The sequence below is a fragment of the Sander vitreus genome, chromosome 7 (genome assembly GCF_031162955.1).
Source record: "Sander vitreus isolate 19-12246 chromosome 7, sanVit1, whole genome shotgun sequence".
Taxonomy (NCBI): Eukaryota; Metazoa; Chordata; class Actinopteri; order Perciformes; family Percidae; genus Sander; species Sander vitreus.
The window spans coordinates 4385685-4489785 of NC_135861.1; the positions used below are offsets into that span (position 1 = coordinate 4385685).

The 104101-nt window shown below is 41.3% G+C and overlaps 2 protein-coding genes across 3 annotated transcripts; one reads left to right on the forward strand and one right to left on the reverse strand.

The window, feature by feature from the left end:
* Window positions 1–34439: 34439 nt before the first annotated feature.
* Window positions 34440–37564, reverse strand: LOC144520513 (nuclear factor 7, ovary-like). The gene is made up of 2 exons (XM_078254267.1): window positions 37260–37564; window positions 34440–37025 (listed from the first exon to the last, which is right to left on the reverse strand). The coding sequence occupies exons 1-2, from the start codon at window positions 37524–37526 to the stop codon at window positions 35796–35798; spliced, it is 1497 nt and encodes a 498-aa protein (XP_078110393.1). The 5' UTR covers window positions 37527–37564; the 3' UTR covers window positions 34440–35795.
* Window positions 37565–45170: 7606 nt separating this feature from the next.
* slco4a1 (solute carrier organic anion transporter family, member 4A1) lies at window positions 45171–81222 on the forward strand. 2 transcript variants are annotated; one of them, XM_078254273.1, is made up of 12 exons: window positions 45171–45307; window positions 63667–64840; window positions 66790–66880; window positions 67887–68008; window positions 68492–68603; window positions 68859–69013; window positions 70025–70295; window positions 72282–72444; window positions 73597–73772; window positions 74450–74514; window positions 74644–74792; window positions 79376–81222. In XM_078254273.1, the coding sequence occupies exons 2-12, from the start codon at window positions 63994–63996 to the stop codon at window positions 79544–79546; spliced, it is 2322 nt and encodes a 773-aa protein (XP_078110399.1). In that variant the 5' UTR covers window positions 45171–45307; window positions 63667–63993; the 3' UTR covers window positions 79547–81222. The 2 variants fall into 2 exon arrangements, with proteins under 2 accessions (XP_078110399.1, XP_078110400.1); XM_078254274.1 differs by lacking the exon at window positions 45171–45307 and adding an exon at window positions 60580–60661.
* The last annotated feature ends 22879 nt before the right edge of the window (window positions 81223–104101 follow it).

The window sequence follows — 104101 nt, forward strand, 5'->3', positions numbered from 1 at the left end:
TGCTACACAAGGGCTTTCAGTAAAAATATATTGATTTCTGCCTCTCTCCTCTGTCCTCTCTTGCATCCCCTTCCTCCCTCCACACACACATACACACACTCGTCTCTCCCCATGCCTCTTCAGAGAAGAAGAAAAAGCGAGCAGCAACACTTCATCCGGCGTGTCATAAATAAAGGGCTGGTAGATATTCAATCGACTGATAAACTGACATCCTGTATCAGCCAAAGTGAAAGTCAATGGGGAGCAGCCAGGAGGTCTCCCACACAGACGGCTACACACACACACACACACCCACACAGACACACACACACACACACACACACAACAAAATCACAAAAAGGCATGCTAACATGCTTAGAGATAACAAATATGTTGATCAGTGGAAGTAATGGTTCCAATATAGTCTGCTCAACTATACATTGATTTTTCTTTTTTTAATCTCCATGACATGTAACATGGTGCTTCAAATATATCCTAGGTTTTCATTATGAGGAGTACAATGTACAAGTAATGCAGGCTGTTCTCATGGATCATTCGTACATATAGCTACAAAAAGTAATGCACTGAAATTCGTATGTATACTACGTATTTAGTGTATGCACCACATTGACTGACATGACATGACTGACATGGATAGGTGTGTCCTAAAACACAGGGCAAGTTACGGGGGAAAAACAAGACTTTCACCCAGGGAACAGGTGGCCATTCATTGGCCTTTAGGGAGAAGTTGACCATGTAGGGTGGGATACTTTCTAGCATCCCTTTCCCCATAGCCTGTTGTTTGCGTTAAGTCCTCACTCTGACTGGAGGAGCTGGGAGGGAAATAACTCTTTCAAAGGATCATAACTAGGGTTGGGCATCGTTTGGATTTTAACAATTCTGATTCCAATTCTGATTCTTATCGATTCTCGATTCTCTCGGTGGAGTCGAAACGGGTCACATGCCTATTTTCACAAATGAGAGGAAAGTTTGATTTTGATTCAGTGGTGGTTTGTAGTTTTACAGGGCTTTTTTTTCAATGTAAAATAAAGCCACACTAGAGCGCTGCTTACTGTGCTCCACGGCTGCATCACAAGCGCCTGGCCGCTTCGGAAACCAAAACTTGCGCATGTTAAATTGGGAAGCGATGATCGGATTTGAAACCAAATCCTCTAAATGATTCCAAACGATTCCAATGAAGAAATGATCCTACTGGAATCGGAAGTTTTGAACCGATTCCAAGTAGGAATCGGTTCTCGATGCCCAATCCTAATAATAACAGGCTAGGTGGCCTTTGGCAACATTTGGATAGAACCAGTGCATTTTCTTTTGTTTTTTTGCCAACAAGATTTTCCTTTTAGTCTAACGCATTCAGCAAACTTGCCTTTCAACCTGGCCACAAATGCCCTTGTGTCGATCACATGTTTTTGGGAGGATAATTCAAATAAAACTCAATTGGTGAGTCGAACATCAGCAAAAAGGTATCTCTCTCCCCTTCGTTCTCGTATCCCCTCCTGTGTTTTTCTTATATTCAGGGGTGGACCGCGTTGATCTGAGGAGTCTAGTCTATCTCACCGAGCTAGCTTATTATCTCCCCCAGTACTCTCTTATCTGAATGGATGTGATGTCAGCCTCTTCTATCTATCTTTCTCTGTCTGTCTCTAGGCCAAGAGTGCAGTGTGTGTAATGTGTGTGGACAACTGTGTGTGTGTGTGTGTGTGTGTGTGTGGGGGGGGTCGTTATGCAGGATGGTGAGCAGGATTCCCCCTGACTAACCTGTCTCACCTGTCTTTTTGTTGTTTATCTAACTTTCTGACTGTTTCTCTGTCTTGTCTTTTCTTCCCATCCGTCCATCTCTTTTTCCGTCTGTCTCACACAATCTGCTCATTCACTGCCAAGATCAACTGTCATTATCTGCCAAGTGCTAAAACAAATAGATAACTCTGAAAGGTACTTTATTTTTATGGCACCAAATAAATTCTCAATCGAGACATTTCAATCTCTGACAAAGCGGGAGGAAATCATGTTTGATAGGTTGTGTAATTTCCAACAAACTCATGCTCACACCAATGGTAGTCTTAATTATTCTAGCTAATGTGTTTTTACTCACCAGTTACATTCATTAACCTCAATTAGCCTCAGAAAGTGGCATAGTACCACTGCTGGCACTTATTCCTCACGACATGGAAGTGTTTTCGACATTTGTGTGTGTGTGTGTGTGTGTGTGTGTGTGTGTGTGTGTGTGTGTGTGTGTGTGTGTGTGTGTGTGCACCAGTAATGGAATGATAATTGGAGCTGGGAATAATTAATCAGTCATTACTGTGTACAATCAGAATGAATGTGTTGTTAACATGGATGTGACACTGTGAGTGCACAAGCACACATATACAGCGAGTGCATGCATACACATATACACACACACACACACACACACACACACACACACACAAACACTTACATACAATACATGTGGCAAGGGAGAGGCTCTGCTTCTATGTCTTATTCAGCGGGGAAATGTAGTTGGGAAAAAAAGAATGATTACAGACTGTAATTAGTTTGAGTGTGTGTGTGTGTGTGTGTGTGTGTGTGTGTGTGTGTGTGTGTGTGTGTGTGTGTGTGTGTGTGTGTGTCTGTTAAGTAGCTCCCAAGTTTAAAAAAACGATAATTTCACCAATGTTTGTTGGTTCATTGTTTGCATCTTTATGATAATGATAAAATGATGAAAACATGCAGTGCATAACATTTGTATATGATAAAAAAAGGTATGTGTAATTTTACAAAAAAAAAAAAACATTTTAAAATACAGACCAGTGTCAAATTAAAGGGCCATTCCACAGTTTCTCCCACATACTAGTCACAAGAAGGGCTACTCAGCCAGTGAAACATGTCTTCTGACTGAAAGGGAGCATTCCAAAGTTGTAAAAAAAATAATAACCCTGACGATCATCACGTTATCTCAGCTTGGGCTTGGAGACTGGGGGTGACCTCTAGCTCACCCAGTAAGAGCATTCACCTCATGTAGGTTGAGTCCCACAGCGGCGCAGGGTTTCGAATCCAACCTGCTTCCCTTTGCTGCGTGTCATCCCCCATCTCTCTTCCCCCTTTCATGTCAAATAAAAGGAAAAGCCCCAAAAAATAATCTTTAAAATGTATGGAGCTCAGTTTACTCATTTTGGCTTGTACACATTATTTTTTTTCTCCAAAAAGTGTTCCGCCTAGTCTCGCCCTACTGTGCTGTGATTGGCTTGCACTAACCTTAACCATGACCTCTGTTCCTTAACTTGAAAGGCATCCAATGTGTCTTGAAAGACAAACCCTGGATCGATGATAGGAGGACAAAAAAGGAATGTGAATCATATGTTATGCTCTTCACAGTAGCCAGATCTCAACCCAATTTAACACCTATGGCAGTCCGATTTAGAGCCAATGTGTTAGACAGCACTCTCCACCACCATCATCTAAACACCAAATGAGCGGATATATAACACTCCAGTCGAGATTATACCAAGGAGCATTGAAGCTGTTGCTCACTTTAGCTTGTCTTCTCTCTGTACATACAGTAGCTGATGTGGGTACACCATAGGTAAAAGGGGACAATATAGAGAAGGTCAATGTGTGATGTGGGAATTTTTAAACCGTCATGTTTAGATGAGGCATAAGAGATGATCCTGAAATAATTATGACAGGGGTTACAATAAGAAAGAAGGTTCTGGATTTACTAGAGATGCATTTTTCCAGCCATTTTTCCGACTTCCCTAAATACAGTGCGCCACTGTGTCACCCCATCACGTGATTGTGAGTGGATCGCCATGGTTACAGTGGATGAACTGGATGGCAGGTTAAATGTGTGAGATCCCCCCCCTAGCGCACATACCGCACATACCCCGCCTCCTCCTCCTCTAACCCTTTCCCCCCACCCACTGCTGTGATTGGCCTGGTTTAAACTGCTGGATGCATCCTAAAGAGGAGGGAAGTCCCAGCGGGCCGGCAGATAATGAATGCCCTCTATCTATCCTGGAGAGCGAGCGGCACAGAGAGAGAGAGAGAGAGAGAGAGAGAGATATGCTATACATACCGTTGCATTATGGAAACATGCTTTCTTTCTACTTCGTTCCTGCTCTATCTCTGTCTTTCTGCCCCTTCCCCCCCCATCACCTACATCTCTATTTCTCGCTTACCCACACACTTTCACATGCATATGTGGCTGAACTCACTGACCGTCTGCTGCACTGGCCCTGACATCCATCCATACATCCAGACTGTGACCTTCAGATGGCTCAAAGCGCCCAGCCGCTCAGCATTTCCACCAGGCGTGCGGCAGGGGGACGGGACGCAGGGGAAATTGGGAATGGCAGGTGTCATCTTCACTCGTGATCGATAGATATTAAAATCAAACAGCAGTCATGCATTTACAAAAGTAAGGAGGTTGGTGGGAGTGGGCCAGCTAGTGCTGACAGGGATGCTGGTCAGGGATGGTAGCGAGGGGTGCCTGGTAACCTACTCATTAAGGTTATACAGTATATACCACATACCTGTAGAGTCCCCTTTGTTGTTTGTGCATGTCACACCCCTCTCTTCCTTTGTTTCCTGTCTGCATCTCTGCTGTCATCTGTCTGATAGCCTGTTTATGGGTTTGGTTCTGTTAATGGTCAGTTGGACTCAGAGACAAGCGTTTGAAATGATTTATGAAAAATTCTAGTTTATTTCGAAAGCTTTCTGCTTGCCTATACCTATACATTGTTATGCCAGGGTCACATTTCCTGAATCTCTACAACGGAGGTGGCGAGAGAAAAGTTATTGTGATCTATAGTCGGAATTGCCACAACTATAAGAATAAGACTCACGGTTGAAAAATAAAAATAAAATAAAAAAAGTTTTAGTATTAGTAAAATGTCATCCAATGAAATCTGACAGAAAACACAGAGAAAGCTTGCACACTGAGGCAGATTAGATTTTTCTATGCGTTTATGTATTAACATTTTGCATCACAAAAAATATCTCTCAGGTGAGGAGAAGAATTTCACAAGCTGTTACTGGTGCTGCGGAATTGATTCAAGATCTACTTCCTGATGTCAGGAGCGCAGTCTGATTAATAAAAAATGCTGGAAGCTGACATCAAGACAGCCGGCAGTATGGTACACACACACACACAGTAGCTACTGCACGCGGTTTCAGCGAAACATCTTTTCTTTTTTTTGTGTCTCCTCCAACTAAAGATCATTCATAAATACAGTTTAACTCTTTTTGTTTTTAGACCCCAAGAGACCAGACCCCCCCCCCCCCCCCCAACCCCCCATATGTCTGCTGTAAAAGTAAAAGGACTTAAAGGTCCCCTATTGTAAAAAGTGAGATTTCCCTGCCTTGTTAGCTTATAAAGCAGGTCGAAGTGCTATATAAATACTGTGAAAGTATCAAAACGCTCAATCTACAGATACAATGCACACAGCCTGTATTGAGAAACTGTGCCTTTAAACGAGCCATACCATGATGTCACAATTATACTACAAATAGGTAGAGAGTGCCGCTACAGCGCCGTTACAGTCATTCCCTGGCTGCAGTGACGGTGCACTCTGAGGATGCAAGTCCCCTCTTGGCAATTTTTTCTTGAAAAGCACATTGGCAGTAATATTATATAAAGACCTTAAAAGTAAATGTTCGATTCCATTTTTGTTTTTTTCACTGACCAGAAACAGAAGTCCACACTTGTTCGGTGTTGCTCAATAGTCCACTGTTGGTAGTATAGACGTGTGTGTGTGTGTGTGTGTGTGTGTGTGTGTGTGTGTGTGTGTGTGCGTGCATGTGTGCAAATGCCACCCCCCTCCCCCCCACACCCTTGTTTGCTTTTATTCACTTTTGTAAGTCAGCCGGAGGATTGAAATTGGTACCCGTCACACATCTTTAGTCTCCTTTAAGGAACAAACACAAACGTGAGAACAGAACTGACCAAAAGACTTTGAGCAAATGCCAGCTCCTCCGTTTCAGTATGGATGACCGATTGGTAAAAGAAAATTAGGTATGACGATAAATCAACGTTGAAATATAATAATGATGACGAATGACTTCTTTGAGGAGAAGAGATGCAGCTGACCTGTCTTTCTACTTTGTGCATGGCGAAGCAGGAAACTCTACAGTAGGGAGGGCTGGGAACGTGTAGGAGCAGTACTCCTGGTAAAAGCTATAAAATAAAGTACTTAGATATAGGGCAGTATGTGCCCTGTGTGTGTGTGTGTGTGTGTGTGTGTGTGTGTGTGTGTGTGTGTGTGTGTGTGTGTGTGTGTGTGTGTGTGTGTGTGATTGTGTGATGTGAGTGGACGACTTGATGAAGCAGTAAATTTCACTTCTCCTTCTTGCCTGTATGTTTCCCCCAGCAATCGCCCCATCCTCGAAAACACACACACACACACACACACACACACACACTCTCATACCTTAACTCGCTGCTCTGGCTTGACCCTCCTTCACACTTGAACTGCTCTGCTGTAGTGAAAAGAACCTACTGCAGTCATTCAAACATATACACAAACACGCACACGGGCAAACACCCACCACAGCCCTCAAACAGAAACATCAGCCATGTGTGGCTGTCGTCCACTCAGAGAAGAGGTATCTGTGATGCGGCTTTGATGCCCTCAGACACACGCAAGGTTTACCTGTTTCTTCGCCTGTCACCGACTCTGACACTCTCAAACACAGAGACGGGGGTGGCAGGAGAGATAGTGAGAGCAAAGAGATTGATAAAAAAAGAGATTTATCGTATTGAAACAGCAAGAAGATGGACCGAAGGGAGCGAGGACGATGTGAGGGAAGATAGGGGGGGATGAACGGCGACGTGCGGGGAGATGGAGAGCAGCGAAAACAAAGAAGCGGAGGAGAAGAAAGGGGAAGTGAGGGGAAAAAGAGGCGAGTAGGAGGAGGGAGAGTGAGAGGAGTAGAAAGAGCGAGCTGATGTTTGCTGACAAGGGCAGAAGCGAGGCCTCCTCTGAGAGCAGCCTGATGCAGAAACAAATGAGGCGACAGGAGGGAGCAGACAGCTCCGTCACACGCTCTGATGTGCACGAGTGTGCGTGTGTATGTGTGTCTTTCATAAGTGTGAAAACCCCCAGAGTGGTTGTCACTGTTTCTGACACTGAACCAAAGGGAAACATCCACTTTCAGGAAAGCCACAACAACAGTAATGCTCATAGGTGCATTTAGCAAGGACAGAGAGGACAAAGAGGAGAGGAGAGGAGAGGACGGGAGAGGAGAGGAGGGGAGGGGAGAGGAGAGGAAGGGAGAGGAGAGGAGGGGAGGGGAGAGGAGAGGAGAGGAGAGGAGAGGAGAGGAGGGGAGAGGAGAGGAGAGGAGAGGAGGGGGAGGGAGAGGAGAGGAGGGGAGAGGAGAGGAGGGGAGAGGAGAGGAGAGGAGAGGAGAGGAGAGGAGAGGAGAGGAGAGGAGGGGAGGGGAGAGGAGAGGAGAGGAGAGGAGGGGAGGGGAGAGGAGAGGAGAGGAGAGGAGGGGAGGGGAGAGGAGAGGAGAGGAGGGGAGAGGAGAGGAGAGGAGAGGAGGGGAGGAGAGGAGAGGACGGGAGAGGAGAGGGGGGGAGGGGAGAGGAGAGGAGAGGGGAGAGGAGGAGGGGAGAGGAGAGGAGAGGAGAGGAGAGGAGAGGAGGGGAGGGGAGAGAGAGGAGAGGAGGGGAGAGGAGAGGAGAGGAGAGGAGAGGAGGGGAGAGGAGAGGAGAGGAGGGGAGAGGAGAGGAGAGGAGAGGAGAGGAGGGGAGAGGAGAGGAGAGAGGAGAGGAGAGGAGGGGAGAGGAGGGGAGAGGAGGGGAGAGGAGAGGAGAGGTTTTCAAAGTCCCTTTATTGGACCATTTGCAGAGAAGAAATACAATAAATAAGAAGAAAAGAAAAGAAAAAACAACATAACCTGTCAAAGAAATAAAAACATGCTTTCCTAATCAAAGATTAACCACCAACGCTCCATCCTTTCCCACAGAGCATAGGAAACAAGAGAGGAGATGAGAAAGGAAACAAGAGAGGAGAGTAGAGAAAAGGAGAGAAAGACAGGCGAGGAGAGAGGAAAGAGGAGAGGAAACAATAGAGGAGATGAGAGAAGAGAGGAAAGTGAGGAGAAAGGAGACAGGAGAGAAAACAAGAGAGGAGATGAGAGAATAGGAGAGGAGAGGAGAGATTAAACAGGAAAGGATAGGAGAGGAGAGGATGAGGATGAGGATGAGGAGAGGGAACAGAAAATGCAAAGAGGATATTTCTGCTGCTGGTAAAGAGGATGTTAGTGGGGCACAGGGGAGAGTTGGCAGTGTCATGACGGCACACCAACTTTTCAGTCAATTGTTGTGATAACACACACACACTCATACACACACTCACACACAGACACACACACAGACCCCCCTCCGCCTGGCTGGCGGAGTGGTATAAACTAGCAGCATGTGTCTGATGTGCTGGGCTTCTGAGGAGGCAGTTAGCAGAGTAATGGGCGCTCTGTCGCTCACACAGCTTGTTACAGGCCAGGCAGAGATATGGAGAGACAGCTAAGGAAGGTAGAGAGAGAGAGAGAGAGAGAGAGAGAGAGAGAGAGAGAGAACACATGACATAACTATGTAATTATTAAGGACAAAAGTCTATGTACAGTGCATGAGAAATAGCCACATTTAATACTTAAATACATAGTAAATCAAGTATTAAATGTGGCCCTATGGCGTCACTTTTCAATGTGCAGGGTAAGGTCAGGTTTTAGGCAAGAAAACTACCTGGTTAGGTTTAGGAAAAGATTGTGGTGTAGGTTAAAATAAGTATCTTTGTTATGTAACTTATGTGGGTGACGTTAATTGAGTACAGTGCGTAAGTAATTTCACCTGCAATTTAAAATAAATAAACATTAACGTTTGGTTTCAGACGCATGCAGCCACACACGCATGCATGCACGCACGCACCCTCACACACACACACACACACACACACACACACACACACACACAGGAATAAGACCCCATCCCAGCCAGCGAGGCTTGTGTCCCGTCCGCCCGAAGTAGCTGACGAACGCCAAGGCACACGCAGGCCGCGATGTCGTAGGAGCTGGCGATGAGGCCGGCTCTGGTAGCTGCGCGAGGTCGAAAGCGCCTCTCGATGGAGGTGACCACTGTGTTAATGAAGCCGTTGATTATCATCCCCTGGAGGAACGAGGCCACGCAAAGAAAGAACAGCACCCAACGAGGGGTGTTGAACACTTGGACAGCTTTGGGCGCCCAGAGCCCCTCAGCCACATAGCTGATCCGAGTCGGTGGGGATCAGCTTTAACCCCATTGGGGTCTCTGCATGCGGTCTTGTTTCAGACAAAGGGCCATGAAATTAGCAGCGGGAAGAGGGATTGATGGCAATGGTACTTATGTGTATGAGTGTGTGCTTTTGTGTGTGTGTGTGTGTGTGTGTGTGTGTGTGTGTGTGTGTGGCTAATATGCATAGCCACCTCACTACTAAAACTAGAAAAGATTAATACCCTTCAGTGGTGGCTGCTGGCTGCCTTTTCCTCACTGTCTGCTGCTTCCACTTCCATTTCTCTTCTCTCGTTCTTCTCTGTCTGTTTTTGCATCCCACCACATCTCCATGAGTGCTAACTGACTCCAGCTCCGTGTCCTGCTATGTTCTTTTTCTATACTGCAATACCTCAGCAACTACACACTCTCATTCTTTCTCTACAGCATCATTAGTGAAGGCATCCCAGGCTTCTTCTTTTTTTTCTTCTTCTCCTCCCGCTCCTCCTCTTGCTCCTGTATTTGTTATCATCTTACTAAACTTTTCTATTAGTACTCTTTCCCCTTTCTCTTTCCTTTACACTCTCCCTACCCTCGTACATCCTCCTACACATCAGTGTGTCCCTGGTGTCTTGTGTTTCATTTGAGTGAGTGATCAGTCTTCAGTGCTGCATAGCTCCATTCAAGGCTGCCATCAGTGTGACAATTAGGCCGGTAAATAAAGATAATGTGAGCCATCCGGGGTCCTTAACTGCAGCTCTGCAATTAACAGAACTGATTGGTGGGCAAAGCCTCAACAAGGCTGGCTGGAAATCAGTGAGGCAGAGAGAGTGTTGGAGTAGTCCGACTACCACTTCATCTTGAAAAGAGTGAAATGTTACTCCCATGAATGGTACTAATTTTACAAATGGACTAATGCAGAAAAAGTTTTACTTTGTGTTTTATAATTTTGTACAATGAAACATTGTTTTGTTCTTTTGAGACAATCTACAGTAAGTGCAAAGTTCCATTACGACATGTAATCGGAATGAACAAAACCTCAGCTGCCACTCCACCCGGTGCAGCCAAACAGGTTTTATCTGGAGTCGTGAAATAATCACACAGGTGCAAGTGCCAAAAAAATGGGCGTGTGCTCCACAGAAATTCATGGCATTACGACTGCATATGCACCGCTGCCACCTTTGTGCCTGCAAATGATTACAGGCCTATGGCTTTAATTTGCAGATACGTTACATTAATGATTATTTATTAAGACGGGGAGAGCGGACAAATTGTTTTTTGTGCTTACTGGTGCTTGCCTTATGGTAATCACCAGCTGGAGGTCATACTTTCCCCGTCCTTAATTACTACTGTACATCCCTGGACACATCAGACAAAACTTGCATTGGCACAGACGGAGTAAAAGTAAACTGAGTAAGAGAGGGGACGGTGGAGCAAATGGAAAAAGGATCATGAGGTATTCCACAGTTGGCAGAGCGTCGGTGTGCAACTGAGGAGTGTTCGCCCGGTGCCAACTCTCAGGGTAGGTTTGCTGGGTAATGCCAAGACTTCCCACTGTGGCTTCTGTTTCCCAACACCTGTCCCACAGCAGCACTTGAGGAGTGTGCCTGGCATCACAACATAAAGACACAGAGGGAGATGTCCCATCTGCAAACCTGGCACCACATCTAAAAGGCAGCAGAGGCTGATAAATAAACCGAGAATCAAACGTTACTCCTCTCTGTGTGGTTCTCAATCTCAATGGACTCACGGCGATCAGCGGATGCGCTCACAGGGATGAAGAAAACCGTCACAGATTTCCACTTAGTGAACTCTAGTCTCACTTTAAAATAAGTGGTGAATGACTTTCCCATATATACATTCCGGGATAGGAGGGAGAGAAAAAGCTCTGGGTTGTTTGCATTTCTTTAAACCAATCACAGTCGTCTTGGGCGGCACTGAGCTCCGGATGAACATTTGCAACAGTGAAGAAAAGTAAAGAAAAGTATCAGCTGACACTGAACCGAAGTTCCAAATCAGGCTTTTCCCAAACAACTAATGTGAGGACTGGTTCTTTGAAAAATGAATGAAATGACAACATATCTCTAGAGCAGGGGTCTTTAACGTCTTTAAGGACCCCTTAACTGAAAGACAGACGGAGCAGGAATCCCCTACTACATATATTGTATAAATTAAGTTGCATATTAAATTGGCCCGACAATAACATGTGGGCGGCCTAAAGCCTTTTTACCTTTTTAGGGCGAAAATACAAAGGTATTACAACAATAATTGTTGGAATGATTTTATAAATCATGTTTTAATGTTAAACGCACAAGGAATCCTAAGGATGAACTGTATCTGTGGATGGCTACCTTAGAGACTACCTTTCCTATATATCAATAATGTTTTTGTTTTTTTTACAAATAGGCTGTTTTATATTTGCTGAAAATATGTTAAAAAAAAACCTAGGGACCCCCTGTGACACCAATAGTCCAATATTCAATAGTGGGGTATATTAGATGTAACTTCTTCTTGTGCAGTATGCCAGTGAAAGAAGTTGAAGGCAGCCACACAGGCTGACTTCCCATCTCTTAGTAAGTCCTTCTTCCTGATGCTACAGCTGAGACACAGTTCCTCTCTGTCTGTCAGGTCTGTTGCAGCAGAGGACCGGGACACCAGCAAGGTGGAGACAAGAGAGAAATCGATAGGGAGTTAAATTGAAGAATCTGTGCCCATTACTTTCCCTGTTTCCCTTCTTTCTCTCTGTTTGCCGGCTGTGACAAGACTGCAGCAGCAGCGGGCCGCCCGTTGGTCCCATTCACATCCACTCATTTACAGAGCGGCTGAGTGTGCTTGCACATGAAGCACACCTTCCACGGCAAATAGAAGCAAACATCACTTTTATTTCTCGTTGCAGTCTTTATCTGACACGACTCAAGCCTTCTAAATGAAAACACGTATAATTCATCCAGTCAAGCTCCAAGTGCAATCCTTCTTAAATTAATCTTTTCTTTTGAGGGTCGTGAGTGCCAAGGTGTTTAGTCATTTCAAGAGTTATACAGGCCTACGCACAAGTCATTTTGTGATTGAAAACTTCCTTGACAAGATCTCAATTTCCAGCACTATTGATGCCAAGTTAAAGCCCATATTCAATGCACCAGTGTCTCCCCGTTTGCTATTGCTGTGTGGCTTTATGTCTCTGGTCTGTCTGTCCAGCCTGCTCCATCCCCAGTCCACAGGCTCATTACTCATTTCACACCGAGCAATCAAGCAGAACAATTCACGATCACATCTATTTCAATCTGAAATAATCACCCTCGTGAAATCTAATAAATTATGCAGCACTCAATAGCTCGGCACCGGTCCCCTCTGTATAAGCTAGTGATGCCAGCACATTATACTGAAAGTCACTGCAGAACAACTTAATGCACTTCCTGGGTACAGGTTGTTGTTTTATGTCAACAGTGGTGAAAATTACTGTAATTAAATACACTCTTGAGATACTTTTAATTTAAGTATAGATAGATAGATGGATGGATTTTATTAATCCCAAATTGGGAAATTACTCTGTTACAAGCAGCAAGTAGCAAGTTACCAAGGACATACACACAAACTCACTCACACACAAACCAAAGATACAAGAAACATACTTGAAATAATAAATAAGATACAAAATAAAATGAAATAAAATAAGATTGCAAAGATAAAGAAATGAACTACTGAAAAATATACTTAGATGAATGAACAAGAATGGACATGTATATTCAAATGTAGAACACAATGTACAGCCTACATACATAGTATGTATCACAAAATAAAGTGTGCAAGTAGCATAATAGTGCTATATTGTAATGTGTGAGGTATATCCAATGTATGTTACTTTCTACTTCTATTCTATACATTTCAGAAAGGGGACTGGTGTGCTTTTTTACTTCACCACATTTATTTAACAGCTATATAGTTACTAGTTGCTTTGATTTTACATTAAAAAAAACATATGGTCAACTTATTAAATATTATACAGTTATACTGTAGATTAACGGCCCCACATACCCTTTCAGTTATGTTGCTGATTACCAGGGACGTCGTTAGGCCTATTTTAGGGGGGCTGAAGCTACCCCAAAATGTTCCTAAGCCCCCGTAAATAATAATAAGAACAACAATAACAATTTGATTTATCCTCATTCATATTTAGACGCAACAAATGATATATATATATATATTGCTACAAAAAAAAAAGCCGAAAAGTCGGAAGTTAGACAGAAGTACAAAGAGTCGTTGTGCTATCAAGATGATGCACCGTCTCGTTGCATTGGTGTGAACTGGCAGCTTTCAGAGCGTTGCGAGTAACTGGAGGATTCATCTCGTCTTGTCGCTACTCTTTGGTCTGAACTCGCAATGCACCCTCCCCCCCACACATACACACACCGATACACACGTTAATGGTGAAAGGAAGATTGATTACACGTAGTGATACAGAGTGAAATTGTAAGTTGTTTTTAATTACCTGCTTACCTTTAGCTACGTTTTCTTGAGGTAAAGGAAAGGGGACATTTTGGTTTGCTATGGAAAACTATAGTATGGTTAACTTAGCAAGCTAATCACAACTCCTTATTCATTGCCAATAATATAACCTATATAGGCATATTCTAAAACAATATCATTCCCCATACAATGTTGTTGTAATCTTGTCAGTGAAAACTAAATGTCATAGGGTCCCTGTTAATGCTGTTATACCAGTGTATCCCTCAATTTATTGAGCAGATGTATATTCAAAGATATTTTAGCAGATAGAAAGAGAAGAAGGAGATTGACAGGGCAGTTGATTCTGAGGGAACCGGCGTGATTGGGGTCAGTAATGGTCTATAGGTCTAAGGATTGTTTTGTTTTCTTCTAACAATAAGCATTTGTTGGCAGGTCTAGGTACTATGCATAGCCTAAACTAAATTATTTCATTATATTTATTATATATATATATATATGCTAGCTATATTCTAACCAATTTAACTTTCTGCATTCATTAGCTGTGATAAATTAAACAAATATGTAGATGTTGCCTAAATGTAGGCTAGGCTAAAGATGAGCACATGCCCACAGATATGTGACAATAAAAAGAAAGCAATCCTACATACAGTACATACAGTATATACAGTAATCATTACTCCAAATCTTGTATTCCTTCCGCCATCAGGTTATTGTATTTAGACAGTAGCCACTTTTAATAGGATCCCTATTAATATCTTACATGATAAAGTATGCAGTGATGCCTATTTTTTTCTTTTTCTTGTACTGCTATTTGTCATATTTGTTTAACTTACCAACTTATTAGCCGTCTGGCCTCTGTTTGTCTGTTTTTGGACATTTTGGATGTTGTTTAATGTGACTAATTTGCATTTCGAAGTCATGAAATTAGCATCAGGGTTTTGTTTTATCTTAAAGGATAAGACAGATGGAACAGATTAGAAATGTTAGAAGAGGATATGTCTGTCACTGTTTACTTGTTAACATCTTGGTTTCTTGACTGGTTGTTGACATAAGTGTAGCTCTAATACAGTAACAAAAGATGTGAGCGCAAAGATTTTGCAAACGCAAGTTACAAATACCCTGGGGGCTAAGCCCCCCCTGTCTTTAAATCCTAGTGACGTCCCTGCTGATTACTCAGGTTGGAAGCATGTGTGAAGCTCTGCTGGGATTATAAATCTTATGAATTAAAGTCGCACTTTAAAGTTAAATTATAAGATAAAGTTGCAAATTGTCCCGCAACGAAACTAACAGGAGAGCCCCTGAAGTCCTGGCAAAAGAAAAAAATAAAAAACATTTTCTTTATCTTGTTGCACATGCTAATAACTTGTGTGTACAATCTTAAGTGCGTAATATAAGGAAATATATCATCTTTGCAGACCTTGAAGGCTCCATAATTTAAGACTCTGAAAGGGGCCATTTTGTATAGTGAGTATTTTTACTACAGTGCATTTCGCAGGTATTGTACATGATGTACTTCTACTCAAGTAGACAGGACTTTTACTTGTAACAGAGTATTTTAACACTGTGGTATTGTTGCGTTTACGCAAGTGTCAGGAACCAGCTCAAATTCACGACAAAAGAAGGGAGGCAACACATCGTTAAGGATTAAATTAAAGCCAATTTATTGAACCCATAATAAATAATACTTATATAAAAACATGTATTCAGTAGTTTAGTGAGTGCATGGGGGTAAGTGAGTTTGTGGAAAATAAAACAGACCTCAAACGACAAGCCAAACTGTCAACTGGTTGTGTGGACAGAGAAATTCAGTGAACTGCAACTCCAGCCATCTTAAATAGGAATCAGAAGGCAATCAGGCCTATGGATTCAGGTTCCTGGGGCACGTTCAATTATAAAACGGTGTGCACCATTTTGCAACGGTTTCCGTGTTGAACGACATGTTTCCACGGTGTGCAGCGGCTTTGAGATATGTTTTCTCTCGTTTGGTGGGTGTGTCCCTTGTTTGGCTGTGTCACAGGTGATACTCAATTAGCAGGGACGTGTCTGTAAACTCGTAGTAATAAAGAGGCAGAGTGCTTGCGCACACAACAGGGTGTTCAACGCACCCCCGTTTCAGTTTAAAAAAAAATGTGCGGCCCTGCAGGGAAAATGTTCAACGCACCCCCGTCTCAGTTTATAAAAATGTGTGGCCCTGCAAGGAAAATACCCAAGAGCCGCCCACAGAGTGGGAGGGGTCATCACACAAGTAAAGGATCTGAGTACTTCTTCCACTGTTTGTCAGTAACATCTCGCTGTAAAACAGAGCTCTGAGTGACTAATGGGCTTCATTCTCATTCTGTTCTGACCTGACGATCTAATAAAATAAAAAATTATAGGATGATAATATGTACTGTATACTGTAATCAGAGACAGTCAAGTAGCTCGTTAAACGTAATTCCTGAACCTTTACATCAGGACCCAAAGGAGGTCATAGGCCTATAGCTGGCAGTGGGTCCCTGGATGTCATGAAAACTAATATATTTTAATGAGCCTGAGACCTGGGGCCAGACAATAATTTTCTTATTTGGGTCAAAGGCAGAAAGTTGAATAACCTCCGCAATAAAATGCATGGTATTTAATGGTATACTTGCACCCTACAGTCTCCACTTATTACCTTGTGGACAAAGAGGGGGGAGGAGTTGGATTTTACAGACTGGGGGTCACGCTGTGTAAAGAGGCCAGTGGAGATACGGTCAGTGATGAGTGTGGTCTATTTAAAGGCCCTCAGGGTTTAACACTATCTTTAATTCCTCAACCACCGGTTGGGCTGTTATCTGCTTTGCACACCGCTGGGTGACTGCAGGTCACATACACATCAAGACAAGAGTCAAGACACCATATACGGACACGTAAATTAGCTCAGTGATTCCCAACCAGGGGTACATGTACCCCAGGGGGTACTTCTGCACTTGCCAGGGATTACATGGAAAGATTGTATCCAAAAAAAAAATTAAATCATGATTTGATAAAAAGAATATATCCACATATTAAAGCAACACTAACAAACTTTTCCCGCTTCGGTCCCCCTACAGGTTGGAAGCGGAATTGTCCATTACATTACATTATGCAAGTTTGCCAGATCGGGTAGCAGATCTGTAGTTCGAATGAACTGTACAATGTAATGTAATGGACAATACCGCTTCCAACCTGTAGGGGGACTGAAGCGGGAAAAGTTTGTTAGTGTTGCTTTAACATTAAGTCAACTGTAAAACCTGAACACAATGTGTTGCAGTTACATAAGAGAAAACTAGTTAGCAAGCGAGCACAGATGTTTGGACAGGTAGCTTAACGTAATGGCTAAACAGTTTAAATGAGTTATAAGTACTGGATAACTGGTTGAAACAGTTAGCTAAAAGTAACCTTAGTGGATAAATGGTCAAATATTCAGCTTCATTCTAAGTAGAAGTAGCCTAGTAGGCTAGCATTAGTACGATTGCTGACCAAAACCAACCTTAATCTTGATAGTTCAATTGTAAGAAAAACTTAACAAAATTCCACTTTTGTATAATGGATCGGGTTTTACATTTGGAACATACTCAGGGAATCAATGAATGGGTACGTGAGTTCATCTGACAGGGCTGTGGGGGTAACTCAGACCATAAAGGTTGGGAACCGCTGAGTTAGCTTGGGTTAGGGTGAGGTTAGGGTTAAAACACAGGTTAGGGTTAGGGTTAGTGTCACTGAATTAGCTTGTTTGTTCATGTGAGTTCATTTTCTTTAGTGTTTCTCTGACTCTGAGGTTGTCTTCCCTCTGTTAGCTCTTTTTAGATAAACAAATGTCTACATAATCTACAAATAATTCTCTGCCCTTTGTCTTCAACAGAGTGTTTAACAAGTGTGTTTTGGCATGGAGCAGTGTTGTTAACCACATAGTGAGGCAAAGGAAGTCATTCCAAGGCCTTTCTGAGATGTTATTTACTGTGCATCTGTGTCTGGTACCATAGATCACAGCAGGCCAGCTGTTTTGGTTTGCAATATTTCACATGATTTAAAAAAGCGCACTAAAAGCAATTACAGTAAAAATCATCTTGGTGTCCTTCGAGGGACAATGAGACTTTGTCATGACTTCATCTCTGTTTACAGTTACATTTCTGCGCAAATCGCAAGACATTCTCATTCCTTAACAACATTATAGGTCGATTTCCAAAGACTACCAAAAACGATACACGATTGTTGTATTTACTGCCAAACGGTGACGGTTTAATCATGTAACCGTAATCATGTAACAGTTCTATTTAACGTAATGGACGCTGTTTTTAAAACGCCGTGGAATATGGAAAGTTACGTTTCGGCAACCAAAATACTTAGGGTTAGTCAAACATCAGGGATGGGCTTAAAACGAGACACGTAAAAAACTACTAAATTTAGGACGTAATGTGACGTAACGAATGTTATTGCTTCATGGACTAAGGTACGTAAAACTTGGTTCATTTCAAAATGACTGTGGACAGTTTTGGTTTCACACAGGACACGAGTCCCGGTCTCCTGAGTGAAAGTCCTTTGTTTTTTTTTATTCATCCACCACCCCAACATACCTCGTCACACAGAATTTGACGATCTTACCTGCCGTCTCGACCGCCAATGTCACATCAGCATCACCCTGGCGTGCCGAGGGGCGAAGCCAGATGTTGTAAACGTTCGGGACTTAGCCCAAACCTAGGTGGGCATGCTCCCTTGGGGAGATTCTTTTTCTAATTGCACTATATTTCAAGCACTTTGATAATAGAATGCCTGTACATCATTTGTGAAAAACATGATAGTTGGCAAGGAAAAACTGCATGGGATTATCATAAAGTGAACAAGTCTGTTTAGGGGAGACTCGTGGATACGCGTAGAACCCATTTTCATTCAGATATCTGTAGGTCACGGGTCGAGTTTTTCCCTCGCCAACATTTAGCCTAATTTTGGAGCGTTGTTTAGTTTCATATCCTACCAATATCTGGCTTCACTCTAGCTTTATAACAGAACCCGCTACTATGTGCCGACAGCATTCCTGCGACACTGGGGCGAGTGTCTATACTGGGTCCGTCTCGTCCACGTATTTTAAAAGCCTCAGCAGCAGGGCAGGGAGGTTTTGGCAATCCAAGCAGAGTTGTCTATTGGCAGCGAATGTACAGTTATCATATCATGATCATATCTTGTTTATCAGGCCATGAAAACGTTATGCTAAAGCGTTTTGTAAAATCCTTAGAGGCTGCAGATTGTTGTTTTTATGCTTATAGTAAGTAGCAAGACGCCTGAAGGAGACACACCTCTAGTTACTGATTATACTGATCTACCATCGTTTTCTTAATGAGGATGGGCTAGCAAATGACTAAAAAGGTAGCAGGGAAAGGAAGAGCCTGCACACACATGTGAGATTACTTTAGTTTATTTACATCAGGGACAATATACAAATCAAAACAAAATCGGCAAAAAAGAGAAGTTATGCTTTGTAGCAGAATTAGCTACTAGCTACTTTCCATCTGTAGTCCCTGTGTGTGTGTGTGTGTGTGTGTGTGTGTGTGTGTGTGTGTGTGTGTGTGTGTGTGTGTGTGTGTGTGTGTGTGTTTGTGATGACAGGGAAATGAACCAGAGACTGAGTAGTCTGAGGGAAAAAGTGAGTAGCCAGTTTCTAATCTTGGAAACACTTAAAGAGTCAAACCATTTGGCTGTGGTCCAGATCACTCCCTCATCAGGCCCACTCTCTTCCTCTCTCTGTTTGGTTTCTGTAAATTTGTGAAGGAGTGCTTCATAGGTTTCCTTGTAACCTCTTCATCATCTTCATCAGTCAGTCAGTTCAGGCTGTTCTCATTAACCATTCATACATCGAACAATACGAGGAGCTGACAAAGCAGCGAGTTGTCGAGGATGCCATTCTTCAAATGAGACGGGTATAAGGCAGTACAGAATGAGAAGGAGGGCCCTGATGTGTTGCCCTGTTTTTTGGTTCACTTCCTGTATTTGGGTCGGGTAGGAAACAAACTCTAGCGCACTTGGAAGCGAACTGAAACCCCTGTTTTTTTTTGGCAGACCAGAAATCTGTTGTTTATCCCGGCACCATAGTTTGAATGAGCTTTCACACTGCCCCAAACCAATCGGACTACTGACGAATTACTGCTGGGTTCGGTTTAAACGGACCAAACAGCTCAGAAGTGAAAGTGTTTATATACTGCTTATGAATGCTAAATAGTGGAGTTAAAATACAACGTTACTAGAAAACTTTCCTACAGTTATTTTCTATTTCAGCACACACAGACTGCTGATATGCACATCAGCAGAATCACACGTGCATATGCAGAAACACACACACACACACACACACACACACACACGTACACACATAGTCGAATACGTACACAAGATGATGGGATCACGGCGCAGGTAGTTTAAATCTGACACCGGCATAGATGAATATGAAGGGATGAAATAGGATTAGCGTCTTTGCTATTGATTAGCTGGCCGTGTAATAATTAAAGCGGGCTGAGCCGCAGGGCTACTGCAGTGTATATATGTGTGAGTGTGTGATGAATGCCAAGGTCCCCAAACTCAAGATCATTCCACTCAGCACAATCACAACCACCTCTCCTCCTGCCAGCACGACTGCAGCCAAACCACCGCATGGTCACGCAAGACGGGGTTTACTGTGTTTGTGTGTGTGTGTGTGAGACTAAGTGTGTTTGAGAGACCAAGTGAGCCTAGTATGAATGTATTTAGCCGTTTTTATTTTTACTATTTTTTTCCATACATTTTTGAAAAATATATGTGTAATCTAAATAACAAAATCAATATGATTGCAGTTTATTTCTGTTTCCACACTGCCTCACACACATATATAAAGGCCTATATTAGTGAGACCGTGTGTGTGTGTGTGTGTGTGTGTGTTTGTGTGTGTGTGTGTGTGTGTGTGTGTGTGTTGTATGTACACCACTGAGCAGTTAGTCCTCTATCTCCCCGCAGCGTAATCTCTTGATTTGTGGGATTGACCCCTCTTAATTCAATGGAAGAGAATCGCTGTGACAGCAACACTGAATGGATTTTCAATGCACTGCACCTGCTCTAATAAGTTTAGGGATAACCTCTGCCTTCCTGCCGCACACACACACACACACACACAAAACTAGACGGAGAGGGGAAGGGCAGATCACACGCACAGATATTGTACAAACTGAATGAAGTCATCGGCCTTAATCAAGCGATTAAATTCCTCTATTCTGTCCTCTTACTTTTCCCAGTCTCTGTAAAAGTCTGGTGGCTCTGATCAATGTCCTCTCTATGGGCTCTGTCTCTGTGGACTCATCCCAGGACATCTTCATTAGGAGGCTGTTGCCAGATCTCACAGTCCTCGACAATAAAGCCTGTTAAACCGCCGATCCATCAGTCTGATACCCGGCTGTCAAACAGCTTACATTTTACATTTGAAGAAGCTGGCTGGCACTCGTCTTATCCACGCTTGGAAAAGGAATCTGTCTTGTTCAGGGAGGACGCTTCAGGATGGTTACTGCCAGGCTCCTCTCCTGTGAAACCAGCTTCCAGTCTGGGTTCGGGAGGCAGACGCCGTCCCCACATTTAAGATTTAGCTTAAAACTCATCCCTTTGATAAAGCTTATAGTTAGGGCTGACCCAGGTTTGCCTCGGACCAGCTCTTAGTTATGCTGCTCTAGCTTTAGACTGCTGGGAGGCTTCCAATGACACACTGAGCTCCTCTCTCTCTCTCCATCTGTGCGCATTCATGTCCCTTTAATGCATGTTACTAACCCAGCTCCGGGGAGCTTATTTCCCAGAGTCCTTATGCTTTCTCGCCTCGCAGATCTGGTGGTTCAGGTGGCTCGCTTTTGGCAGCTGCTGCCACGGTCCTGCTCAACGCCCTGCACTGCTACATCTATTATTTCTAATCATAGTTCTATTATCTTTATTGTTGCTATAAGTGCCACGGCGCATCATGCCAACTCCTATCATTGTTATGAATCATGTATATCTGTATCAGTGTCTATGTGTCCCAACCGGGAGCAGCAGATGGCCGCCCACCAAGAGCCTGCGTCTGTCCGAGGTTTTTGCCTAAAAGGAAGTTTTACCTTGCCACTGTCGCACCAAATGCTTACTCATGGGAAATTGTTGGGTCTTTGTAAATTATAGACCGGGGTCTAGACCTACTCTATCTGTAAAGTGTCCTGAGATAACTTGTGATTTGACACTATAAATAAAATGTAATTGAACTGATCAACACATGGATGTATTATAAGGATTTTTGGAACTTTTGGTGGCTCCGCCCCTTCCACTACGTAGCCAAGATGGCGACCGGTGAGGGTGGAAAGTGTCCATCGTTTCACACTCAACATTTTGACCGTTATGAGTGCACCATCCAGGGAACTCGTAGTGCACTGCATCTGACCACATTTCGACAATGTGAACGCACTACGTACTCAAAATAGAAGTGGGTGATTTGAGACACACCGCTGGATGCAACGTTAATGGTGGAGCCCCGTTCATTCCTATGAGAGTTGCTCAGTGGCGCGTCCGCCAAAAAAGATTCTAAGCTTCTGGGTTTACTTCCGTGATATGTGACCACTGACTATGCGCAGTAGTGTTTGTCCCACTGGCCCTGCCCGTGTGTTCCCACTTGGCCCATAGACTTTACATTGTGGTGACGTCACAGGTTTTGAAATCGCTTTCTCGGCTAGAGAATATATGTATAAATATAAAAAGATTTGAAAAGAGTCATAACAGACCTTGACTGAAGTTCGAGATGTCCTGGAAACACTTTTTACAGACATCTCTTTTACAATGGTGGCCTATGGGGTAAAACCTTTTTGGGTTGCAGAGGGATTTTGCAGAGGGATATGTGAACTGCCTGTATGATGATCTTTTTGGTGGCCTTTTTTTTTTCTGCCTTTCACCTGGTTGTTGTCAGAGTCCCTGGCTGCAGCGGTGGCTGAGGTGACCTGGAGCACAAGCGCCGTTGTGCCCCTGTGCAGCATGGGCTGTGTTGCGTGACCGAGCGTTTGGAGGTTGTGTCTGCAGAGGCTCGGGGAGGTCGGGGACAGCCCCACCTCTGTACTGGACCAAACAGAAAGAGGGAAAGGGAAGAGGAGGTGAAAGAGAAATGAAGGAGAGGAGAAAGCAGCCGGGTTAATGAGCGAGGTTGTGTGGATGATAGAAAGCGTGTTAGATTTAAAGCACACAGACGTTATAAAGTATTTGCCCAATGAAATATACATTTAGTGAGAGGTGGAAATTTACTTAGTACATTTACTTGTGTATATAATTTTGAGCTAATATTTTACATTTGATCAGCTTATAAAATGCGATAAATTGGTTAAACCAGCAGTACCGGGCCTGGAATTTCATCATTTAAGGGTTAAGGCCACTTGGCCTTTGGTATTGTCAATTTTTTGAGGGCACAAAAGCCAAATGCCTGGGCAGCAATGTCATCAAATAAGGGGGCTTTCACACCTGAAAGTCCGAACCAAGGTCCGGACCAAGGTTCATGTTTTTGCATTTGATCTGGTAAGTTTTGGTTTCACACTGCAGTTATGCAAGCGCACTAAAGATCTATATGTACGTCCTGCCGTCATCACATACGTGAGCTACATCTCCTGATACTTATAATGGATTGGTTTGTATACGGGCTTCGAGTTTTTCCAGCATCGTGTTATAATACCTGGGAAGCTCCTTTAAGGAATAGCTCAGTGCTTATGTTTGTACGTGAGAGAGAGTGTGACAGTCTCAGCGCTCAGAGCAGACAGCTGTTGGCTATCAGAGCAGATTATAAATCAGCAGTTTACTTGTCAGTAGGCCTCGTAAATGTACAGTGTAGGTTTCCGTTTGTCTCTAAATCAATGCTGCAGAAAGAAAGTTCCCGTGCCTTGCTTCTCAACAACGCAACAAAACAAAAAGAGCCGTGGCAGCACGGGGAGAGCTTCATTCAGGTAGCCTGCCAGAGCTTCCTCTATTTGGTCAGAAAGTCTGGTCCTGGAGAGGTTTCACACCTGTAATTTTGGTTCGGCTCAAACTGAAAAGTCCGGACCAAACAAGGTAGATGTGAAAGCCCCCTAAAACAATGATTTAAAGTCCATGGAAATAATGAATATAACTTAAGGGTAAGATTATGTTTTTAACATAAATGTTACAAACTTTTGGCTATAATACCTGTTAGACCCATAACACTTACTAGGCGACTGGGTCAGCTAAATCAATGCTGTAGCAATATACCAGCGATGCCTAACATGGTGAGTTTCTTGTCCTATTCGTTACCTAATTTATCAAACTTTCTTACCTCAGGTCAGTCGAGATTCTCTTCTAAGTAGATCACTAGTTAGTTTTTCCTTCCATTATCTTTTGGGGAAGATTTAAAGCTGCTTTGTCTCCAAGAACCACAAATAAGAGAGTGATCTGATCTCTCAGGTGTTTTTTTATGGCAACATCCGGGTCACTACATGCTTTGATCTTTGCTCTATTATTATATACACTTGTATAAACTGAAGGAAAATCCTAATCTCTAAATACATTTAAAATAAAAATTAAAATAACTAATTTATTTTACATTTTATCTTTGGAGCTAAATTAATATCATTTTGGTAGTTTTGCATTACCTGGGTGTTAACTGTAGAACCGAACAGGTTTCTGCTTTAAGGCCAGTTTATCCTTTGCATGTCTAGCTCTATGTTTCCTGAAGCCACAACAAGCTCAGCTAATTGTCTCCAGTTCCATTCTCCATTTACAATTCTATTGTGGAATAGCTGTTATCTGTCACCGAGATCAATGGAAAAGTAATAGTACTTACCCGCAGTCAACAGACAAGAAGTACAGCAGTGATGCAGTGATGCAAACAGCCTGCGCCAACACATGCAGCATCCACTGTCTCCTCTGAGTAATAGCCTTTTAATTATAAAGAACAGAGAGAAATCACTGGCAATTTTAAGAGGGACAACTAATATCTCATACTGGGGGTGACGGGCTGAAGGGAAGACTGCAGAGAGAGCCGAGCGGGCCCTCTAGTGCTCAACACGGAGAAGTACCTGAACCTTTGTGAATGCACTTCAAAGTTAAGGATGCCGAGACATCAAATGCAGTCAGGACCAAGAGGAGGTGTCGACTTATACTTTCAATATTGCTCCTCACTTTTAATACTGTAAATATTAAAACTCTACTGTACAACGGAAAATGCTCACTGCCCAATAAAGCAGATGGATGCCTGGGATGGCTACAGACTGTGATATTCATCAGGGCCTAAACAGGATTATTGGTGGAGCATTACATCACTCAAATGTAAGCAATCCTTTGCTTTTACACGGCACATTATCCATGTCGTGTAATTCACATGAGTGCATGCGTCTCATAAAGAAATATTGTAAATTTCCCCCGGCCTCCTCTCATCTTTAAACAGATGGAGCAATAACCTGAAAGAGTGAGCTTCCAACTGTTACAATAAGTGTGTGTGTGTGTGTGTGTGTGTGTGTGTGTGTGTGTGTGTGTGTGCGTGCGTGTGTGCGCGTGCGTGCGTGTGTGTGTGTGTGAAAACATTTGAAAACATTTTATTTATTGAGCTATTAACCTCAGACAAAATTAGATGAAATTGCCTTGTCACTGCTTAAATATTTGTAGAACCCAGACATGAAGGGTAACCAATAGTACTGATTCATGGAAAAAAAATATGTAATGACGAAATATGGAGATGCAAGGTCTCTGCCCGACGACGACAATTTGTTTTAATGTGTGAGCAGTATTTTAAAAGTACAAGGCTTTTGGCCACTTGACAGCAGCAGAAACAAGCTGTAAACACAACACTGACATCACCTTTTAAGTTAATATATTGAATAAACAGTTGCGTATTTACACATCCAGCAATGACGGAGCAACATTAGCATTCATTTTAAGTCGGGACTGTGGCCACCATATAAAAGTAAGTAATAATTACTCTCAGCTCTGTCTCTACCAACTCCTGAGAGAAAAATCAGTCTCTTTCGATGTTAACTGCTCCACTATGTTCACCAGCTACTGATCTAATTGTGTCTGTCTGTCTGCTGCTTGCTGCTTGGCAGATATTGAACAGCGGGTTTTTAGAGCTTTTTAGCCAAAAACGTTAGCGTTTTTTTAACAGTTTCCGGTTGCGGCTGAAACACTACTCTGATTAAAGCTGTGAGACTGAACTAAAACAAGCCAGGAAAACCCAAACTATGAGCTGAAACACGCTAAAATGCTCCGTAAAGCTGAAGGGAACTGCGGAGTTGGGGAATCAATTTCTGTGTTTGTTGCCAAAGGTTACACCTTTCACATCACACATAGCCATGTCATCCGTTGTAGAATATAAAAACATTGATTGATTAGAGCAGCTTCAATGTTGAATCTGATCGAGGTGGATTTTAATGGATTCTCTTAGATTCAGATTTTTATTGACTTGAGTCCATGGTTGCATCACCTTGCACGGCAGGTGGATTCTCACAAAAATCCATCTTGTCAGGCTTCTGGTAGTCTCGCATTGCCAGACCTTCCTGCATAGTGCTGCGGACGAGGGTCTGGCTAGTCCACACAACATTCCAGGATGGGAGAAAAACGTGCTCTGGTTTATCGGCATTTCTTTAAACCAATCACAATCGTCTTGGGCGCCACTAAACGGCGTACGCGGGTACAGTGCTTCTGCAAAATAGCCTCGGGAATAAAGTTGTTTTGGTGGAACATGTGTAACGTGTGTTAGGCGAGCTCTGGAATTAAAATGGCTGTTAAGTGTGTGATAAGAATTTTAATTAAAAAAAGATGAATATAATTTGTTTGTTCGTTCTAGTTCAGAGGATGTTTCCCGAATCGACCGGAGAATAGAAGAGTAAGGTGTGGGACGTCCGGCCAAAAAAGAGGGACATCCGGCGGAACCTCCGGCAACGCAAAAACAATCCCGTAAATGAAACATTGTCGATATAGACTAGGCTTCAAGCAATGCTTTTGTGTCCAAACAACCCAGATGTTTGACCAATCAGCGTCCTGAGAGGAGCTACTGGCAGTTTGTTCAAAACAACAATGGCAGACGTGATAGACAGAATGTTCTACCAATCACGGTAGATGCTAGATCGGATCTGCTACACGTGTCGACGTCACAGGACGTGCCTCGTGACCCGCCTTAATCTTTCTTATTCTGCCTCTGATTGGCTTACCCTGGTGTTCTTACCCTAACCCTAACCTATCCCCACGTCCCCATGCCTAAACCTAACTACGTCGACCATTCTAGCAGATCCGATTAAGGATCAACCACCAATCACCTGCCAGGTATTTTTTTCAAGTGCCTGCCCTTTTCCCAAACAGTTTCCGATGACGGCTTCATTGGATGGTTCTGTGTTAACAAACCATCTGGCATATCTCTTTTCTGAGTTTTCTGAGGAAGTAAACACATTCAAAACTCATTGTGACATACTGTAGATGAATGGATTATGTACTTTGGCAAGCACGTTTCCTCACACTATCTTTTCTTTGCTTTGCCATGAATCATTTTGATGCAGACTCTCTGATTGCTATCCACACCTTCGGGATTCTGCAGTGGTGCTTCTAACTACTTTATATACAGTAATGCATCATATAAAGTGATCTTATGTATAATGGCAAACCTCTATCAGCAACTAGTAACTACAGCAGCAGGTAGAGGTTTTTACTATACCTGTCAAATTAATGTTGCGGGGTAAAAAGTACAATATCTACCTTCAAAATGCAGCCAAGAAGTTTAAAGTAGCAAAATATGGACATATGCAAGTAAAGTACAGCATTGTACCTGAATAGAGTACTTGAGTAACTTACCTAACCCTAGTCTATATCCACGACGTTCCACTTCGGGGATTGCTCCGTTGCCAACGGATATTCTGCCACATTTCAGTCTTTTCGGCCGGATGTCCGTTACCTTCCGCTTTCTTTTTATGATTTGTGAGGACTATGGTTAACTGCTCCTCAAATCTCTGCAGGGTAAATCCAGACAGCTAGCTAGACTATCTGTCCAATCTGAGTTTTCTGTTGCACGACTAAAACAACCTTTTGAACGTACACATGTTCCACCAAAACAAGTTCCTTCCCGAGGCTATTTTGCAGAGGCACCATTGCCCTGTCCGGTGCTTAGCGCCGGTCATGACGATTGTGATTGGTTTAAAGAAATGCCAATAAACCAGAGCACGTTTTTCTCTCATCTCATCTCATGTGGACTAGCCAGACCCTCCTACGCAGCGCTGTGAAGGAAGGTCTGGCAAAGCGAGATTAACCTAACCCTAACCCTAAACGCATTATCCCTATTCAAAATAAATAGAAAGACCTGCATTTTTGCTGCACTGCCTGTCAGACAGCCGACACAGGCTGAATGCCCACTAAATGTACCGATTGACATTTTGTCACTGCTTGCCTGTGTACAGTATGTGGATGAGTGTTTGACTCTTGCTCTCTGTCTTTTTCAGTTGTGTGTGTGTGTGTGTGTGTGTGTGTGTGTGTGTGTGTGTGTGTGTGTGTGTGTGCTTGTGTGTTTTTGTCTGTGAGCGGGCCAAAGCCGCATGCTCCTCTGCTTCTTTGTCCCTGGCCCTACATAAGCGTCTCCTCCGTCGTTAGGCCAGTGTTGGGGTGGATGTCGACAGATCTCCACGGCCCGTATGCAGTGAAACGCCCTCTCATTAATTTTGCAGAGAAAAGACTTGATTACTGAGCCCCGCGAACCCTTTACTGCTGAGAACAGCCTTTCTCCACATGCATTGATTTCTCCGGACTGTTCACCTCTTTCTCTCTCTCTCTCTCTCTCTTTCTCTCTATCTGTCCAGGCACACGCTCCTCCACACTGAATCATCTGAATATCATAATATAGCCCATGATGAATGCTAACTAGACAGCAGCTCCTGCTTTGATTAATGAAGATACCGCTGTGGTTCACAACAGTAGACCTGGCTCCTCACAGCCGAAACCGCAGATAACTATTCAGTAGGTATTAATCATGGTTAACCAGGCAGCAGTTTCTTACAGGACAAATGAAGTAGCTTACTGTGGACTTAGACGTACAATGAGACCACCTCTCTCTCTCTCTCTCTCTCTCTCTCTCTCTCTCTCTCTCACACACACACACACACACACACACACACTTACTGTAAACCCCCATGCATTCACACAGAAATTATTATGAGTACATAATGTATAAGGTGAGCCTTTGAAGCTGGTTTAATTACGGTCCATCCAGGTCTTAGAGTCTGTGAAAATAACAGCCCACAGCCTGTTCTCACCTCGTTGGACCATTTCTAACTCAGTTATTCTTTTGTGGTGTTTTTCTCCTGACTTTGCAGCTCCATTCAAAAATAATCATTAATCTGTATTGCTTCCATATTCTTATGGCTGCATGGATTTTTCTAATTTTCTGGAGAGAGAGAAAATCTGATGACTTAATCAAATCTGTCATCAATGACTGCATTAAAAATAACATGTATTTCCATGAGCAGCAAGCCCACACTCTCAGACAGGAAAGCTCAAAAACTGTTTGATCCTTTCTGGGTATGTTTAGCACTGCAGCATGTAACTTACGGAGTGAGAAAACAAATGTTGTATGTGTATGATTTTGATTTCTCCATGCTCTCTCCATCCATCAAGTAATATTTTCTTGGGGAAATTACCATTTACAATAAAGTGGAAAAACCCATACACTTTCAGAAGATGTTCATTCATAGACTTCCCCATGCATCCTCCTGATGTTGGCACACTAAACACACAAATACACACACACACACACACACACACACACACACACACACACACACACACACATACACACACTTTTGTGCATGATAGTGAAACACTGATTTGATGAAACACATCAAACACTACTCAAACATTAGGACATCAGTAATAATGATCCAGTAATATAAGAAATGGTAATACGTATATCTGCCTTTAAGTCAATTTTTCTAAAAATAATACTTACTGTACACTATTTTGCTGAAGAAATATTTTGACTGCAGGACTTTAATTGTTATGTTGAAAACTACTTTCAAGTTCAACAAAAGAACTGGATACTTCTCTACAACGTTTTTGCAACTGCATGTCGGCCTGAGGAAAAATACTGTGTGACAGAAGCAGGCGGTTTCATCTGATGGTGCAGCTGCTCAAGCCACTTTAGCCACTACTGTATGTGTGCACGTGCCTGTGTTACAATTTAAAGTAATAACTAATAAATAAGTAATGGATGGACAACATGAGCACCATGTAATTTGCTTCATGTATGTATTTATCTGTTTCTTTTCTAATAATATGTTGGACTCATGTTAAGCTATTTAAACAATCTTTTTTAACTTTTAAAAATAAAATAATTTAACAATAATTTTGTGGCCCCCCTGCATTAACTCTGAGGACCCCATAGGGTTGATGAGAAGATCATCATGTCTGAAGATCTCTGATGTCTGAAGATCTCTGATTTAGAAAACAAGTCACAGAAGAGATGTCGACAGGAAATGCAGATGCAGGCATCAGCTGGAATTGAACAGAGAATGTTGCAATCACAGTGTTTTCTTCTTCGTGTTTTGTGTATATGCAAAAACAGGAAAGAAATCTGGTTTAAAAAAGATTAGAAAAAAAAAAAAAAAAGATCAAGCTCTGTGTAATGCTACTCATACGTTTGGACTTTAATTAAGATGATGATGCAGGGTGTTCCGGTGGTTCAGTTGGTGGAGCATGCGCCCATATATAGAGGTTTACTCCTCAACGCAGCGGCCGCGGGTTCCTCTCCAACGTGCGGCCCTTTGCTGCATGTCATTCTCCCTCTCTCTCCCCTTTCATGTCTTTAACTGTCCTGTCAAAATAAAGGCCTAAAATGCCCAAAAAATAATCAAGATGATGATGATGATGATGATGCAAGTGTCAGGGCTGGGGCTGTTGGCATGTTTGGTAATTCCACAGGAACCCAAGTTGCCTTCACCTCCTATTATTACTACACTGTAAACCAGAATAAGTAAGCAGTACTCAAAATATATGTATATATATATACAAATACATACATACGTATGTTTATCATATATCAGAATCAGAATCAGAATCAGAAAGGGTTTTATTGCCAAGTACGTTTTTTAACACATACAAGGAATTTGTTTTGGTGTTGTTGGTGCACATCACACATTCTTTAGATGGAATATTAAACAATATAAGTATAGGTACAAACAATATAAGTATAAGTATATTTACACAGTATGTATTAAGTTAAAAATAAAGAATAAATAAAGATATAAATAAAAACACATATATATATCTGATATATATATATATATATATATATATATACATAGATATACACATAGATTATATTTTTTTATTGTTTTGCCAATAGCAACATATATCAATGCACTATTGGTTTGTTCTGTCAGAATAAGACAAATGATTTTAAAACTATAGAGTTTTAAGTTAAAAGATAGTATATGCTACTGGCACTAAACAGACTTAAGTAAGTAGAACGTCTTAATAAATTGTAAGTTTACAGTACTTATTCCAATTAATTAATTTGAGCATTCAGCTTTACAGTGTACCATTATTTAATTTCTCTTCTCTCTTTCCTTAGTTTTCCCCTCATACCTTCACACAAGCACATTTAAACATAAATAAAGCACATAATCAATACACACATCACATACCACCACTGCATAGCACCACAATATATCTTGTGCTTTATGAATTCAACCTGCTGCCTCACATAGCCTAATTGATACAAGGACCAGCCTAAAATTAACACCCGACCACGCGCCAAATGGGGGTGATTTTTGGCATTGGCAGATTAAACTGTCAATCTACCTGGCACTTTGGCGGATAGCCAATGAAAAATAAAGTGATTCATTAGGTGTTTTTTGCCACTGCCACTTTCACATTTCAACCAAGTCCACCATTTCCTTGGATTTGAGCTCAAAAATGTGGCGGAACATTACTGGGGTGACGAGGCCGGCAGAGACAAGCAACCATGAGGATGATTTTAAAAAAAAAATAATATGTAAAAGAATTTTCAATACCAAGTGGACAGTTTGTGAGTGGCTGATTTACGGCAGTAGTACAGAACAAATGTGCTGGAAAAAAGCCTGTGTGGCTAGTGGCCAAAAAAGTTAACTTCAGGCCCTACTAAGGACATTTACTCAAGACCTGTATTTAAGTAGAGGGGGTGTACAGTTGGTACTTGTATTTTATTTGAGTATTTCCATTTGTATGCTACTTTACACTTCTACTGCACTACAATTCAGAGGGAAATATATATATATAATAACTAGCTACTTTGCTGTTGAAGTTTTTACACGCAAACCCAATGACCACTTTATACAATACCATCATTTGTTATTGGTTAAACTACCTAAATGTATATGAATGAGTTCAAATTAATAAATGCTCCTTCTCCACCAGCTTCGTCATGAAAATGCTGCTGACATGGTAATGTATCAGCAATAACAATCTCACAATGTACTGTATAATAATGTAATGGTGATCATTTTCATTTTTTAATTATCTTAGTTATTTTCTCAAATAAATAAGTAAACATTTGGTTAATGACAAAGTTAGGAAATGGTAAATATTGTTCATTGCAATTTTTCAGAACCCAAAGTGACCAAATCTTCAAAGAACAGTCCGAAACCCAAAATGTTCCGTCAATGTCAGACAAGGAAAATAAACTAAACCGCTGTGATGACCCCTCCCACTTTGTGGGTGGCTCATGTGAGCCAGGAAGGAGGCAGTCCGAGTGGCGAGGTGTGGCAGGAGAAATCCTCTCTGCCTGATTCTATTTAAGATGGCTGGAGCTGGGTGCCCGGATAGCTCAGTTGGTAGAGCGGGCGCCCATATATAGAGGTTTACTCATCGACGCAGCGGGCCCGGGTTTGGCTCCGACCTGCGGCCCTTTGCTGCATGTCGTTCCCCCTCTCTCTCCCCTTTCATGTCTTTAGCTGTCCTATCGAAATAAAGGCTGAAAATGCCCCAAAGATTATATTAAAAAGATGGCTGGAGCTGAGCGGTTGAGGTCTCTCAAATCCTCACAGCCAGACAGGGTTTATTTTTGGTTTAGGTTGTATTTTCGAGTTCCGTTTGCTTGGTTTTTCACACATTCATCTACACGCCATTGATAATACAGATATAGAAGCTCAGAAAGTGTTTCACCTCGAGTGCAATCTACCAATGATTGATTTTTTAAGTTTTATAGAGATACATATTTGGCAACTTTATTATGTTTTTATTCATTAAAAACTGACTCTTACAGCGAAGGTCTGGTACCACATGGTTACACCCCCCTCCAGTGGTGTCAGAGAGGCATGGAGTATCTCAGGGACACAGCAGATAAAGCCACTTCAGTACCATAGTGTTAAACACTACATCATACATAAATCACAACATTCAAAATCAAATGGCAAACACAGAACACATCATTCAAATTTAGAAAACAAAACTCTGATTAATGTATCTGGTAATCCATATACCAAAACCACAAGCCCTTTATTGTAATAAAGCCTACATAAGCAATGCTAGAAATGTTAGAAACAAGCTATACAAATATGTAACACGCTGAAAAAGACGTTGGCCAAATTCTCTGAAGGTACCAAAACCAGGGGCAGTGGTTTGGACAAATCCCGTGTTATAACAATAACCAATAACAGCTCTTTACCAAGGTTTTTAGATATTTATTTGTATATACGGTTTTGGTCTTTTTTTCCTTTTTTTTCTTCATTTTTTTTTTCCTTTTTTTTTTTCCTGTTATTTATGTACTGTATATCTCCAAATGTTTTTTATATGCGAGACCGGAAGATTGGGCTAAATATTTGGCATGAACACAGAAATAAAATAAAACTAACTTACAAACTAAAAAACAGGGGTTCTGCCTAATCCCTTGGGGGAACCAAAAAGAGACCCTGATGGAGCCTGGTTACTTCAAAGAGTACAAAACAAACTGCGGCCTTCATCAGACACAGTTATGTCTGTACTGTTGCTTTTAAGTGAGAGCAACCCTGCTCGGGGATATTCACCTGAAGCATCTCCTCTCACAAAGAACAGGTAGCTTTCACAAGGCCCCAAAGAGAGAGACGCATTCTATGCTCCCGTCTCATGCCCTCTGCAGCGCGTTCATGTATTTGGTTGTGTTGTGTGTATTTGCAGCGCGTTTATGTATTTGGTTGTGTTTTGTGTATTTGCAGCATGTTTGCTGAATGCTGCGCATGTGTTGTCAAATTAATGAAGTTGTTTTTCTTTTTGCATCGCTTCTTTTTTGGGGGTTTGCGTGCTTTTCTTTTAGCATCATTTTTTATTTGCAGCGCGTTTATCTATTTGGTTGTGTTGTGTGTATTCGCAGCGCGTTTGCTGAATGCTGAATGTGTTGTCAAATGAATGAAGTTGTTTTCTTAATTTGCTTGTGTTTTGTCTATTTGTGTGTGTTTTCTTAAGTTGCAGGGCGTTTGCCCCTGTCGGCCACCGTAGGATAACATAACAAAATAAAATACCAACTAAATATTACAAATAATACTATGAAAATGTCTGTCCCCTGGTGTCATGCCACTTAACAAAAATGCCTATTCTGAACAAATCTGAAATTTTGACATAACTTCCTGTACTGTACATTCTACTTCCTGAAGAACTGTACATGGAGACACTTTGAAATGAATCTTGAAGTGAATCTACTGTCTCTTTTAAACACATCAAATTATTTATATATTTGTATAGGCCAATATATTGGCTATATAATGACCCATGTGATATTCCACACATTTATTTGCCAATAAATAACACATTCACATTTCAACATCACATTTTATTACGTTAGAAATAGTACATGTTGAGGCCAAATTGTATCTCTGGCAGGTACAAAGAAACCAAACAGACTCACTGAATAATCCTGTTCCCACCCTTGGGTGAGGCTAAAACCCAAGGGGGTCATAGAAACACCAGAACACGACTCAAAACAATGTCAATAGTTGCCAACTGGCAATGTTTACATATGGAATTATGAACAACTCTTTCAAAAGCAACAAATGCATCAGACTACAAATATGTGAAGTGTTTATTAAGTAAATAAAAATGCAGACATATCTACATGATGTATATACAATGACCAAAGTCGTATTAGGACTGGGAAATGATATTTTAATCTAAAAAACAAGATCAAAATACTTTTTTTTTTAGATCTTGAAAGCTCATGCTCTCTAAATAACCCCCCAGCAATTTGTATTTTAGTCCCTGAAAAAAACCTTATTAGCATCCATAGAAAATCAAAAGAATAGTAGCATAAACACAAACACATTGATATAAAGAGGTAAAAAAAAAAAAAACTATATTACAAAAACGATGATACAGGAAAAAAACAAAACAATGAGATGAATATGATCTTTGACACATCTTTGACAGAAATTTTAGAAGAATGCCACCACCCATACCCCATTATAACCCCATTTATAAAAAGGGTTGGATAGATAATTGTTCATTAAGCTGTGTGTAGAGGATACATTCAACAGAGTTTTTGTTGGAGGAGATGTTTCTCAGTGTCACTCTTCAGTCTGTGTGGGAGGACATGTTCATGTTCATGATTTTTTGTTTTTTTTTAATTATGACACATCTTTTTAGAGTATCATTGAGCCAAAAGAAGTTGTATTGACCATACTGGGCAGCCATACTATAGTTTTTTCCTGCTGTTTACAGGCCTCATACAGCAGAGGTCTGGCAACACATGATAACACCAGCCTCCAGTGGTGTCAGAGAGGCATGGAGTATCTCATGCACACATCAGATAAAGCCACTTCAGTACCATAGTGTAAAAAACAGTCACAAATAATGAAGTCACAACATTCAAAATCCAACGGCAAACACAGAACACATCAACCATACACCAAAACCACAAGCCCTATAATGTAGCCTACATAAGCAATGAATAGTATATAGAAATGTCGAACAGAGCAATCCAAATATGTAACACGCTGCAAAAGATCATGTTTTTAGAAGTCATTTTCTCGTTTGTTGATGTATTCATTTTATTAATCTCCTGTGATATGGAGCTTGGATTTTGCCTCATTTTTTTTTATATATATATATATATATTTCCTGCTCATTAAACGACTGAACATAAGTGGTACTTGTTCTATTGATCTTGACTTCAGTACCAGCACACTGTAAGAGGGTTACGATCTAGTGCTGTGGCACTAATGTTAAAATATGCCGACAGTGGCATGGACATGACACTAGGGCTCACAGTGTGAATATGTGTCATGTTGTCTGCATCATAGAAAGAGAGCGTTTTGGATGTGCAGTTTAGGTGAATCCCAATTTTTCGAGGTCTGGCTCCAACTACGACCTTCGTGGTTATAACTGAACTACAGATGGCATATTCTTGTTTATCATATTTCATGAAATTATCTTTTATCCCGAGTTCCCAATAGTTAATGTGCCCAACCTCTATTTCCCAGTAATGCTGCCCTGAAGTGAACTCATTGACACTAAATGCATGGTGGTTGCGTGTGGTTGTGCATGATCGTGCAGCGGAACCATAAAAAGGGGCGGTGCGTTGTTCTAAATCTGAATCGTGATCCAAATAAACTGAGTTGTGTCCCCATTGTGGGTTAGAGCCTAATGAAAAGCTTAATCTTGCAGTGGATGGAGCCTGGTTACTTTTGCGAGTATGAAGCAAACTACGGCCATCATCAGACACAGTTATGTCTGTACTGTTGGTTTTGAGTGAGAGCAGCTCTGCTCGGGGCTGGATCACCTGAAGCATCTCCTTCCACATAAAGAACTGCAGATGGCTTTCATAAGGCCCCAAAGAGAGAGAGGTATCCACCACTTTGAAATGATTTGCTCTTGGCAGGAATAAATGCCCTGGAGTCACTGTGCTGTTAAGCTCAGCCCAGCTCTTTAAGAACTTCTCTGAGTCTTTCTTGTTCACTACTGATTTCAGTTTTCTCTCCAGCTCTCTGCTCTCACACAGAGCTGTTTCTATAGCATTTATGCTCTTGCTCATTTCCTCAACAGCATCTTCCTCTCTGTGTTTCAGCTCATTATTAATCTCATCTTCTCTCTTTCTCAGAAACTGGTGCATCTCCTCAACCTGTCTGTGGATTTGGGTGGTCAGCTGCTGAGACTTCTCTTTGGTTTTTGTTATTTCTTCCCTCTGTGTGTTTGCTAGGCTCTCTGTAGCGAGGATATCACCACAAAGGTTCTCCATACCCTTCTCCAACTCCAGTCTGAGAGATGCAGCTGCTTCTTTGATTGGTTTAAACTTGTGTCTTTCATGCCTCTCCCCATCCCGGCATATGATACAAGCTAACTGCTGATCTGTGACGCAGAACAGTTTCAGCTTTTCTTCATGCTCAGGGCACAGCTCAGCTGACTGTAAAAAAGAAAAAAACATTTATCTATTAGTTAATACAACGGCTAAATGATGATGACACATGAAAAAATGTGAACAGATGCAAAGCAGTGAAAGTGGCTGTAAAGAAACAGATGTTAGGGATGAATACAATACAATTATTTCCTCTGAGTTTATTAAATATTTGCCCGAAATTATATGTCATGCTTCATTGGCTTATTAGATATTGACTACATATGAAAAGCACCCACATACCTCTGCTTTCTCTTCCCCATTCTCTTTCTTTCTCTTCTCTGTTTCTTTGGTCTTTTCAGCGAGGCTTTTCAATATGTGGCTGGTTGGAAGACATGCCACATCTGTTGGAACAGCTGTGCGACACTGTGGACACTGGGGCTGTGTACTCAGAACCGCTGTAATACATCCTCTGCAGAAAGAGTGTCCACAGAGAAGAGTCACTGGATCTGTGAAGATAGTCAGACAAACAGGACAAGTCAAATCTTCAGAATAAAAAGCAGACGCCATGACTCACGTCTACCTCCGTCTCGCTTTCCTCTGCCAGACTGTCAGTTTCACTTTCCTTTTTAAAAAGCCACACCCATGTAGCCAATCACTCACTTCAGTAGTCATTCCAAGTTTTCATTGGCAGATAATCACCCTAAAACACCATGTTACCCAACAGAATTACAGATCACTTAGATCAAATAAACTAGGAAAAATATTGTTCACTTATTTTCTAGTTTCATTAAGACTTGTTCAGAGGTCTGTGGTCTGGGGTACATAGATTAGTGTAACAGCACACTCTAGTGGCCAGATCTTGAAACTGCTGGTTGGTGTTGGTGACACATTTCTCTACACTGAGCTCAGAACTCTTCACACAGTTCATGCAGCTCAGCACAAAAGTGGATCTCACATCCAAAATATGTGTTACAGATCTCAGGATCAACTCATTTGTCCGTTACCTTCCGCTTTCTTTGTGTTGGCATTTTAAACTCCGGCGGATTTATGAGGACTATGTTTAACTGCTCCTCAGATCTCTGCAGGGTAAATCCAGACAGCTAGCTAGACTATCTGTCCAATCTCAGTTTCCGACTAAAACAACTTTTGAACGTACACGTTCCACCAAAACAAGTTCCTTCCCGAGGCTATTTTGCGGCGGCACCGTGGCTCCGTGCTGCGTTTAGCGCCAACCAAGATGATTGTGATTGGTTTAAATAAATGCCAATAAACCAGAGCATGTTTTTCTCCCATCCGGGAATGCTGTGTGGACTTGCCAGACCCTCCTCCGCAGCGCCGTGCAGAAAGGTCTGGCAATGCGAGACTACCATTGGTATAATTGGTATACACACAATTCTTATACCACACAGTAGAAAAACAATGGTTTTGCTGCCGATACTTTTCTTGTGACGCATCTCGGTGTGATCGGCCCCTGAATATACCTTACATATTCACGGTTTGTCTGACCATTGTAGGGAGGGGGGACTCAGGCCCAAAACCGCCTTGATTCTCGTGTAATATGTTTACCCGGCATAGATCAATTTGTTTCAGCTGAATGTCACAATTCCCCTGAGTTGATTGTAGGGTTATTCAGATCACCTGTTGACTCCTAAATAAAAGCTGAGAACAGCTTGGTGCATTTTGCTCTTGGCCAATCAGGGTGTTATGACGCCCTTTCTTCAGGGCTTAAGAAAGGTAGGAAATTGCACAGCTGCGGCCTTCTGATTCTTTCTCAACTTAATGCAGAGCTCATTTTATAGGATAATGTCAGCCAGAAACTCTGGTCACCATGGGCCTCATGTATAAAAGATTGCGCAGCCAGAATACCAGAACGGCCAAAACTTGATAAGTACCTAAGCACAGAAATTTTGAAATGTATAAAACCGTTCGTACGCCAGGTCCTCCGCACCTTTTCTTTGTAAATCACAATCAACGTGAGATTGACTGCACGTAAACGAGCCACTCACCCCGCATTGCCTCCTCCCATAAATGAATATGCAGATTGCCCATAAATGCGCTGCTGAGATCATTTCTTTGACTCAATTACAATGGCTAAACACGCAAAAAAAAAGAATTTCACAGACGATGAGAACGAGGTTCTAATTACAGAGGTGGAGGTGAGGAAATGTGTCCTGTTTGGCGGCCTGTCATCAGGTAGTAGTAACAAAAAAAAGTCGGCGGAGTGGAATAATGTCACTAGGGCCGTAAATGCTGTAGGTTCGGAGAACCGGACCATGGCAGAAGTTAAGAAAAAATGGTCCGATGTTAAACTAGAAATTAAAAACCGAGTGGTGGCACATCGTAAAAGCGCGGCGGCTACAGGTGGAGGGTGGGGAGCACCTGCGCTGACGCGACAGGAGGAAAGGGTGGCTGCAATCATCGGCGAGGAACTTATAGCTGGAGTTCTGCCAGCATGTGAGGGGGACTCAAACATTCATCCTGGTAAGTATGAAATACATCACGACTCAGACACATTTAAAGACCAGTTACAAAAAAAAAAAATGTTCGTCCAAATTACGCACAAGAAGCAGTCTGAACCAACTGATGTAATTTCGTTCATTTTAGATAATGTGGAAACTGAGGAGTCCGGAACGTGGGAGACCCAGGAGGAGGAGGGGGAGAGTGGGGACCCATGTGTGGCCAGCACCTCCACGGCAGGAGATAGAGCGTACACTGGATCGGCTGCGCCGCGTGCCTCCGCTGCTGAGGGACGCCAGACTGGCCGTGTCCTCACCGATGCTGTGCTGCAGTCACAAAATGAAATTGTGAACACAATGAGGGACATAGTGACAGAATTAAGACGAATAAATGATGGTCTGACTAACGTATTTGACGCAATAAAAGACCTCAAAAAGTAAAAATGCATCTTGTCTTGCCTTTTCACATTCATTGTATGACCTCCGAGCGAAGCTGTAAGGCTGCTGCGTTGGGCCTAATGATCGGTGGTCCCGGGTGGGGTTCGTCCATCTCTGCTTCGGGCTGTGGTGAGGCACACCACGTTTGTTCGCCACATTGTGCAGCACACTGCATGCCAGCACAATGCGACACACCTTCTGTGGGCTGTAAAGCAGCACGCCACCAGTTTTATCCAGGCAGCGCCAACGGCCTTTCAGCTGCCCTATGGTCCGCTCCACCACTGACGGAGCCTGAGTATGTAGATCATTGTACCGCCGCTCTTGCTCATTCTGGGGATTTGTTAGAGGGGTGAGGAGCCAAGTTTGTAACGGGTAACCAAGGTCACCTACGGGTATTCAATAACCACATACTCAGATGCCAATACAAGATCATTGCGTTATTTTACCGTAGCCTAATGATCATAAATGGAATATATTACCGATAAGCCAGCCATCCTGCGTCGCTGCTTGAAGTATGTTCCCAACACTGCTATTTCGCAGTATAAATGAATCATGAGTAGAGCCAGGCCACCGTGCCACAACATTGGTCAAACACATTTCGCGCATCACAGATCAATAGCACATTAATAGAGTGAAAGTGTTTTCTGTTCACATAAGCAAATTCATTATCAGATGGTGTCCTTATAGCAATGTGAGTGCAGTCGATGGCTCCGATTACATTTGGAAATCAGCTCATCGCTGTGAATTGCAGTTTAATGTTGTCCTGCTCACCGACAGTGAAGGGAAATCTTATGTACCTGGGTGACATAAGGATGTTACCGTTACACACAGCTGGCATGGCGCGACTCAGTGATGGTTGGGAAATGCCTGACCGGTCAGCCAGCTCTCTCTGGAAAGCCCCCATTGCGAGGAAGCCCAGCGTGGTGAGAACTTGCAAGGAGACATGGTACTGTCTCACGTTCTAAAACCGGCCCAAGCTCAGCACAGACAGAGTTCCAACAAGATAGCCCTTGGCAACCTGAATCGACTCTTTAGCCAGTCATCATCGTGAACCAACTAATCAGTTTGGTCTCTGAATACACGCTCTCTCCGGGTTCTCCAACTTGCGATGTCTTCAAGCAGTGCCAGAAGAGCCATTGTATAGCATCAGTATAGCAATATCTTTTACGCGTCCTTTTATAGGTTACACCTAATTTCCCACACCTTGTTCACTTATTTACACATAATCCACGGATCAGTTGAGCATCACACGTGCCCCATGGATGAGCCCGAGTCAGGCTCAACGAGACAATTGCATTTTCCCATGCCATATGTGGTAAATAATCCGTGCTGTGTGCAATATTAACCATATACAGAGGGTGACATACATTTCCTGAGTGATTTTGTCGTTCGTTTGACACCCTCAAGTTTAACAGAAGTTATTAAGTGGTGGCGGATTAAACAGTTAATAGAATTTCCCATTTGGGTTTTGGCATTCTGATGTGAATCATCCACATCAATGATCAAGCTTTTATCAGCGGTGGTAATTATGTTTTTGAATAGTCAGCGTCATAGACGAATGACAGTAACTGGAGTGGAAACTTTATTTTGTAATGTTTGGTGATTTTCGGCACTTTTCAGTTAGAATTCGCCACGTTACAGAGCCAGGAAAGACTTTGCGGACGGCCCGCACATTCTCACGTAAAGTTAATTTTTTATACATCACAAAGTGTTCGTGAAAACCAGCGTACGCAAGCTTTTTCGTGCATTTACACATGAGGCCCCAGGCGCTTCTTTGCCTTTTGTTTTCTGATTGAGTGGTGACTTTTAATATTCTGAAATCTAGCTTGAGTGAATATTTAAGAAAACCTTTCCACTAGGTTAACTGAATCAGGGCAGATCTTAGTGCTATTTGTGCAAGAGTTTGTTTTCTTGCCTTAAGGCTGCAGGCTTTATTTTCCTTAAACACAAAATGACCAAAACATATAAGTGGGGTGATTCTGGAGTGGATGAGTAGAAATGTGCTGCATGGATGTTGTGCTATTTAAACAAAGAAAAGGAAATAAAGGCAAGGCAAGGCAGCTTTAATTTGTATAGCACATTTCAGCAACAGGGCAATTCAAAGTGCTTTACATAAAACATTAAAAAGCAGAGAGACAAAAGCCACAACACAGAGGTGTGTGTGTGTGTGTGTGTGTGTGTGTGTGTGTGTGTGAGAGTGAGTGAGTGAGTGTGTGTGAGTGAGTGAGTGAGAGAGATCTGTCCAAAGGACTGGCTGCTGCTCAGTTGATCAAGTTTTATTACCACATTGCCAGGCTGGTGGAATTAATCTCAGCACAGATGGAATCTATCAGTGCCACATAGGACATAAGCACAAAAAGAAAAAACAGTACATAACTCCACATAGTATTATAATTAGGCCGACTTTGTGTGTTTATCAAAAGTGTAGCGTAGTGAGGGGACATCCATGTGCGTGTGTGAGATGAGACCTAGAAAGCAGCCGGCAACGCCTGGCGCTCTCTGACCGTCAGCTGCACTGAGCCTCAGCAGCACCTCTGCCTTCCAAGGAATCATGGAGGTTAAGAGGGTGCTAGTCTCGCTTTGCCAGACCTTCCTCCCCGGCGCTGCAGAGGAGGGTCTGGCTAGTCCACACAGCATTCCGGGAAGGGAGAAATACGTGCTCTTGTTTATTGGCATTTCTTTAAACCAATCGCAATCTCAGATTGGACAGATAGTCTAGCTAGCTGTCTGGATTTACCCCGCAGAGATCTGAGGAGCAGTTAACCATAGTCCTTATAATTCAACCGTAGTTTAAAATTCCAACACAAAGAAAGCGGAAGGTAACGGACATCCTGCCGAAAAGAGGGACATCTGGCAGAATTTCCGGCGGCAACGGAGCAATCCTGGAAGTGGAACGTACCTTCTGTCAGAGGGGAAGACGCTGTATAAGATTGTGAGCCGAGTGGAGATGGTCATCTGTGATTTGGATTGCTCGTGTATATGGATTAGAGTGTGGGGAGTTTGCCGCCCATGATGTTTTATGCTTGATAATTCTGTCCTTTTTCTTTGTTGTGTGTTTCCATACTAGACTCAATTGTGACAGGATGCTCTGGATTGTGGCTGTGTGAAATTGGACCAGTTAGACCTGGCTCTGTTTTTTTTTCTCTTTTTTTTGTCTTGGGAAGCAAAGTGTCTGTAGGGCTTTTTGCATTTAATTGTTGCTGTTGAGGTCCCAGTTAAGGTTAAATGTATATGCATGCCAGACCCAGGTGTGCCTAATTACCCTCCAGGTGTGTAGCCCTGGAGACTGAAAGCAAAGCGAACCACAACAAAAAAGGCAGTCAAGGATGTCTCCATCTGAGTTAGCCCACACCCCCCGAAAAACCTATTATAATTTCCTTTACATAAATACGCACATTTGCACCATAGATTGATGCAGAAAAGGCACAAAATGTTGCAGAAAAATTCACCAGAATGCAGAAAATCAAATGTTCGTAATTATTATGTAATAATTATTACATTATATCCCCCCCCCCAATGTTGAACCCAAAGTTATGCCCTTGCATGCGTGCTAGGTAACTAGGACTACAGTTGAAAATAAGCCGTCTGGCTAACATTGGTGTTGATTTATGTGCATTGTCCTAATCAAATAAATAAATCACATTTATTTCCCTTTTTCTTTAAAATGCCCAAATGTTCCCATACTACCATGTTTCCTATAGTCTTGTTTTCTTCTACTGTGTATACATTTAAGTACCAATAGGAACCGCTAAGTATTTTATTGGTGCCAATTACTTTGAATAAGTGCTTTACAGTATACAGTACATTGAGTGTGTGAGGGCCCCTCTGCTTGGTTAACTCTGCTGTTGCTCTGCTTCCTGTCTCCAGGGCTGCACACCTCTTAAGAGTTTAATCAATGGCATGGGACACACCTGGGCCCATCCATGCAGCACATGTTCACTCATGCAGGAAGTGGACTACTGAATTTAGAGATTTCTCCAACCTGTTTGTTTTGATGAAAATAAATCACATTGTTATTTAGTATTCCTGTGTGTCTCCTGTTTTTGTCCTAGTCTAAGAGCCAGCTACTGATATGTTGCAGTTGAGGCTGTTCCAGTTTTCACATGCTTCTGATAGCAATGCCATTGTGACTGTCATTTATCTGTTTTCAAGCAACCAAAGTAAATATACTGTGGTTAAATATGCACAGAGCTACACACTGTTGAGATGTCATCAAACTGCATTTCATATTTCATATATAGAAATGGGCTAATGAAGACAGACATGGTCGGTGACACATATTTGAATTCTGTATTTAGAACTATATTATAGCCATGGCCAAACCACAGAGCTACGCATCATCAGTCATAGTGGTGTCGATTGCTGGTTCAGCTTGACTCTCCAGCTCAGCGATTGGCCCAGAACTGATAGCACCACAGGGGTTGAACATCATTGGACAAGCAGATCTCCTCTCACTTCAGTGAATCCTACGTATAGAGGGTGATTAATGCCAAAAACAAGAAGCAGAAGAACGTAAATAGGAAGACATGTGATGTAAACAATATAATTTCATCAGAGAGCTTGTTCCTATGTTAATTTGTATTGTTTTACCCAATGAGTACAAGGCCCCCAAGTGTCACAAAAAAGGTTAAATGCGGAGGTGAAATGACAAGGAAGGAAATGGATACAAAAATGAGTTGCCCTTTTGAATGCCATATTAAAAGCTGTGTTCTTTATTCGGTTTGTTTATTCAATAATTAATTAATAATTGATTTTTAAATTCTCTTTTTTAATTTAACAATGAATTAGTGTGTTTTTAAATGATGTATTTATTTACTGTTTAAATGTTTAGTTTGGAAAATCTTTTTATAGTGCCTCCATTTAATAATGGATTCATTCATTGATTTGTAAACCAATTTATGAGGTCCTGTTTTTTTGTTTTGTTTTTTTGTGCTTTTCCGTCTTTAATCGATAGGACAGCTAGGTGAGAAAGGGGAGAGAGAAGGGACATGCAGGAAATCGTCACAGGTCGGACTCGAACCCTGGACCGAGGCATACACCTGTAAGTATATGTGCGCCTGCTCTACCCACTGAACCAACCCGGCCAAATAAGGTCCTGTTTTTAATGTATAATTATATTAAATAAAGAAATGCTCTATTTCAATTGCCATGTCCCTTGATGTCATTCATAGCCTCTCCATGCAAACAATAATATGCATTTATGTGTTTTCTCATATTTATTTTTCTGGTCTGAAGCTACAAGCTAATCCTCTTTGGTGGCATCAATCACCCTCCATACCGAAGGGCTTTCACCGCGGTTACAACTCGCTCGCTCCCTAAAAGAAGGGCGATAACCAGTATACAGCGTTGCAATTATTTCTACCACTTTTGTATCCTTTTTCCCCACGAGACACGTCACGAATGACAGAACGTTATGTGAGAAGAACGGACTAATAAACGTGTAACTATTTCAAGGTAAGCCTCGTCATTTCATGTTTTGTTTTTGATTTTTGAACTGAAGGATGCGCTCCGTGGTGCGGCTGCTGCTCAGCATCAGCAGCGTGAGTATCCATCCATGTATTCACATGTCCAACACTGAAATGGTTGCCTTAAAATACATTCTCTCTGTAATCTGCAACATCTTTAGCTATACCGATCATTGGTGAACATTTGGTGACAGAAACGCTGCCTCTCTGTATCATGTCTAGGTGTATCTATAGGCTAAAACGAACAAAGTGCTTGTTCATCAACAGCATCTGGTTGCATTAATCCCTCACATGGAGCTTTCTCTAATCCATGGTTAGCCTCTGCTCTGTCATACAATACTGCGCTGTTCCAAATACTGTAATGTAGCCTAACAAACACTCATGGAGACCGCAGTAACCTAGCTATAATTCCAAACAACGCTTCAGTAGGCTATGACACGATTATTAGAAGAAAGTGATGACTCCTTCGTTCATTGCAGTTATGCTTTTGTATTGTTAAGTAAATGCAGAATAGAATAGGATAGGATACCCGTGGCGAAACTAACGCAAATCACAGATATCACTCCCAATCACGCAGTGTCCGTGCCATGTGCCTTTGATTTGTTAATGGCTCGAATAGATTACCTATAGCTACAGCTATACATGCTAACGCATTCCTCCATGTATGCCAGTGAAGCCAAGGGTTCCCATACAGGGATGGACCACTGCTGGGTTTCCCTGGGAAAGGGATGCCATGTCGACATCAGAAGTCAAACCGATCCCTAATCATGTGGTCATGCATTTTTTTTATTTTTTTATGTATTATTCCATTAGACAGTTACATTCACTGCCAAAGCCACACACAAAACAATCGTGGGTCTTTGGTAAGCAATGGTACTCGACTAGTGTGTCTGTGTTACATCAGCTTTATGAAAGCACGTGTAAAAACCGCTGCAAAGCCGACAGGAGCGACATCCTGTGTCGTCTAGCGCGTTCACGCGTTGTTTCCCATAATACGCCTCACACCTGCACCGGGAGACTGACAGAGCATGCTTGATGGGCTTCACGATGTGATGCATGAGACAGGAGATATGGGAATTCCCAAACTGCGAACCTGTGACTCATATGCGTTTGGAAGGAGTTAGATATAATAAAAAAAAGGATTTATACTCAGTTGTGCCATGTGATATAGGGCATTAATAAATGACTTGCCATTTATTTGTCTGCTGGGTTTAGGTGTGTGTGTGTGTGTGTGTGTGTGTGTGTGTGTGTGTGTGTGTTTTGACCAACTGTGTAAAATGTGACAAAATGAGACCAAATATGAGGAAACATTTCAGTTCTATGTTTTATTACTTGGGTTTTTTCCTGATACCGGTGCTAAAACGATACTTTTAAATAGAACGCACCATTAATTCCCGTCAGTGTTGTTTCTCCGACGACTCCAAAAGCGGCAGTGGCCATGATGTCTCGCAAAGACACCTTTATTCTGAAACTGAATTCTGAAACAAAGTGCAGTTAGTCTCCTCTGTGTCTTTAGCTGCAGACTGTTGTACGTCCCGATGTTGGAATCCTTTCGAGTGAAATACAGCCACACGCTAGACCGTTTGGCTGACAGCATTTTAACCGTGTTTAATCCAGCTACTAGCTAACTGTAGGCTAACGTTACTTGTTGCCCAGTGTCATGTTAACTAGCGTCACGTGCAGTGATGCTTCTGTTGCCTGTAACATCTGTTCCAGAGCACCAGACGGCTTAGAAACCGATCGTTAAGGAACGGGTATTTTCGGTACCCAAGGCTGTTTACAACCAGGTGCTATAAGCTGTTCATTGCTTCCTTTTCAGTTTGAGGTAAAACCATGACATTACACTTTTGTTTATGTGTGAATATGCAGGCTTGTTTCACAAAGTGACTGCAGTACACTAAAGTCACTACTAAAAAATACACTAAAGTGTGTCTTTGTGTGTGGGCTGTCAACAATGACTCAGCATTTCCTGTCAAACCATAAGAGACATATTAGTCCTGTCAAAGGTTGAACTTCCTCTTCTTTTCGTTTTCACTCGTTTCTTACACCTCACCACAGCTGCAACAAGCTGTTGACTGACGCCTCCGTCCATGATTTAATCCGTGAACAAAGGTGTATTATAATGTAACACTGACTTGTGTAATGCACCATGTAAAAATCTCAGGCTGTACATAATATGTAACATGAGATTTTGACAGCAACATTGACAGCATAGTGATTTCACAGGGAGTTCTCTTTAATTTGTGATGTTTCTTTCTGATAATAATAAAAAGCCTAATAATAGCTGCTACCCAGTGCTTCCAGTCTTTATGTCTCATGGCTTTAGCTCAACATTCAACAGACAAATGATCGTAGTATTAACTCTCTCCTCTCAAGTGAATAAGCGTATTTCCAAAATAGTAATAGTAAATGTATCTCAGATGTCGTCAGGGCAGGTCAGAGAGGCAGCATAGTTCTGGTTAAGAGACTAAGTCACTGTCCCTTTCCAGATATTAGCTTGTTGAGGTCCAGCTGGCAGACAGGAGCGGTGATAAAGGCTACCATAAGCTGCCACTGGTCGCCGTGGTGATAAGCATTGTGCAGAACTAATGCAGTTTAAATGACGAGATTGTCTGACCCAGTTCACAGGAAACAGATGGGGGCAGAGGAAGATACAGAACTCACAAATGCGCCACATGCAGCGTCGTGCACTAAAGTGGCAATTAAGTTATGCAACTTTTCAGCCATGAAATCTCAATGGCACCTACCGTATCATGGGTTAACATACCACGCTATAGTCTTACTATCTGTTGGCATATTAGTCTTTGCATCGTTTTATCCGCCAAGTCAGCTACCCATGCCTGTTGCAGTACAACCGGCGGGGTTCAAAACTGTTTCATCAACCTCATTCAGTGGTGCTGAAATGATTTAACTAAGGGACTGTATGAAAATGATTGGGGTGGAGAAGGGGGCTTAATCTTATATTTCATTCAATTTAAAAAATCAAGACCCTCCACTTATATGTAAAAATATAGCATGGCAAACTGTCACTTCTTTAAGAGCTGCTAAATAAATGTTTATTACAGCCTCAGAATGAGTGAAGGGAGCAACACATCGAGCAACTCGGTGACTGATGGACATGCGGGTACTTTCGTTATCTTAATTTGGTTTAATCTATATCCATAAAATTCCCAAAAGCTCTTTTCTAAAGTCATTTTTAGTTGTCAAGTATTAAAGGACTCACCAACTATTTTGATTATCGATACTGTTTGATTTATTGTTAAGAATTCTCTGATGCCAGCTCCTTGAATGTGAATATGTTCTAGTTTCTTAACTCATGACAATAAACTGAATATATTTGAGTGTTGGACAAAACAACACATTTGAAGACGTCATCCTACATTTCTTTGACATAATCTACAGACCATATTAATGAATATAAATAGTCGTTAGTTGCAGCTCTACTGTGCTCCTTATTAAAGCCTAGTTAAGACTGATCTTAAGCTCATCTAGCACAGCAACAGCAACGCAACGAGCAAAGAACTAGAGAGAGAGCACATGTATGGGAAAGTATGCAACGATGACGTGTATATGTGGTAGAGATGAATAGTAAGAACAATGCAGAATACATGGTCCTCTGCACCACTTGTCACTCACTGAACAGCTATAGAAACATCACTTTGAATAGGACGGTAACGGTAAAACTGCTGTCATTTGTGTATTGTGAAATAATGGTGCAAAGTGCAGGCAAGTTCCTGAAATTATGATTAAGAGACTTGACCACATCCTCATTTGCACATTTAGCCTGCAGAGCCGGATAAACCTTGTACCTTTTGAGATCAGGGTCTCTTATCACGCTCTACGTGCACTTTTGAGGCTTTTTTTAAGGAAAGAAAAATCTAAATTCTCTGATTCCAGCTTGTGGATATTTTCTAGTTTCTTCACTCCTCTTTTAAAGTAATCTGGATATCTTTGAGTTGCGGACAAAACACGACATTTGAGGACGTCATCTTAGGTTTTAGGAAACACTGATTGACATTTTTCACAATTGTCTGACATTTAATTGACATATTAATCGAGGATGAAAAGAATTCTAAGTTTCAACCCTATTTACAACACACATTTTCACACAGTAATTCTCCTCCTGCACCTTAGTCTATATCCACGACGTTTCATTTCTGAGATTGCTCCGGTGCCGCCAGAAATTCCGCCGGATGACACTCTTTTTGGCCACATGTCCGTTACTTTTCGTAAATCCAGACAGCTAGCTAGACTATCTGTCCAATCTGATTTTTCTGTTGCACGACTAAAACAACCTTTGAACGTACACATGTTCCACCAAAACAAGTTCCTTGAGTCACCGTGGCTCTGTCCGGCACTTAACGCCACCCATGACGATTGTGATTGGTTTAAGGAAATACCAATAAACCAGAGCACAATTACCCCCCATCCTGGAATGCTGTGTGGACTAGCCAGACCCTTCTCCGCAGCGCTGTGGAGGAAGGTCTGGCAAAGCGAGACTAGCACCCTCTTAACCTCCGTGATTTCTTGGAAGGCAGAGGTGCTGCTGAGGCTCAGTGCAGCTGACGGTCAGAGAGCGCCAGGCTGCTTTCTAGGTCTCATCTCACACACGCACATGGATGTCCCCTCTTGAACAAGTTGCCTTTCACACTACGTCTACATGGTCTGAAATCCGAAGCCCCCTATTGGCTGGCTCTAGGTCATTTCTCCCAGTTGGTTTCACCACCAGCAGGAGGCAGCAAAGGTTACATGTGCTGGCATCTGTGAGATGTGGGGCAGTGGGGGCTGATGCATGTCTGACTGTGTGTCTCTACGTCTGCAGTCAGACACATACAACATATACACGTGTGTCTGTGGGTTATTTAACTTTTTATGTCTTTGTGTCTTTTATCTGTGCATATAAAACATAAAAAAATAAGAAATATACAATAACATAAGAAAATGCACAGATGGGATGAAAAAAAAACCCTGAGGGCTTATAAAAGGAACCCACCTAACATTAAAATTAAAGACAGCTGTACATGCTTGCCACCAATTTACAAATGGACCTACATTTTTATATTTTTTTTATATTTGAAGGACACAGCAGAATACTAATTACATACTAGAGAAGGGGCACTACAGATAAAAAAAATGATTACAGTAACATATTTACACTGCGTTCATACATTGTATCATAACTTAATTTACATAGTGCTGTACTCCAATAAGAAAAAGATGTTTGTTTTTGTAATCATAAATGAGGAGTGACTGCGAAAGGAAGCAGAAAAACATAGGCGTTCCATACAACTGAAGCTCTGTACCTGATAGAAAAACTGGCCACGGTTAGTTCTGTAGAACTGACGACATAGAAGATCAACAGACATGGTGTGATGACTGGTGATCGGAGACCTAGTTACAAAGAAATTGTGAAAGGAAACAAAATTGCAATACAAAAGTGCCTATCTGAAGTGTATTGATGTCAAATATGTTAACTCCAGGGTTTTGGAATAAAGGGGCGGTATGAGCTATAGGTGACCATTCAAACACATTGTTTTTGTAATAACTTTATCCAACACAGAGCATGTTACACACAACATGTCAGCATTTGGCCTTTCTTGAAAAAACATCAACCACATGTCAAACTCGTATTAACGAATGCTATGATCTCTTCTGTTTACAGTTTATGTTGCTAGTCAACCTGATCTCACAGAATTCCGTTGAACGGCCCACGGAAGAATTCGTGAAATAAACACGGCCCCTTAAATGTCTGTGATGGGCCCACGGAAAAGTCAGTGAAATGAACCTTAAGTTAAGGAAAAGGTCATGGGTGGGCGGGACAACAACGGTTTGCGTTTAGGAAAAGAAGAACGGGACGGCCGTATGTAGCGGACAGGTTGGGTTTAGGAAAAGAACAACGGGACGGTTGGGTTTAGGAATCCTGACACGCGGGACACGATCCCCGGTCTCCTGGGTGAAAGTCCTGTGTTTGACCCATCATCCACCACCACCCCAACCAACCTCCCTGCGTGATGAGTTGATTAGTTGATTAACAGAAAATAATCTATTTTAAAAATCAATTCATCCTTTAAATCAGTTGTGCCAAATATGTTTCTTGATCCAGCCTGTCGCATGTGAGGATTTGCTGCTTTTCTATCATTGTTAGCTATCTTCTAAATCTCTGATTTATGGACTTGATCTGACAAAACAAGACAATTGAAGACTTCACCTTGGTCTCTGGGGAACTGTGATGGATTTTTACATTCACTCTTTTAAAACATTTTGTACACTGATGGATCAATTGGAAAAATAGTTAACAGATTTGTTAACGATAATAGAAAGAATCTTTAGTTACAGCCCCTGCACACACTCTATGCTATTAATCTGATGATAGTGACTTTGACTAAAAGCTTAGCTTCTGCTTTGTCTGTTTCTCTTTGTTTATTTTCCTGTTTTCTTTTGCCAGTTTGTGATATACTTGTATGTACTCTCACACTGCATGGACTTACTTCCTCATAACAATCTTCCAATTAATATTTATTCAAACCGCAAAGTTTTATAAATGCCTGGAAAACAGGCAGTAATGGTCTTCTTGTACTTTCAGCTGTAGTTCAAGTAGAAGTAGATTATGTAGTGGTTGAGACTGAGAGTATCTGTACTTCTAGCACCCTCTGTTCCTGTCTTGTCTTGTCATTTTTGTTTTTGTGGAATCATAAAAGAGGATGGAGAGAAGATAATAAACAGCTAAGCAGACAATATAGTTGCTTCATTCAGGTGAGGAGTAAATGAGCAGTGCTGTCTGTTGCCTGTGGGGCGAGTTGATGTTTGCTCTTTAATCTGCAGCCAAGCAGAAGACCATTATTGGGTCAGTGCCTACTTTGTCCCATCCCATAAATTCCCCACAGTGGCAGTGGGGCCCAGAGGGCTGGATTACCCCACCTACTAAAACGGCTGATTACTTTACTGGGCAGACTGGAACTGGCTAGAACAAGAGATGGATGCAAATGACACTGATGGATGCAAATTGACATTCGATAAACTATGAATAATGTATAACAAATGAAGACGGGGTAGGACAAGAAAACTTCTCAATGTCTTCCTAACCCTTTTTAACATGAACAATATTATTTAAGTTGGGCGCACGTTGAGCCTCTAACACTGGCATTTCGACCAGATGACAGTTGTAAAATAGAAATAAAACAGACACACTACACACCGACACACAAAGATGAATGGTGAAGGAAGATTGATTCACCGTAGTTAGTGATACAGGGTGCACTGTAAAAAAAATAAATCAAATTATTAGTGTTGTTTTTACTATTATTTAGGGGGGCTTAGGAACATTTTAGGGTAGCTTCAGCCCCCCTAAAATAGGCCTAGTGACGTCCCTTTGTGCCATTGTATTGATTTTAGAAAATTTGATTTAAAAGATTTCTGCCGTCTTGAATATAGCAAATTTTGGAATAGCTAAATTATTCAACTATTGACTGCATTTAGCTGTTGTAATGGGCATAGACCGCCCCAGTACTATGTTTACAACCAGATGGTAATATAATTTCACTTATAGTGCTATTAGTGCTGTTTGTTAGTGCCGCATTGGGTGTGACCATATTTATGTAGATACACCCGGCTCTGCCATCGCCATCTTGGGCCTGGCATGTTCTGACATAACCCCTATTGACTGCCAGTAAGATACACTGCTAGACTATTCAAATACATATTTAATAATAGTTTTTTAAACTGTTTTATGGATTCCCATGAAATTCTGTGCAGATATTCATGAAGGCTGCTGCTGACATTAGTGGGTCCTTGGCTTTTCCATTAGCACCAAGATAAGGTTGACAATTTTGGTTTTAAGTAAAATGTCTACATTTCTGCCAGGATTGCCATGAAATCTTGTAGAGACAGTCATGGTGTCCAAAGGATGGAGCCGAATGGTTATCCAGTGACTTTCCCTGTAGCCACGAGCAGGTCAGAGATTTTTCTAATCCAGTGAAATGTTTCAACATCTACGGAAATTGATTGCCACCAACTATTTACACTCATGGTCCCCAGAGAATGTATCCTATCGACTTTGGTGATCCCTTGACTTTTCTTCTTGCGCCATCACAAGCTTTTGTGTGAAATGTCTTGACAACTATTGGATGGATTGGCATGAAATCTGGTACAGACATGTATGTCCCATTCTGGATGAATCGTAATAACTTTTCACTTAGTGTATAGTATTAGAACTCTTTGCCTATTCCAGCCATGAATCACTGAGTTCAGAAATGACAGCACTGAAGCAGACCCATGAGCAGCAATTTGAAATTGGTCTGTACATTTTGGGAAATGAAGGAACTAAGAAAGGGAAACTACCATGAAAACAGCAGATGCCTTGTTTAATGCCAATTGTCCATCCTCCACCCCCATCTCAGACATGCCTGAATTTGCTAACTGTTGATGTTGATGAAATTAGACAGTGTGTCTCGTTGTTAAAGGGCACCTACTTGTAGAACATTCTAGGCATATTCCAGCCATGAAATACACAGTACAGCAATGTCAGCCTTGAAGCAGACCCATGAGCAGCATTTTAAATTTGGCCTGTAAAACCCCTGAAAATAAACTACCCCGACCTACAGGTGCATTGTGTATTGTGGTTAATGAGGAAGTTGTGCCGCAATGTGACAGTACTATTGACTGAACCAGAGACACTTTGTAGTCATGGAAACAGGTAGTGTGAAACACTTTACAGTGTTCATATATACAGCAGATGGGGATGACGTGAAGTTTGTTTGTCCTTTGTGTAAAGAAAGCTATTAAAACAAGTCTGGAAATCCATAGGTATTTTAAAGGCCCAGCTGTACCGTCATTGTAAACTAGCTTAGGCCATAAATGCTGTGGTACAGTATGTTGCATTGATTCATATGATACGATATACCTTTATGTTTTTGTTTTGGACTCAAAAGCTGCACACATAAATCAATGCCTCGACCGTTAAAATGCATCCCGTGGTAAAAACACATTGCACAAAACACATACATGTATTTCCCTCACCCTACAGTAAAACACCATATAACTATTGCACAATCTCTGCAGCCTCAAGCAGCATTGTTTAAAAGTTTGACAGAGGTAGGAAGAAATTAGTTTTTCAAATTGAGTTTTTTTTTTTTTTTTTAAACAGTTGAGTTTACAGTAAGGGACATTGTATCGTTTGAGTTAGGTTTGGGTTAAAACGCAACGGCCGGGATGGGCGCTGTGACGGGCACGTGCACAAGGGGACCACTGGTGTGAATAAAACACTTAAAAAAAACAACAAGTTGGGTTATATAAAAGCTGTTCAAAAGAAAGCCAGATATTAAAAGCAGGTTAAAAGAATCACTGGACAGGACGGACAGCGGGAGAATACAACTTCAGTGTTTTCCACAGAATTAGATTCTATTTACGGCAGTAGCTGACCCAGGGGTGGAAGGGTCCACGTGCAGAAAGAGGTGCAGAATTCTTATATTAATTGTACTGCAAATATTTTGGCAACTTTGTATAACAGCTTAAATAGACAATCTGCCCACAGTCCCATCCTCAAGGCTATAAGGCTATAAGGGTGTTAGGGGCAGTTACAGCAATCAATGTAATCTTTCAACAAACAAAAAAATCATAAATTTGTTCTTTGACAAAACAAAAGATACCACAAGTTGTAATTCTGTTTAACAGCCAGAGGCCGTTCACCTCTTTGTGACCTTCTGCATGCATGACAAAAAAATAAACTTGAAAAATGTTACTGTATATGTTGTTAACTTGTTGAACATTTAAAACAAAATGTTTGCAACTTACCCAATTATCATAGTGGGGATTGTTTAGTGTCTCTTACACATAAGTCGATATTGACTAGCAGGTAATGTTAACGTTACAGCATGGTAACCTCAACAAAGCAGCTGATAACGTGCTAAAGTTATGTCCTTACTAGCTAACGTTGGAGAAATTGTTCTGAGGTGTTCATAATACCAGGGTTTTTCTTGGCTCAGAATTGGCCTTGGGGAGGGGGGTGGGGGCGGTGGGGTATTCATATACATATGAAGCGAGGGTCTGTGGGTCCTCCCCCAGGAAATTTTGAGCGTCAAAAACTTAATTTCCTGCATTCTGATACATTTTCAGGCACAATGTAATGTAATGTAATGGTATACTGTATAATGCAGTAAGGGAAGGGTTACTTTTGACTACTTCACTCAGTATTTAATAATGAATCAAGTCTTCCACTCGTTGTCTGGGGTCACTTTAAGTCTGTTTGTATGGAGTAGATGTTTCATTTTATAAATTGTATTTTAGTTTACATTTATTATTAGGGCTGTCAGCGTTAACGCGTTAATCGCGATGCGATTAAGGGCCGACACGATGCGATTATTTTTTTTTTAATCGCATGCCGGCATTTATTAATTTATTTTACACTTCACTCGGCTTTGCGTCATGCCTAACAGGCTACTATTTTGACCCTTTACAGTACCGTTACTTATCCTCAAGCTGCCACTTCCTCCTAACACATCCTGCTGCTGCAGGCTGCAGGCATGATGGAGAACGACAGCAGCAATGAAATCCTGAATGGCGCTTTTTATTTTCCAAAACTCCCGGACGGCTCGTAGACAAGTCGAAAGCCATATGCACATTGTGGAAAGCCGAATTAAAATATCACCGAAGCACGTCAAGCTTGAGCTACCACCTACGGAGCTAAGCGTAGTAGTACAGTTAACGTGATGCTACCCGCTAGCGAGCTACGGAGTGCTACTTGCTGAGCTGTGGATGAAACCAAATCCCAAAAAATTACTACAGCTCTTGAGAAACGGGTGGCAACTAACTGCAGACCTGTCAGCATTGTAGAGGACTCGGGTCTTAAAGACGTACTACGGTTGGCATGTTCTGACCTGTCTCGTTGCCGTCAAGGGGGACAGTAGTTTTCACGGATACACAGCCTGTACAACACGGAGAAAGCAGCCACACTGGAACTGCTGCAAAGTGCTGCAAACGCTGTCTCATTAACCGGTGATCACTGGCCGTCAGTGAGTAATCAACATTATTTAGGAGTTACTAAACACTATATTGACTCTGGTAAGGATAGGGATTTTTAGTTTTTTAGTTAGGTACTTGGAGGAATTGTGCAATAATGACAGATTCACACATTTTTCTTTTGTTTACAGTAAATAAATAATTACAAATCTTAACATCAAGTTCATAAAGTAACTTTCTTTGCATTCATTTGATTCCCAATCAAGATACACTGGTAACAATTGCTTTCGATTGTTAATATGTACTTAAAAACTGTTCTGAAATGCAAAATAATAGAATTTTAATCATGTGATAAAATATGCGATTAATCGCGATAAAAAAAAAAGACTCGTTTGACAGCCCTATTTATTATACCGACATCTAATATTGATGTCGGTGGTGGAGAAGCGGCATATTACATTGGTTTATTCTGTGTGAATTAAGCTTGTTTGTGTCAATTAAATGGAAAAGGTATACAATGGAAGATTGAGCAAGTTATGTAGTGTGCTTGACTCAGTTTGACTGCTTTCAGTGGATCCTTCAGGGAATACAATGACACATGATGGAGACATTAACCTCACAACTTGTGCAGGGTCAACAAGTATAAATGGACAATGCTGCTGGAGTTTAGTTTAGGGCTGTATGCTTTTTTCTAATTTAGGTTCAAAGAGCTGGTTCCTAGAATTACATCAGTGCTCGGTTCAAACAGGGTTGCACTGAATCACAGCTCCGCTCCAGTCTCACAGTTTCTCACTACTTATTGACCAAAGGGATTTTCTACTACAGTAAATATTGTTTTCTTTACAGAAAAAAAACTGATTCCACATCACTCATTGTGGTGAGCTCTCATAGCCATAGCAGTGTATCCGAACACCAGTGTTTTTGAGTAAAATTGTCAGATTGAGACTTTGTCTACATCTGTTGTATCTAAGATGTGTAATATCCACATGAGAGGCTTTCCCTTGATACTTCAAAAGCCTTTGTTTACCACAGAGGAGGAAAGGTCCTCTAGTCCAAAGCAAATAAGTTTCTGCTGTGAAGATAAAGGGCCCGGTAGATAGGGCAGAGGCCATTGCTTATTAATATTACAATTCCTCACTCTGATCTCACTTTGAAAACAGAAATGAAAAGGGTCGAGATAGAAAATTAGATGGGAATGATCTAAGAAAAAATAACCCATTGAGAACTTTGAGAAATATTTGGCTTTGTTTGGTTCATAAGCACTCAGGGACAGAAAAACAAACAGTGGGACAGGAGTGTATTACCTTACCATAGTGCATTGTTAACAGAGTGCCCCGTTTCAACTTCCTAGACACTCCTACCTCTGGTCACGTCATCATCACCTGATAATGATTCACTTGCTCTCCCCTCCCTCTCATGATGCCTTATAAAACCTACTCACAACCTCCTTACAAAGCGGGAGACTAGGTCTAAATTAATTTGGCCATTGAAGAATATATTTTGTAGAATATTAGCAAAAGGCCTTAAGCTATGTTGACCTTGTTTTCTCTGTGAGTGATAAAACTGAAGTATTGTGTAAGGTTTACTGTTTCACAGGAGTGTCTTTTGTCTGATGAAAATATGTTGGAGCAAGAGGAAGTTAGGATAGGTGACACACAAGGTCAAGATGTCCAAAGTGGTTTAGTTGCCTAGCAACAAAGTAGAAAGTTGAAGTTGTGAAGACCTTGCGATGGCCTTGCGCGATATCGCGGTCAGAAACTGGATGCCTGGACCAGGTGCAGCTGATAGCAGCGGCATGCAGAAGGAGGAACCTGAAGAGAATAAGAGAGAAGGGCAAAGATGGGTCCGGGTCAGGGCCAGCCTCTAACTCACCCAGTAAGAGCATGCCCCCCCATGTTGGCTGAGTCCTGCAGCGGCGCAGGGTTCGAATCTGACCTGTTACCCTTTGCTGCATATCATCCCCCATCTCTCTCCCCCTTTCTTGTCTATCCACTTTCAAAATAAAGGGAAAATCCCCAAAAAAACTAATCTTTAAAAAAAAAAAAAAGATAGGTTGGGGTCAGACTCCGAAAAGACTTGTTGGTGTCAGGGCGAGAGAGAATTGTCTTAAAGAAAATCTGAACCTTTGCATAAGTTGTATTTTGCTTGCAATATCATTTACTAAAGTTTTGTTATAGACTAACTGAACGAATCCTGTGTATTGATTTCTGGTCTACCATGCAACGGACACAACTTTAAAGGTGCTATCTGAGAGGTGACCAATTGGAGTCAGAAAGACATCTGACCTCTAGGGCCAGACCACAACCGGTCAAAAACCTTTACCATCCATCAACCTTTCAATTAAACATGATAAGATTTTAATTGGACTTAATGTTCTTGCTTCTCTCCCAAACCTTATTATTCTTACTTATCATGAGCGATCAGCTGGATAGACAACAGCTCACAGCAGCATGGTTGGATAGTCCCATTCATTTTGTGTTGTACAGCAAACAGCTTTGCTTGTCAGGACTCTCTGGTATTCTGTACGCAGTAATGATCATGCGGAATAATGAGATGGCGTAGCTTGCCACCAACCATTTTACAGACTGCTTTTTAGTTTTCAGTGCTTAAAATTGCAGTTATTAGTTGAAAGAAAAGAGCGGTGGCAATGAGAGAGCATTAGTATTCTGTGCACATGACCATATGTTTTTCAGAAATAAATATCAGCTGTTGTAAGAGGTATGGAGCTTAGCAGGGTGTGGTTCCAGAAGTGAAAATCCCATTCATTTTCTCCTTAAGGACTTTTAATTATTACCCATAATGTAAAAACCATCAAATGTAGACTTACCACAAGCTACGAGATTGTGAAACTATGCTTTATGCCCCTGTAGAAGCCACGAGTCCATATGAAATCAACCTTGTTTTATTAACAATTGAATGGGGAGAATCACTTAAGGAACTGGAGCCGTTCAAAGAGTGGGCGGTCACTGTTGAGCTCTATGGTAGTACGGTAGTTTGTTAAAGCTGCAATTTTTGATTTTTGTCCACCAGCAGGCACAAAATCATCAAAACAAGCTGTCAGTTACAGCCACCCCAAATCACCACCTTATACGTTATGCCTAACCTGTCAAACAGATCTACATCTGGCAGACATGGAAATCCATTAGCATGAGCAAACATGTCATCAGTGTCATCACTGGATGGCTGTATAGGCCAAATTCAGAGCAATACACTGTTAGATGAATGTAGTGATCAAGAGATACAGACGGATACAAATTAGGATATGATCGATATAACAACTAAGTGGTTAAAGGCAAAAATTTGTCTGGAATACGTCAGAAAATTACATCACTTGACTGTAATGCGGCCTTTAAAACCAGGAAACGGCATGGCAGGGTCGGCTCAGTGGGTAGCACATATACTGAGAGGTTTATGCCTAGACGCAGAGGTCCAGGGTTCAAATCCAACCTGTGACGATTTCCTGCATGTCTTCCCCCTTTCTCACCTAGCAGTCCTGTCAATTAAAGGCAGAAAAGCCCCCAAAAAATAATCTTGAAAAGACAACACTTAAGCCATATTACAGTATCCAAAATCTAAGATGATATCTAGTCTCATATCACAATATCGATATAATGTAATATCGATATATTGCCCAGCCCTACTTCCACACATTACCTCTCAGTTTGGTATATCATTAACATCTGCTCAGCATGGCTCACTAGTGGTCCCCATTTTGCGTTAGTGAAGAGAACAATATAGCCACCTGTGGTGGTTCCCAAACCTTTTCAAGCCAAAGACCAGTAAACTGATACAAATTAGACCCCCATTTGATAAGATTTCACCCCAGGGGCTCCATCCAATAGGATTTTCACTTTTGATGTTGTATTGCAGAAAGTGTATGAAAACCATGATCAAAATAGTCATACATTCCGTCATTGTGTTCCTTATCGACAGAGTTATAGTGAAGATAAATGATTCCCCTTTGTGCTGGGGACCCTTTCAAGGACCCCACTGGCCTAGTGTACTGATTTGAACTATCCAAACAGATTATTACAGACCAAATATATTTTTCACCCAAATTTGCAGTGTTGAACAAAGATTTAGATTTTTTGACTTGCTTATGAACTTTGCTGTGTGCAAGTGTGGAAAGTGTGTTAAGGGTTAGCAAACAATTTTGTTCACCTCCACTGAGAGGCAGCAAACTTCCAGTGCAGTATCAGTGAGCGTTTCTCTCTCGGGTGGATTACGTACTTCCTGCAGGACTCCACTGATGGGGCGTGTGAATGCACGGTTGTTCTGCATCAGCGCTGGACTATAAGAGGCTTAGAGAGACAGGCTTATGACATAGCATGGACACCACTCTCTAACTCTTACCCTGTCTTTTCCACTCCGTCTCTGTCTAGGAATGGAGGTAGGGGTTGCCAATTAATATAATTTTATTTCTAAAGCCTGAATGCTGCTGTGAATGCATTTGCTGTATGTAATTATTGGTCAATCTTATGTTGTAAAAGCAGAGAGCATTTCATTTTTGTAGAGAGAAAAGTAGTTCTCAGTGAATTAATAGAAATACCTACTTTGGAAGCAGTGGTTTTAAACATTCTGGATGCACAAATATCGTCTAGTGCAACCTGAAAGCAATCTTGACGCCCATAACACATCATTTTGTAGGGCTGTCAATCAATTCAAATCACTTATTGGGTTTATAACATGTTACGTATATTACAATGTTTATTGACATTTCTTTGTGTAATTTCCAAATGATTTCGTTTTTTGTTTGAAAATGAAATATTTCCGTACAGCATACGTAACCAGTTACCTCACATGTGCTGATTAATTTTACTGTGAGGTGTGTATATCAGCTAACATGTTTACTTTATGAGGAAATGAGTCAGTGATGGAAGTTCTCTTTTTCCTTTTTCTACTTCATCTTTAAGTTCTTGGTATTGTTAAAGGTAATTATGCATAGTGTACTTAGATGAAATGTTAGGGGTTAAGGGTAATATTGGTATTTTTCAACCTGGACCATATTTTCCAATGCATTGATGGCTAGGTGACTAATGTGAACAAAAATCTTTGAAACTGGTCCATTATTGAGCGAGAATGCTGGAACCGGCAGCGGCGAACAGGGCTGCAATGCAATCATATAGAGCAAATGTGCACCGCCAATTTCCGTCCACTAAAAGTGCTCGTTTTGCCGCTGACAGGCTCATTTGATTATTATTCTAAGTGTCTGAAAACGTTATGAAAAAGATCCCTACAGAGATCGACCTTTTTGATAAACCAGAAACAGCTCCCAAATCGCCATTGCCAAACTCACCAGACTCCTTAAATACAAAATAGTTTTAAAAGTAGCCTACATTTACGATAGCTAGCTAACGGTAGACTACAGAGAAAGTGTGATATTTTTACGCGGACACGCACTTCACACCGCGAGCGGGCACGTGCGCCACTCGGCAGAAAAGGGAGAAAGAAAAAAAGAGTGTGCCACTGTCCGGAGCGACAGAGGGAAAATATTTCAGTCGGAACCAAAAGTTTCGTTCTAATCCGGTCCGAATACTACCGTTTGCGTAGGAACCGGATCCATAGTGGAACCGGGTTTCGGTACCCAACCCTAGTTGGGATCCTTTCCATAATGTTGTGAGACACTTAACATAATCTGGGCATGTCTGTGTCAAAACTGTTTAGAGCCATCACAATGTGGAATAGCTTGCCAACAATTATAGTGGAGGCACCTAGTAAGGCCAGTTTTAAAAGACTACACTTAAAAAATGATGAGGAGCGGTTATTGTCGTAATGTGATGTCATTCTATTTATATGTATGTGTCTTGAGGTATCTTCTTTTATATGTCTTGTTTTAAATGTATGTAAAATTGTATGTATGGTATATTTATGTAGATGTTGTGATTGTTTAATGTGGACCCCAGGAAGAGAAGCTGCTACATTGTTAGCAGCTAATGGGGATCCGAAAAAAAGATGAAGCTGAAGATGTCAGTGTCAAAACAAGCACTTTTAGTGGACGTAAATTGAAGGTGCGCAATTGCTTATTAATGCTGCAGCAGTCTCGCTTATGTAATACTGGACCGATTGCAAAGATTGTTGCTCTCACCAGTTACTTAGACACAAAAATAAGGGAAAACAGGTTCCAGGTTGTAAAAAAATGAAGTTGCCCTTTAAGGTCAGGTTATATGAGGCAAACATTTACACAGACTGTCGTGTTACCGGAGGTAAATGATCCATCTTTTGTGTCAGCTTCTACTTCCTGTAAACAGATGTCAGCAAAATAATGAATCAATGTTTTAAGATTCACAAATGGCTGTCAAGTTCTATCTGGCATGAGAGCAATAGCTACCCTGTGGGTTAATAAAGTGGTCTTAATGTATTATTATATGAGTGTGTTTTGGAGTAATAATGGGGATATTACAGTATGTCTCATTAATTAGTCAAATTAAATTTAGTTATAAAACAGCTGAATCTGCACATTGGTTTTGTTGTTGGTTTGAAAGCTGTGATCTGTACTTGTGCTTGCTGGAGCAGAGGGTGCATCTTACGGTTCATTACCTGTGTTTTGTTAAGGTTTAATATTTTGTGTGAGAAATCATGTGGTTGTGTGTAACTTGTGATCAGAATTTATTTGAAATATGTTGTCGGTAATTAAAATAGCTTGAGTCCCAAAACAATGTAGGTGTCCATTCACTCCTATGGCCTTGTGCACAGGAGGCACCAGGACTGGTTTCATACCCATGCCAGTGTGTGTATATGTGTGTGTGTGTGTGTGTGTGTGTGTGTGTGTGTGTGTGTGTGTGTGTGTGTGTGTGTGTGCATGCGTGCACGCGTGTGTTTGCCTGCCCTGGCATCCATATGTGGCAAATATCTATATTAGGCAGTAGAAAAAAAGGAAAAATTCTCTGATTCCAGCTTCTTAAATGTGACTATTTTCTATTTTCCTCTATTACAGTAAACTGAATATCTTTGAGTTGTGGACAAAACAAAGACATTTATGGACGTCATATTGGGCTTTGGCGATCACTGATCGACATTTCTCACCATTTTCTGACATTTCACAGACCAAACAACTAATCGATTAATTGAGAAAATAATCAACAGATTAATCAACAATGAAAATAATCGTTGCATGATAAAAGTTGCAGCCCTGTTAGGCAGCAGTGAATAACACAATGACAGAAATCACATTGGCAGTTAAAAATGTATACTGTTCTGATGTTTTGATGTGAGGACCACATTGCTCTCTAGGAAAAAAATGGTCACGGGACACTTCATTTTTACTTGGTGATGTATGTTCTCAGCTGTGTCACTGAATCATCCAACATCCGTTAATGCAACTATTACAAGCTTTAGTGCCTTTTTAAAGCCGATCGGCTCATATTTATTAAATATGTCTCTCTTTGCTCTCCATAGGATGCCATTGCTCAACGTCAGTATGAAGCAGTCTTTACAACCTGTACAACCTTGTACAGATAGACAAACAAAAGCACCTGAAGAGCCTTAATGAATATTCAGCACTGTGGACACATGGAACACGCGATACAAGCCAACAATAGATTAGAGACGAGCCTGACAGAGATCCTGACCACAACGCATTCACCTTGAGCCTCAGCTGATTCACATTTCCCCTCTTTTTTGCATTGTGGTTGTAAATATCACTCTATCACCCCAGTTCAAAGACCTCCCACGTCTACCCTCCTTCTGTGCCACGGGACCCTCACAGTGCCCCTCAGAGGGGAAATGCCCGTCTTGCTCAATGCCGACGCCTCCTTCAGCTCCAAGCAGGAGCTGCTGGACCTTCAGGACTGCCCTCTCAGCAGGGGTGCCTCCCTGGACACCCCCAGCCCCCCAGACTCCAAAACAGGCAGCCCAGTAGGCTCAGGGCCCAGAAGCCCTCTCAGCCCTGGGGCAGATGGCCCTGTTCGGCCCCACATTTTCACCGGGGCTTCCACACTCCCGGGGCAGCTGTACGGAGTGGAAACAAGACCGCATGCAGAGACCCCAATGGGGTTAAAGCTGATCCCCACCGACTCGGATCAGCTATGTGGCTGGGGGGCTCTGGCGCCCAAAGCTGTCCAAGTGTTCAACACCCCTCGTTGGGTGCTGTTCTTTCTTTGCGTGGCCTCGTTCCTCCAGGGGATGATAATCAACGGCTTCATTAACACAGTGGTCACCTCCATCGAGAGGCGTTTCGACCTGCGCAGCTACCAGGCCGGCCTCATCGCCAGCTCCTACGACATCGCGGCCTGCGTGTGCCTTGCGTTCGTCAGCTACTTCGGCGGGACGGGACACAAGCCTCGCTGGCTGGGATGGGGGGTGGTGATCATGGCAATTGGTTCTCTGGTGTTTGCCTTGCCTCACTTCACCACGCCCCCTTACCAGGTCAGCCTGACCGAGCCGACAGTGATGTGCTCCAACAACCGTACCAGCCCGTGCCAGGACAAGGAGGGCGGAGGACTGTCCAGCTATCGTTTTGTGTTCATGCTGGGCCAGTTCCTCCACGGTGTGGGCGCTACGCCTCTCTACACATTAGGAGTCACATACCTGGATGAGAACGTCAAGTCCAACTATGCACCTGTTTATATTGGTGAGTGATTCATTTAGTTCAGCATGTTGCTGTTGAGTTTTGCTTTGCTTGAAGTAGCAATAGCTCAGTAACAACAGTAAGGATTTAGATTATGTTACTAAAATAGTTATCATTTCTTCCTAATTGGCCAACTTTTTTCATTGCATGTTGTGTGTGTGTGTGTGTGTGTGTGTGTGTGTGTGTGTGTGTGTGTTCATTAATTTGTATTTCTTTCTTTCTGTCTCAAAATGTGATGCAAATGTGACACATTGACCATAGCCCTGACCAATTCATTTGTTTATATCAAAACTTGTGATTTAAAAGAATGTGATTTGCAAATAGCAAAAGCCAAAATATTTGTACTATAAATTATATATAATATATTTAATATACTTAATTTATATATATATATATATATATATATATATATATATATATAAATAAGTGTGTGTGACTGTGCTTGGTAATAACCTTATTTAAAACTATGCAGACCAGAACTATAGGCCTGGAGTTCATGTTGTAAACAATAATCCAAAATTTAAATCACAGTGGCAAGATCGATTTGGAAAAAATCACAACTTAAATGTCTTAACAATGTGACTCATTGACCTGTGGCCATAGGGTTTGTCGATAGATAGATAGATAGATAGATAGATAGATAGATAGATAGATAGATAGATAGATAGATAGATAGATAGATAGATAGATAGATAGATAGATAGATAGATAGATAGATAGATAGATAGATAGATAGATAGATAGATAGTCTTTATTGTTTACTGGGAAAAAATTGTTTTCACAGTCTGTACAGGGCCTCACAAATATACTTACATACAAATAGACACCTTCACCCCAATCACCCTATAATGCACAGTTCGATATATCAATATTATCTCACTTCTTACCATTCTCAGCACACTGATGAGGCACTAACAATTGGTTTTGGTCATACAGTAGGAATTTGTGTAGACCTTCAGAGGAGAGCTGTGTGCTCAGCAAGTGTCTCTTCAGCCTCAGCTCATATTGGCAGCTGGGCTGTGATGTACACTGATTGTTCTGTTTGTGAATGTTAATTGTTTTCAATGCTCTTTGATTGGATAGAACAATTAGAATACATGCAAATGCGAGTAGCAGGGCTTAGAAATATTCCCACCTGCATCTTTTTTGTAATAATAGCACGGCTTTACACTAATTGTCTGCTGCAGACACAGGCTCAAATACTCTGTCTGTTGTTTGCATGAATGTGAATGTAGATGTTTGTTTGAGCATGAGCATACAAATGCCAACACATATGTCGCAAAGTGTGAGTTGATGAGAGGCTGACCTGTAATCTAACTGTTACAAAACTCAAACCTCATAAAACCTCATTTATATAAGTTAAATCAAAGTGTTTTATATTCTGAATCAGTTGATTGCTGCTGTGAACTTTCCCTCTAGAATTAAATAAAGTACTTATGTGTCTCTATAATGACACTGTAATGACTGCAATTAGCGGTAGCCATCCAGAAGCAATCACAGTACTGTTATTACTAAGAACTGGATACTGATGAAAGAGCTTATTGCGTAGAAATAACTGTGGCCTCTGTGCACTCATACACACACAGGCAAAAAGTCAGTAAGGCTGCTAAAGCTCTCTAACTGTTTGGATGTAATGTTCTATGATATTCACTACTGTGTTGCCATCAACAAATATATCAGTTTTTTTTTAACCATTCAGCATCCAATCTGGACATCAATAGTACAAAACGCCAATTTCAATCAGCAGCATCAAAACAAAAAACACATAAACACACATGCACACTCTCTCACATCAACCTATTTTCTCATGAAACATTCACTTTGTGGACACAGAGCCCAGTGAAGAACAATGGGGCCCTTTTAACCTGTAGGAAACAGGAAGTAGACACTGTACTGACACACCCATGGCCTGGCTCTGTGTCTGTGTGCCGTCTCTCTCTCTTTCTCCCCAGGGATCTTCTACACAGCGGCCATTGTGGGTCCGGCCGCAGGCTACCTGCTGGGAGGATACTTCCTCAACATTTACACTGAGATCCACCTGACGTGAGTCTGCTTTTGATGGCAGAATGGATTTGAATAGACTACAACACCCAAGGATAAACACACTAGAGCATATTAGAATAGAACAGACTAGGCTAGAGTATAACAGCATTAGGGGTGCATGATATATTGACTCAATATCGTTATCGCAATATCACATTGCGCAATATTATATCAAAAGGGGTTGCAGTATTTGCAATATTTTGTTTATTTTGTGGAGCGCTGCGTCCCGTCCGTTGGCTGTGTGGCTTAGTTGTTTTGATTTAGAGCTCGCTTGAAACGCTAGAATGATCATCATTTCATTGGCCAGTTACCGTGTCACTTGCACATGTTAGTGCACGTCAGCGCACGGGTCCACTACGTGACAAACCCTATGGAGCGTACCACGTGACGTGTGTGCATATTTCGACAGAGTGACAGTGTAAGTGAAGAAATAGATAGACAACAAAACGGAACAAATCAGAGAAGAGAAAGAAAAGTTGTGTCCTGTTCTCTTTATTTATATATTTTATGCTGTATCACCAGTAAAACATGTCCTGTTCTGTAAACATGGTCCTTATTTATTTATTCATGTTGGACCAGTCCAATATGACAGTCAGTTGAAATAAACCTTGTGTTGTAAGAAAACTATAATAATTTTTGTAATATTACATATGTTTAAAAATATCAAAATTAATATCTATATCGCAATATTCATAATCGATATCGCAATATCACATTTTGTCAATATCGTGCAACAATAAATAGAATAGAACAGAGTAGAGTATACTGAAATAGAACTGAACAAACTAGAGCATAATAACATAGAGCAGACCAGATTTATAGACTATTAAGTATGTAGAATAGAAAAGTGTAGAATACAATTTCAATTTCCCACCAAATGTAGTGGACTAGGGTTTAGTAAATGTCAAGTGATTAATACCGTGTGTCTGTGTGTGTGTGTGTGTGTGTGTGTGTGTGTGTGTGTGTGTGTGTGTGTGTGTGTGTGTGTGTGTGTGTGTGGTCACAGGACAGAGATGACGCCAGAGAACCCTCTGTGGGTTGGGGCTTGGTGGATCGGCTTCCTAGCAGGAGGAGCAGCAGCTCTGCTGATAGCATTCCCCATCCTTGGCTACCCACGACAGCTACCGGGTACCACTCCTGTCCACTGCGCGCAAAAGCACGCACACACACACACACACACACACACACACACACACACACACACACACACACACACACACACACACATTATTTAAGTCCACTTGAAGGGAATCATTTAAAGGAACATGGATATTATACAGTAGATGCACTTAAATACATATACAAAATCATTTATATCCCTCCGTTCTCATGGGTGTAAATAACAGCATCTGACTATGATAGCAGACAGAGCACAGTACTTCTCTAGCCGTTTAGCCCTCTTTTTGGGCATCCCAAGCTGATGAAGCCGCACACACACACACACACACACACACACACACACACACACAGTCTCGCAACAGGGAGGCAGTAAAGAAGCTAAAGAGCTTTCACATAAAACTTTTATTGTAATTAGAGGTAGGAATTGGTATGGGAATTCCACATGTCACTCACTTTCTCTTCCTCTTCCTCTTCCTCTGCCTCTTCCTGCAGGCTCTCAGGAGTACGTGGCCATGCGGGTGTCTGAGGCCCACCAGCTTAAGGATGGAAGCCAAGCCACAGCCTCAGACCCTCAGTTTGGCAAATCGGTCAAAGACATGCCAAGGTAGTGCACTTTCTTTCATAAGAAGAGGATGGTAGAGGAGTAGTTGATTGCAGCATGCGGATTACAAAGACAGAGTAATGCGATACACTGCATGTTATGTAACATGACGAGATATCTTGGTGTTGATAGGTATTAGAAACATCTCCAGGCTGTTGAGATTGGAGCAGACTGGTTTAATAAAAGAGGAAGCTAGATTTGATTCAGTTGGTTGCACACACTGTTGCCCCATAATCACTCCTCACTTTCTCTCTCCAGGTCTGTGCTGCTCCTCTTGAAGAATCCCCCCTTCCTGTTCCTCTGCTTGGCCGGGGCTACGGAGGCCACCCTCATCGCTGGCGTGTCCACCTTTGGTCCAAAGTTCTTGGAGTCACAGTTCAGTCTCAGTGCATCAGAGGCCGCGACATGGTTCGGTGAGGGACTACACATACAACACATGACGCAAAGTCCAGAGCAGACACCAAATGGTTGATCAAATGTATTTCAAAGCCATCTCAGCTCAGTATATATATATATTTTGTTATGGCTCATCCATAGTGAGAAATGATAAAAGAAAACGGCGGTGAGATGTTGCTGTTCGTAACGCTAGATTTGGTTTATCTTACACACTAGCAAAGAAACATAGTACAGACAATAAAAACAGCAGAAACGTCAGATAGGTCAGACGTCCGTGTTTAACTAAATATACTGTATCTTAAATGTTACAGTTACGGTTGAACATGAACAAGTTTACCGGTTTCACACATCTCCGCAATTCAAATCAGTGGCCATTTGTCTACCTGTTAACAGCTGTTGCATTCAGCTGTGGGGTTTTTGGTCAAGTAAACACTACCGATAGCAAGAGCAAACTAATCACTATTTTTCTGTCTCGGATTTCACAGAATTTACCGTCATTCTAAATGGCAGTGTCTAGCGATATACAGTTTATAATGTACCTTCTTCATTGATTCTAAGAGACTGACATTAAAATAGACTTCATGTCTTAGTGTTTCACTGTCATTAAACATGTTCAGATTTGTCTCTAACTGGCCAAACCATGGCCATCTTTCATGAGATACAGTATCTTCAGTGCAAGCTGCAGGAAAGCCAATGTGGTGTCCACAACGACAGGAGAGGGAGCATAAGTCTACTCAGTACATTTCGTATTACCTGTGATTTTTCATGTCTACAAGTAGAGACGGTAGTCTCTACTTGTAGACATGAAAACTTGAACTTAACTTAACTTAACTTGACGGTAGTGCTTAAAGAAAGGTCATCAAAACATTTGGATTCATCCTCTGGAGGCCATGAATTCTGATGAGCACATTTCATGGAAATCTGGTCACTTCATTACGACTTTTTAGGTGCATTTTTCTTTAAGGGCCTTAGAGTAGAACAGCAGCCTGACTGCATGTGTATTTATGCGATTCTTCTCCCCCTCCCAGGATACATGGTGGTACCAGCGGGTGGTGGCGGCACCTTCCTGGGCGGCTACATTGTGAAGAGATTGAACCTGCGTTGTCGCGGCATCATCCGTTTCTGCATGATGTGTGCGATGGTCAGTCTGCTCGCCATCTTCATCTTTCTCATCCACTGCCCCAACGTGCCCATGGCTGGTGTCACGGCATCATACCAGTACGATGTGATGGCGAGGCACCAACTGGACCAGTACAAAGACCTGTATGACAAGCCCAGCAAGCTGCGCCTTAGAAACAGGTGGGCGGTATTTTTGTTAGCGCCTAATTCAGTTTTGTCTTTGTCTCAAATGTGTATTAGGGCGTTTACACACCTATAGTTTGCTTGCTTTGGTCCGAATCAGTTGATGAGTTTGTAAACTTTGAGCAATTTCCCCTTTGGTTCGGTTTCGTTTCACACCAGGAAAAGTCCAAGCGTACCAAAAATGCGGCATTACAAATCACGCAACCTTCACTCCTCTTATTGGTCAGATGTGTCTGGGGCGGGAGCAAGAAAGTAAATACATGGAAGAAGGTCCTGTTTTCTGGACTAGTGAATATTTCTTACATCTCCATGGTCAAAGCAGCTCATTTCATTTAAATAATCAGACATTGTTTCGCGAGCGGCGTTGCTTCGCCTGCTCTGGTTACCAAGACTTCACTCTGCTTTGCTGGCGTCTGTCTCCAACTTTAGCGGCGGGTTAGGCTGTCTATTTCTGTGAGAGAAACACTGCAAGCTGCTACAGTTTGCTGTTCTGCCACATCGCAGATTGCTAAGCACACCTGACTAAAGGAGACAGTAGACTTAGACTTCTCTTTATTGATCCTTTTGGGATGACTTCTGCAAGGAAATTACATTTCCAGCAGCAGATTTTAGCAGCATACAAAACACTCTTTAAATAAAGAGATATATAAAAAAAAAAAAATACAGTATAAGAATAACAATGACAAACTTTTAGCTAAATATTTTTTACAAAAAGTAAACAAACAGTAAACAACAATAAACTACAGATAAATATATAGATATATAGGACTATGTATGGTATTGTGTTATTGTACAGTTAATAAATAAATGACATTTAGCATAAATTAGCAGTTAAGAGCAGTTAGAGTGTCCAGGTATGTATGTGAGTAGATTATTAATTTATTGCACAGTGAATGAGTGAGTGGCTACCACTCCTTCCCTTCCTTCCTGTTCTGTTCTGTCCTCTTTACCCTATTTATTCTCTTTCCTCCTCCCCCCCGAGTGAGGAGTTCTTGAGTCTGTTGGTCCTACACTTGGGAAGGAGCAGCCTTCCACTGAACAGGCTCCTCTGGTTGCTGATGACGGTGTGCAGGGGGTGGCTGGCATTGTCAGTAATGTCCAGCAGTTTGTCCAGTGTCCTCCTCTCTGCCATCGTCACCAGTGAGTCCAGCTTCATGCCGACCACAGAGCCGGCCCGCCTGATCAGTTTATCTAGCTATCTAGTAGCTCAGGCTTACAGAGTATATATAGTTAGTGCCGTTCGAGGTCGGATCATGTTCTCACCAAAAACGAACCGCTCCAGAGTTGGATTGAAAGCGTACCGAGACCGCATCTTCAAGCAGGTCTCGGTTGTGTTTGGTCCGCATTTGGTGCGCACCTGAGTGCGATTGCTGCATTCTCACTTGCCCAAACGAACTGCACCCGCGGGGCAAACCAACGCCAGTGCAATTCAACCGAACTAAACGAGGCAGGTGTAAAAGCGCCCTTAGATTTAGTTACGAATTGTTCATTTGACTTTTGTTTTGGAAAATATGCAATCATATTTTTTTAAACTAATATTTGGGGGAAGATTTAGGCAGCAATAACAGTCCTTTCTAATGTTGTGTTAATTTTAATAACGTTAATTTAGCTTTTTATAAATGTCAGTGTGCAGGCCTGCATATTTCGGTGATTTGTCCCAGCTGTTTTGTTGCCACTGCTTGTCTAATTTCCAGTGGGTTTATAGATGAATGTAGTCCATACATCTTTTATTTCTTTCCCTGCAAGAACCGACAACATAAGCAGCATTGCCATGGATGATACATTTTTACCAATGAGAGGCATACAATGCATGAAAAGACTAGTACAGTAGGGGCTTAGGAATTATAGTATGAGTATGAGACATCATGAGCAAGCAAATTCATGCCGACTGACTTCCTCTCTCTGTTTGTGTCCGTCTCTCTTCCCCTTTTTTAATCCCTCTGTCCATCTCATGTCTGCCTCTCCTTTTCCTCATGTCTGCAGCTCTTCTTTAGAGGAGAGCCTGACCGTGGGCTGTAACGCAGGTTGCAGTTGTGTCAGAGAGCTGTACAACCCGGTGTGTGGGGCGGACGGTGTGATGTATTACTCCCCCTGCCATGCCGGCTGCAGCTCCATCAACCACACCGAACACTCCACAGGCAGACAGGTACCGCACACACACCGTCCCGGGTCATCTGACTCTGACTAGAGGGAAAACAGACTCGGCTTACTTGGATCTGAGCTAGTTTGGGCAATAAAGAGCACATAAGACATAAGAAAGTGCTCTTTGTATAATGTATGTATGAAAGTGTATCGTTAAATCCCTACACAAAGGTGTAACTAAATATGATTTTCACTTTGTAAACCTATAACGTGCACAAAAAGATGTATAACACAATAAAGGAAAGGGGAAAAGCCAAAAAGCACAATATGAGCACTTTAAATCAACATGTGATCGAGTAGAGGACACACCTGCCCATGGCAGTATGCCAGTTATAAGTCTTTTTTTCAGTTTTGATTATATTCAAAATATGATGTTTGCATGAAACATTAAGTACCTGGTTATGTATGTCCCTGTTCACACTGGCACAATGGAAGCTCTCCCAAAAACATTTTGTCAGATGACATACATGCTGGGCTGTAGTACTTGAGCCGAGTCCGGACTCTAGATGTTTTTCTATTGTCTCGGACTTGTCCTGGACTCGTTGGTATTTGGACTCGGACTTGTCTCGGACTCGGCCATTGGACTCACCAGATATTCTCGTTGGTCGTTGGTATGCTTTTTTTCTTAAGTAGCTCTCTCCTTCCAAAACAAAACCACCGATGAAGCGTGCTTGTTCAGATAACAGGTATTGGTTTAATTCATAATGCTATCGGAATAAAAAGACTCAACATCAAAAATGGGAAGTTGCACTTCAGCTTTTATGTAACTTAAGTGAAATTGTTATACTTAAAGTAATTAATATGGCCTAATTTGACCCTTTCTTTCCTTGGTCTTGACTGTCTCATTTGGACTTAGTCTTGATTAGGACTCAAACCTCTTTAGACTCGGTCGTGACTGGGACTCAAACCTTTTTGGACTCCGTCTTGACTCGGTCTGGACTATTCCTGGTCTTGGACTTGTCTTGGACTCGACAAAGGTGGACTTGACTACAGCCCTGTCTTATTCTTAAATATATGTAGAGAACTGATATTAACATTGACCTTTGGACTGATGGGAACATTACACGTACTGTATGTTGAGTTAATGTTGTTATTTTATAAACTAGTGACCTCATTACCGTTCAGTATGTTTATAGGTGACAATATGTGTTTCCAGGTGTACTCTGGATGTAGCTGTGTGGTGGGTAATGTGTCCTGGGGCGAGGAGGGCTTCGCTCTGACAGGGAAGTGTGGCAGCTCCTGCCACCACATGCCAGCCTTCCTCTCCTTCCTCTTCATCATCATCTCCTTCACTTTCCTCTGTAGCATCCCCGCACTCACCGCCACGCTCAGGTGGGTGGACACGTGCATTAACAACCACCATTTTGTGACATCTATGATTTGATTTTATCAGGGCCCACACGCCACGAAAGGCCCTCTTTAAACTGAAGGAAATATCATTACGCGCAATGAATTGCGCTTTGAGGGCCTTAGGAAAAACTCACCAAAATGTGCACACGCATTAGGTCTGGTGCAAATTTTAAGGGTTTCGTAATTAGGTGGGCAAAAATGTCTCACTAGCGCCCCCTTATGAAACTTTAAAAATTGAGCCCCTGCAGTTCTCAGGACTGAGTACCTTTTTCATTGGTGATGGTTTGCTCCGCCCCCTATGCTTTAGCCACACACCCTTTCATAACTAATGAACAGTTTGATGTAGAGTCTTGTGTAAGGTATCATTGAACTCAGCAGAGAGTTCCTTGTTCATTGGTGACGGTTTGCACCGCCCCCTATGCTTGTTACAACATTTGCAATACATATATATTTCCAAGGCTGCACACTCAACACTGGAAATAAAGTCTTAACTGTGTGCGCGGTGTCCGACGGTAGAAATTGTATGGAGGCCAATCATCGGTCCAAACTGCAGACAAAACAGAAGGCAGCAAAAGAAGCTGAAAAAAGTATCAACCTATATCGTAATGAAGTGTGAGATTCACAATGCCTGCATGTCTGACCAACCGTGTGTTGTATAGGTGTGTGCCAGACAGCCAGAGATCCTTTGGACTGGGCATCCAGTGGATTGTGGTGCGCACACTTGGTAAGTCCACTGTATTCTTTCACTAAGTTTACTTTTTACTTTTAACCTCTGAATCACAACCATTTTTGCTTAATTCGCCCCACACAGATGCAATGATCTTGTCCAATCTGTGTCGCTGTTTTCCCACAGGTGGGATTCCAGGACCCATAGCATTTGGCTCTGTGATTGACATCTCCTGCTTACTGTGGCAGGATAAGTGTGGTGAGCAGGGCTCCTGCTACCTCTATCAGAACTCAGCCATGAGCCAGTACACACTAGTAGCTGGCATCATCTATAAGGTAACACTAACACACATAGTGGCAGGACAATTATTGTAGTCTTGCATCCAAACATTATAACCTACATTTTTGTAAAAAGTATGCTTGTGAGAAAAGATATTTCTGCTTCACTTCAAAACTGATAACATTGTTTCGTCATACTGCTGTTGGGAATTGGTATGGGTACAGTTATTGGCAAATTATCAAAGATGTTTTATCAATATTAATAAAGTTATGAATGTGGATATTAATAACTTTACCAAAATGACAAACTATCAAAACACTCAGGGGCCAATAGCTGAACTGTGGAAACAGTCTCAAAGGTGATCAATTTTAAATACAGATCTTAATTAATGTCATTAATTTATCTTCGTAGCTTTAAAAGGGACACAAGAAGGGTGAAAGATCAAACACTGACTTGTATAATCCAGCTGTTATTGCAATACAACACACAAATAACCACACAGCAACTTCTTGTTAAAGTCTAATAGGGTTTATTTAACTTCAAAAATACTGATGGTCACTCAATAATTCTTCAATCATCCAAATTCTATCGACTTGTTACAGTTCTTAGCAAACAAAACAGCAAACCAGCTTTTTGTGTGTGTGTATGCAGGATATGAGGAGGAAAGGGGGGGCTGTAGGAGCAGTGGAGCCACACGGTCGGCTGACCACGTGAGGTTCAAAATGGCGGTCGGAGAGACCGCCTACTTGGAGGCTCCTTGTAGTTTATTACAGAGGCCCAAAATGGCTACTCCTAACGTTGAAATAGCGGGGAACCCCGCAAGACTTCAACACGTTTTACAGACAAAGAGGGTACACACCCCGGAGTGCTATTTTGGCGCCGAAATGGCAGTTGAAACTCAGTTACGTCTCCCGCGAAAACAATGGGCGCATGTGTACGATAATCCCACGTTCCGTCTTCCTACAGGTCTATGATATAACGTCTTTATGTCATAGCGCCGTAGTCGAGTGACCAGGAGCAGGATTATGGCTCCGCTTGTACAGTAATTATCCCTCCTCGGCGGGAGGTAGTAGTTACAGCTCAACACAACTTTCAACACTCTCTTGATCAGGGATATTCTTCACAGCAATACTTGGGACCCTGCGGTCCGATCACACATTAATGGCAAACAATAGTAGCAATAACCTTTACTCATTAATAAAACACACTAGTTCTAAAGTCTGCCCAGAACTATATAAAGCCTCTTACTTTTTCGGTGTGCAGTCTGTTAGTTTGTCCGGCGGATTTTTCCCCGGTGAACAGAACTCAGTTAACCTCTCGCCAGAGATTAACGGCCCGTCCCGTCCAGGGCAGTGGAGTGAAAAACAGGTCCAGTCGACTTTGCAGGAAAGAACAGGGCGCGACGTCCTCCTTTGCCTTGAAACAGGGCTGATTTACCCTCTCTGCAGATTTGGAGATACTGGGTTAGTATCTCACTTGGATCCTTTTGTATTATTTGGGGTTGGTGCGCACTATTTGTTGAAGGCAAAATATGTGTCAAACCATTGTGAATTAAGTATTGTGGAGCTGCAGAGACGTCCCAGTCTACAAATTGTATTCTACAGACTAAAGAAAAAATCTTAGTTTGATACAGATCCTCGCAAAAATCACACTATAATCATTTAAAAATGTTTAATATTTATCAATGTAAATGAGAATAATGATACAAAAATGATCATTCCCTCCAATATCGTGAATCATATCCCAATATCAGTCAAACATACCGCAATTAGATATTTTTCTCATATCGTGCAGCCCTACTTTCCATTTAAAATGTACCTGGAGGTGCTGGTAGGTGTATTTTATAACATAGAGAGAGACATGCTTGCTTTTTCTCCTTCAGACGTTATGCTATGCTAAGCTAATCACCTTTGGCCTAAGTGAAACCTTTGCCTATTTTCAAACATCAATGTCAGCACAGTGTGGGCAGTGTGTGCAGATGAACGGCGCCTGTAGCCCCCTTGCCGGCAGCGCCTGCAGCTCCCTGCCCCTCCACAAGCTAAAGTTTAGATTTTGGCAGGGGAAGGAGCTGGGAGCTCCAGGCGCCGGCAACTTGAAGGGAAGTCATACTCCGTTTGTCTGCATAAACTACCCACACACTGCAATGACTACAAAGCCAGTTGAAATGTATCCCTTTAGCTTTAACAGACATGAGAGTGATGTTGATCTTCTTCTTGAACTCTCGGCAAGAAAAGTACATTTCCTAAATTGTTAAACTAGTTAAACTCACTAAACTTATATATGCAAGCAGACACAGCTGATGTAGGCCTGTTTGTGAATTATCGTCAGGTTTCCTGTAGTAAAACTGTAAAGCAGATCGGACCAGGAGAGTGAGTCAAGCAGATTATTTACAGACCAGAAACGTGCAACGGCAGGTGAGGGAGTGGGGAAGTGTCCAGGTGGGTCCCGGGACAGAGAGCAGCTGGCTAGCAGACTTGAGTGTGGGTCTTGATCCGAACAATAGCGATGCAAAGGGTTTGGGTAGGCGACAGGGTCCCCAGGACCGAGATCAGAGAATCCTTAACCCTCCTGTTGTCCTCCGGGATGTTGTTTTCAAAAAGTTTCTATATCATAAATTTGGGTTCTTTTTAACCAAATTGTCAAAAGAAATAACGTGGAGGTTCCCTGCAACGCTCTGCACAAGTAAAACAAATGATCAGTTCACTACTTTAAATTAATTGGGGTATCTTATTCAATAGCATAGCATTTGAAAAAAAAACAAAAAAAAAAATGATAAAAGAATGGTGAAAAAAAGCTAGAAAAAGAAAACGTGGGGAAAATGCAGAAAGTGACATATATAACGTGGAGAAAAAAGTGACAAAAAACATTGAAAAAAAGAGACAAAAACATCGAGAAAAGCAACAAAAGTGTCATTAAAAAAAATGAACAAAACGTTGAAAAAAGAAGTTTCAATTTTACATTTTGAAACAGAAAAAGCAAAAAGTTGCTCAGTCGACGGGAAGACAACACGAGGGTTAACTACGACATAGATTTATTCATATTATTTTGTATTATTAATCTGAATCTGCAAAGTAGCTAAAGCTATAAAATAAAATGTACAATAGCCTTTGACTCTGACTTGTGGTGGACTAGAAGTAGCCTAATAAATAGGAGAAAATGAAAATCCTCAATTAAAAGCACCTTACAATTGAATCGAAGTAGCCTACGATATACCGTATTTTCGCACTTTTTTTCATACTTTGGCTGGTCCTGCGACTTATAGTCAGGTGCGACTTATATATCAAAATATATATAATTTAACATGTTTTTAAATGTTATTTCATGCTGAAAACATTGCCGTCTACAGCCGTGAGAGACGCTCTAGGCTTGTGACAACTATATGCTGCTCCTAAAGACAACTGAGAAAGAAAAGAAACTGCAGGCGACTGCAGGTAGTAAAATAAGCAGCCGAAAACGGTAATCGAGCAGCAGAACGAAAGTTTGGAGTGAGTGAGAAACTTGTGAGGGACTGGCGAAAAGGTTAGTCTTACTGCAATGAAGAAAACAAAGAAAGCTAGTCGCGCGCTGAAATCCAGATGGCCAGAGCTGGAGGAAGGAGTCCACAGATGGGTGCTTGAACAACGTGCTGCTGGAAGAGGCTCGTCAACAGTGCAGTTACATTACGTTAACATACCGGACACCTACCGTATTCAGCCCTTTGTTCTGTGTGCTATTGTGTAGTTTAATAACTTGCCTTTCCAGATTAAATGTCTGTTCTTGGTCTTGGATTTTGTGAAATAAATTTCTAAATAAATGCGACTTATATATGTTTTTTCCTCTTCATGACGCATTTTTTGACTAATGCGACTTATACTCCGGAGCGACTTGTAGTCTGGAAAATACGGTAGTTACTTTCCACCGCTGATAAAATGTAATGATATTACGTGTAGCAAGACTAAACATTAATTTCCGACACGTTGTTATCTGTCAGTTGCTCAGGCACATTAATGTCGGCACTGACAGGACACAGATGTCCCTAGACTACCGTCTCTGGTTCTGGCTCTGACCACGGGAACAGTGACGGGACAGCTCGCTTCAACGCAGTGTAATAACTCCTGAAAATAATGTCCATGTCGCAAATGTATCTGTCTCTGCAGTCATCTCAATCATCGAATCCAGCAACAGGAAATATCACTCAAACACCGAAATGAGACGCGTGGTGTTGGTGAATTCTTAAAAAAGACAAACTAAAACAAACTAAATGTCGAGTTAAAATGCATTGTTACTTGCGTTACTGAGATTGTAACGGGTATATTATCGACATTTTATTAGTAATGCGTTATATTACTGCGTTACAGCAAAAAGGAATACATTACTGTAATTGCTTTACGTTTGTAACGTGTTACTCCCAACACTGGCGGCAAGTGTGTGGAAGACCCACGACTGCCAGGGGAGAGATAGAGGGAGACGCACACACACAGAATAGACGGACCACACCAAGCATACTATGGATGAAGACAAACAAAACAAACACAATCACTCACATACAAGTGTCACGGCCGGGGATTCGTGACAATTATTTTCTGTGTACTATTTATCTGGGTGTTTGACTTTCTCTCCTCACTACTATCATCCGTCCTCCTCTTTTCTTTTTTTTTAGGCTTTAGGGACAATATTTTTCCTGTTAGCCAGCATCCTGTACCAGCCTCCTCCCGAGTCGCCTCAGAGCAGCTGTGAGAGCACCGACCACGGACTAGGAGACATGGGCGACCTGCCTGTCAAAGACCTGCCTGAAGACGGCGTCATCGTCAACCTGCACGCCAGGTTATGACGTCAGAGACCCCCTGACCGCTGACCGCCTCTGTCTGACTGTCTGTGTTTTTGTGTGTGTGTGTGTGTGTGTGTGTGTGCGTGTGTAGGTTCTGCTTAGTGTGAATGTGTTTTCGGGTGGTGAAAGGGGAGGGGGCTTCCTTTACAACAACAGTCTTCTCTGAGCCATAATAGCACCACCCCCGACATAAACATACGTGCAAGCAAACACATGCAACCAAACAAATGGACAGAATTACTGTAATTTAGACACACAAAATCAAACAACCCCAGGATGCCTTCATGCACATCTCACACACACACACACACACACACACACACTTTCTAAAGTACATGATGACTTCTAACATGCTGCTCCATTGGAAGAAAATCCTGCTGTGACTACACGTGTGCGTATCTGAGTGTATGATTGATAGGGCGATGCCACACAAGGTTTTCACAAGCATTTCTACAGATATCCCATTACTATGTTGAATCAGTTAAAATGACTTTTTCAGAATGTACGTCTGATGACGTTTCTGTTTCGTATTTTATGTCATTTTCCTTCGAAAGACAATGAAACAGCTGAGGCCTATGTGGTATATGCCAATGTGTATGAAGCATTTATGATGTGGACAAAAAAGGTATTTATATCCATCCTCTTGTCCTGTTCTTTCGCCTATTACTGGAAGGTAGTTACACTGCTTTATTTTCCACCAAGCGTAAAAAGCCATGGTATACAGGCCAGTAATAATGAAGCCAAAACATTTCATATCATACAGTATGTCATATATTTTAAGCCAAGAGTATCTTACAGGCACTTATATTAATATAATGTGAATCTAGACTATTGGTCACAATACAGCAGCACAAATATATTTTCAATTAGAAAAGCACATGTGTATTTTTGATTGCCACTTGGACACATGTACCAGATATTTATGACCAGTAATTGGCTTGCATTTAAAAGTGGAAATACAGAGAAGAAAACCGCAATGTGTTTGTGATCTACATGAAATATATCTATATATATATTAGGGCTGTCAAAATAACGCGTTAATTTTGATTAATTAATCTGAGAAAAAATAACGCGTTAAAAAAATTAACGCAGATTAATCCATTCCATATTGACGTTTGCATACAGACGAAAATCTGGTGCCACTGATATGTCTGCACTTCTCTCTGCTGCTCTGAAACAGACGTTACAGGAAACACAAACCCCGCTGCATGTGACGCCAGTTAACACTATACTCAACAGCAGCTAACGTTAGCCTACCGCTAGCTAGTAGCTGGATTAAACACGGTTAAAATGCTGACAGCTAACGCTAAACGGTGTAAAGTTTGACTGTTTTACTGTAGAGGATTCAACACCGGTATGTAACAATCTGCAGCTGTCGTTGGAGAAACACCACAGCCGGTGCGTCCAATGAAACTGGTAAACTACAGCCTCATGGTGCATTTGAAGTTATTGTAAATGTCCTTTTCCTATCTGGTTTGTTTACTAGTGAAATAAGTTGTTGTTATTGTTATACATTATTATTAAATCATTTCATTTTGACCATATGGCCTTAGCAATAAACAAGCCGTTCTTTAATGTCACCAACTGTTGTTTAGTACCCTTTTTTTTTTCTTTTCTTTCGGTTCAGGCACCGTTAATTATGTATGCGATTAATTTCGATTAATTTTTTAATCGATTGACAGCCCTAATATATATATATATATATATATATATATATATATATATATATATATATATATATATATATAGATATAGATACATGAGTTATATAAACATGAGTTTGATTTCTGTGTTGCCAGAGTTTAGTAGAAAGAGCTTTGATGCTTCTCTTCCATAGAAATCGCATAGCTGCACTTTAAAACAAACAAAAGCACTGAGAAGCTTGGAAAGTATGTGTTGACACGATAAAAGCCTGATCACACCAGTATTTCAAATGGCAAACAAATTAAAATTATTTATTTATAAGAAATCAGTGATATCAGTTCATTGCGGGTGAAGTAAATCGGCACACATTTTTCACGCCAAGTTCAATTTTGGCAAGTGAATCTGTGCCATGACCAATTTAATCCTCTGAGAACGAAAGACGCACCGGCGCGTCCAAACGATGTTTGACAAAACTCCTACTCAAAAAACGATATTACAAAACTTCATTTCAGACATTTATCTACTATTTCTTATCATATATTAACACTACTTTGTGAATCTAAAGAATGTGGTAAACTCATTTCATGCACCGAAACTATTCATACAAGACGTCCTTAGTTCAGGTTTGTTTGTTTGTTTGACCCTCGCGTACTATGTGATGTCATTTCACATGAACCGGGGGAGGGGGGGGGACCCTGAAGCTCAACGCCAGGCCAGTACAAAACGTCAAATAAACGTATAGTTAACCCTTGTGTTGTCCTTCGGGTCACCGGGACAACACAAGGGTTAAACCAATCACAATCGTCATGGGCGGTGCACAGAGCCCCGGTGAAGGGAAGGAACTTGTTTTGGTGGAACATGTGTACATTAAAAAGTTGTTTTAGTCGTCCAACAGAAAACTCAGATTGGACAGATAGTCTAGCTAGCTGTCTGGATTTACCCTGCAGAGATCTGAGGAGCAGTTAACCATAGTCCTCAGAAATTCACCGGAGAATGCCAACACAAAGAAAGCTGAAGGTAACGGACATCCGGCTGAAAAAAAGGACATACGGCTTAATTTCCTGCGGCAACAGGGGCAATCCTGGGAGTGAAAGGTCGTGGATATCGACAAATCAACGCAGGACTTTTACCAAAAAGACCGGGGTTTGTGTCCTGTGTCACTGTAATGTACCTTTTGTAACCCCACCCATGCTCTTTTACTAAACCTAACTTTCCCAATCTTGTATCCCGCATGTCAGTAAAAACTTAATATTTTTTTAAATGACGTCAAATCGGGCCTGACCTAGAGCGTGGAAAAAGTGACGCCAAGAGTCAACGACCAAGCGCGAATTAGTTGAAAGCCTAAAGGAGACTTTTTTGCATCAGTAACAAATGCTAAAATGTTGCCATTTGAAATGCTGATTGTGACCGTGCCTTTGAAAGGGATATTATTGGAAGCAGCTTGTAAGTTGGAGCTGCCAAGGGCAACGCACAATTGGCATGACATGCAGTAGAACAAATCAGCTCTGTTATTTGGACCTAATCATCTCAGTACTGTAAGTACACAAATGTGCCAAAGCAGCCTTGCCTAACAACTCTTGTGATTATTTTTTACCATTGACCTTATTTATGCAAGTAATTTATTTATAATATTTCAGCACTTATATATATATATATATATGTATATTTTTTCCTTTCTTTTTACATTCACTGTGCGATGATAAAAGGAATGATGCCCTGGCTCTCCTCCTGCCGTCCATTGTCCACAAAAAAACTCCTCCTCTTGTTTTTATTGTTTCTGTGATAGTGAAACGCAAGTTGACAGCCTGCTGTATGTTGCCTGTGTTGTTGTCATGTACTCTGCTCATGTAAGAATTGACCCTAACACCCTCCGGCTGATGATGTTGACGACTTTGATCATGTGAATGTGTAAATGACGTCCTCTTAGTAGCTTTTCAATCAATCCCGAGCTTTGACAAACCACTCTGTAAATTGATTTTTATTCTTTTTTATTTTGTTTTTGGTACTGTATGTTTTTTAAAAAAAAAGAAGGAGTGGACTTAAAATCAATAATCAATGATCTTTTTATGGAATGATTCAACGATGTCAAGTGTTTTCTAATTACAATAGCGAAACAGTGGATTACTTTTTGTGTCATTGTTTTTATCGCGCGCACGTGTGTGTGTGTGTGTGTGTGTGTGAGTGACACAAAGATCTTCCTGAGAACAAACAAGGACACCATATGACATAACATGTTGCAGGAAACACAACAAACACACAAAATAAGAAATGAAAGAAACCTCATAGGTGCAATGCCAAGCATTGTTCAAACCTATAAATTGTTTACAATTTTTTTGGGTTCTTTCCTTCCTTCCTCCTCAAATCACGTGTCTTTACAAGCAGATACAGAATAAACAAACAGCATTGTCATAGAATTTGGGAAAATAGATCTGAGTGATATTTAAGGGAAATTTAAAGGTTATTTGTTAATAAGTCTGTTTCTTTCTACCTGTATGGTCAGTCGTTTTCTCCTTCCCTCCCTTGTTCCGTTGCCTGGTTCAATGCCCATCTAAATTGCCCACACTTTTGCCATGTGCCCCCCCACCAACCCCATATACTCAGAAACTGAAGGCGACTGGATGCGTTTTCCTTTGACGACTGTCGAATCACCATCCGTTGAGTTCCACTGACGCTCCCTGGGTTCCTCGCCAACATATTTTTAAATGAAGCCCGCCTGCGACACACACACACACAGACCACTGAACACCACAAGCACTCAGACATCAACTCACAGTGGCTCGAACTGTGGCTCATTAAAAAAATGACATGCACTCTAATAAATATCGACATTTTGGGCTCATTTTTTCAATGTTTTTGTCACTTTTTTTCGACCTCTTTCACGCTTTTTCCGATGCTTTTGTCGCTTTTCCAGCATTTGTTGCTTCTTCTTTTTTTTGACATTTTTGAATTTTTTTTCAAATGTTCTGTGTTTTTACTGTAGCTACACACAATTTCCGTTGTTTGTTTTTTTATTACGTGGAAAAGTCCGGGTAATGAGCAGCTTTTGTGTTATTTTTTACGGATTAAGTTCTTGCGTTTAAACACGATGCCAAGCTGAACCATGACAGAGGAATACTAAAAAGGCTTATGTGGTAGTCTCATAATCACAAACACATTTTATTTATTTGACTTTTTTATTTTATTCAAAGCTATGCCTTATACAGGACAGGCCAAAAGTTTGGACACACCTTCTCATTCAATGCTTTTTCTTTATTTTCATGACTATTTACATCAAAACTATGAATGAACACGTGGAATTATGTACTTAACAAAAAAGTGTGAAATAACTCTTAACTCTTAAATAGGTCTTATATTTTAGATTCCTCAAAGTAGCCACCCTTTGCTGCAAACCCTTGGTGTTCTCTCAATGAGCTTCATGAGGTAGTCACCTGAAATGGTTTTCACTTCACAGGTGTGCCTTGTCAGGGTTAATTAGTGGAATTTTTTGCCTTATTAATGGGGTTGGGACCATCAGTTGTGTTGTGCAGAAGTCAGGATGATACACAGCCGACAGCCCTATTGGACAACTGTTAGAATTCATATTATGGCAAGAACCAATCAGCTAGGTAAAGAGAAACGAGTGGCCATCATTACTTTAAGAAATGAAGGTCAGTCAGTCCGGAAAATTGTGAAAACTTTGAATGTGTCGCCAAGTGCAGTCGCAAAAACCATCAAGCGCTACAACGAAACTGGCTCACATGAGGACCGCCCCAGGAAAGGAAGACCAAGAGTCATTTTTTTCGTACTCGACACGCATTTTGAACCTTAAGTACGCTTGTACGATTCGCTGCTCTCTATCTTTTATTTCGCCGGTTTCAGTTTCTATGCAATCTATGATGTTGATTCTGCCGCTGAGCCACAGCGTGTAAGTGGAGTGAAAAGCTTTCGGCCAATCAGAGCGCTGCATTTTAACCCTCCACCCACCTGCCCCTCCTAGCCAAATGCTTTGCGCGTTTAATTCAATTCAGTGCCTCAAGCAAGCCAGGCTGGCCGGATAACTGTAGGCTTGCATGCCATGGCTGAACCGCCTCAAAAAAAGGTAGAACCACAGCGATTTCTTGACAGCTATCCGGAGAGATGGCCTTGCCTCCACATGTCCAGGCTAGCTCAACACGTGTTCTGCAGCGTGTGCAAGACAGACATCGATATCAGTCACGAAGGGACAACAAGTAACGAACACAGTCCCACACGCAAATACTGAGTCGGGTATGGCTGCAGCCTGGAGACCTCCCGTCCCGTCTCCCGTGACTTCATTTAGAAAATAATTCACGATTTCGTAGGCTATTCTGAACATCTGAATTTACCGTTGGACATGCCCAGGCATGAGATGGGAGGAGCATGAGACAGGAGGTCTCCAGGCTGCAGCCATACACTCTTGCAGCCTAGAGCTAGAGAAAGAACAGAGAGAGATAGCAGTGCTGCTAACGTTACATAAAACAAAGCGAGTTTCGCTGTGCTCCAACTCCATTTTTTCTTGTTATGGAAACGACAGATCTGGCTACTCCGCTTGTCATTGGTCGGCTGTCAGAAAAGCAACTTCAAAAAGATGCTCTGAGCTGCAGAAAAAAAGTCGGCGGTGGCATTTAAAAAAGCACTCACGACATTTTGGAAAACATGGTTTACTCCATAGGATTATAATGTAAAACAGACGCTGGCAGCTTAAAAAAAGACGCCAAGTGTGAACATAGCCTTAAGCTTCCCCATCTCTGCCTTGTCAATGCTGCTGCTGCCTGCACCTGCCTGCTTTCAGCCTCAGCATCCACCTGCAGGCTCCAGCCAGGGGGGGAAGCTACTTTATCATCACTTCCCAGTATCTCATGTAAACCCAAACTGCGGGGAGTGATGAGGTCGGAGTCTGGCCGCCAAACACAATGTTCTGCTGTTATACTAAACATTTCAAACGTGAGTTGTCAGGCTGAAATACATTTTTCCTCAGACTCTGAGCCAGAAATCTCTACAGTAGCACTTTCATACACCAAATGTCCTAGTTTTATTCCTATCTATATTGTGAAAGTTTGTACAGAGGGGTTTGTTCACACATCATTCATAGCCTGATTTATGTATTCGTAAAAAATAATACTATTTATTATATTCTTTAGATATTTCCAAAATTCCCTTTGAAACCATTGTCTCTAATATGTCAACAAAAATGAAAAACAAGAATGTTGAACCTGGCTCCATCCAAGGTTCAGATGTCTTTTGTGGAAATGTATGCAAATTAGCACACATTTAATAAGATAATGCCTCATTGGCATATATAGTTTTTGAAGATATATTTTTTTGGGGCATTTTAGCCTTTAATAGACAGGACAGCTGTAGACAGGAAAGGGGCAGAGAGAGGGGGAAGACATGCAGCAAATGGCTGCAGGTCAGACTCAAACCCTGAGCTGCTGCGTCGAGGACTCAGCCTCTGCATATGGGCGCCTGCTCTACCAGGTGAGCTACCCAGGCACTCATTGGCATATTTAAACATAAAATATTAGAATATAATATAATAATACAAAAAAAGAATTGCCTTAATGTAAGTAATCACCTTTGGAAGTTTCATGGTTGTTATAATTGTTACCCTTTCACCTGTAATGTCTCCCCTTAAGTAAAAGTACAGCTAAATGTACTTAGAATTTCAAAAGTAAACGTTTTTTGTGTCATGTCATCATACATTTCATTACTAGATTGATATTATTGATGTCCATTCAGTCCGGTTGTTTTCATTGTCCAGCCATAACCACCAGGTGGCAGTAAGTTACAGTCTCAGCAGCCACCGTCTCATCAGTCTATCTCATGTTTGCTGAAACTTTTGTAACATGTTTGCCCTGACCTTCACATACTTCACCTGCTCATCCTCCCTACTCAGCTGTTCCACATTCACTCATTGGCTCCATAGTATATCACCAAGTCATTTCCACTAGCCCTCTGCCAGATTGTCTCAGTGCTTTTGTCCTAGCTTTCCATTGTCTTGTTTGTTGAACTGTACCTAGTTTTTGACGGTGTTAATGCTTTTTTGGACTTGGCCTCAGCCTTACCCCTTTTTGTACTTTTGCCTGCCTGAATTTTTGCTTCTACCTTTTTGCCTCAGGAGTTGTGCATTTGGGTTCCTTTGTCTCAGATCCCTGACATGTGTACTGTTGCGTTATTGTTATCAAGCAAATATAAAAACTTTTACATTATACTGGAAAATGTTCCAATGCTGTTTAAATGTGACTTGTCATCATATTATCCTCTAGTTTCCAAGAAAATTAAAATGTGTTAACATGAATCCAACATATTAGCAAATATAAACCAACCTTTTTGTGAAAAAAAACCCCACTGACGATACACATACTGACCTATAGGTAGGATAGTCACTAAGGTGGCCATTCACAGATGTGCCCCATGTGTGTTTAACATTAAAACATGATTTATAAAATCATGCCAGCAATTTTGTTAATAGCTTAGTGTTCTATGCAACAAAATAAGGTGTGTATAAAGACTTTAGGCTGCCCTACATGTTATTCATATACAACTTAATTTTATACAATTTAATAAAATGTTTGCAATGTAGTAGGGTGTTCCTGCACCATCTCTCTTTCAGTTAACCCTTGTGTTCCCGTCGACAATGCAACTTTTACTTTTTTTGGGTCCAAATTTGAAATTTTAATCTTTTTTTCAACATTTTGTGGTTCTTTTTCGACACTTGTCGCTTTCCCTACTGTTTTTTCTCACTTGTCCCGACATTTTTGTCACTTTTTTCCAAGTTTTTTGTCTATTTTTTGTCACTTTTGTTCAACGTTCTGTTATCTATTTGTTTTCTTCAAATGCCATACAATTGAATCAAACACCCAAATTCAATGAAAGTAGTAAACTGATCATTTATTTTACTTGTGAAGAGCGCTGTATACGTAACCATCCACGTTATTTCATATTTTGACAATTTGGCAAATTTTTGAAAATTGATCAAATTTGACCCGAGGACAACAGGAGGGTCAAAGGCTCCTTGGCTTAACCCTCATGTTGATCTCGGGTCAAATTTGACCTATATTGAAAGTTTCAACATCACAAAAATGTGGGTTTCTTTCAAGCAAATTACCCAAAAATAACATGAATGGGTTCTTACAACACTCTTCACAGATACAATTGAGGATCAGTTCATTACTTTCATTGAATGTTGGATGTTTCATTATTTTTATTTTTATTGATATATTCATAGGTCATTTTGAACATGTTAAAAATAAAATAAAAAGATCAATAGGAACATGTACATTTCAGTTCAAGCTAGAAAATCCAACAAAACAAAATATTAACAAAATGCTAACATATCTTTCAAAATGATTGTAAACGATTCAAATAAGGATTTCCATGTTCAAAAAGGAGTAGGAAGAAGTTAAAAAATACCTTTTTTGGTCCTTCTCCCTTTTTCTACTTTTCTAGTTTAGTTACATATTACACAATTAATTAGATTTTATAGCATTTGAAAAAAAACAAGAAAAGTATCCTGACTAAACTTTGACAGTCTGTGATTTTCCACTCAATCGTTACTATTTGTCGAAAAAAATCGTAATTTCAGCTTTTTTTAACAAACACATTAAGTAGGCTATAATTTAATATAAATGAGGTTTATTGACCCCCAAGTCCCCAAAAAGTGTAAAACTAGCAGTAAGAGGATATAGACTACACTAAACGTGACCCATTCATGATCAGCTTGTATTATGTATCAATTGTTTATATCTACTATCTTTTGGGTGTTAACCTTACATTTTCGAAATTCATTATTATTCTGCGGGCCGGGCTGGAAGTTTTGACTGGGCGGTATGTGGCCCCCGGGACCGCCAGTTGAGGGATTGCTGCTCTATGGCATAGTGGATGCATAGTGACTATGCAAACAATCAATATTCAGGCTACTTGTGCACACAAATGTCAAACAACCTTAATTTCAGTGACCACTTAGTTATCAGAATAAAAATTAAAAAACAAATATACAGGAGGTAAACATCAAAGAAAACATGGAAGAATATTGGTACGCTTGTCTAGCACCGCCCTGGTAACCATGGTAATATTCTGAATACCCTCATTATTTCCAGATCAAGGACAAAGTTAATGATGAATGAATATCCTGTGAATGAAGAGGCTGCATGTGAAAGGGCCTCGCACCATGGTCCAGATCAAAAAAAACTAATTTTGGTCCGATCAAAAGAGGTGGTCTCGGTCCGGACCAAACTGAACCATGGTCCGGTTCGTTTTATAGTGTGAAAGCATTTTTTGGATGGTTCGGACTTTCGGACCAAATACAAGAAGCTCTGGCATGCTCTCCTTGTGTTACAAGACCGCGGGAATAGCTCGGTGCTTAGCCTGTATGTGAGAGAGAGTGACTGTGAATGTGCTCAGAACAGACAGCTGTCGGCTATCAGAGCAGAATATAAATCAGCAGTTTCACTTGTTAAGTGGTAGTAAATGTACAGTGTAGGTTTCCGTTTGTCTCTGAATAAATGCTCCAGAAAGAAAGTTCCCGTGCCTTGCTTCTCAACATCACAACAAAACAAAAAGAGCCGCGGCAGCACAGGGGAGGGCTTCATTCAGCTGCTAAACCTCCGACACAGAGAGGGGATATGAGGAGGACAGGGCAGCCCGTCTACAAACCAATCAATTATAAGTATCTGGAGACGAAGGTCACGTATGTGCTGACGGCAGGACATAGTTCTGTCACGTATAGATCTTTAGTGCGCTTGCATACCTGCAGTGTGAAACCAAAACTTACCGGATCAAATGTATACAATGTAACAAAAACATGAACCTTGGTCCGGACCTTGGTTCGGACTTTCAGGTGTGAAAATGCCCTTTGTCGTGTAACAGAAAACTCAGATTGGACAGATAGTCTAGCTAGCTGTCTGGATTTACTCTGCGGAGAGCTGAGAAAAGGTTAACCATAGTGCTCATAAATCGGCCGGAATTTAGAACGCTAATACAAAGAAAGTGGAAGGTAACCGACATTCTGCGAAATGAGTGAAATCGGCGGAATTTCCGTCGGCAACGGCACAATCCCGGAGGTGGAGCGTCATGGATATTGACTACCTTTGGTCTAACGAAGGAACGACGACAAGTCCTCCACAGCATTCCTATTTGTCTCACCATCTCTCCCGTGTGCAGTGCGTCTTTCAGTTCAACAGTCAACACAACAGTCGGATTTATCTTAATTTGTAGAGTTACTAGTGACTAAAGCTGTCAATGTAGTGGAGTAAAAGTACAATATATACAAGTACTGCAACATTTGTACTTAAGTACAGAACTTAAGTAAATGTACACTACAAACACTATATATATATATATATATATATATATATATATATATATATATATATATATATATATATATATATATATATGCTTTAAGTCAGGGGCTAGAAGGGGGTCACGGGGTGGCACCAGCTCCCCCTGAAATATGACTCCCATCCATTGAGCTAGAGTGCTGTCAATCTGACAATTGTGAAACTAATAACGAATGTGATGTTTTATTTAGCAGAATTACATTATGTTCTATCTTATCCAATATTCCTATATTTCTAAGCATACTTTCTTATTATTATCATAATACAGCATAGAAATCACCCTCCCCAACTGATTATTGGTCCCCCCTGTGCCACAATACTTAAAAAAATCCTGTAATCACGCTTACTTTAAGTTGTCCAAATACTAGACAGTCGCAATACAAATTCAAGGTGATTCCGACTGAACTGCCATTGAGAAAGTGCCATTTAAGATTTAGTAGTCTTTAGATCCTTTTTTTCTTTAGGGAACAGTTCAGTATCTCACTACAGCGCTCCTCAGTGTGTATGATGACAACAAGACAAGTATGACCAAAACTACTGAGAGGGTCAATGTCTTGTTCATCATCAATGTAATTAAGGTAATTAGCCAGCATTGAAAAAAAAGCATGGCATTCCAACGTCCTGTTATTCAATCTCTATTGTTTGTTCTCTGACCTTCCACATGATTCTTAATAAAATCATATAAAAGCATCCTGTAACCATTGTCCACAAATAGGCTGCTTTCATTACTGCTTTACTACAATCAGAGGAAAAGCACCATTACTTTTTACCTCATTTTCTTACCTGTGGACGTCCCCCTAAATGTTTTTCATCAGATTTTTGCCTTTGACCAAACCTTAGTCACTGCCATTAAACACATACAAATCCCCTAGGGAAAAGTAATACGTGTTACAGCCCAAATACAATCTTTCAGAACATGTCTATCCATTTTAATCTTCTTTCATTATCTCTGCACTCTACCAACACACACACACACACACACACACACACACACACACACACACACACACACACACACACACACACACACGCAGTAAATGAGAGTTTTGCTCCAGATCAAATATTTGCTCAATCAGACATGTTAGTCCTGGATTGTTTCTTTGAGAGCTGTGTCAATTGACATGTTTATTGCCATTCATACATATATCTGATATAACGCATATCATTGAAAATTTCTTGTCTGAGTTGACATTATTTGTCCACCCATCTTATATCCCAAAGACAAAACAAAAACATAAAACTAGGTTTAAATTTAAATTAGTGACTATTTTAACATACTACTCACCACCTGCTGCATTCCCTCTTACTGAGGGAACACTGTGTAACTGTGCAGTCCTGCAGTATGTCTCAAAGGTCAACTTGAACGTCATAGTGGAGAAGGAACTGAGGAGAGTAATAGTAGGGGGACAGGTTGAGGTGAAGAGGATGAGGAAGATAAATAGAATATAGAAAAGAAGACAAGAAGTGCATCAAGAAGTAGGTGAGAGGTGTGAGGGAGAACCAAACATGTAGAATTCCACACACACAAACTTTTGGATTTCTTTTATTTCTCACCAGCAGTAACTGATCTATGTAATGGTATTTTCCGGATCCAGAGTGTTAATGTTGCTTAATCCGTTTAGCTCACCCTAAAAGCAGCCTTTTCACATGTAGTTCGTATAGGGGCGTAGCACAAAATTCTGGGCCCTGTAGAAAGGCATTTTCTATGGGCCCCTCCCCGCATCCACAGCTATTCATTCTAGCATCTTTTTGGGCCCTCCTCACATGAGGGCCCTGGTTACTCAGTCCCCTTTTCCCTCCCAGTCCGACGCCCCTGGGTAGATGGGGTGGACTGGGGGTTACATTATTTCGTCGTCTGGGTTTATTAAGGCTTACCGAATATAATGTCTTTCAGAATACCTGCATGATATTCCAGGTTATACATTGGTTAAACTACCGTTTGTGTGTGCTTATTCCAATCAGTCATCCCCTGCACACTTATGACACAAGGAAAAAACACCTAATCACTGGCAAAAAACGACAGTTGAAGCGTATGAGCTTGAGTATAGTTTGTAGGGGACTGCAGATTTGGAACGAGCTTGAGGAAAACTTGAAAGTGTCGTATTCTGTCTCCATCTTTAAGAAAATTCTCAAGGAAAAATTGCACATAACATATGATTGTTGATTATTTTTTTAAATGCTATAGTTTGTGCTGGGACCGTCTGTCTGTTTGTAGTATTTGTCTATGTTAGTCTAAGTATGTCTAAGTCTGGTCTAAGTATCTCTATTTTGTTGTATTTTGTATTGTTTATTTTTGTGTCTATGTTATCGGGCCCCCTCCGAAAAGCTTGTAGTAGCTTATTTGGGGTTCCCCATTTCACGCGGCTCATATATGATCATTGTACCTTATGAAAATTGTGTGAAATAAACGTGTAAAAAAAAAAAAAACGGGGGACATGCTCCGCAAAAATGCGGATGTGGGAAAAGTGTTACACGGAGCCCACTGTTGAATGGCGTTATTATACATCCTAGATGCACAATGCTATCTTCACCTCTTCCGTTTCTACCCTCCACAATAAAAGCCCAATTTAAAGTACGGCCACTAAAAGTCAGTGAAAAGCCGTTGCAACTCAAATCGTGTTGCAAGTTTGTCATACTAACTTATAACACTAATGACTAATTACAGCAACATTATGTATTTATATTACCTTAAAATAACTTTATAACCAGCAGTGGTCAAAGCAAGCGACTACTTGGAACGCCTGTTTAAATGAATACTGTATCAAGACTCGCTGCCCCCGTGAGTTCTCTCTGCACAAACACAGACAAGACTGTCCGCTCACTGACAGAGACACTTTTTATTCTCATGTCTGCTCACACACACTTCCAAAATAAATACACCACTGCCAGGCTTTTCTGGTGCATGTCATGCTACTCCAAAACTCCCGAAACAAACCGTTTTCCCTCCCAACTCGTCAAATTCTGACACTTGGTCCTCGGCTCTCAGCATCAGATACAGACGCAAAAATCACACTTTAACGTCTGTATGGGATGCACCAGACAGAGCAGTAGCTAACCGCGGCGCTGTAAGATGACGTATTAAGAGCGACAACCATAGCGAGTAATACCAAAGACCGAAAACTTGCATAAGGAGGCAGGTTGGGGTGGTGTATGGGTCAAACAAACCAGGACTTTCACCCAGGAGACTGGAATCCGCATCCCATTCTTGTTCTGCCTGAAACATACATTTTGTAACACCACCCACAACCTTTTCCTAAAGCAAACTGTCCCACTCTTGTGCCGCATGTCAGTTAAACGTACGTCCCGACCCATGGGCCAAAAAGTGACGCCAAGAGTCCCGACCCAGCCGTCAAAAAGTGATGCCAAAGGCACCTGACCAAGCGTCACGTTTTGACACGCTGGGAATGAGAATGTGTTGCTCGAAACAGTTCGGCTCTGGTGTGTGTCAGACATTGAGGTTCCAACACACTACTGCATTTGAAGGGAGAGTATAAGTAGTGCAAACCATGCACACATCCACAAACAGGCTACCTCTGCTGAGGACTCAGAGTAACTGCAAAGTTGCATACATAATCATTCAACCAGAGGTTAAAGTGGGCCCGGAACGATCCAGAACTGCTCTGGCATCTTTGATTAATAAGTAAATTAATCTGATACATTCAACACATCAGTATTTCATTCATGCACCGCTATCGCTAGTGCTTTTGACATCCTCAGAAGATCTGCCAGTGAACAACACATACATGCTTCAGGAAACAACACAGCAGAATACTTTACAGCAAGTGAAAACTCAAACTGAGAGTGAAAACTTCAAAGATAGGGGAAACTACAAAGTACGGAAAATAGGTTTTCTTGCACACTGCAGACATTCATGCTTCATTGTGCCTCCTCATCTCCAATTCAAACCTTTGTTGGAGAAGTATTATAGTTCATGTAGCCCCTAGTTGTCAACTGGTACTGCATAAGCCAAATGAAACATGCACGTCCTGTTGTAACAGCTGCATATTGATTGCCTCATTAATGTGGCACTGTCTGTCAAAGACAGTGATGCAGCTCTGGCAGTTGTTGTGCAGCAGTAATAGGCTTCACTGTCATATATGACACATAATGTAGAACTGACTACTCAGTCCTGATGGTTGACAGCTGGTAAATCTGCCACTACAAAAAGCTGTTCTGAACTTATCTGTAAGTAAGTCAGTACATTGTGTGAGTGTCACAATTATCTAAATCCACTTTTGATTTTAAACGCCACGATTTCTTTTTTCAACAAATGGCAATGCCACATTAAGAGTCACTTGATGGCAGAAGGGTACTTTACAACAATAGTTTGACTTTATCGGCATTTGCAAGGTGCAATTGATTGTACCACGAGATGTCCCAGAATGCACCATAAAGAGAAGTGACTTTGAGTGAATTAAGGCATCTTTTCATCTAGCACCATCATGGAGGGGAATCTATTTTGGAAAGTTTATTTTCATTTCTGTTCATTTCTTTTTTCATAGTTCTCTTGATGGTACAATTCTGGGCGATCCTGAGCTGGTGAACTTATTATAGTAATTACTAGCAAATTATATATTATTAGCAAATATAAATCCCCACTGATGATAGGTTTACCGGCCTATAGGTAAGGTACTGTAGTCACTAAGGTAGCCTAAGGATCATCCTAAGGATTCACTGTGCCACATTTATGTTTTAATATTAAAACATGATTTATAAAACCATGCCAACAATTATTAGGCTATTTTAATAGCTTAGTATTATATGGAGAAAAGAAAAGGTATGTATAAAGGCTTTAGGCCACCCTACACGTTACGGTAGGCCCATTTTAATATGCAACTTAATTTTATACAATATATGTGGTAGGGGGTCCCTGCTGTGTCTCTCTCAGTTAAGGGGTCCTTGGCTTTAAAATCATCGAAGACCCCTGGATTAGACCATTGATTAGGACTGAGTGAAGTCAGGTGAGAATGGGTGGATCCATGCAATTAAAGTGGGCATAGGGTTACTGAATAGTAGGGCTCTATTTTACACTGTTGAAGAAGCAATACACGTATGTGAACAATGCATGTGAACAGTCAAGGCAGAGGCTTCCTAACAGATGGACATCCCATATTGACTATTTTCTTTGTTTTGTACTTTGCAGAGGATGTTCTGTACCTTCAAAAAACACATAATTCAACACGGATCTCAACAGAAAAAAATAAGTATGGAAAACAAAGAATAAAAAAAAGAAATTTGAAAATCTTTCTCAACATGACGTATGCTACCACTGATAAGAATTATTTCATTAGTATAATTACTTTTAGTTCCTGTAAGAAGCATTTGTATTACTCTCTTTGTTTAATGTTGGAATGTAAAACATTTCTCTGGCTCTGAATAAGAAGGATGAACAATGTTGACTGATGGTTTTTCATTCAGTGAGTGCATTATACTGCATTGTGTTCTCAAAGAATTGTTTGGGAGCTCCATCTTTATTAAAAGATAAGACGGAAAATAATATGATACTGCAGGCTAGAGCGAGAGAGAACATTCAGGATCCGAATGTTCAGATAAAGGAGAAGATCATTTCATTTGTAGATGACAAAATAAATGAAAATTAGCTGCTTACATTAGGATGTCTTTATGACACTGACACAGCGGTAGGTGAAGTTTAAGTAGGTTTATTGTTGGTCAATAGATAATTAAGGTGTAGTAGAGGGAAGAAGATGGCTGGCTGAGGCAGAGGGGCAATGGTGGACGGCAGACAGGTGGACAAGGGTGAGTGCATGGCGTGGGCAGGCTGAAATTATCTGAGGGTTAGCTTGCAGGCAGATGATCCTGGCCAACACATTCTCACTCCCATTACGTCAAATAGCGACGCTTAGTCAGGTGCCTTTTGTGTTTGTAATCTGTACAAAAAGTCTCCTTTAGTGTCATATTTAGACACGCTTTGTCGGGACTCTTGGCGCCACTATACAATGCTCTCGGGACACACGTCTAGCCCTTTGGCATCATATTAAGACGCGCTTGGTCTCGGGACTCTTGGCATCACTTTTTGATGCTCTAGGTCGGGACGTACATTTCACTGACATTCACCCTGGTCTCCTGGGTGAAAGTTCTGTGTTTACCCATTCACTAACCCAACCAACCTCCTTATGCGGATATTCAGTCTTGCATACTACTCGCTATTGTTGTCGCTCTTAATACGTCATCTTACAGCGCCGCGGTCGAGCTGCCGCTCTGCCTGGTGCGTTCCACACAGACGCTAAAGGGAGATATTTGCGTTATATCTGACGGTGAGAGCCACTGACCAAGCGTCAGTATTTTACAAGTTGGGAGTGAGAACGGGTTGTCCTGGCACACAGGGAACAGACCGTTAAAATCAGGCTAGATGAAAGCATGGATATAGTTCTCTGAATTCACTAGACTAAAGAGGCCTGAAGAGTGTGAGTACCACAGTAGTTTAGACAACAATCTGGGGAAGAGTGGGAGAAGAGCCGCAGTAAATATAAAGGATAGGGAATGAGCTGATTAATGACAGGTGCTAATAGGCACTAATACCACACTGTTTAAATACCGTTACAAGTAAAACTGAGATGGGAAAAGACGGATCAAGAAGCGAGTTGGGAGTGATGAAAGTAGTAGAATATGCTAAGGAAATGTAAACTAACAAAGAATCAGTAAAGAAATCAGGGAGGTAAGGAGTGCTACAGTATTGAGAAATGGATCACTGCTGATTATGTGTAAGGAGTGCAACAAGGGAGAGCAATCAGAATGAATAAGTATTTTTTTTCAGTAGTTATTCTGTTGTTCTTATTATATTTTATCTTATTTTTTTATCTTATTTATTATTTCTAGCATATTTCTTGTTTTTTTCTGTATGTGTGTGAGTGAGTATGTGTGTCCTTGTAACTTGCTGCTTGTTACAAATTGGTTTCCCAATTTGGGAAATCTATCTATCTATCTATCTATCTATCTATCTATCTATCTATCTATCTATCTATCTATCTATCTATCTATCTATTTATCTAAAATACATAGCAAGACTGCGCAGTGTTCTCTGACTTGGCAGGAAAATGGACAGGGGAGTTGTCACAGAATTCCAGGTAGCGGTCATCCCTGTAAAAAAATAAATTAAAAAAAAACAGCAGATGAACCTACACCTGATCTTGTACATGTAAGTAGTTGCCTTACCCACAAACAGCTCAATTTAGAATATTACTATGACTCAATAACCGCTTTGAGTGGACAGGACAGAGGGTCCACAAGTCCCGGGCTTAATTGTCTTGACAGGATTTCATGAATACAAATGGACTCCGTTCGCAATTAATCAACATTATCTTGTATGCCCTGTAGTTTTCGCAGTATTGCCTTTGCTTTTTTTTCAAAATGGCTGCTTAATATTGACTTTAACCACTATATATGTACTCTTTGTAATTTTCTGGAACAGGAAGAAATTATGCAAAATGTGGGTGATTTGATTTAATGGAGAAGTTGGATCTTTTGGTAACAATTTAAAAACATTTAAATTTAAAGTGCTTTGCTGCCCTCAAAGACTTTGTTATGGTGGTTTTCCATACACATGTGCTGGCTTGGCTCGGCATCAGCCCAGCACGGAACGGATTTGCATTTCCATTATCACAGGGTCATCCACTTGAAGGTGTGTATTCAGTGTCGGTGACATGGCGCTATGTTAAAGTGCTCATATTATGCTCAGGTTCATAATTGTATTAAGAGGTTATATCAGGTTAGGTTTACATGGTTTAATTTTCAAAAAACACCATATTTGTGTACTGCACATTGCTGCAGCTCCTCTTTTCACCCTGTGTGTTGAGCTCTCTGTTTTAGCTAAGAGTGAGGCATCGCACTTCTGTTCCATCTTTGTTGGGAGTCGCACATGTGCAGTAGCTAGGTAAGGACTACTAGCCAGTCAGAAGCAGAGTATGAGGGCGTGCCATGCTAGCAGCTAGGCGAGCATTATAACGTGTGTTACAAAGTGACGCACGTTTGTCTCTGAAGTAAAGGCTGGACTACAATAGAGCTGTTTGGAGCAGTTGGTGAACAGTGTTTTCTGTTGGAAATGGTAAGTCCCTTCGGGGTGGACTTTGGGCTTTTTCACTTTGTAAACATACGACATGCACACAAAAGATATATAACACAATAAAGGAAAGGGAAAAAGCCAAAAAGCATAATATGAGCATTTTAAAAATAACCTGCATGTGAAGTTCCCAGACATGGTAGCTGAATCCATCCATGAAGAGATTCAACAAGATTGAGCTAGCAAGGCAGTTTTCTGTTTATATGTGTGGTATTTATTCAGTTGTGAAAATCCCACAATCTACAAATAAGCATAATTGGACCAGTACTTGAAGGTGGGAGCATCCCTTCAGTGGAGGAAAGTCCTGCGTATCCAGGATATAAAACTTCTCTTCTCGCCGCAGGTTACTGAAAAAGGCCGTGGTCAGGAGAAGGATCTTCTCCAGACGAGGTCCCTTTTTGGCGCCCACTGCTAGTACCAGCTCTACTCGGCTACTCGGCCGCGGTGCCCCATCCTCCATTTTCCATTGCAGATTTAGTAACTCCTCATGCATGAGGCGAGCGTGGCTAGTCGTCATAGCGACGCCGCAGAAAACTGCCGTGACCTAACGCGACACACAGAATGCCAAAGGTGTGTTGGTTTTGATTCTCTGCATGTGGCTGTTGCCACAGCCAGAAGACAATTTTTGTTTCAAAAACACCGCTGGCTAAACTATTTAAAAATGACGTGTTTGTTCAGGACACCCCCGTCTGTCCCATGCGTCTGTCGCTAGCAATGATGACGCAGTGATTAGTGACGATTCTCTCTGACCAATCAGTATTCTGCAGGTTTTCACCTCACCTTTTGGTATCGCCTCAGCTCGCTTGGTTCCTCGACGGAGGTGATAGTTTAAAAAAAGTACCTGTTGGCAGGTCCCAGGGACTTTTTTTCATAATGGAAAACCAAAAAAGGCGAGTAGAGGCGAGTTGAGCTTAAAAACGCAAAAAAGTGAAACCACCCTCCAGAGTGGAAAGCTTAAAAAAGCTCCAGCGTCGCGTTCCCGTCTAAAGGGTAAAAACGCACTGTACAAGCGTGTGTGTGTGTGTGTTTGTGTGTGTGTGTGTGTGTGTGTGTGTGTGTGTGTGTGTGTGTGTGTGTATGTGCTGCATGTGTGTGTGCCGCGTGTGTGTCTGTGTGTGCATTGTTTGGTTGCAATAACTCCACCTCCTCGTCTGTCCAGACAAAATTGTCAGCTTCGTCTAAACATAGCCTTAGTCTGTAGCAAATCCCCGCCAATCGGTCCCAAAATGTCCCAGCTAGATAATAAATGCCGTAAACATATTCTTTGTAAACCTTTACAGTAATTCCCAGAAAAAAACAAGCAGAACTGCCTTATTACACGATCCGCATTTTCTTCAAAACTTGCCATTTTTAGCGTGTAGCTTGCTAGCTCGAAGTTTGTTGTTGTTTTCCGAAGTGAAGAGATTTTGAGAACGGCAACACATGCGGAAGAGGTAGATGATGATATCCATCAACATGTTCAGTGAATTACCACCTGCGTGTTTTGTTGTGTCTTGCAACACTGATGTACCTCGGGCCAAGAGGGCCTATTCCTTCCTAATTACAGAGGAGCTGGAACAATTGACATTGAAAAGGAGAACTTAATCATACACTGGCAATTCTGATCCCTAGACAGAAGCAGCAGCTTCACCGGATTGATACTCTGTATTTTAGTATTTGGCTGCACTTGAGGTGTCGTTATACCTTAATTACCTCAAAAGGTTTTTGGAATTTCACAGACATGGTGGAAACACAGCCAAAAATAAGATTCAACTACATCTGAGTCTGTCTTGTTGAAGCACTGAGAGCATTCATAGTGCTATTGATTGTGTAATCTCAGGGACCTTGTAGGACACAGGCGCACTGATGCAGCAGTGAAGAATTCATAGGTCTGGAAAGAATCATAATAGTGTTACAATTGGGCTTATGACACAAAGGAACACAGCTACAAAAGGCTAACATTACCGGTACCATTTATCCCCCTGTCTCCTTTTTTCTGCGTGTTGCGTTGAAAGGGGCTCTATGCAGTTTTTCATTTCTTCACTGTTTTCTGGCTTTTTGCTCGCAGGTTTCTCTATAGAGCTCCCCCTACAGCTTCAGAATAGATATTTGGCAGCTCCTATGTTTACTTGTGTCTGACTCCTCGCTCGTCAGTCTGCCGTTTCTTCTTTCTCTGTTCCTCCGACAATGCTTTCCTAGCTTTCTGCTTCTTTTTTGTAAGCTCAGCCATGACGATAGTGTGAAAAACTCCATTGCTACCTTGTTCTTATAGCTAGCCGGTTCCTGAATGGGGGCGTGTATGTGTGCAGTGCCGTGAAGCAATTTGTTACATCGCGAGACCTGATATCACGTGATTCTTCCTGATGCTGAGACCAGCGGCCCACCGGCGCAAAGTTGCAAGGGTTACGTAACGTGTTACAAAGTGACGCACGTTCGTCACGGAAGTAAAGGCTGGACTACAATAGAGCTGTTTGGAGCAGTTTGTGAACAGTGTTTCCTGTTGGAGATGGTAAGTCCCTTTGGGGTGGACTTTGGGCTTTTTCACTTTGTAATCGTGCACAAAAAAGATATAGAACACAATAAAGGAAAGGGAAAAAGCCAAAAAGTATAATATGAGCAAATCTCAACTTGCAAGGGTGGTTTTTATGCTCACAGGCGCTAGGGGGAAGCGCGACGACCACCTTTCAACCCAAGAAAAAGTTATATAACCATTCCAAGGACTCCGAAGCTGTTCAGTTAAGGTAAATTAAGCTAAAAAACTGCATAGTTCCCCTTTAACGTGAGAATGATACTAAACTTGCCTGTATCAGTGTGTGTCTTTCCTACTTTTAGATGGGTCGTGCTGTGTCAAACTGACTCTCCCAAACACTGCATGGTTTCACGTCTGAAGATGACTGCTTTCTTCAGTCATCACTCTGTCTCTCTCTGTCTGCTGCTCCGCGTGCTCCGTCGGCATCCTCGTCAGGCCAGCCCCGCTCTTCCTTGTTGTAGTTCAGGTTTTAAAAGGTGTATTTACAGAAGTTGTGTTGTGGGAAAAGAAGAATCATCTTTCAGCGTCTTTGTCTTCAATAGTGTTCTCCATGTGGTAAGCGAAAAACTCCTACACACCTGCACCTCTAATGTTGGACGCAAAATTAGAATGCACTCAAGGTTGTAAGTGATTGATGTTTTAATTGAAGCCACCCAAATGTCCCCTCCCAACCGAAGGCCTTTTGGCTGCCAGTAGTGTTGTGTCATACACGAAAGAGCTGTTCGAAAGAACAAATCTTTGGGTTGAACGAACTGATCCGAATCACTTTCTGAAAAGATCCTTTCTTCTCTTAGTTTATTATAACGTCTTTGGTTGAGCTCTCAAAGGCTCTGTCGGTTGCTGGTTGCCACGTTGCAGAGATTCCCTGACTGACTAATTTAAGTCATTCATTCACAGGAGGAATGACGTGTGTTCAAGACAGCAAATATGCAGCAGATTGGGGACGGGTTGCTAACAGCTTTATTTTGACTCCGATAAATATTTATGCACCACAATACAAATCAGCAGGGCTGTAAGGATGTTAGGCTTGGACATTTAGAAGATTAGGTGAATGTTGATTGTGTGTGTTTGTTTCAATGTGCGTCGGACAGCAAGGACACAATTTATTGGAGACTTTTTTTTTAACCTAACCCTTGCTTCACCTTGTGCTTTTAGGAATCATTTCTTATTATTTCTTCCAAAGTTTCATTATTTTCCGGAGTCGACATCACAACACCAAATTGGCATTTTGAGTGTGTGTGTGTGTGTGTGTGTGTGTGTGTGTGTGTGTGTGTGTGTGCTTGCTCATGAATGCATAATCCTGGCATGTTTCTGGTGACTTCACAGGTGTCTAAGTCTTCTTTCCCTGTTTTAAATGACACATGATACAAATGAAGATATATATATATATATATATATATATATATATATATATATATATATATATATATATTTTAATGCATTAAACCATTCTCTTTTGAGTGTGTTCACATTGTGGCGCTTTGCGGCATCCAGATAACATTATGGTTATTTTATATAATTTAATGTGACAAAAAATCGATTGATTGATTGAGAAAAAATGTAAATGCACACAAATCTATACAGTATTTCTTGTGTCACACACTCTGTAAATACAATTCATAGAGCTTTATTGGCATAAAGAAAATTCAATAACAATTTTGCATAAGCATATCACATAAGCATAAAAATACATTTTCCTCCAAATATTCAGACAGTACACAATAAAATTAACTAAATCACATCACATCACAAGTTTACTATGATTTTCATCATAGTAAATATAAAATATGAATATGCCATGATCTTATATCATGTCATTCACACATTTATCCGGTGTGTGACCACTGTAGATGCTTATTAGAAAATAAAAAAATGATTTCAGCAACTATACCAGACCGAGGATTTCACCCTGCCCTGACATTACTCTTTTTATAATTCCCTGTGCCTCCCAGAATCTGTCCCATCATATTAGCAGCTTCATTTAAGAAACTTCGGCTAAAGCATATCCATACTGAAGTGAACAAAGGACCTTTAACCCCGACCTTCCCATATGTGTCAGCTCCAACTTTGACATTTCTTTAAATTGTTGCAACCGTTCTGTCTCTTCCAGTTTCACAGTAAACCTGAATCAATAGACCACAACCTTGGTGTGTTCCCTGGGCACCTAGAAGGAAATATAAAAACACCCTATTCAGAACACACACAGAGTCACACACACACACAAAGCAGTATCTCAGTTGGAGCTCTCTCAGCAGTACTTGTCCCTTGTCTTTAGAACAATCTACTCACCATAGAGTCTGTGGTTAATCATTCATGTAGCAGTGGACCATTTCAAAATGCTGAAATGTCAAGTGGATGTTATTGAAGCACTTATTGAAGGAATATCAGCAACTGTCCCGCAATTTCAAATAAAAGGGCCATGACGCACTTGTTCTGGACTTTTCTCAGATTAGCCCTGCTTTAGAGTGGGACAATTCTCTAGTCTTGCTAAAGCTATAAAGCATTTGACAATTTGTAATGCTGTCTCTGTATCATCATTTTCTTCAATGATTTAATTTAATGATTTCAATTAATTTGGAAAACTAAAAAGTGCAATAAGATTTGTTATTTTGTTTGTGTGGGTTTCGAAAATGTCTTTTTTCCCGTTATCGTTGTGAAGTGGGTAGTCTATATCCACGACCTTCCACTTCCAGGATTGCTCCGGTGCCACACGAAAATCCGCCGGATGTCCTTCTTTTCAGCCAGATAGTCGTCACCTTGCACTTTCTTTGTGTTGGCATTTTAAACTCTGGTGGATTTCTGAGGACTATGGTTAACTGCTCCTCAGATCTCTGCAGGGTAAATCCAGACAGCTAGCTAGACTATCTGTCCAATCTGAGTTTTCTGTTGCACGACTAAAACAACCTTTGAACGTACACGTGTTCCACCAAAACAAGTTCCTTCCTGAGGCTATTTTGCAGAGGCACCGTGTCTCAGTGCAGCACTTAGCA

Coding starts and splice junctions, on each gene's coding strand:
- LOC144520513 (XM_078254267.1), bottom strand. CDS start 37,526: ATGGCGTCTGCTTTTTATTCTGAAGATTTGACTTGTCCTGTTTGTCTG. Junction 37,026..37,259: donor ATGGGGAAGAGAAAGCAGAG/GTATGTGGGTGC, acceptor TCTTTTTTACAG/TCAGCTGAGCTGTGCCCTGA.
- slco4a1 (XM_078254273.1), top strand. CDS start 63,994: ATGCCCGTCTTGCTCAATGCCGACGCCTCCTTCAGCTCCAAGCAGGAG. Junction 66,881..67,886: donor TACACTGAGATCCACCTGAC/GTGAGTCTGCTT, acceptor GTGTGGTCACAG/GACAGAGATGACGCCAGAGA. Junction 72,445..73,596: donor AACACTCCACAGGCAGACAG/GTACCGCACACA, acceptor ATGTGTTTCCAG/GTGTACTCTGGATGTAGCTG.